At 37.9% G+C, this 144,179-nt stretch overlaps 1 long non-coding RNA gene across 3 annotated transcripts; it reads right to left on the bottom strand.

Annotated features, from left to right (window-relative positions):
• Positions 1–25,719: 25,719 nt before the first annotated feature.
• LOC133624691 (uncharacterized) lies at positions 25,720–108,303 on the bottom strand. Of its 3 annotated transcripts, none has more exons than XR_009818054.1 (7): positions 108,183–108,303; positions 100,963–101,048; positions 100,768–100,864; positions 80,623–80,808; positions 57,289–57,394; positions 42,489–42,592; positions 25,720–25,846 (listed from the first exon to the last, which is right to left on the bottom strand). It is a non-coding gene; the product is annotated as an uncharacterized LOC133624691 (long non-coding RNA). The 3 variants fall into 3 exon arrangements; XR_009818052.1 differs by lacking the exon at positions 25,720–25,846 and adding an exon at positions 40,570–40,940; XR_009818053.1 differs by lacking the exon at positions 25,720–25,846 and adding an exon at positions 40,570–40,728.
• Positions 108,304–144,179: the final 35,876 nt, after the last annotated feature.

Genomic DNA, 144,179 nt, shown 5'->3' with positions numbered 1-144,179 from the left:
GAATCATTTCCCATGATAATTTCATTCTGCTCAAACGAACCAGAAACAAAACAGATCAAAAGCAGACAAACTTTGAAGTAAGCAAAACTTCTTTAATTCAATTTTCACGACAAGGACTTAAAAAAAAAAGATAACTGTTTTGCAGGCAGTTATTAAAAATACCGTGAAACACTAAACTTGGAGCTATTAGAGACAGGATAACAACAATTGTATCTGGACTTACTTTGCTGGTCTCAGAGATACATTTTACTTCTTGTTTTTCTGTGAATTGAGACACCGACGTCGTTATGCTGCTTATCAGGGAAGGCAGTAGGTTGTATAGTTATCTCCTGATTGGGGCAAAATCACTACCCTGAAACCACACAACCTACTACCTCATCCTGTTAGAGCATCAAGCGTGTCTTCTAAAGAAAGCTAACATTTCATCATTTGCAAGTAAGACTCCCTTAGCATTTTCTAGCCCACACGTTTCTTAGCCTTAGAAAGACTGTTAATTAAGCCCTGTCGGCCTTTCCTCACAGTTCTATCTGGAAGTCAGTTAAAATTGGTGGGATGACTCCAGAGACATAAGAAACGCAGTGTCAAGTACTATCCCTCCCAAATTAGCATTATCTAATTAAAAAAAATGAAGTTAAATTGCTGTACAAAAGCTGATTAATAATACCTCTTTACTTAGGACTCAGGCATTTACCAGTTCCAGGGCCAAACATGAGCAACTGGAAGACATTCTCTTTGGTTTTTGGCCAACTCATCACTTCATAGTTTCTTAGACAGCCTATGCAAAGCAGATTGAAATAGCTGCTCAATCAAAAGTTGCATTTCTCATTGAATAGGAACACAAATGCCACACAGTAATGAAGAAATAGGTCAGCTGTTTCCAAATGGCCACTCTCATGGCAGTCCAAGAAAGCTGAGCATGAGCAAGCGCATTGCAGACTGGGTTGTACCTCTGGGTCCTGTGAATTATACCTCGTCTTCTCTGAGAAAATGACAAAAAGGAAATTGCTTTTGAATCAAAATGGGAAATACAAGAATCTAAACACTCTAAGGACATTTGTGTACTTTCATAGCCCTGCTATCCAACACGTAGACAGAGCCAGAGAATGTTACAGGTGAAAAATATTTGCTTTGTCTCTTGAAGACGTATCCAGCGATGTTATCACAGCCACTTCAGGAAAGACAGTAGATTGTATAGTTATCTGACAGGCAGGGCATACCCCTAAAACTATACAACCTACTACCTCACCCCAAAGGACAGTCACATTCTGATCAGATGAAACACAAGCTGTATTCCCAGATAGCTGGATTGCCTGGTGACAACCTAGAAGACAAAAAACTCTGGAGACAAATATTAACAGTCTTGAATCTGAAACAGTTTGCTATATACCAGTCAACATTTTGCTTAATGAGCTCTAGTTTCATGTTTGAAATGTTTAATAGATTTGCAACTTGTGAAGTCATGTCAGTGACAAGACACACAAGAGGAAAGAGGATACAGCATTCATTTTTAATAAATGCACTTTTGTACTTCCCGCTCTGACATGACTGCCTCTTATCAAACCAGTTTTGTCACTTCAAGAAAGTCATTGCTATGACTTAGAGAGTGGATGCTGACTTAGAAGGACCTCTAACTGAATTTCCCGAATTCTGCATGCATGTAAGGCCTAACAAACAATCTGTCAAGACTGTGAAGAAACATTTTGGCCTACTTAAACGTTGACCAGTAACCAAGCTTCGAATCAGTGGCTAACTGAAACATACCCTGCTGCACACACTATTCAGGCTTTGGTTAATACGACTAGCAAAATTACCACTATAGTATGACCTACTCTAACCTTATAGTTATGCTAGAGTTTGGCTGTAAGTCCCCACCAACTGGTTTGATGGACCACAACACTTCTCATTCAGGACAGGTCTAAAGAACTGGAAATGACTGAGGTAGCAGTCCATAGAAATGTAACATAAATACTGCTTTGGTAAATAGACAAACTTTTAAAGCTAACCCACGTTTTTGTTAACAGTTAACTAAATGATGCATACATCAGCCACACATAGATAAACTAAAGTCAGGTTTAACTATAAAGCAGATCTCACCCCAAAAGCAGTCGGTCACATGTCAAGGTAACTGAAATAACTTGCCGCTGCTTTCAGCATAATTGATATGGGCACCTAAAAAGAGAGAAGGAAGAGAAAGCACATACATCTCAATTTCATTTCACTTCATACTGAAACAATTATAAGGTAAGAGCATGGGCAAAAGCACAGAGTGGCTTCTTTGTACATTTTCTTGAAGAGAACCATACACAGCACCAGCCTCATCACTCAGTTGTTACTACCACAATTATACTACAGCCCACGGGGTCCCTCAATTTGAAACAGACAGGCAAGAGACAAAATATAGGAAAAAAAAAAAAGAAAAGGTATTTGTTTAAGTTGTCTTAAGAGCAATGCAGAGACAGGCAGAGAGAGGTATCAGCTACTGCACTTTCAAGGAACAAACACACTTTTAAATGAAGCAGAGAAAGAAGGAGAATGCAGATGACTGACCAAATTAGATATCAATGTGTTAATCTATAGAAGATAGATACTGTCAGTTTCAAAGACTATTTCTCTATAGTGGACTGAGACCACATGTAGAAAGTGTTTACTGGCTGCTGTGAGATGTATGTGGTGCGTATTAGTTGCACAAAACAAGAACGGTGCAACTCTATCCACTCTGTGACTACTTTATTGAAGGAAATACTGTACAACCTCAGCTTTCACATCTTGCAATATCAATGCCCTTGTAGGCCAAAAAGGACGTACATTAAAATATCCTTTGTATACTATATTGAAGAAATAATATGAGAAATTTCAACACCTCATTATCGTAAACTGGCAAGAACTGGTAGCAGCAGCCACTCTAACAACTATGGAAGAAATGAATTTGTAAGGCTCTGCAGAAGAAAGCGTGACAGTATTCGCTATGGATTTAAAGGTTTTAAAAACGTGCATCTTCTGAGTATCAGCTTTTTGGCAAGGGCAATTACTCTCTGAATAATCCCCTGAAAAAAACCCCTTAACCTCTACCTTTGTTTTTTTAGATAAAATACTTCAAATGAAACATTTCCTTTATGCATATGGTCAGAGATTTCATAGCCAAGAATTTATATTGGAGCTTTGGCTAAAATTCTGTGCAGACATCGGTGAGTTTTAGCAGCTCTGGGTAGGTACCTGTGTATTGTGCAGTCACCTCACAGAAAGTGGTTTCAGGGTAAAATAAACCCTATGCTTATATAAATACAATAACATTACATAATTGAAGGAAAGCTGTGTATTGTGTGATTTACTTCAAAGTGAGACTTTTGTATAAGCATTTGCTTTACAGTGGAAGAATAAAAGCAACATAACCTTTCAGTGTATCAACTCTTCATGCTAGACAGTCCGGTGAAAACAATTCAAAGGACCAATCTGGCATTAAAAGGATACATTCACAGCACTGAAAAGCCCAAACTACCTCACAGACCCAAACATCTCCAACAACTGGAAATTTTGGATAAAGAGTCTACAAGTACAGCCGATTCCAGTGATTCTAAGAGCTAGAAGTGAAAATATAGATCCAAACAACAGCAACATTTTGGAAAGCCTGAATATGTTCTAGATCTTCCTATCTTAAACCTATTTTGACTTCACTTTAACTTTTAGGTGTGATGCTAGGTGGGAGATGTGAACATTGGAAAATGTTCACCCCTGTTGAAACAAATGTGATTTTTTATTAACCATTTCAAAAGGATTATCTTATTTTCTACAAAGATATCAATGTTAAAGATTCTTTTCTCTATATGCAATTGCCTTAATGGATATTTTCCCATATAAACAAGAGAAGTTTTTTAATTCACAAATATATTGAGATAATTATTTGTGAAGTACCACAAACTTTGTGTAACAGTATTTTCTATAAGATCTGTTATTATGGGTATTAGAAGTACTCATTAGCAGACAAACATGGAAAAGAATGTTCTTTATCTAACACCTAAAATGAGTCTTCTGCTCTCACAAGCTGCTCATAAATTTATTTTAATTGATTACACCACCAAACAAAAATGAACTTTAAAATACTTAATGAAACAAAAATGCATGCTCATTTTCTTTCTATGAAGAAGACATGCATACAAAATAACTAACTATCTGGCAAGTGTTCTGTTTCTAGCTTAACAACTATTTAATACTAGGAAAAATATGACATTTCCATATTCCAGCTCTCACTGCTCAGTGAAAAATGTCTTGGAGGTAATGCTAATAAATACTTCAGCAGTCACTTTTAGAAAGGCACAGGGCCAAGTCTATGATTTCTATGACGTAATAGGAAAGAAGACAGTTTTAAAGTAGCGTTGTTATATAATTAAAAGCCTTACTAATTAATAGACTCTGGGACAACACTGAATAAGTGCTTTGCAATTTCAGAGCACCTTACAGCCAAAACCTCAGGGTGATTTATGAACGCAACACCTCACTGGGCTCCCAGGAGGAAGGTAAATGCCCCAGGTGTGTGCTCTGGGTAGGCCACTGTAGTTACACAAGGGAAAGAGACGTCTCTGAGGCTAGTGACAAGGTAGGGAGGTTCCAGGCCAGGTCAGTGGTTTCCAACATGTCTCCATATAATGATTATCTTATGGCTTCCAAAGTGGTGTACAGTCATAAACATTTGCTGGCAAAAGCGTGGTTGTGGAGTAAATGGCTGAGGATCTGCTATGGTGTGCACTTCAGCCAAGGAAAGCTTTCTGACTGAATTCAGTGGGACTTGGATCAGGCCGTGGGCAGGAAATTGAACTGCCACATCATCCTTTAGAGCAGGGTTAGACTCATGGAATCATTACAGTTGGAAAAGACCTTTAAGATCACTGAGTCCAACCACTAACCTCACACTGCCAGGCCCATCCCTAAGCTGAACCACAACTCGCAGCACCTCATCAAAGTGTCTTTTGAATATCTCTAGGGATGGTGACTCCACCACCTACCTGGGCAGCCTGTTCCAATGCTTACTAACCTTCTCAGTGAAAAAGTTCTTCCTAATGTTCAATCTAAAACTCCCCTAGAGCAACTTGAGGCCATTTACTTCTGTCCTACCTACAACTCCTTTTCAGGTACAGTGATCTTGTCTCCTTTCAGCCTCTTCTTCTCCAAGTTAAACAGGCCCAGCTTCCTAAGCTGCTCCTCGTAAGACTTATTCTCCAGACTCTTCACCAGCTTCATTGCCCATCTCTGGACATGCTCCAGCACCTCCATGTCCCTCTTGTAGTGAGGGGACCAGAACTGGACACAGTACTCAAGGTGCAGCCTCACCAGTGCTGGGTAGAGGGAGACAATCACTTCCCTGGTCCTGCTGGCCACACTATTTCTGATGCAAGCCAGGATGCCATCGGCCTTCTTTGCCACCTGGGCACACTGATGGCTCATGTTCAGATGGCTGTTGATTAACACCCCCAGGTCCTTTTCTGCCAGACACCTTTCCAGCCACACATCCCCAGCCCTGTAGGGTTGCATGGGGTTGTTGTGGCTCAAGTGCAGGTCTTGGGCGCTTGGCCTTGTTGAACCTCATGCAACAGGCCTCAGCCCATCGCTCCAGCCTGTCCAGGTCCCTGTCCAGGTTTGTGACAGAGCAGGTAACTTTCATAGAGATTTCAGACAGAAGTTATTTTGTGGAGAGAAAGATTCCATTTCCTGAGATCTATGTGTCACAAACTTCACATACAATATAAAATATAACATAACAAAAAATGACACCCTGTCTTCATATAGCTTGCATCCTTCAAGAGGTAAAAAGCCTTCTACAAACACAGATTTTGGGACTCCTGTGAAGTATGATGTATATTGTGGTCTTACCCATTACTTAAATACAGCTGCTTCTAAAATGGCAAATGACAGCTCTTTCCCCACTTGTGAAAGCTTACTGCAATTTAATAGTACAGGACAGATTCTGACGGAACTCCAGCCAGGCACAATGGGAAATACTCGTAGGACTAAGTCTCTACAGCCTTCTACATTCAGTGGAGAGGCACAGGTTATTCTAAAATTTGATTCAGCTAGGCTAATGCTCTAGACAGTTCTTTGTACAAATTTGTCTTTCTCAGCTGGCTGCATAAGAACATTAGCCTGTGTACACTAACTTTTTAATATCTTTAATATCTAAGCATTAGTATAGCCAACCTGTAACCCGGAGATAGAATTTATCACTCTGTACCTTTGTCATAACATCCAAATGGGTGATCAATATTGCTTGTGATGTTTGCTCATCAGTGAGGTTACATATAATGTTTAGATGTACTGTTCTGGTTTCCACAAACACTATTCACAGTTTTGCCTGGAATTATTTTCCTCAAAGTCATCGGGAGGCTTCTTTTAAGAAGAGTAGCAATTCACATGTTATTGAAATCAACATTACACCTTCACATGGCCTCCATGTCTTTGAATAAGGTCCTGATGATCCAATATAGCACAAATTATGAGGCATGGAAGTTAAAAGCAGCACTTCTGTATCCTTAGCAAGCTTACACACAACAAAGAATTTAGGAGCCAATGACTATTTGCATCGATCAGTAATTCTGCTAAAACCAGTTATTTAATTTTTGTTCACCTTCTCACTGAAACCATTGTCATTATCACAAATATTTGGGAAAAAGGAGCAGCTGTGAAATTAGTCAGAACTCTCTGGCTAATTTATCTGAGATCTGCAATAAGGTATGTATATTCCTAAACATCTCCAGAACATTTTATGAATGTGAGGAAAACAAGGCAACAAAATATAAAAACATACAAATACATTAGCTCAAATAATTCCATCTCAAATACTTAAGCCTGACTACCAGCATAGACCTGCACAGGAGCTTCCTTACTCTCGTGTGGACTCATGATAAAGTGAAGGAAATTCCTCCATAGAAATGACCACTCACGTAGCTTGTTTCAGAAAAGGTTTGCAACAGCATAAAAAAAATGGGGTATGCTTAATGATAGCTGCTTTAACCTCTCAAATGGGTGTATAAAGATTTGACTAGCAGTAAAGACAAGGAGCCAGGGCTGGGTATACATCAAATGTGTTCTGCACATTCATAGACATGTTCTACACATATATGTTAGGCATTTCATAGCCCTACTGCTGGTAAAGTGCCTTGAATGTTAAACATGTAAACCTCAAACCAGAATGCATTAGGAAAAAGAGTGTTTTTCATCAAAATAACACCTCATTTTTCTTGGATGTGCAATTGTGTCTTTGGCTTATACAAACTGCAGTACCTACACTGACAAAATGTTAATTTTTCTATTACATTTATTTCTGATTTTTTCTAATGTAATACTCTGAAAAGCAAAAAGCAATTAAAGCTTGTATTCAAGAGAATGATGAAAACACTCAGAATCTCCCAAAGCTTCCACAAAAAAAGATAAATTAAAACAGGGCTATTGACTGGCTGCTTTGTATGTTGCACTTGTGTTCTTAAGCAAATAAATGTTTCAGGAGATACATTTTAAAAAACTAAATTCTAAAAGGAACATACAACTGTTCAGTATATGATGAGCTCTTTGTTTTGTAGGAGTGAAATATTTAACTCCCATGTTTTCCTACCATAATCTTTCTGTCTACTTACTTCCCAGACGAGTTGTGTGTTCACCCTGATGGGCTTTCTGCCCAGGTTTAAGATGGCTGCCAGGCTTGACACGGTCGGCTGCAAGAGCAGCAGCAGCAGCAGGAGCTGCAACGGACTCATGCTGGGCTGCAGTTCTGAGCTCTCCATGGCAAAAATGATGATTATCAGATCCTAATGCCCAGAAATCAAGATGAGGCCAGTGTCCAGGGGAGACAGAACCTGTGTGCAGATGGCAAATCCACTGAGGGCAAATGAGGAACATCTTATAAAAAACAAATGTAACAGGTGCTCTAGTTATCACACCCAGAAGTAAAAATGCAAGGGCTGGACTGTCTTGGAGATGAGTGTCTGCAGTAAGAGGAGATGAAGCTGTGACCAATTAGGGATTGTCTCTTGTTAAGAAAAGGGCTAAGAAAACGTGTCAGATTTTTTTTCCCCCTCTTGTCAGAAATAGCAAGGATGAAAGGGGCATATAACACCTTTCTTAGAGTAAGCATTTCCTAAACATTCATAATTTATCTCCAAGCTCTAACACAGATTGTATTCACACGGACGACACAAGAATGAAATATTAATGACACCCCCCGCCAAATATTCACTACTTTTAGGATGTTGAACATTAGACGTTATTTCTGGAAGAACTGAACTCACGTAACTCAGCTGACATCACCCAGATTTGCTTATCATCTCTGAACAAAAAATTGGACACTTAAACTGAGCACCCTTATCTTTGATGGATATGTAATGTCCAGCTCTTCAAAACTGTCTTTCCTGCTTCCCCTCAAGCTCCATGAATACAAAAAATGCAGCTTGTCACACTCACTGATGCAGAGGACAGTCAGGATCATAGTCTTCCAGCTTGTCTAGCTAAATACTCAGCCATCCCACAAGCAATTATTTGAGTAATGTTTTTAAGCATTTTTGATGGAAAAAAAACCCCTTACTACACAGAGAATCTTAAATAAGCCACTTGACTTTTAAGTCAACCATTCACATCTAAGCTATGTGATACCACTGATAGGAAGTGTTAGTTACTTCAGTTCTTTACGTAAGCTAGGAAAATAACATTAACCAGAGTCACAAGACTGTGAAAACAATATTCATCTGACATCTTAAAAACTGCCATCTCTAATCTCAACTCACAAGTTCCTTTTTTGGAAAACTAAATTTTCACTCTGAGATGGATTTAAATCCTTGGAAATTGTTTTCCATCTTAATAATGCAACAAACCAGTATGTGCAAGTCCTAACTTAAGCATCAAGAAGGAATGTCTGTCAGAGTTATGTTCTAAGTCTCCACAAGAAACTAAAATTCATTTTGCAGAAAGGCAGTTGTGCCAATAATTCTAGTTAGTTGAAAAATGTTTTCTGCCCTTTGCTCAATAGGTTTTCATTTTAAATTTTAGCCTTCAGTAAGACCAAGCAGCTGACAATTAGGAGTGAGGAAATTAGCAGTCTGTGATCCAGGATGAGACCAAGAGTCTGAATAACCTAGCATTACATGGATTTAGCCTAAAATTCTGTATTTACATCAATGCACACTTACATTTGCCATCACCACAAACAGGATAAAGTTACTCGAGTGCTAATGAAGAATAAGCCTTGTATCATGGCAGAAGAGCAAAATCCATCTTTCAAAAACTGCTACATTTGTCATGATCACTTTAAACCCGTAGCATTCAAAATCATTCATAGCATTATACAAAAAGCTGGCATAAAATCCCCAATCTATGTAGCATGTTTGTTTAAAAATACTGTTAAAAGCTTACAATTCATTTCCATTTTAGAATGATGATCTCAGGTCTGGACTGTATTTTGGCTCAAGCCACTGGGCTTGGTTCAACCTGATAGTCAAGAAGCAGAAGCCTGGAAGTTCACATACATTAACACACAGAAAATACTTCTAGAGTTATTGCAAACCAAAACTGCAGCAGGTTGCTTATTGCAGGTTACTTTTTTTTTGAATGGGAGAGGCTACAAACATGCTCAAACAAGCCTTTTTGCAAGAGCAAGTATTTTCCTCGACCCTATTAAACATTTTCATGTCCCTGTCAGGACATGGCTTTAGCAGGCCACGGCACACCAGCTGATAGTGAGAGGCCTCCACTAGCCACGGGACACCCTGCTTCTGGAAATGCATCATATCCTGCCTTGCATCGTCATCCTCTGCCCTCCTTCTGGAGCCTGAGCTGGGAGGTTCCTCCCACAAACCTCCATGAATTTGCCACTAACAGCACTGGTAATTATTGAGACCCCTTTCTCCTTTTAGTGATTGTTTTTCTTTGTTACCAGCAGATGATCTCTGCGCACAGTAACAGCTTTGTTACCACCCTTTGATTTTGTTTCAAGTACTGTTATGATTAAAAAAATACACACATGTGCTTTTGTCACCATTACTTTGCCTGTGCTCTGATCAGTTATTTTCCATTTGGAGAACTCCACGCTGCGGACACAACAAAGACACCAAAAAGAAGGCTTATGCACACACTCGCTGCACGAGCTAATGAGATTACCAGCCTCATTAGCAATCCAACACAAAGCCCAGGCCGAGGCCCAGACCAGATTTATGCAGCGCAAGTCATAAAAAAGCAAGGGGGGAAACAACCAAAAATCTCTTTTTTCACTGCAAGGGCCCAACTTGACCATATGCACCCATGTTCCAAGGGATGGTGAAGGCTTTTGGATTGCCAGGGGTGACCGGAGTGGTGACACTGATACAAACACGCTGGGGCTCGGGTGGCCAGACACATAGCGCTGTCTGTTCTGGCTCCCTCTTTACATCCTTTTGTTTTCTCAGGTGACCAGGGCTCCCTGTAGATTTACTCTAGTCTAAGTCTTTTTACTGGAGACTAAAGCTTTCACTGGTTAAACATTCATTAGTGGGCTTAAAGCAGGGCTTCAGGTGGTAGAGAGGGAGAAGATCTTTGCCAGAGCTCGACAGTGTGTTAGACTTTTTCTGTCCATTATTCATGATGCTGTTGCTATAGGCCCTAATTTTACATAAATGAAAGTCACAAGAGAACTGTTAGGATGAGCAACTAGGAAGAGCAGAGGAAAAAAGCGCCTCGTCAGTCGGTATTAAAGACACAGTTTAATAGTACATTTTCTGATTTTGAAGCCTCTTAGGAGTGGAAACATGCAACACATTTTCTCTGAAGAGTGACAAGCTGAAACCTAAAATCTTGAAGACGGTCTTTAAAATCAATTTCTTCATGTCCCTAGTACAACTCCATTCCAATTCCCCACATATGAAAAATACATAACCTTTTAGCTCCAAATTCTTGTGCCTTATCAGTTCCTTTTAGCTCCTATTTAAAAACTACTAAAACCCTATCTGAGCTATCATGTAAGCTATTGTTCTGTGCCTGCTCTGGGATGATGGAAGATTTCAGAATTTAAAATCTGTTAGGCAAGGAGTATATTATATCTTCCTGAAGACAGAAACGTGCACATTAATAGTATCAACCCAGCAATATAGCAACCAACTCAAATAATTAAGTCCCCTCCCCCTATCAACCTAAAAAAACCTCAGTAATAGAAAAACACCTACTTTTCTATCTTGTAGCATGTATAGTAAATATACTGGACAGTATTTCAACATTTTCCTGTAGGATAAATGACTTTGAAATCAGCTACAGGCACAGAATCCACGCATGTAAATTAAGATATACTTCACAAGATATATCTTAGTTGTAAAAGTAGGTCATGCATTTAAGGCATTTCTAGACTCTGTTTCTTGATGTAAATATTCTGAGAACATTCTTGTGTGTATAGAGTAATATTTTAATTACTTGTCAAATTTCATTCTCTAAGAACAGTAAAAAACTGGATATTTCTAAGAGTTCCCATAGGACAGTAAGTACTTCTTCATAACCTTTTATCTTTATGTAGTGTATGCTTAATCCCTAGGGGAGCTGCACGTTTGAAGTGCACCATAGAAAAGTTGATAGAGCAGAAAAAGTTGATATATGAAGATCATCCTCTGCACATGTAGGGATCCTGACTAAATCACATAATGAACTTTTCAAACATTTACTACCTTGTATTATTTTGGGACTCCTGGAATTTCCTCAAGACTGGTGTTGGGTATTTGTTCACCTGGCTATGAGCAAGTTATTCCATGAGCAAAGTTAAAGAGAAAAAAAAACAAGCAGAGAAAAGTAAGAAAGCAAAAAGTCTGTGTTTGTAATGTGAATTCAATTTCCAGGCCAGAACGTCTATCAAGAGAATTCAAATCGTCACTACTATCAATTTATCCACTAGGTGTCACAAAATAATCATACAACCAGATGAAAAGCAATTATACGTAAAATATGTCATTGTACTACATCAATGAAGTGCTGGTTTGAAACGAAATCTGTTTTAAGAGCAGATGCAGGAAAATGTCATGAATCTCATGAATATACATACTGTCAGGAGTATATAGGAACCTGAACCACGATACACAAAAGCTGTTGCTAACCATGGTGTATGTCATGTAACGGATTCACATACAAGCGTATAAATATTCCATTACAAAAAAAGAGAAATCTTTCCAAATCTTAAAAGTGGTATTACTGGTTCTCAGAATTGCAAATCTTAATGTTTCTTGCCTTTTAATGCTCCAGCTACTGAACTAATGTATCATGTCAGAGTCTCTACAAACATGAAAAAATCCCTCCTGACTACAGGGAAGACGCTGAAAGAAAACAAGTTCTGAAGGCTGAAATGCATGAGGACAAGAAACAAAAATATATTTTTAATACCACTATAAATCACAACAAATGTAAGACACTGGAATTGACAATAACTGCAGATAAACACTCCTTAGACCCAGGCTGTTCTTATGGATAGATATATTTTGAAGGTTAGAGTACAAAACTACCAATTTGCTCTGTAGTCATTATTCATGAGAAATTAACCTCTACGTTGGAGATATTTTTGTTCTTAAATATGCCTGGACCATTCTAAATTCATAACTACATGCACACCTGCACTCATCCAAAACACTGATTGTATTAAAGGATTGAAGGCTGGGCTGCTGACATAGGCATTTTGGTTTCCAAAAATGGTTCTTTAGTAACAGTAACTTTTCCCCAGAGCTGCATAAAATTGTTACAGGCCAAGTAGACTCCGGTGTGAATTTATCATTATCTGTACTCACACATAATCCACACAATTAAAATGATAATCAATAGTATATGTAACACTATAAAGTACAACAGGCATCTTAGGTAAGAGGAGGAAACATGCTCTGAACGGGGTTTTTTTATCATGTAAACATAGGAGTAATGGGGCTATATACACTCTGCTGACAAGTGCCATTTCATAAAGCCAGCCCAAGCAATGTTAAAAACCCTTCCCCCTTTTCAGAAATGCAATGAAGGAACATATGACCTAATGCTGCACTATATGTTTCCACTACATTTTATACATTTTATCATGGTTGTAAAAAGTAAGCACTTTCAGGGTGCAATTAAGCTCACATGATAAGGTTTGGACTTTTTACATAGTCTAAGATGTGCTTTTTAATTGTTAGTTGGCAAACGCTGAGTTTTTGAGCGACTCAAATACTTAATCTTACAGGACTACACATAAAAAAACGAGAGAGAAATATTGGCTTTTCTGCTTCCAATACTAGCATAACTTTACCTGTATACGCTAAAGGAAGTGGGTGATTGTGATATGTACTTTCAGAAAAATGAACAACTATTATCCAAAGTTCTCCCCGTGTTAAAACCATTATCTGACTTTAAAGAAACCTCCTATGATCTCTATTTAAGCTGACAGGATTCAGAGCCTCATAGAGTCCACGAGAGTTTTGTTATCTGACTTCAATGAAGCTGTGATTTTGTTTTAGGCAGAACCACACAGAAGAAATGTTGAGGTAACTATTCATTACATAAACCCCCAATTCTTTTTATGCCAGAAAGTGAACTGAATCAGATGTACAATATTATTAATTCCACTTTGATTTTCAACAAGTCGTTCCTTTTTGATCTTCCAGTGGTCCAAGTATGCAAAATCATTTGTTTTAGTCCTTATTATGACAGAATCAAAGAAGAACAGAATAATTCAGGTTGGAAGGGATTTATGGAAGCATCTAGTCCAAGCTCCTGCTCAAAGCAGGTCTAATTAGATCAGGTTGCTCAGGCACATAGCCTGAATCTTGGACACTTCCAAGGATGGGGAACTCTGAATCTCTCTGGGCATTCATCCCAGTGTTTGACCATTCTTTGGTAAAAGGATTTTCCTTGTATCTGACTGGAATTTATCATGTTCCAACTTGTGGCTCTTAGCCCTTCTTCTATTGCCGTGCACCTCCAAGAAGAGTTAGGCTCCACGTTCTCCTTACCCTGCCATCAGGTAGCTGCAGATAGCAATAAAGTCTTCCCTTTGCCTATCTTTTTCCAGCCAGGACAGACTCAGCTCTCTCAGCTTCTCCTTCTTTATCATGTGCTCCAAACTTGACTAGTCTGGTGGCTCTCCACTGAGCTCATGCCAGTAGGACTGTATCTTCCTTGTACTGCAGTGCTCAAAACTAGGTGCTGGCTGTAGTTTTGTTAATGCAGCCCTGGATGCAGTTGGCTCTTTGCTGAAAGGGCACATGACTGGCTGACGTCAACTGGTGCACCAGGACCCCTAGATCTCTTTCTACAGAGCTGCTTCCTATACCATTGGCCCCCAGCCTATTTCATTATCATCTTGCTGATGGCAGTGTATAAATCATTTCTCAAATTGTCAATTTTTAATTTTTTTTGGTAAATTTGGAAGCCCATCTATCCTCAGCCTCACTCAGCCTTGAAGTGCCATGAGTAAAACAGCTCAAGAATGTGAATGTACAGCTAATGTGCTTCCCATTAGCTCTTAATGCCATAAATCTAAAATCCTTTGTACTACTGCTAGAGCAGTGTTTCCACTCAAATCTTAAAGAAGCTTTAGATAAGACAGTACGTCTCAACAGCAGCGTATAAGACACTTTTGCGTGGGACAGCAGGCTTGTAAATGCATATGGTTCAGAGATCCTGCCCTTGTGCATCAGTATTTCATTTACAATTGAATAATTTTAAATTACATTAAGAACCATAATCATATTCTACTATCATTTACTTTTTCATATCCTCTGCCACTAGAAATAATCTTGAAGAAAGACATCCAGCCCCAAGTGCACTATACTGGGAAAGTTTAGGTTTAAATGAAACATTTATGCTCATAAATACATGTTGGGTTTTTTTTTTAAGCTTAATTCAATATGAATAACTGGTTCAACTTGGTTTCTGCTCATTAGTGAGTGGTTGGAAGGAACTGGTTAATCATTGTTTACCATCTGCTTTGGAGAATCAACACTGTAGAGAACCTTTTCTGCAGCCAATGTAAAACCACAATGCACAAAGAGCACTAAAGGAAAATCCTGTTTTCAGCCATGTTTTTTTTTTTTCAGTGCACACTAAAATGGTAAATATTTTGTGGTTAACTCCCTCTCACTCTTCGACAGCACTTTCCTCTGGACAGTGGTCTCTGTGGTACATACCACATCATTTAGCAGTCCCTATAAAGGTATAGCAATAGTGCTGTGGAGAAGCATTAGTGGTCTGCTCAATTACAACTTACTCATGGAGAGCCAAACTATCAAACCACAAGGTCATCTTTCAGAAGGAGGTCAGAAGGCTGCAGGCCACTTGTGGACTTTGCTGTATTTGACACTGTTAGAATACAAAACTAGAGAAACATCAGCAACATTATTAGTTTTAGTTGCTGCTTCTTTTTCCCTGCATCATTTTCCTTCAGATATGAACAGTAAACTGCTTCTGTGCACCTCTCCCCGTCAGATTTCCTGGCCAAAAATGAAGGCAACTCTTTTCAAATATTTGCAGTTCTCTCAGGAGGGCTCTGAATTCCCTAAAACTCTCCAGTCAAATAAAGTATTTGCCTCCTCACAGAAAAGGTGAAAACAAAAGAATAAAATTGGTTGACTGACTATCCGTGCTACTTTCTGTCTCATCTTCCCCATCTGGAGGGACTGACAAGAGCGATGTTGTAGTTAAGAGAGTGAAGGAAGCTGCCATTTTGAGATTAGTTTTGAAATCCAGAATCTTCCTCAAAAAACATATTTTCTTCAAAATGAGGAAATATACATGCAAATTACATAAAAATGTTCCCCTTAAACACAGAAAGATTGCTGGGAAAAAAGCACTTCAAAACCTGAAGTTTTATTAAAATTTACGTTGCTAACAAGTGGCAAAAGAAATGCTGAGCATGAGAGAATCAATACTGCTAGGTGCTCTCTCATATCAAAGATCTAGCACTGGGTGCCACAATTCAGGTTATTAAAGCCTTATTTCATGATTGATTAAAGTTAATTTTAGTAATGTCAGCAGGGAACTCTGGCTCCAATGATCTTAATATTGACAGTGCTAAAGAGTGTAGTCTTCCAGTAGAAAATATAAGTGTGTTCCTCTAGGCTTTCTTGAAAATACAGGACTAACATTGTATTCAATCATGAGAAAGGCCTGTCAGTGAAAGACATTTTTCTTTAAAAAAAACTTCATAAAAAGAACACTGGGAAATGTTCCCTCTGACTTCTTGCTCAAGCTGTAAACTTTAATCATTCTCCTTTCCTTTTCAGATTTCCCAGGATATATAGCAACTGTGGAGACCTACTCTTGCACATTTCTGAGATATGCCAATGACTTGTAATTCGAGATAACTGGTACCAACTCACATCTTAAAAGATCATCCAGTAAGCTTTTGGAGGGTTCAGGACCCAGTGCTTTTTCATGTGCACTACAGGACTTTCTGAGACTACTGTTGGGGGTCCCCCTCTATTACAGCTTGCACCAAGAGAGAAAAAGATTTGACGAGAACAGTTCACAGAAGAGCTGCATTGTCTTGCAAAAACTTGGTGACAGAAGTCTTTGGAACAGAGAAGAATATAAGGTGGGAGGGAGGAAGGTCCTTTGGGTATGCAGAAATTTGAGACAGGTACATTCATTTCACAGCTGTACCACAAATTGTCTTCATGATCTTGGGCAAATACTTGGGTGAGGTTTTCAGAAAAATAAATTCAGAAAAATAAATTAGCTGAAATAGCTAATTAGGCTTTCAAAAGCAAGCTGCAACCTTGTCTGTTAGTCTCTCTGAAAATGTTGCAAGATGACCTGCCGTGTGCTAAACGCTTTTAAATACCCATCTATAACCTTGAGGTTATATATCTTAAAGTATTCACATCTGTTCTTCACTTCCACACCTGTAAAATATTATGTTTCTATCTCTATGAGCTGAGAAGAACAAATTTGTAAGGTCCATGAACCTGCTTTGAGAATCTTCACTGATAAGATCATACCCGGCATCTGTTTCCTGGCTACACATCCACTTCTGGCTTTGACAAGAAGGGAACTCTAATTCTACAAACCCTAAACTTATGGTCATGAGATGCCACAGATGCCAGGATAGGTTGCTCTAAACTCAGCAAGAAGTTTGGCCTTCAGGCCAGTCATGGGAATGGGAAGGGCACTTTTCACTCTTTCCTTTAACCAAGACAAGTGTCCTCTCTAACATGTGACTGTGTTAAGCTCAACTGTTTGCTGTGCAGGTTATTACTATACACAGTATCTCATTACAAAGCAGAGGTACTTAAATCAAGATCTAACTTCCCTTTCTAAACTCAGCAATGTTCTTTGACAGCAACAGGAAACTTAACCAAACAATTCAGATCCTGGTTTTGAGAGGTTAAGACTATGTCAATACAGTCACCTTAATATATCTTCAGACTCCTAAAGGTGTCTTAAAATACCCTATGACTACTATAAAGGTCTCTAGCTTACTTAACATTTAACTAAAACATTTGCATTTGGATGTGTTGGATTAATGGACCTGCTCTCAAGACCAGCCTCACAGCATTCTAGATCATTCTTGCAGCATTCTCTTAGAAGGAACACAGTGTTTCTTGAACTTATTTTTCCAGAACAATTTGGACACACTTTAATTCACTGCTTGTTCAGGTGAGATTGGCATAGGTAATTACCTGAAATATCTGCAAAAGTTCTGTCTTTTGTCCCCCAGGTGAAGCTGAAAGTCAAAGGCTTTGCAGGCAAGAATTTCACACCAAAGCACTCCACATTCTGCAGCCATTTTTTTTCTAAGAAAGAATTCCATTTGATAAGTCTGATATAAAAGACCCATCAGGAAGATATATCAATAGTTTTCTGTAGACATGCAAGAGTAGCGTGAAAACAGACTATTAATGTTAGAGTATCACCCTTAAGATGGGTGGGAATCAGGCACCATAAAACTAAGGTGTGGGCAAGTACTTTCATGCAAAGACACAGCTATGTAGGGCTGCACTCCTGTAGGACAGACATAGGAAGTCTATGGATACATTCACACGAACATCTTTGGTTGAGGTTCATGTATTTTTCATACACATTTTCCACAAAAATCAACAGCCTTTCTCTAGTATTCAACTCATTATCTGCACTCCCCATATCACCACATCAACATTTTATTTGAAGTATCAGTGATAGCAACCCATCAAAATTTAATAGCCACGTTCATAATTGAAGTGTATTAACTCTTGGTTTCCCCTATGCTAAGGTTTATCCTTTTCCTTCTTTCAAAAATTCTAATGACATTAAAAATAAAATACCTTTTTACAGCATGACTCAGAAATGCATAATATTCCTTCTTGAACTCATGGTAAAGAGAGACAACTAAAGGCAAGAGAAATCTCTATTCCAGTCTATAGCTTTATACAGAATCTTGAGTGTCAAACGAACAGGGCTTTTAAAGAAAATGTCAACAACTGTAACAGTTACATAAGATATAGTTAGAAAAATATTTTGGAAGGAAAAATGACAGTTTCTGTCATTTGAGAAGATGATTTATACTTCAGTTTGAGAATGCAAGCAGCCAACATGTGACCTGACATTTACTAAAGGAAATCAAAACGACGTTCAGCGAGACTACAAAAGGAAAAGCATTAACCATCTTATACCAGCAGTTCCTCCCCATGCTACAGGAAGATCTGCATAGTCTTCCTCCTATCATTATGGAAAAAGAAGTAGAAAGAGAGGTCATAATAACAGATCTCCCTTTTGGCATTTTGTGCTAACTTGCTCAATTTACGAAGGCCATCTGGTGCTGTTTATGCTGGCCTTTTTGCATTGTGTCTCATGTTGTCCTTTATGGATGAGCATGATTCATGGCTCACATTAACTGTTGTTTTAAGTCACTTTGTATGAGAATTTGATGGTGAAAACTGTGCACAAAGAGTCTATAGCTGTTGATGTACATATTTCACACATGGCAGAACGTAGTGAACAGGATTCCAAATGCAGAGGTGTTCAAGTAAGAAAGATAGTAGGTCAGGTGAGCTGTCTTTCATTACTAGCTCAATTACATACTTCATCTATGACTTAAAATGATTACATGAGCCCTTTGGGGCTCAGTTTTATCACTTGTTAAATGGAGATCATAATTCCCTATCTCACAGTGATACTGTGAGGCTTATTCATTAATGGCTTCAATTCAATGCTGGGCAGATGGTCAATACAAATTTTATGCATCGCTGAAGTAACATTTAACCTCGGAACTTAACTGGCACGTAGCCTTGTGCCAGTCTCTTAACAGTCACTGTATAAATATTATACATTCACATTACTGAAAATATTTGAGAGACATGAATGATTTTGCATTCCTCAAGACACAAATCTAAGGGATGACACATATAAAAGAACGTATTCTTGAAACACAGTGCAAAACAGGTACTTGCACATCTCCTTGTAATGGTTATGAACGACAAAGAAAAAGAGTAAATTCCTGCATTGTGTGTACAATGTTATAAATGAATCCACAAAACAATTTTAAAGTCTCAAGAATGACCACTGACAGTGCCTGGAGGGATTCCAGTTTGGTGTTGGAAGAAGGGTTGTTTTTTGCCAAAGAAACAATTCATGAATGTGATTGCCATTTTCCTGCAGAAACACAGCTACAATTCAGCATAGTAATGAGTTTAAAGATGTATCTTAAAGATTTTTATAAAGATATAAATATTCACTTTGCTTACTCTGGCAATCAATCAGAAGAAAAACGTTCTTTTCAAAACACCTTTTTCAAGGTTTCTGAGGACTATTTTTAAACTTTATTGCCAGAAGTAATCTACTGTGAAGACCTAAGCACCAGCTAGAAATGAATCTGCAGTGTGATTGCTGCGCATACCTTACCATTTCCTCTGCACAGATGACCAATCTTCCCTTCTTTCATCTTCCAACTTGGTTCCTCAGTAAGTCATTCTTTCTGTTTAAAAAAAGAAGATGGAAAAATCAGAAATGCATATGTTGTCATAATGAGGGGGAAAGTTAGAAACAGACATATAGATATAAAATTCAGACCTTTCCTCAGTCTTTTCTGCAGGTGAGGAATGTGCTTCTGTAGAAGGTCAGTGTCCCACTTCAAACTTATTTTGAAAGCCGCAATGGAGGGTAAGTGGGGCATGAATAGCACTTTGTAGAGAGATGACTTTATCCTCAGGGAACTTCAATGACTTAACATTTCTGCGGCTACATAATTTAGCTGCCACAAACCTTGAAAGCTCCAAGTAAGAAAGTTTCCTCTATTTTCACAGCTAAGCAATTTTAAAGAAAAGTTACCAGATAAAAATATTTCAACCTTTACTCCTGAGTATCAGCCTTTCCTATCCTGACTTTCAGTCTTTTCAAATTACTATACCAACTGGTAGTAGAAAGATTAACTGTGTTCAAACTAATCATCCGAGCACAGACATCAACACATCAGGTACAAATTATTCACAGAATGTAGTATTCAGCAGTTTAGTAGCCAGTGATAGTAACATTTTTTGTTAACGCATTTGTATCAGTAATACCTTTGCATATGCTTTGTAATCATAGTCAAACATCAAAACTAGTAATTACTTATAAAAATACATAAAGTATGGTGAAATAACAATTTTTGTTTTCTTGTATTGTGATAGGGATATAACTATGGGGAATGTGAAACATTATTCTGGGGCATCCCAAAGAAGTGATGTCATGATTGTTCTCTGCCTATTCATCAGACTACACATGAAATCTAATCACTTTTTACTGCTTCCAGTTTCCTTCAGCTAGTTCTGCTGCTGGTTACTGAATAAAGGTTACTTTTATCCACAATGTTCTTAAAATATGTATATAAGCAAAAGCTCATTAAATCTCCTCAGAATGCTGTTTTCTTCCAAGAAAAGAAACTTCCTATTTTGGCATTTGTCTGTGTGTAGTACCGATCTAACGTGGGTACCCTGAACCAACCCCTTAGAAGCCTCTCTCTTTTTCATTCTCCATAGCAGCATCTTATATTACCCAGTACAACTACCTATAAATGCACCTAATTTAAATCTCAATGCAATTGTGTATTCTCTTCATCACCAAGTCTAAGAGCAGCATCCTATAGAGACTCAAGCATCCTAAAAATTAGGTTAGGGTTTTCCATTGTGAGATATCTGAATGACATACAATAAAGTATCAAAGTTCCACACACAAATCTTCAAGGAATGCTAAAGACTTTGGACTGCTATCCCCATGCTTGGATATCAGATGGGTCATCATACCAATGCCTCTTTACTCATTCTAATCCTCTCTTCCTGTGAAGATATCGATCAGGATAATATCACGGCTTTTATAAGCTTTGCGCTCCCCCTCTCCCCACCTTATTCAATATTGCTCTTTCACTCCACAGTATACCTTTATATTTCTCTCACACTTGTTAAGATTTTGTTCTTGTTTGTTGGTGCTACCACAGTTCACCTAAGTACTAGAATACTCTGATTTATTATTTTTCAATGCCACCATCCTAACACTACTTCAGTGGTCGAAGATCAGCTCCTCCTCTTCTGCTACTCTGGTGTCATAATACTTTGCTCTCTATTTAACTTACTCTGAAATCTGCCAGTACATCCGTGTATCATTCTGAACAGTTGAAAGATTTTATTTTAAATTGGCACTTAGTTTATTAACAGAAGAAAAATGCATGTGTATATTTTTCCTTAAAATAGAACATAGGTACTGTACAGAAAAAGTACACAAAAATAATCTTCAACCTCAGTCAGATATGTGGCCAATGGGAACCCATAAGCTGAAAAAACAGTCCAGACACAAGATGGGATAGAACTGCTACAGATAAAGAAACTCTTCAAATCTGATTGCTTTAAAGCTGTATAAAGAATATATGTTGTTACAGTGCCATATTGAGATTTTATAGACATGGTTTTCAGGCTATATCATTACTACAGTAAGCTACAATCCTGCAGATGTTTCAACATACAGAACTTAGTTATGTTAGTGTTTTCATGACTGGGACTTAAATTCCTTCTCCAGAGAGATAATAAGAAAACCCTCATTTTTAGATTTATCACAGAAGAGCTGCAGTTGCCAGATACATTTCTGCTGAAACATGAAAATGTACAACATGAAATACCATATTAAACTCACGTCCATTTTCTGAAATGCACTATGTCCACGCTTCAAGGACTTCAAGGACTTACTTAAACATGGACTTCAAGTTAAGGATGCCATTTAATGCATTGGTCTGAACGGGGACGTTACTGAACTTCAAATATATTGTTGTCCAAGCAACAAATACGACCTTCTTTAATAAGAGTTATATTTAAACATTTTTAGTAAAAGAAAAAAAAAAGAAGACAGACAGTAGGACTGTTAAATACACTATTTGAGACAGCAAAGTGATACAGCCTGAGATCCAGAGGCCTAACGATGATGCATTTCTAGAACAGAGAGTAAAATTGTTCTTTGTAATTAGTATCTACACAATGAGACAGTTAAGCAAGTGTATGTCTAGTTTTAGCCAGATTCACAGAAATGATGGCCCTTCACTTATCCAAAGCATGAAAACAGGGTGCTAAAGATCATCTCGAGGATTAATGGCTGAAAATGGAAATCAATGGACCTGTTTTAGCTTAACCTAAGTATATATTTTTGAAGGCCAAAAGGATAAGCCACCCTTTTACCGTTGCACGTTTCAATGCAACAGGATTGCTGGCTTCATTCATGATTTTAAAACTTTAATTCTTACACTTAATGATAGCAGTGCAATGCAAAATAGCAAATGTTGGATAGCTGGTGCATAATGTCCACTAAAATGGAAAAGCCACAGGTCACTGTACAGCAATGCAAGATGTCTACTTCATGGAAAGAAAGGAGAAATTATTTTTCTAATGGATTAAATCTCCCCAAAACAACACGGCTGACCAGAACACCACTGCTGGGGTTTTTTGGATACTTGAAGAATGGCATGCAAATATTTTTTTGAGGACTTGTCACCAAGAACAGTGGGTCTGAATCTACGCTACTTCTTAGCTCACTTACAGAAAGCAGAAGTCCGCTGCCTCACTTCTATATGAGTTACTTCCTTCATGCAGTAAAAAATTAGTGAGCTGCAATTTACACTGAGCCTTAGACTATAGTGCTAATTTTCACATCTTTTAGAGGTTCACCTTGCCTCCTGCTCCTCCTGTATCCATAAGACTGCTGACTCATTTTTCTTGAGGAGTTTTAACATTTTTGCTCTCCAATATTCATAGAACTCAGTGTATGCCACATAATTTACAGACTGAAAACATTTCATTTTCTTAATCAGAAAATCCAAGTCCTGAAACTAGCATCAAATTCCTGCAAAGAATGAAAAACACTTCCTCTGAGTGGTTCTCTTTAGGGAAATGTTTCCTTTCAGAAATATATTCACAATACTGACATAGTATAGCAGCTAGGTTTCAATAATCCAATACATCACATGAAACTTTTAGAGTCCTTTTCTTGTTGATTGTCTTCTCGTAGAAAAAGTCTTGCTCCAACTTCCTACTACTAAGAACACCAAAAAAACCTGCTGAACTCATCCAACTAATAGCACTCTTGTAAAAGAATCAATGCTCTTTTCTGCTTCAGAGAGTAAAGCATGTTTTCACTGAGAGGTGCTGTTACAAAGCAGCCTAACTACAACTACAAGTACAGGCCTGTGCTGACCATTATGGAGCTATCATCTCTACCATCACAACCAGACTAGAGTTCTGTTCCTTTAAAATGGTTAACTAGCACTTGCCATCTTGAAATAGGAATCTGATTTCACAAAACCAAATCTGAGCTCTGATTTGTCCTTGAACAATCTAGTGTCCTTAGCGTTAGCTTGCTGGGTCTGATATCTTTATTTTTTAGATTTGTGGAACTTTATTCAGCATTCCAGAAAAGAAGTATCTCCTAAATGTATCTTGGAAAACCATTAACTCATTTCTTCTTCACCCGTTCAAGACAATCTTGGTGGAAGCAAGAGAACATATGAAAAGTATTCAGTTACCTGACTGACCCTTCAGAGGTGAATGCTACACAATGAGTAAGGCTGAAGCAGGTTTTCCATGAAGTGGCACCACTAATTCCATTTCAGGAAAAGGTTGGCTATGAATCTTTTGTGGAATGATTTCATTTCTGGCAAAAGACATCCTAAGTGTGGTAGCTACAGCTGCTTCCTATGACCATAGCTCCACAGCCTGACTCTGCAACTTTACTAAACCACTTCTGTGCAAAACTCAAATTTGACCTGATATCACTTCAGCCAACAACAGAAAGTTACTTCTACCTTTAAGATCCTCAAAACACCTGTAAAGACTAAAAAAATGGGGTTTATGTTGAAGTAATATGGGAATAATCGAGGCAAATAAAAAACATTATATAAAGGAGCAGGGTACTAAAAAAAATGAAGAGGTAGTTATTGATTATATTTCAACAATCTTGTAATATATTGTCATTGAAGATGAATGCTCATACAATGAGATCATTTGCAAACTGCTGTAACATGTGGGCTTAAACCCTAGACTCATCTGGTGTTTTTTACAAGATGCTCTGTGCAGATCTATATACTAAAATATGTTACTGTGCATCCAGTCACACAAGTTGCAGGTTTTAGCATAAGAATGCTCTGGCCCATGGCAACTATAGTCCAGGGTGATTTTCCATGTGCACTGTGACAAGCATGAATAGCCACTGCACTTCTGCTTATTTATTCCCTATATATACCATTTGTATTTTTTCCATAAGTACAGTCTACTAATCACTGCTGGAAACAAGTCACTAGACCAGACAGACTCTTGGACTGGTCCAGACTAGTAATTTTTCAGTTCTTGGGATTTTTAACTGTGTTTCTCAAAGTTTCGTTTAAAATACATGCAACACTGAAGTTGCAACATTTTGAGGTTAGAAAAATTCCCAACCAAATGATGCAAAATAGTATGAGCAGGAAGAACATCACTGCAGATGGAGAAGTGCTGAAATGAAGTAGAGCTAATTCAGTTGCTCCAGTGTCTCTCTGATTCACTGCAGCACTTTCCACAGTAAGACTGCTGTCTACTCTTAGCCATCGATATCTAATGTTAGGATTCATACCTTACTGAAAATTTCCATGGAAAAAGCTTTGGAAACAAAAATAAAGCACAGCCATTGTCAACTGTGCATTGTGAAAACAATTATGAAAACTGAATGCAATAGCAGATGTGTCTGCTTACAGAAATTTGGCTCCATGCATGATGAAAGAGGAGCCACACAACTACCAGAAGAGTGTCCCTCGGGACTCACCTGTGTGCAGCTAGGAGCACATTGCCAGCTTCTGCGTGACAGCCTCAGAACATCATCACTTTGCAGCATCTTTGGATCTACTTGGGGGAACAATAGGCTTTCCCTGAGAGCTATGTGAAGCAAACTTACTGCTCTTATACGCAAAACATGGCAAGCGCTGAGAAGTACTGACACGCATGATCCCCAGCGCACTGGTCAGGAAAACCAATCTAGGTAGCCAGGAGGTACACAGCTCAGTGGGTAGGCTAAGGTTTTGTTCCTGTGCTGAATCAGCAGTTGTATCTGATACTGCTTTTGATCCCTTTTTTGTTTGTAACAAAGAAGACATGCAACTTTCGAGGTAAAGTCATATTTTGGAATGTGCTGAACAAATATTTCATAAATAGGGAAAAGTTTATCTTAAGAGTCATTTTGCTGTCAAATGATTTATTCGAATTCAGAGCCAAAACAGATAAAAGCCCTACGAATGTGCTGTATCTTTCAAATAACTCAACTCTAAAAGCGGCTAAACTCTATACATGTACAGAAGGGTTGGAGTTCCGGAGGAAGGTGAGAGGCAGAGTTTTGCCAACCAAATAAAGGTTTCCCACACATATGTCAATGCATTTCACCACATCAATACCTGAAAAGAGAGCAGGCATTAAAGAAATGCACACTTAAATAGGCTACTAATGAGGTTACTTCTGTATCACAAAGCCCGGGTTAGCCAATGAATCTTTCAAACTATCTAACTTGAAAAATGGTGTTTGGCAAAGTCTGCTGACATCTGCCACAACTTTATTTAGCCTTCTGCATTCCCTGGAGGTACTGCATAAGAGTTGCTCTGCAGTACCACACTACAGCAACTGCAGACAGAAGGGAATGTAGACAGACATGCAAAGTGTTTAAAATAGGAAACACAGGCTCTCTGCTACGGGCTAGTACAACAGGTGTATATATATTGGGAGCTTATATTAATGAGGCTTCTGTTACACATGTAGGAGGCTGCCGGCAGCCTTTTCAGAAGTAGATGGGTATTTTGGTTTAAGTCAGACAGAGTAACCTCGTAGTAACCTCTAGTCTGGCTCACAGCCACTAGGGAGGACTCTGAAGGACTGTCCCTTGGTGCTGCATTGATTAGATTTCTTCCCATAATACATCCAGTGTTTTTGCTCAGTAAACCTTACTAACAATTGAATCAAGAATAAAGAGTGAGAGAGGAAATAAAAGCTGATCTCCATGTGAAAATGGGCCATAAAATTAACAAGGTTCTCAACATCAAGTAATTCTGTCTGCTCTATTGTGGCCAGAAAATCAGAGCCTGTAACGTACATAAGCCAGCAAGAACAAAAAAATCCAGAATTTATACAACATCAAAGTGAAATATTTAAACATGTAACACCTAGGAGATCTGAAAGCTTAACTTTCCCTAATAACCTTTAAATATTTGCTGGCACATATATTATACATGCATCATTTTTGGATACAAGTTATGTTGGCAAACGTACATTTTCCACAATCTTTTATGGTGCTGTGGAAAAGTTAATATACAAGTTTCCTAATTTCTACGTCTTGCAGCATCAACAGCGCATAGAAAGCACCTTTACTAAAACAAACACAAAAGCCACATACTCTTAAATAAAATGTGGATGAGAAACCGGGACATAACAAGTCCACAGTGAAGTAATTTTTCTTCTGAGAACATTAGCATCAATGCACTGGTGTGCTATAATCAGGACACATTCTAATCTATTTGCTAGATACTGAAAGTGCACCCTGTCAGCTGGACTCTATGTCTCATTTATTTCAGTGAAGGCAGACTGAGCCTGTCCAGTAGTAGAGATTTTGAATGTACAACACTTTAATTACAACTGTAAACAAACTGTCACAGAAAACTGTCACGTGAATGAGAAATTGCAAATGTAAAGATTCATCACAAAAGTCTCTCAGGCTCGCTAAATTCTTTAATGACATCTAAGTCTTTTGCCTTTTGCAGCATGCTAATCTGCCTGCTCCAAAGATAGCTCATAGTGGCTATACAAAAGGTTGGGCTGGTAGAAAAACAGGAATCTGCGAAGTTTGATCGTAAAATACCAATATTATTTACCAGAACAATCCTTAGTTGCTAAAAAAGAAACCAAACCACAAATCATCATCATTGGAAAGACTGTAACGCTCACATTCCGAATAAACAGTCCATTCCCTTAAGAAAGGAACACCACTTTATATAAATAATGAATCATCTAAGCTCTGAGTAACAATTATAACACTCATCTACTTGGTAATTCATGTAAGAAAAACTATGATCTTTCTAACATAAACATAACCTACTATCAAGTATTAAAATAGAATGGATTAATAAGATTGTCATGACTTAACTATCCACACTGCATGACAAAGTAAGTAAACTAAGTATTTTGCAATATCTAGAGGAAAATGGGAGCACAATAAATAGATTGCTTTAATAAAGCATATGAGAATACACAAGTAATTAATGTATATCTTCTCTATTAAGGCAAGTGCTCTCCGAATGGTCTGTTACCCCCAAATTGACAATAGGGATAGGAAGAGTGGTACAGCAGGCAATGTAACTTGCAAAGATTTATAACTGTATCTGGATACCAAACTAGATCTTAAGTAACACATGTTATCATAATTGGGACTCGATCAAGTAGAGGCAAGAAAAGCCTCTTGCTGCCTGAAAATAGGCATCTAGAATCAAAGGGAAACAATGGTAATGTCCTTTAAAATACTAATATTTTTTTTCAGGTCTTCTTCCTGAGTTCTTTTAAATGAATGAGTCTGGTAAAGTATTGTCAAAAAGCAATAACCAAACAAAAAATACCCAAATGAAATGTCATCACCACATGATGCCCAACACAGCTTATGCTGAATGCTGGGATGCCTTTCCGTTTCCGGAAACAAGGGCATCACAATTTTTACAATTTTGTTTAAAAATATGATCTGATCATTTCTGGCCCTTTGACATTAACTATGGGAAAGGAATGAAAGCTGGACACTCACTGGGCCCTAGCTTACACTCTCCTGGCCATTGCTGATCTGTGAAGTCCTTTTTGAGTGTCTCATTGCTTGCAAACTACTTGCAAAGCCTTGCAATCTACAGTCAGAGGAGAAGGGTCTTACTTTTTTTTTTTTTTTTTTAAAAAAAAGAAAATCAATCACAAAATAAGCCTAAGCATCTTCCTGAAAGAAAATAAGATTTTTAATGGAGGTACTTTAAATGTTTTGGAGCTTAAAACAATTGTCTGGTAAATATACGATACATTTTGCATGAAGGGTACTTCAAATATTCAAATACAACTTGAGTGCCATGCTCCTCTTTTATCCAACATCTACTTTTCAGAAAAGGCTGAGAAAAGAATCAAATGCTTGATATAACTCCACCATGATAACCTGTCATCTACCACTTGAAAAAGTAATGCATGGAACTGTAGGATGAATTCCAAAACATCCACTAACATCATACTCTATTAAGATGCCTATTAAATATTTCATTTTTGCCAAATGAATTAAAGTATGATAAAAACTCCATCTATACTTATGAATTTATCTGACAAATAAATGTGCAATAAGTTACAAAAGCATGAGTATCAACATCACTGAACACAAGCTGCCTCCGCAGATCTCAGAGAAAGGCAGTTTCATACAGAAACAGAGACTGCAAGATATTGCAGGGAATCTACAGTTTTTCATCCTCTCCACTGCCTGAGCATTTAGGGAAACTCTTGGCATTTCCCTGGTTTTGGGCAGAACAACAGTCAACAGCCTGTCTTTGAATTATTGGAAAGCTGCAGACCTCATCTGAGAGATTCTAAAGGACAGTTATTAATCTATTCGGTTGTAGGATGCATTGTTCACATGTATGCTCTGCTGGCAGAGTAGTTCACATCTGCTATTTTAGAACTGGAGCATTCTGGCCAGCATCATCCTCCAAAGTCCATTATATGCTCCCATGTGCCATGAGGATAACATAAAGGGCAAGTCCCACTTTCAGTTTCTTTGTCAACTCTGAATACAGTTTGTGACATTATCCTAACAAGAGTGGGGCACGTCATGGAAGGTGTGTGCAGATAACTCATCCCGAAGCACTCTAATGACCACACAGAGAAGTCTTCCTTTCTTTTTGGAGCATCTGTCTACAAGCCACACTCTTGTGGCACACACAGCAGCATGATGTACAAAAGTTCAACTAAAAATAGATGGCAATAAAGTTCTGCCAAAAGAAGTGTCTGCTCTGGATCGTTCCACCAGCAAATGGTGTTTCCAAAAACTGTGAGGAACCCTGTATGGCTGCTTTCCAGATGTCAGCAACGCAGACACATCTCAAGGAAGCAGTGGAACATGCTCCCTGCCTGTTGAAATCAAACATGTAAATGAAAGGGACATAGCAGACCAGATGAATACAAAACATAAGCCCCTGTTATTCCTACTTTTAAAAACATCCTTTGATATACTCCCTAAGGTATGGCTTATCAGAGTGGTAAATATTTTAAATAAGTCTTGGCACGAACGTTTGTATTCTGCTTGCTGAGGCTGCTGACTGCAGGAAGGATGTATTTATAAGTGAAAATCCCCAAAACAGGCTATTACTAATATTTTTATTTATTATTACTAATTCACAGTTATGAATGCATAAGGCTAGGATGTACTATCATAAGCTGCCTTGTAGTTCCAAGGTAGTTATTCTGAATTAATGGAAAAACACTTATTAATCCCCCAAGGAACCTAGGTTTCAGACACCGAGTAAAAAATACTCTTCTCTAAGAGGAAAGCAAACCTTATTAACTCCTAGTTACACCTTCAGAGAACTGATGAGAATTCCAGATGTGTCATCTCTGTAACCTATCAGACCATTTGTGCCTTTCTCTCCAATTACCCCTCAACTAAGCTTGCTTCGGATTAAGTTATTTTTTGTTACATAAAAACCTCTTAGTGGAAGCTACTGTTCTACTCAAACCAAAAATCTCTTTCATAATTGCCCCCTTTATTTATTGTTTAGACAAGAACAATATTTGAAATTAAGTCCTCATTCACCTGAGACTACTTTGGGCATTTTTGGTCCAATGTGATGGTTCTACCAGTCTGATGACTGAAAATATCACCATTTCTTGCTGATCCTTTAAAAAAAAACCCAAGGCTTTGATTAATATAGTGGGTGAGGGTCAGTCTCAAAAAATGAATGACTCAGAGAAAGTTCACTTGTGAGAAAACCCATGTCGAAATGAAAATATAGGTAATGTAGAGGTACACTGTCACTGTAGTTGGTTATTTGCAGGAATATGCTGCTCATGCTTTTATATTCAAGTTGTGTTACAAATCCTCTCAGTTAATATGCACTGTTCACGTGACTGAGTCATGTAGATCACATTTTTATCGTTACCAACAGTGATCAGCAGCATACTGGAGGAACTTCAAAGTAATTTACAAGTACCAATGGTAAGGAAGTATTAATCTGTATTTTCATAGAACCACAGAATGGTAGGGGTTGGAAGGGACCTTTAGAGATCATCTAGTCCAATCCCCCTGCCAAAGCAGGTCCACCTAGATCAGGTCATACAGTAACATGTCCAGGTAGAATTTTGCATGTGAAGAACATATGTACAAGACACTTCAGTATTTTTGTGTGAATCACTGCAGCAGAGGCAGAAACCGAACCTGAATTACCTAACACCTCTATTACATCTATGTGAACAGCTTTCTGAGAGAGCATGATAGACATAGGAAGCTGTCCTGAGAAGAAAACACAAAGCAGCAATTTTTAGTGTAATCCTCTTCAAAGAAACTATGGCACCTGTATACAAATCCCACCTCAAAGGCAAAAACTCAACAAAACCCAACAACAAAACATCATATGCTGTATTTCTAGAGAGAGACTTCAGTCAGTTGTGGCAAGTTCTCTATCTCTCCTCTCTCTTTCTCAGCCCATGACAGCAATCCCCACCTGGCAACTGGTCTTGTTTGGATGACTTACTCCTCATTCTGAAATTCCAGATTTTTCTTGCAGCTCTGAGATTTTGCTGTACACGTATAGGTGAGAAAGAAAGCAAGAACGACTCTATAGAAGGAGTTCCAGAGGCTTTATTTTTACTGCCGTACATACCATTTTCTAAGGTGTTTGGCACTAAGGGTGCAATGTATTAAAATGATTGATTGATTGCATTTTAAAAATAGAACTACTGTTCTGATACTGGGATTAACTATTATCATTAAGATATGGCAGAATTTTAAACAGCTTTGAAGCTGCACCCTACTGTGAATGCAAAGCGTCCTTCCCCAACCCCCCTTGCCAACGTTACATGCACAAAACAGTTTTTCAAAAAGGAATCAAGTAAATGCCACTAACTTCACTTCTCACACAGTGAGCACTGTATCCACGGGATCCCAGTAACAACGTCACCGTGTCCTTTCAATTCCCATCGTGCATTTTTAGTTTGCTTTCAGCAGATTTGTAGCCTCCTGTCCTTTTTCTCTGAACGACATTATGTATTGCTCTATGGGAGAAGCTTAATCATAGCTATTTTGAAGGTTTGGTTTGTTTGGTTTTTTAAAAATCCTATATATTCTATATCAAATCTTGGTCATTGAAGTGGCTGAAATAATATTTGGAATAAATGGTGTAATTTGGTGGCCCAAGACAGTGTAAGCAGGTTCCGATTTAGAGCTCGGTGAGTGACTGCAGCTTCAGGGAGACCCTGCCAGCAGCACGTTTGTGCCAATAGAAAAGAACAGTTGATGGCATCTACCCAAGGTCAGCTCCTCAAATTCAGGAGCTGGTTTTCTTCCAGACACTGTAAAGTCGCTTGTTTAAATGCAGCCAGTCGGTAACAATTAAGTGTCTAAATAAAACATGCAGATTTTGTACTCCTTTTGAAATCTTGTCCACGCCATGCTGTTTATTTTCTATTTCTCACAGTCTTCATTATCCAACAATCAGGCTACAAAATGGCGGTCAGAGTGAGGCAGACATTTTGTAACTGTCTCATTAAAAGCCTAACAGAACAATGAAAATGTGCCGAGTGAAAAGCAGCAATCTGAGGAGCCAAAAGCAGCACGTAGCACTACGACAACCGAGCTTTTCAGCAAATCCTTCATCTTGTTTTGTAGCAAAGTTAAAACAAAGCCACACAGAGAAGCAACCTGGAGGTATTTTATCCCCATGCAAGCAAAATACAGTCTAGGGTGGCCCTTTTCAAGCACTTTCAGTTCGGTGAGTGCCGCTCGTCACCTATCTGAGCAAAGGCTCCTCTGTGCCCCTGCCTACTGTGTGCCATATGGACTCAAGACCACCCATTGACAGTGACTCAGTCACTATAATGTTAACCACATTCTTCCCCGGAAAGTCCAGACACTAATGTTTTCTATTACAGCTCCAGGGCCTTTACAGTTTTCAGCATAGTTTTTAAAGCACTTGCCACAAAATCAGCGAATGGACATTTAAAGAATGGAGCCTACCTTCCTCTACACAGGTAACTTTTCATTCAAATTTAGCTATCTAATGTGTAATAAGCTATGGAGAGCAAACAAGGTAATATCATAGCTGATGAAAGCAAAAAAACAGCCCAGTAACTAAAAAGCATATTCCTTTCTTATTTTTTTTAAATTGTGTGCCCACCAGACTGCTCATAGAAGTATTAGTAACTGATGTATCCCAAGAAGCAAATATGCAAATCTTTAAGAAAAACTGCACAGCACATGCTTCTCAACAAAGATGTAGGTACCTGCCAAATTTCAGGTAGAGATTCAGACATTTTTACAATTTTTCCTGAGGAAAAAAAATCAAATCAACCAAAGGAACAAAAAATAATCCTACAAAACTTTTTACACAGAAAAATGATGGGTTTGTCACTATCCTATAAATAAAAAATGTCTGAGGGGATTTTGCTAACATTTTTTTAATGTTACAAAATGAGCAAAGGGACTGGGCTAATGTTAGATTTGAAAAAGGTGATATAGGTATAATAAAAAACACCGTGGAATTATACAATGAAAAAAAAAATCATTATAAATTTTAATGTAGCTCTGATTTTGAGGCACTTGTAGAATAGAACTTAAGCCAACAAAACAGGTAAGGAATAATTACAGCAGCATGCTGCAAACGTATACATTATACAGCTACATTGATATTGGCAGAGATTAGGCTAAAGCAACGCATCTCAGTTCTGTTTTCTCTTACAAAGACTCACAGTCCAGTTGATATTCAAAGCAGCAGGTCATGAAACAGGCGACTGAATGTAAAGAGATGTCTGACTCTCAAAAGTCAAAGTTAGGTAACCCTTCCCAGAGTGCAGGTGACAGAGGGAACAGGCTACCTGGAAAAACAGTCTGGAAAAGCTTATTCTGAAACTTTACCTCTTAGTGGTAAGTGGATGAAAGCTGGTGTGTCTGACTGTGTTGAAAGAAAGCTACTTTGAGCCCCCAGAGAGCAGGCTAAAGTGTTCCCAGAAAAGGGGGGAATTTAGACTACAGTTTACATACAACTATAGTAACACATTTCCAAGTAATAGTGCATCTCTCTGTGCTTTTACAAGTTGAGATTATTTCCAAGCTACACACTGACTCTTCCCTTACAAGCAAGTAAAAGACATAACAAGTGAAAAGTGATTTGTTTTGAGCCACCTAGACCTGTAGGATACATTAAAGTAGGAGGATTATTACCACTGCCTGTACCCTTGGTGGAGCCAGAGCTGCCGGTGATGGGCACATGTGTAGTGCTGCTGACATATGGTGGAGGTCCCACTCCAGACTATGCTACAGCAAACCCTGAGAGAGACGTGTCTGAAGAGTCCAGCTGCTAAATGACCCCCTCCAGCGCTCGCATGAAGGCTGTCTCTTACAACACAATATAGCCTTCTGTGTTTGATGGGAGATGTTATTTCTCCGACACATATTTTGCAGCGTCCCGTATCTTTGCAGTGGGGCTAGCAATCTGCTGCACTGCTGTGACAACAGGTGGGACAGCTCTTTCAAAATGTGAATAAACCTGCCAAAACCCAGATGCCTGCCAAGCTTACACACAGATGCTATATTCAAAGGTTACAACCCATCTCCAAAACCACTGATTTAAAGCAATGCTGATCACAGTTGTCATTTGGTTTTGTTACAAAATCCCCCAAATCGTGCAAAGAATTCTGAGTTTTCTTACAAGCTTGAAAACTGGTCAAAGTTCATTAATAAGTTCCCTACGGGTCATGATCCTTCAGTTAAGCTAACTCCAGCCTCAGCTGTAAGAAAAGAGCTGAGTCAACACAAGGCTTCACATTAAAGGGTGGGAAACTCGTGGTTTGACAAGATTTCCATGCAAAGCCAGGTGAAGTTCAGTGGTTTCTGTGATATTTCAGAAAGAGTGTTTCAATGCCTTTGAACTTGAAACTCAAAGCAGAATCCAGCAGCTGCAAACTTAAACACAGCGAGACAAAGATTAAGAAAAAAATGTTTGTGTGAGCTCCTGGGAAGAACACACGGAGCTTCACCTACTGACATCTGAAAAAGCGAAAGACTACACACCCCACTGTTCAATTTAAAAAAAAAAAAAAAAAACCCAAAAAACCCATGAGTAGGCAGGTATGGTTGAGGTACAGTTGCAAGACACTTTTGACTTACCTAAATGTCGTGCCTGCGGATGGACCGCAGAGTCCCTGTTAACATTGCTGCCCACTGCCATTCTTGCAACTCCTAACAATGATTTCTAGAAGTTGTGCAGTGCCATTCGCACCAGCCGTATCACAGCCCTTTTTTGTACAATCACCAAAGCCACCAAGACTTACTTTCAACAATCAGGAGGGAATGGAAAAAAAGTTGGTTCTAGCCCTTAAATTCAGAGAATTGGAAATAAAAAGACAAAACAATCACATGGGTTTAAGGTTTGCAGCAGAACTTCTCTTCCAACAGCACTTTTCAGTCATCTTCTCTGCAACTGTAAGCTTTCAATGCTGATGAAACAAACAAATGGCTTGTAGACACTTCCAGGTGAGACATTATATTAGTTCACAAAAGTGTGAATCTCTGTGCTATTTGGTGTCTGTTAGCTAGCTGATCCCCAATCTTCTGGCCACAATAAGGAGCAACTTGTAATTAAGAGAGGGAAACCAGTGTGAAAGAATACCATGCACATAGGCAACAGTGGTCTACTGCCATACCACTCATCAGCTTCAGCTTCCTGTATCTTACAAAAGGAATAATTGTATTCTGTAGGAAATTGATAACGTTTTCTATTTTGAAAGGGCTTTTCTCAATAGCACTGAAAACAGGAGAATGTCCATGCAGCGCATAGTTGAAGGGAAAAAGTGAAAAATAATTTAGGCATGTGGGAAATGAGTAAAGGACAGCAAGCAGACAAAAAATTATGGTACATTCCTCTGACATATTTTTTTCTTAAGAGTAGTAAACTTTCTGAGCAGAGAAAAAAGATTAATATTGTTTAATTTTGACTCTACTGTTAAATTACTAGAGAAAGAATCCTAAATTTTGTCAGCACAGTTTTGCTTCCGCTTCTTTGGTGAATTATTCCTTAACCACTTGTAAATGCTGGAAATGATTTATGCTGATTCTCACCTAATATCCCCTGCCCCTCCTCAGTCTCCAGTTATCCTTTAATACAGTAAAACTGTAAGAAAATTAACCACTTGTATTAAATGGTTAATCAGATTGCCTCAGGGCTGCTGCACCATTCTCCCTAATGTAGTTTCTGCCTATTTGACTACGGAAAGTTTTGGAAAAGAAGAGGAGAAAAATATTTTGTGGAGAATCACAAAGTATCACATCTGGCTTTTTATTATACAGCACTGCATCCATTTTTGACAAATCTATTTTCTAATGGTGGAGCTTAATAGTTGGTTCCATATACAAGACAGAGTTAAAATTGATACAGCTGTGAGCACAGAAGTGCTGAGGGTTTTGATTGTGAAGGTGGATAATACTGAAGTTGTAAAAATAATCCGTAGTAAAATGAACTACAGCAACAACAAACCCCAGAGTGCTTTCTTGTTAGTTTAAAAAGTACTGGATTTACCATTATAACCTAATGTATCTCTTTATACACATTCCTCTTCTCTTCATCATTTATGTAAGACCAGTTGCCGTGACAACTAAAAGAATTGTTTTAATAAAGCAATGTCCCCCTATATTTTAAATATTGCAGATTCCTGAAACAAAGAAATCCACCACACAACTCCAAAGATGCAAAATAATACAACACAAAAAAAAGCTGTAGAAAAAAATAGGAGAATCCTGCACACCAAATCAATTTTGCATGGAAGCGGTATTTCTGGCCTACAGCTCCAAGGACAAACTTACTGCTTATTATAAGCTTTATTACTAGTATCTCCTACATCCATAATTTCCTTCTGTATCCCCATGGTAAACCAACCAAACCCCGGGTCTCTTAATTGGACTCCAACAAAATAAGCACAACACAATGCAAAGACATAGTCTTAAACGATAACAGCTCTATACTAAGACCAAGGCATCAGTTAAAATCTGATATGAGGTAGTGATGAAAGGATTTAAAAGTGCCAAGGGAAAGCAGATTCTGTATGCATGAGCAAAGAGTCTTCAAGCAAGCCTATATAAATGGCCCAAAGGATGTATATCTGCAGGATCAGGTCCTTGCAGTTCAAGTATCAGTCCTAAAGTATACTCTCAAATACAGAGACAAAGAAGTGTATTTGTCAGTACAAATGACCAGAGACTGATGGGAAATTCTGGGAAGGAAAATGTGAAGGGAGATTCTAGCTCTCTAAATTGTCCTTGCATAGTGGCACTCTTCAGATAGGGACTTATATGTGCTTTGTGCTGGCCTGGAGTGACTTCTACCTATTCCACAAAGTTATCCAGGCCACTAACAGTTAATAGAAAATGTACAAAAGAGAACAATCACACATTGTACAGGGAAATGAAATTAAATATCCCAACAGACATTCCTGTTCATATGACATTCTGGCCAACAGGATTGCTCAGATACTACAGTGATAACAATGATAATTAATTATTAATGCTAATTCAGTAGGAATTTAATGGAATAAATAGTTCAAATTAGCAATTTCTTTTAGGAATTCTGGGCTAGAAACAGTAACATCTGTTTCTCTATAAAGTGACAACAGACAACTCAAACTTCAGGTTTGCTTCCTCTGCAACATTAGGCATCACATTACTAAGTGAGAGCTAGGTAAGTAGCATTATTGGCAGCAGAGCCACTGCAGCACAGTGTTCACAGAGGACTGGTTGCCTTAAAAGCTGATGTCTTGTACTGCCACATCCAACATGGCCTCTGGGACCCAGACTGGCAGGCCAGAAGCTGGTTTGGGTGCATTCTGCTAAGATGGTGCTCTGGCATGGACTTTAACCTAGTTCTTGTGTGACAGTGATTACACTGAAAGTTGGCACTTGGGCTACCAGGACGATTTGATTAGCAGCACAGCACGACTGGATTAGCAGCTGATACACTGTGTTAACTCAAGTTCAAAGTCCCAAAGTCACCACTCCTCTACTGCATTACCAATTTAAACATCGGTAGCAACTGTTCTCCAAAACAGGATCCCAAAAGACCTGCTGACTCATGTTGAAAAGCATCACTCCACAAAAACGTCTGGTGATGAAGTTAAGATCCAAGTAACACTTGAGTTGGGTCTGTAGTTAACAGTGCAGCAAAGATAGATCCTTAGTTTACACATGTAGACTCAGAGTTTCTAAGATTTTTACACTTTTTGGTTTCCCCCATAAAGTATTTATTTTCTGGAATGCTTTTAGAACTATGTAATTAACACCGTGTTTCTGATTTTACATGTGAGACTGCACTTTAAAGACATTTTGAAGTATAAATTCTGTACAAACTATTCCAGATGTGTTCTTTACTTTAAAAACTTCCCTCTGCTACATTACATATTTCTGAGTAGGAATCACAGATTACTCAATTTAGAATCATTGTTTACAGGAGTGTTACATTCAAAGTTTCCACCTTTTATTCCTTTGCAACTGTGAAAGAGTTAATCTCGCATCTTAATGGGAGTTTGTCCCTTAATAAGAAAGCATTAAAACAAGCCAACAATAATAAGCTAAATGAAGGCCATTCTTTTGCCTTTTGTCAATATTTTCATAGCGACAAATAGATCAAACACAAGATATTTTTTAAGGCCTTTATTTTTTCCCTCTTTGTAAATCATAACTGCTTTGGTATATTTGATTTCAAAATGAGTTCCCTGTGGATTAGGCTACCACAGCAGATGAAAAAAGCCTTCCCAAACCCTGCTATATCTTAGATGGAAAAGTACATAAAATGTTCTTTTGCTGTTTCCCCACTCATTCTCTAGTTGTTTTTCCTTCCCCTACACCTGAAGACCAAGTTGGGTTTCATAGGCATATTCTGAGATTTCAAAACATTGTAACATATATTTTTCTAAATAAATTATTTTAGACTATATTCAGATGAAAATGCTCAAGTGCCTAAATATTTGCTACACCACAATGATATAGCTGGCATATTCATGTGAAAAGAGGTAGAAAATTCCCCTCTACAATATGAACTTGGCCCTTGAAAAGCAGAGGGAACACCTGTTGTGATAGTCTGCACAGACACTACTTGGTATCTGTGGGAGAAGGGTTTGAAGTGTGTTTGAAGAACACATTTGGACTGCTACTCTTGAATCTGTACCAGTTTTAAACCTTCCTAAGCAAGGCCGGAAGACACTTCTGCCCAGTGAGAGGTATTTCTAAGACCTGACTAACTTTTCCATGCAAGAGCATTGGCCGGACTCTGAAAATAATACTCTACAATACTTGCTTGGTAGAGGGAATTTAATTTATGGACTTGAAATGTCCTGTCTCTTGTTCTTCTATCCATACTGGTTATATATCACTAAGGGCTCCTCAATCAAATGTGGAGTACAGTTGTTAAAGACTGCTTTAACATATGGACACAAGCCTTCAGTTAATATAATAGGTTCCTGTAGGTTCCCTGCCCCCTTTAAATAGGTTTGATGGTGAGTCCTGTTTGATGGCAGCCTTTTATAGAAACTGAGAATTCTGTTCCAGTTGTGGATGGACATGAAGGCAGCGGTAAGACAGTCTATGGAGGAGATGATACCATGGCCTCAATTCAGAGGGGAGGTCCAGGCTGGACTGCCTCCTCCTTCATACAGCTGAATCAAAGAATGGAATCTTAAAACTAGAAGAAAAAGTGACAGAATAAGCTTTCTATTCAGTAAATCAACTTTTGCAGTTGTCCCTACGCAGTTGTGACAGCCACTACCGTGAGAAGAGTCCATCAGGAGAACACCATGAAAACAGCTTGGGATCACCATTCCTGAGGTATTTGGTGCCCTCCCAGGGCAATAAAGTTGCAGTTGAAGCTCCAAAAGATTAGGAATTTCTGCTTTAGCATGGACACCATTTTGGTTACTTACTATGTATTTGAAACTACTGAAGTGGGTTTTATTTCTGGGTTTGTTTTGGAGCCAGCTATTTTTAAGATCACCATCCCTGCTAAGGGAGGAAACTGTGTCTCCAGGGTATTGGGAATTAAACAGAGGAAAGAAAAAGGCACAGAGAAAGTAGCTGCCTTAAAGAACTCAAATGTTTTGCTTCCTTCCTGGTTCAATCTGCAGACGAAACCCAACTTTACAGTAAACATTAATTCAAGGGTTGTTTTAAAAATTGAACACAATTCTGAATTTCACAGGAATTCTTTTTTTAACTTTTCCCCTCTTGTAACCTCTTTTGATACAAAGGGACATTACCACTTGTTGATTGGCTTTTACAGCTTCAGAGGTTAGGCTTACCACTCTCCTATCTGTGGTGACTTACATAATGACACCTATGTCAAGTCAAACATTTTGTGCAGGCAGTGTTCTAACTTAGAAATACAAATGAAGAGGTGTGGGGAAGGCAGCAAATGTATTGAGTGCTTTCGAAAAGCCAACTGAGATAGAAATCAGTTACTCTAGAGGGCATATATTGCACTGAGACCACAGACTTCTGTGCCAGGAATCAGAGGAAACCAGTGCTGAAGGAATGGTGCAGGAAAGGATAGGAGTGAACAGAGAGGCTGCGAAGACAACCAAGGCAATTCCACCATATGGAAGTGCAGAACCTACTGCTGTCAGTCTGCAGTGTGCTCTGTCTCTGCTCAAGGAGTTCACAAGAGATGTTACCACAGCAAAGCTACACTCCATATCTGATGAAAGGAATTCACTCCGGAGTCTTAGGTGTTAAATAATGCAAAGAGGATCAAAGCCAGCAGCTATATGGAAAGAGGCTTCTTTCATAACTTAATTGCTCATTTGCAAAATACTCATGTTATTTATTTAAGCAACTATGACCTTTTTTCATGCACTGGTAATGTAGATGCTCATGTGTGGGTGTCAGAAGAACATTATGATAACAAAATACTAATACCTTAGATCAAGAGTTGCCCAATTTATTTTGCTGAGATATCAACCCTGTAGAAATAGAGCTGTACTGTATCTCACCAAGGAAGGGGTTACAGCTGTTTCCAATTTTGTCCCAGGCTCTCTGCAGAAGAGAAATGCATTTGCATGTGTTTTTCTGATGTCTTTTCTCCCGTGCATACCATGAGAAATACACCAAGATTTTGGGACTCCTTCCTTTTTGCTAGCCTCTGCTCTCCTTGTCATATCCCAGATTGTGGCAGACATCAGGTATGTTCCTCCAAATGAAGTGCCAAGAAGCATTATTTTGAGGTGCACAAGATAGCTTCCATGGTTCTAAATAAACACATAAAGTATGTACAGGCAGGGAATGACAATATAGACACCAGGCCAGAGGACATGTAGTGTCAACTAGAATTTGTTAGGAAACAGTGTGACTAGAATAATGTCAAGAAGGCTAGAAACTGAAGGAAGACACTCCCCATGCCTCAAGAGTGGTACAACACTAGGCATCATCTGTTCCTTATTTACAAAGATGTCAGCAGTAAGATCTAATGACTAAGGGAACATCTCCAGTCTCTACGCTTTACTTGGGCCCAACTGGGATAAAGAATGCCAGGAAAGTGCAACAGCTATGGAAACAGATCTTAAGAAACTCTGGGAGAAAAAAACAGAGGAGGTGGAAATTGATACAAGAGTTCTAAGTGTGAAAAAATAAGGAAGACTTTATCCAAATTATTCTTTGATTGTTATTCTGCTTCAGAAATAGTGCTCTCTGTCTCATGCCCAGGCACTATAGTAAGAAACTAGCTTTTGTTTCAGTTAGGATTGTCAGATTTGAGACATGAATAAAAATGGGACAGGGGCCTATAACAATATAAGATCCTTTTTTCTTTAGAAATTGTCTTGTACATGCATACGCAATTTACCTTTAGGTGATATTTACGTGTTCACGTGAAGCCTGACCTAAGTACAGTTATGTACCCTACTTTCCAGTCACACACAAGAGCTACACAGCTTTTTCTTTTAATCACTTGCCTAGATACTATGTAATATACATGAATGTAAGTATGTAAAAATACAGACCAGAACTGACTGCTACTGGTACAAATAGAAAATTTGAGACCTTTCAATCAAATTTAAACAGATTAGTAGGCTTTAATAAAGTCTAGCCATATTGTTAGCTATATTAGCACAACTAAACAGCCCTTGAGTTATGAAAGAACCATGCGTGCTAGAATGAGAATATCAGTAAATTTCAAAACTAATAATATTAAAGCCATACAGTTATCACATTAAAAAGCAAGCTTTTAAGAGTTCAGGAAGATGACTAAAGGCTGTAAAGCACATTTAGACAGTGAATACACAAGAATTAGGTTTGTGTTTTGGGACTTAAATAAAACGAGTTCTGATGTAATCAATACATATTTTGGAAGGCAACAACAAACTTCTCAAGCAGATGACCTTATTCAGTGGAGTCTGAATAAGAGAAACTTCCTTCTGACATGCTAAGGGAATGCAGGCTTGCCAAGAAAGATATTCTAACTGAAACATATGAAATATTAACTCTGAAAGAATGTAGAAGCTATACAGATAGGAAGAGTACTGTGTTACACTTGACTAAAACCAGAATGCACCACTGAGGGACTGTGAAGTTTGCCAGGAGTTTAGGCTGTGGCAGGATGTTCTAACTAATAATACCATGCAGGAAGGTACTGGTTTTGATTTGCTAGCCTGCTGAAAGAATAAACCCTTTCCAAAATGTGAACATTCTACTGTGTTTCCAGTAATGTTTCTTAGAAACATAGTTGAATTAAAAAGGAGCAGAAAGAGAACCTGTTAAACTCAAAGATCACTTTCTCAATTTCACATTGGATGACTTACCAAAATACTTCTTTTTGAGTCACGTTGCTTCTAAGTCTCCCTTGTTTGCTTTGACTAGGTCAGACAACAGTAAGCAGACTCTGGTTTCCATATTATCAGTGAATCTGAAATAAAGAAAATAGTTTTGTTCATAATTACTTTTATTCTCCATGCCTCAAGGAACACAAACACTACCAAACTGCAGTTACTGACCTATCTGAAGATCCCACTGAGCTGTCAAACACAACATCCCTGCTCATCAGAAGCCAGTACCAAATGATTACACACAAGTGAAGGTCTAAGTGAAGGGAATTTTAAAATAAAATCTCATCTACAAAAGCTTCTAAGCCATAATGTACATTGTTCACCTGATGTCCAAGTCAGAAACTCAATTTTTTCTTATCAGGTCTGTTTTCAGTGGCATGCTGTTCAAAATAAAACTATTGCTTTAAAAAACTGGAAAATGTTCCGAGTCTTAGATTTTCACCAGACACTTAAAAAAAATCTCCCTTATGAAAGTATGCCACATTTGTATTTATGAACAGCAGGGTTCATGCACTTTCATACTGACTGGAATACTTTAATAAAAGCGAAAAGCTTTAGCTTTCTACAGGTATATCTCATGAGCATGCAATGCAGCAAACAAAAGTATCAATCTAATTAAGCTCCATGGTCTTGGTTTTATACATTAATAATCTGACCCCTGTTTTTATCAAAATCAAGAACTCCTCCATAAAAGTTCATAATGGAAAAATGAATCTCCACTGCTCCCCAGCAACACCAGGCTATAGAGAAAGATCACAATATTCTGGTGATCTCTGTGACAATTACGTAATTTCTACTTTTTGGTTTTCATCATTGACTTTTTTCTCCGATGCCATAAGATCCAGTGTAAGTATATGAGGTAAAGAAATCCCATTGCACCAAATGTGAGAAACTAACTGGGGGAAAAAAAAATCACCTACCTTTTACACCTCGCTTTGTTATTTAGGAACAATCTCAAATTGCCCCTCAGGACCATTCAAAAGTTGTACCATTTGCATTTAACATTACATTGCTGAGACGAAAAATCCAATCGTGGAGGTAACATTGTTTACTATGTTTGTTATTACTGTAGGCAATCCAGTACCAAACGCAAAACTATGACATCTTCCTGTCATAAAGCTGTTGAGAAGGTAGTTTTAGCTTCAAGAAACTAGGATTACTGTTGCTAAGTCAAACACAGGAGAATCACTTTTTTTTCTATCATCCTTAGATTCAAGTAAACATACTAGGAAAAAAAACTTCCACAAACTTTGCTTTAAGGAATACCTGGTGCCAAAATCCACACTGAAAAATTCTAACCATCTTCTATACAAACTAAGTTGTAGTCAGGACATAATACCTTCCTTTTTTTTCATCAACTGACCTCTCACTTTATATCTCTTCAAAAAGATGTGCAGAAATGTTTCCTCATTTTTACTGTGTGAGAGCTGTGCAAGAATCTACAGCTGACACAAGCAGCAGCATATCCAACAGTGAAAAAGCCTGTAAACATCGCTGGCAAAGTATCTTTTAATTATGAAGGAAAACACACCCATGATGGAATCTTATTTGTATTCTATTGCTTTTAAAATTTCTCAGTTTACTAATTTCAAGTAGTGATGTGCATACCATTTTGGTAAGGAAATATAAGCTTACTAGCATGTCATCAGCCAGCAGTAGCTGCTGTATTATTCATATATTATTTCACCTTTCCTGAGGGATAGCCCATTAAAAAGAAGTTTTGATGGGATTTGCTATCTTGAAGAAAAAGGTTTAGATAACACTACAGCAGCAAAAGAATAACTTCTCTCATATTTCTGCATTTCCAAAGACATAAAGTAATATTAATAAAATACTTTTAATAGTAGCTGCTGTAATTGTTCACAAAAAATAAAAAAGGAAATAAACACATGTTCTGATACAGCTTCAAATGTATTAAAATCATTCCCAATTAGCCTGGATGTGTCTTTCAAGTCAAAGGGAGTAAACTAGGAAGCTGAATTCATAGTGTAATTCATAGCTATAATTCATGATACAGTTTTCACTAGGCACCTGCTGCTGCAGGTACTGAATAGGCACAAAATTTGTTATTCCTCAAAGCATTGCTCTGAAAATGCACATAAGAATTAAAGAATCATACAAAGTTCTGTGTGTGCCTAACTAGGCTAGCCCCCATGCAGAGAGAGATTAGTATATTCCTCGCCTGGACTCTGACAGTTGCCTGTGAACAGTTACACTTTGTCTACAAAGAGTGAAACTCTCTGCAGGGTGCTTGACTTTGATTTTATTTTTAAGGGAGGAGTAGTATTTAGTCTTACTAATGACATTTTCCAGAAACTGCTTTGGATGTATTCTTTCCCTTCCCAAAATTATTTTTATCATCATCAGTACAAATTAGGGTCCCAAGAATAGACTGTCTCTTTACACAGACAGTCACAAATTGAGTTGATCAAAACATAATCTATTTTCTTCATAGATTTTTTTTTCCCTGCAACGGATATATATGTATTTGAGTGAATCTGTATTCCAAACATTACTCTTTTATTTTAAATAATAGATATGATTTTTAAAAGATAGTGAAAAAATAATGAAATAAATAATAACAACTTTAAAAATTATAAATAATAAATTAAAAAGGAAACCAATACTCAGCTTCCACCATCAAACCTATCACTTCAAACTGCTCTGCTTCCATAAGGAAATTAAAGTTTTATGCTGTCAGGACTGAGAATCCAATATGAGTCTGATCCTCTGCACATAAAATGCCTTGCTTTTGCTCCAAGGTCTCAAAGCCAGCTATGTTCTGGTTATCTCCTTCACATGCTGTACGTGTTTGACGGCATGTTAAGTACCACAACTTCTTTCCTCCCTGAGAAAAGGCAGCACCAGCAGTATTTTCATGCCTACACACAGAAAGTGTTAATTTCACAGACTAAACAGGTTTTCTCTTAACAGTAACTACAATCTATGTATTGCAGTGCCACTAGGGATTTGTTTCCACTTCAGTCGATCCAAAGCTTTACTATATCACTATCCATTATAACTGATGTACATTTACTATGCACATACATATCCATAAAATAAGACAACATAATATGTTCTACGTTTTTATCCTCTGAAAAATGAATTAAGGAATTGTCTTTGGTGACAGTCTGTTCTTTTGTTTGTGCATTACCAGCAAAAGAATAACAATGCTCAATGGATTTTAATCGCGAATTACAAGAGGAAAGAAAAATATTTTATGTAGTTCTCTTTCTTCATATGCACAGCTACATCAGGCGTGTCTTCTTGGTATTTGCGCAGATACACACTGTTTTCATACAGTTATAAATAATCACTGAGATTATCATCACAGAAAGAAGTTAGCAGGGAACACACACATAAAAAGCCTTTCTGGTTTTGTTTATTTATACACTGCATTTCACAGCACTTTTTCCTATCGTAGTTAGACATTGCTGAAAGAAACCTGGTCCAGCAACATCAGCAAAAGACAAGAGGCCTTGGAGTTATTTTCTTAAAGAAACCAAAAGCAAATGAAAACTGGGCACAATAGTTAAACAACATTATATTAGAAATGATACACCAGATTTTATCAGCTGGGGGGAAAATGGCAAGCTAGGCATATCCCTTTAGCTCTCCTGTTTTGTTAATTCTTTACTAGTGCATGTACCTTCAAAAGACTTCAGATTAATTCCAGTTTAATGTCTCCCCAGACTATCCTGAAGATCTTCTATTTAAATATGTTCTCATTTTCTCCATGTCATGTTATGTGTTTCTTCCCTGGAAGAAACAATCCCAGTGTGTTGTCCTGAGAGGATAATACAGGTAACATTTAATATATAATTGTAAAATAATAGTAGCATTTATCAACTCTGAATTCCACTGGCGCTATTAATTCTCACAGAATATACCCACATAACTGAGGCCACAAGCTCTGGGACTCCAAAATGCTGGAAAACATTTTTAGCTCCAGCAGCAGAGAAGGAGGAAAGCAAAGAGAAGTCAATTTGCACAAAGACCAGTGACTGAACGAAGTCCCTGTCCTGATTCTGACAGTTGCCCTTAGAACTTTCTCTCACTCTCCCTAAAATACAGTGTTTCTGTAATCACAACAAAGTAAGAAAACCAAACTATTAATAAAAATACTTGAGTTTCCCTTTCAATGGCATCTAATTTTTCAGTTGCAGTTTTGCACTGAACATTCATTGATTTAACAGTAAAACATTGGATAAACTACACAGTCAAAAAGTTAAGCCTTTAATTTCAATTTTCTTTGCCTAATCACTGATATTAGTATTCTCAGAGTAGACACTTACTAGAAACAGTCCTGTATCCAGCTCCAATGATGTAGATGAAATATGTAAACAAAATGGTGCACCAACTAGTATGTACCACTAATGCAGGTATAACCTCAAAACCCACAGATTCTGTCTAAAGTCCAGGCAAATTCAGTTTGTAGAAAGATCACCATCTTTGCTTTTTACTAGGTAGTGGTATACTCTGCTTTCACCTGAAATACTGCTGCATTTTCCAGAATGCTACATTGAATTAAGTGGCTGCTTTACTACATGCACTCTAACTAAAATTATTACCGCAAGTGACACCAGAGCAGTGCAATGCAAACAGAACATATATTCTCATCTCTACTTCTAAATTGTACTCCTGTCCTGGAAAAGTAGGATGCATGTGGCAAGGGTAATGTACTTTGTACTTTACACCAGTAACACCATTTGGGAATGACCTGAGAAGACTATGCATATGATTAAAATGAGTGGTTCTGCACATAGAGAAGCCTGAGCTGATCAGTTACTAAATAAACCCAAAGACATCTAGTTAAGAGAAGAAACAAATATCCTTGCAATGAGTGTACCTGTTGTCCAAATCCAGTTTCCACTTCCATCACCAAGAAAAGCTGGCTGTGGTGGCCTACATGCTGATCTGTATGTAAGAGGCTAGAAAACCACAGGCTCCGTTTCTCTCAAAGGCTGACGACTACCAGCAGTCTGCTTGCAAAGCTAGGTGGCATGACACCTGCAGCTCACAACCTGTGCTGGTTGGCCCAACAGAGGATATACAAATGAACTCTGTGGCCGGTGGCTCAGAAAGTTTATACAAGCTGGACAGAAACTTAATCTTTCTATAGACTTAAGCAGATCTAAATAACCACTCTTCTTTTGGAATTTGTTTAGTAGTTGCAAACCTATGAAGTCTGAAAGTGGCTCCTGTACACAAAAATCTAACCCACTGGCATGTGCACTAGGACTTGTGGGTTTGTTCACTTCATACTCCCCGGTTAAACAGCTTACTTGAGCCCTTACACTCAACAGAAAAACTTAAGAAGGACTTTTTATGGCTGGATGCATGATTTCTTCCAGTGTTAATATGTTACTCCAGAAAAGTGCAACACGTATGAACATTTGAAAACAGTATGCCTGCATTTTACACAAAAATTCCTCTTTTTCATTTTAATTATCAAAGCAGAACGAAATTTAAGTATTGAAGATTCCAAGTTGAAATTCATTAAACTTGTAAGTTTATTTATCTAAGCAGAGAAAAACCAGCTAGCTGAAAAATAACTGAAAAACATTTTCAGTAATCAAAATGAAGAAACTGACATTAAGCAGGGAAGGGAAATTTGTATTTTGCTTTAATATGCAATTTTAATATAACACCTACTTAGGATGGCATTTGAGAGTTTGCATAAATATTTTAACATTCTAAATTGCATCCTTACCGAACTATACATAATCACATTTATTATTATCATTTTCACTGAAACAGAAACCTAGTAAACACACATTTAATCTCAGTACCTTAAAGCTACAACAGTGCTGCACCTTTGCCTGCGCTCTATGTTCATCTCCGCTGTGCCCAGGACTACTTTCAACTGCAAATGATCCCTTAAGCTATAAATCCACAGAATGATACAACTGGCTGCATGACTGAAATGGTTTCCGGAAGGAGGATGCAAAATCTGAACTGTCACCTCCAACTCTGTTTCTCAGTGACACGGAGGCAGAGTTCCACAAATAGACGGGAAGTTATATTAAGAGCTTGTGTGATGTTCTGCCAGGGTCTTTACTAGGCTTCTAGAGTACAAAGATCATATATTATTTATTTATAGAGAAGGATACTGTACAAACCATATGAGGTTTTAGGAAGCTTGTACTTCTAACCTCAATGATACTGTAAAATAATGCAATGTACATCACATATTGAAAAATGGCGTTGATCTATGCCTATAATGGAAAAGTATCCTCTTTGATTAACATATGGTCTTGACTCAAGAAATCAGGCACATGCTTAAATCACACACATTTGTGACAGATCTTACTGTTTTATGGTTTAAAATCAATTTACAGGAGATCTTCGTCTCTCTTAGATCTAGCAGGGCTGAGACGAAGATTCTTCATTATGTGTTTGTAGAGCATTTAAGCACAGTTGTATCTTTCTTCTCTACACATAATTTGACTTCCTCTTCTGCACTTGCACAGCACACTGTATGTGATGTTGCCAACCACAACCACCAGCAGCCCATCCTCCTCAGCCATAACATACATCACAATATCATACAAGGGGTTGGTTAGGATTTCTTTCTTATCCCACTTCTGCTATCTAGTAACTGCAGTAGCTTGGTCAAATCACTCCTGCCTTGCCTCTGCTCTCCTGGGACCAGGTAATGAAGCACTGTTTGCCAGACAGCTGTTGTCTGGCTTAATTATCTCCACAAAGGAAAATAGAATTACTGCAAATTGTTGTTCAAGGCCTTGAAATGCATGCCATGTCTGTCAATAACATCAGCAAATCGATCACTATTTTAGTACATAAAATACAGGCTGTTCTCTAAAAAATAAACACCTTTTTCTTGTTTTCAGTTAAAGGGACTGAAGTAGCCTTCAGTCCTTTAGTGAACGCTGCCTTCCTTCCCACTCCTCATTTATTATCAGGCTGGAAAACTAAAGCATATTGTGCCTCTCTCTCTAGACACTGTTTTTATTTTAACGTTACTAATTTTCAAACTTGACAGAGCCTTTAATAAGACATAATAGGAAAGCTGAATGTCAGTCCCAAGAGTCAGAAAAACACTCCATTTTAACCTGTCTGAAATGCAGCAAACAGCTTCAAGAAAGGAAAAGAGCAGACAGAATTACTGAAGAGTTCTGTGCTAAGATACTCTTATTGTGTCAGTACGAACTTTGAGTATACACAGACATACATGCCTTCTGGAAGATGTATAAAGTCACTGTTTTACAAGTTTATACTTGAGTTTTTTTGCTCAGACTGCATTTTCTTTTAATTATAAACCATTCCACCAATTCAATTTAGAAATAAACTGGTTTCCCACCTTATCTGAAGAACAGAGCTATTAGTGTTCTTCCTAATTCAGCAAAGCTAGTCATAGCCGGCCCATACCAATCCTATAATGCTGGAGTTTATGATGTTCCTTTATAGGTAGTGCTGCTTTCTGAATGTATTGATCCTCACAGTTTCCTTCTGAATTCTGCTCAAAAGGAACACATTGTGGGAAAACTAATTCCCATTTTTTATGTCGTTCTGGCATCTCAAGCTACTTTTGACATTTCTTTTGATGGGTTCCATCTTTTACCACCAGCAATGTACTGTCCATGACATTTTCTTACTTACATCCTCTCTCTTGTTGTCATTATTCCTCTCCATCATAATGATGGCTTTTGATTTTTGTTTCCTTCCCCTTTACCATCTGCCTCTTAAAAAAAGGCCAACTTATCACAACCCAGAAACTTGCTTTATTTAAAACACTAGATTAAACGTGAGCATCCAGGTTTATTTCCTGCACTGAATCAAATTTTCAAAAGAGTTTCTCTGTTTTCTAGTGCTAAAAGCCCGCCACTGATGTCAAATTTTCAAGTGAGCTCAGCAGCAACTAGTTCCTGCTGCACTTCTTGTGAAGCTGTTCTTTGGAACAGCTCAGGGCCGACGGAGATGAGCATTTTTGAAAGTCCAGTCTTTTGTTGTGCTGTCTAAATACAATTTCACAGTTTTTGACGTTCTGGCCTAATCTTTCAGTGCCTCGTGTTTGTATTCTCACAAGCTTTACCTTGTCTTTGCACAAAAATAATTTAGGATGTATATGCTGAAACATTACTATACACAATTTGTCTTGAATTATAACCTGAAACTCTACTGTAAGACTCATTTAAAAACACCACTGTTATGTAATGTAATGTCACACATTATATTTACTCTAATATTTTGACAAAAAGAAGATCTGACATTTAAGACAGCTCAGTTTCAGTGGACTAAAATGTGCAAAGTCTGTTTGCATTAAGAATCCTTCTCAAAATGAAATCTAGTAAGGAAAAACTCCCACAGGCAGCAAGACTTTACAGTGACTTGGCTAAAATCAGTCTCTCAATATCATGACTTTGCCTGTTTGTTAGGTTGGTTGGTTGGTTTTGTAGGAGTAATTTTAGCAGCTTGCAAAACTTGGTGAATAAAGAGTAATTTTAATACTTTACTTTTTCTGTTGCTTTCCATTTGAAGCTCTTAATGTATTTTACAAACACAGCAAAGACCTCTTTTTTTTATTCAACAGAAAATACTACAAAGGGGCAACTATGTCTGAGGACAAAGAGCAGCTCAGGCAGTGGCAACTTGCTTCTTCCCAGCTCTGTGCTATGCCTTCTCTGAAGGACAGAAAAATCTGCTCATTCTTTTCATCCCATAATCTGAGGGTTCAGTGATAGGCGGAGGCTACATGGGACCTGTAGTACATTATATGTGTTCTACTGTTATTCTCCAAAGAGTTTAACAACAGTCTAAACTTTAGCATACCTTGTGCTTTCTGCCAGTCTCCTAACTCTATTAATCACTGGTGTGTTTATAAACACACTGGTTCTACTAGGAAAGAAAAGGTCTCACCAGACTATTAGAAGTTGGAAAATTTGACAACTTAACTCCTGAAGTCTTTCTGATCTCCTTTGTTTGTTTAAATAGCATTTCAGCATTTATTAACCCATTCCAATGAGATCTTGTGTAACTATACGAAACATACTGATGATTTCTGTTTTTCTATCTTCTTTAAACATTAGGGTTCCTCATGAACCTTTTCTCTCTTCTTCCCTCAATACCATTCACCTCTCTTACCACTGGAAAGCAGAAAGTCCTGAACGTGTGGAGCTCAATTAATTCCCAATTAGGACTAGTGCTCTACACAAAATGAAGGATATCCAACACATACCAAATCGTAGTGAAAGCAAAAGCATAGGGTGTTTATCAAGTAAATGTTGAGGGGGGGTGGGGGAGTGGGAATGTTCCAGCAGCATCAAATTTAAGAAATACATAAGTTCCTCATGATAACACCCAGACTTGGTAAAGTACCCTAGTATATATTTAGTCTGAAACATGACAATGGAATTAAACATATGCTTAAATGCCTTAACTGGAACCTACCATGAATTTTTCTGCTGTTAACAAGTATGCTCATGCTTATAACTGATGTGACTGCCAAGACATAATTTCTCTTGAAGTACAGACCTTTTAGGTTAGTAGTTATTTCACTTACAAGGCTATCTTGTCCTGGATTATTAGACTATATTCTATCTACCACACTAATCCAACTTCTAGAAATGAGTCCCATTCAAAAAATATTATCTCAATAATCCTTTATCAAGCTTTGCTGTCAGATTCCATAAAGCATCCTTCCATCTTGAACTAGCAGGAGTTAGTTTCAAAACAATCAAATAGTGGCTCTCATTATATGCCTATTAAGCCATAGGACTCCCTTTTACAGGGTATGACAGGCCCTTGAAGTTTGCAGGGCTCAGAGAGAGACTATGCAAGTTTACAGCAGAGAAATCCACTACAGTTACTAAACAGAAAGAAACTATGCATGGCTGTGTAGATCTCTGGGATGACTGAACATCCAGTCACAGATTACTGAGCTGAAATATGATATACAATTTCCTTGTTCTTATGCACTTCCTTAGGCATTTGGTTTTGGCCAGTGTTGCGGACAGGTGATAGTCTGAGTGGCTGGACAATCCGCTTGCTACTGGGCAAGTCTTGCGGCTGAGCTCACATGCTCATTCTTACACTCAGATGTTCCAGCCCTTCCCAAAGGGAACTCCTACTCCTTGTACACTACTATTGACTGAACAATCAGAAAAAGTTAAACACAATGTAAATCCTCAAACTGAGTAAAAATGTTTCACAATTTTTAAAATTTTCCTGTTTTATGGAAAAAAGCTCTCCATTTTTTCTTTCAAGTCCATCCAAAACGGAATAGTTTCAGATCCAATTTTAGAATAATGGAGGATTTCAGGAATTTTTAATGTAGTTCACTTTAAAACTGAAATTAAATTTAAACAAAAAAACAAACAAACAAACAAAACCACCCCCCCCCCCAAAAAAAAAAAAAAAGCTCAATTGATTACCTCAAGTTCTACCCATGAGTTACCTAGTTTAATGACTTTTAGATGAATCTGACCGGCAGCACATATGTCCCCTAGTATTCTTAACTATGACATGGACCAAAAATGATTGAATCTGCAAGAAACATTCTTTTGCCTCTTCCTCATTCCTATCTATTCCTATTAGAATTAGATATAAGAAGAAATTCCACCAGAAGTGATGTCTTATAAGACTGCCAACCAATTCTGCAGATTCAGCTAAATAGCAGACCTCTGTGCACTGCTCTGAAGACATACTCCTGATACTTTTTAAGTAAACAAGAACAAAATTAGAAAAGGGGTGAGGGATATGGCTAAAGTAACACAGAAACTTCACAGATCTGTATATGTCATTTAATACTTTGTGAGTAGTCAAGTATTTATTTTCATCTTTTAGGTGGACATTTTAAGATGCTGAATCTTGAAATGGATTATAATTGTGCCAACTGAAATTTCATTTAAATAGACTAGGCAATCAATTCCACCACTTAAAACCCGTAAGAAATGCTTTGGCTGCAGTGTAGCACAAAGGATGTAGTTACTTGGAAACGTGCTTTCAGTTTCAGGAAGGAAAGGCAAATTCTAACGTTTTAAGAAAACTGCTGCATTGTTTAGATTGAAGGCAAGAATTTTGCCTCCTATCTTTATTCTAAAAGATGGAGCAGTTTTTCTAAAATGCTGAAAATTGCCTTGCATTACCAAAATCGAAAGCATGTTTATGTGATTTTAGCTAGGTGGGATTGGCGTCATGATGCATGGCCTCCACGTACTGTTGGAGGCTCAGGGTCATCCTAATTGTTCTTTTTTTGTTTTCTGAGAAGTAGTGACAGAAAAATCAAGCCCTTCTGAGGTTTGGGATCTAATCTATCTTTATATGTATTTTTAATACTAATTTTCCTGTGGCTTAAATCAATCCTCCTACTATTCACAAGAGGCTACTGGGAATCATCCTGTGAACCCCCTTCTTTTACCCTAGCTTACTTTGTGATGATCTCATTCTCCACTCATATATCTTCACATTCCATCTGTGAGACAATAACTCATAAATCTGCCCCTTCTTTCACGGCTTGTCTCATTTCACCTCATCCTGTCTCACATCTCTTCTCAGCTGTTTTGTTGTCAGTTATGAGTCATTATAACTCAGGCTTAATTCACATCTGAAACCCTCTTCCCTCCCCACATTACCGCTCAAGATATGCTACTTAGGCCCAATGAATGCCCGGCCTTGTCTGAAAAAAAAACCAAAAAAGAAATAGGAAAAAGATCAATTTATGGTTTTGATCAGTATGAAATTAACTGAACTTTTAGTCCACAAGTTCAGGAACTTCCAATATGAAGGCTATCAACTAAAGTATCATAATGTCTTATATATTTTATTTTTTTAATTCTTTCAATGTCTTCATTGCATTTAGATTTTACAGCTTACATTCAGCTAACCACTGATACCTACTCTTTGCTTTGCAGAGCGAGCTGCTCATGTCTGAGCTGCAAAACTGTCATTTTGAAACAAAGACATCCAAACATCACCATCATCTTAACAGCACCCAGACGTCACTGTCACCACTCAACATAGAATTCGTGTTCAAAAAAAGTAACCGATACTCCTGTCCTTTCTGAAATCATTGCCTTAGGTACAAGATGTAGCAAACAGGAACAACAGAAGCAGTTAATATGATTATCTGGAGTAATCCTTTATCCTGTTGTTTATTAGTATTTTGATACAAATTCCTCTTATAGTCAATGCAGAGTGTTTTGTAATGAGACGAATAGAGTTTTGACAGGTTTGCAAAGTTAGGAAAAGTTTCTTTTAAAATGTCACCATATTCTAAATATACTGTGATAATATATTAATTTGAAGTTTTTTGTGTCCCAAAATTACACAAAAATTGTGAAATAGAAGTACTTCTTTGTAAACTAAAATGAACTAAAATCTGCATCTCTCAAAACCACTTTTAAGTAGCTTTGTTACATGATAACAAATAGTGTACCACAGTAGTGTTAAAAACATGCCAGATTTGCAACAAGTATTAACTGTAATTTCTTTCCCCAAAGAAGGAAAAAAGTCTTCCTTTATAAAGCAGCTTGTTACTCATAGTTATTCAAATCATACATAGTTTGAAATTTCAATGAGGAAAATCCGACTCTTAGATTTTTCTTGTTTTGAGGGAACTACAGGTATTGGAATGATCATAATCTGAAATTCAAAGGTAAGCCTATTTTCCCTATGGTTATTTAGAACATTGAGTAAGGTCAGAAATGCACATCTGAAATACTGAATGCTTGATTTAACCACTATCTTTGAGTACAGATTTAATGCTTCATTTCTGGTTATAGAATATTCTCGGGCATTACACTTTCTATCTGTTGTCAGTAAAATTTGTATAAGGCTCATTCCTCCCATTTTAGTGTTAATATCTTCTGAAGGAATTGTATAACTGAGTAGTGAAACATTTTTTAATATTGAATGCACTTATTTTCAAAAGGCTTTCAAAAAGCTTAAAAATGAAAACAATTTAGATACAATTAATCTTCTTGCAGGAAAACATTCTTCAAAGTGGAAGAGAAGTCTTTCCTAAACCTACATAAGGAGATTCTGACAGCAGTTTCATGCTGTAAAAGAGAGAACTGTAGTTCCAAAGAGAGACAGGCTGTTTTTGAAGGCCAATGATCTGACTCAAGGTTCAAAAATGCTTGGAATTAAACCAGGAGTTTTCACCACTGACTTTTTTGTGATGCCACTGCTAGCAACTATGTGCACCTGAGGACCAATGTTACAGCCAGTGACGACAAAATACCGAACTAAAAGTATTAATAATGCTGTGCCACCATTCATTGGTCCAGTGTACCACATCTGCATTATATGTAGCAAAATCTTGTGCTCTGTAACTGAGTATCAGTTTTGCATATGAGTTATCTGAAGTTCACTCAGATGAAGTAAATTGCATGAAGTCGAAGCAGCAGTTTGGTGGCAAAATCCAAATGAGTACATCAATACCGTCTACGAACACGCTGCCAAAACCACAGGAATGCACACATAATAAAATACGAACTTGAATAAATATCTGGAAGCTGATACAGTGTGTAGTTCAGGGATTAAAATAATATTCAGAGTGACTTTCCTGTTTACTCATATTTGCTTTTCAGAGAGTCACATATGGCATGACATTTAACCAGAGTGGTTTTTCATGTATTAGTGACATAAGTGTTAAATATATACCCTTAGGAGGTACCTCTGCTTTTGTGGTTCTGCTTAAAACACTTAATTAAGAACAATAGTTTCCAATGTTAATTATAACAATTTAATGATGGTAATGAGGTAACATCAGATTGTAATGACTATACAAGTAAAACGTTTTCTCTGAATGCACTCTGTATTGATGCATTCTGCAAACACAACTCATACCTTCATGCCTGTTAGCAATCCCATTTGCTTCACTGAATTAATCAGCTATAAAGGGACCTAGCTGTGTACAGTCAATATCTCTGCACTATTATCATAATACGAAAATGTATGTAATTACTTGGTGCCATTAAGTTATCAGTTTGTACATCTAAGGCAAATGTCTGTCATCACCTGCTCACAAAAAGCTTTGAAAAGTAATCACACAATTGTTCTCCTTGCTTCAGAGACACATAACATAGACTAAATGAACCTGTACTGCTTTGCCCTGTGTGTACTCATAAAACAAAATCTGTTTTCCTATAATCTATAAATTTACGAGCTTTCTCTAGATTCCCCTTGGTGTCCAACTAGAAAGTCCCATTTCTGCACTGGGAAGAACTGCAAATGCCTCATTTCCTTTCAACTGTATACAGGACATACACATTGTTTAAATATCACTAAAATCCTTGAGGCCTGGCAAGAGGTATACAGGATCTTCTGTAATCTCTGGGAACCAAAATGAATAAATGAATTTCACCCTCACTTTAGGCCTAATCCATGGCTTACACAGTTCCCAGGACCTAATTCCTGAGGTCACTGGGAGTTTTATAGTGCCTTAGACCATCAGTAGAGGACAGCCCCTTCATTTTCCTCCAGTGAATGTCAGAAGAATCTGCTTTCTACAACGTTCCTCAGATGGCCAACAATGCTCTGGGTAGTAATAGATGGTAAAATCTGACTTAGCTAATAGATGTGATAGAACATCCAGAAGCCTCAGTGTATGTTGAACTAGCTTCATCTTTCAGTTGCATGGTAGAATTCTGACTGAACAGAATCCCTTTAATCCCTCTTGCAACTTTCTCACCTATTTTGCATTGTTTTCTCACCACTTTGTGTGAGCTAACATTTTCCTTCAAGCACATGAGCTGCAGAGTACCCCACATCATGCACCAATTACTGATGTATGTAACGAAAGCACAAATACCTGAAAATCTTGCAGATTAGTCTTAAATGTCTTCTCTTTCTGTGTTTTGAGTTCTTTTTGCCAGATTACTGCTTCATCTTTTTAGGGCCAGTCCAAGACAGATACACTGTAACAGTAGAAGAAAAAGCTGAGTACGAATTTAGTCAGACAATTCAGAATAAACACAGCTAAAGTCAAAACTTCATAAAATAAACATTTAAGTACTGTTACCTCCTACAGTCTGTTTCACTGATAAATGTGACATATCATGCAGAGCAGATAAACAAGAAACAGTAAACAAACCATGTCATTTCATAGAACAAGATGGCAAATATTTGCACTGTTCCTTTAAGCAATAGGTTTTGAACTTTTTGAGCTCAAGACTGCTGGAAGTGCTTAATGCTTTGCTGGATTTAGTAGCTTCTTTGCCAACCTCTCTCTCTCTCTCCTTCTTCAGGTGAACTAGAAAAGCTTATTAGCTTGAATATAACATCTCGATTACAATATACAGACACCTCACTGGATTGGGACTACTTACCTATAGTATACACATTACAGCAAAACTAAACTCAAAATCTAATGAAAGCTTTCCCTCTCTTGGTTACCTAGGAAGTGAGAAAATGTTTGTTGCACACCAAGGCCAAATCATCTGCCACATAAACTGGCATAAGCTTGCATTGAGTAGAGTGATGCTGTGCCAGTACATACAAGCAGGGAACTTGGTCACTGTATGCGTAAAAATCTCTGTGAAATAACCTTTACATTCATCAGAATAAACATCAGAGAACCCTTTCCTCTCCAGGTCAGTACAAAAATGTTCCATTTTTTTGAAAGTCAGTTCACTGACATTAACACAAAAATGAACCAACACATACACACAAATAATGTAACTTCACATAGATCTGGAAAAGAAAGAAAATGTTACAGAATGCCCAAACATTCCTTTTCTACTTTATTTTCTTTGATTCTGCCCATCTTTTCAAAACCTAATCAAAGTCTGCCTTCCCCTCTAACAAGCTTATACCTCAGCAATTTGGATATGGCCTCCCAAGACCAAAATTTTGAACATAAAATACAAAGCATTCTCCTTGCTGCTTTGTCCAGCTCCTGCCAGCCTGTGGTGTGGAGCACACGGTAGACACACCTGGTGCAGGACTGAAACACTGTCACTGGAGGCCATCTGGCTAGTCCAGTTATCCCAAATGTATCGTAACTACTTCCAGCCTGGTTGTGTTAATTTATCAACATTGGCAGTTATTGCTGATATGCTATCTCAATGTAAGGTTCACGTTTATCTTAAAAAATAACAATCAGTACTATCTGAGTTTTAACACTCCTTACTCTCATATCTACCGCAAGTGATTGCACTGTTTAAAAAAATCTCCATATTCTGAATTACTAGCTGTGTCCAGTACTTAGTTTCTTATACCTTCAGATAACACCAGGACAAAAGTTAGTGGTCATTGATGATAAGCAGTCTTTCCAACCAGACACTATAATAGCCCCATTACAGGCGCAAGTCCAAGTCTCTGCTACCCCATGCTTCTTCAGGTCTCTACCTCTCCTTATCATTAGATACTGATTACAGCACATTGTAGACTGATGTGTTACATGGTCAAAGGTTACACAGGAATATGTAAGTCTAATTCAAATCTAGTTCAAGTAACAGAAGATTGACACATTAGTTCCCAGTCTCAAATGCTTCAGTTTGCTAAATTTTGCCTTTCTGGTAACATCAGAATCTACCTATACATGTCAAGTAGGTTCTAAAATGTCTTCACTGTGCACATAAAGTGCTTTACATAAAGATATTCTTTCATTAAATATCGTTGAACTTGGATCTCTCATGAATATTGATGTAAGCCTGAAATTTTTTAAAAAAGTGATTTTAGAAGACGCAATCTTCTCTAACAGCAATTTCTGATGATTTAAGATCTCTTTGAAGACTCCTGAAGCTGACCATCCAAAATCACTAATTATTTTCCAATCTTAAGGCAAGGAATATTGGGAAAAGTGATGGAATGGCCACTATTTGGAAGAGATCAGTAACAGCTGATGGGAGTTCAAAACCATTTTCTTTCCTGGTAGCCAAATTCTGCCATTAGCAGCAAGTATATAATCTCACTGAAGTAAGCTGTAAGGCTGGAGAGGAAAAGGATAGATAACGAAAACTCTGTGCACTGAGTAACTGCAGGGAGTCTAAAGCTGAAGATCTAATAATTAGTCTTATCTCTATCAAGGTGCAACAGAATAAGCTGAGAAGTGCAAGAATGCCTGACAAGGCCCTAGGGCTCTTCACAGCTGCAGAGAAGTCTCATTGTTCTGGAGAATTTTAAGGACAATCTCATGTGGAGAGAACATGAGAAAGTTCTTTTTTTTTCCTGTCATGCTGCTGATGTGGGTATCTGGAAGGTACACTTACCTACACACTCTTCCCTTTCTACAAGCCACAGTGATGTTGAAGGTTCACTGTTGGGTTCCCCTTTATATGGCTAGTCAGGCACTGTAAGCAGTAAGTGCACAAAGAACAGCCTCTGGGGCAGCCAAACTTCTGCTGTCTTGTGGCAGGGAAGCCCAAAGGAAAACTCACTTTAAAGTGAGAGATGTCTTCCTTGAAGTTCTTACATCTCAGTCTCTGCTTTGCACAGAGACTTTCATTAATGCAAAGATATAGAGATCTATTGGTGATTATTGCACATTCAAACAGTCGCTGACACTTCATCTTCCAAACAAAGGAAATACTAAGGAAAAGAAGGTGGTCCCTCCTTCCCTATACTCTAACACAAGCTCAAACAAAATAGTAGCTGGTAGGAATGCAGTCACACACTTCATGTCTTTGGATGATATATGAGTGCCTCAGTAACAGGCTTACTGGACATTTCCTCCATAGTCCAAGCTGTTTCTCTCTGAAACATGCAAATGATAGGCCACCAAATTGATAGTGATCATATACTGCTAGCTGTAAAATTTAAGTTTCAGTGTCCTCCCATTTTAAGATGTGGCTGTAACTAGAATAGGCATGCTATGATTGCTTCTTCCTAAGGTTTACATTTGCTCCCCTTTTCCATCAACGGTTTCGTGAATAAGCAGGGCAAGTACTTTAACAGCGAGTCTTGACTGCAATGTCCTACATGATCATTAGGCTAGTTTTCTACAGACAGTAAATTCTTATTTTATGGGCCATTCTTTCAACTGTCTAGAGGAATAAGAGTGTTTCAGCAATCCTTTTTACAGCTATTTTTTTTTTCATAGACTACTTCCATAATCACTGAAGAAAATAATCAAAGAATTTGTTATACTAAAAGCAAAAGCAAATGTATGCATTTTAGATTTACATGGTACTATGGACTCACAGCTTTCTTGAACTCCAACCTGACCTGCACCATGAGTCTTTTGAAAATTCCCAATGGAAGCAAATGGAATTTTGCCACTGGTTTCAAGAACTGGAACAGCTTTCTTGTTACTTTAAAGTGCACCAAACAATACACTTTTCCTTGTGCAGAATGAAATACTGCACTTGGGATGTAAAAATGTGTTAGACTACAAAAAAAGACTAAGAGCCTCTACTTTTAATGCCCCAGCCCTTTCAGTGACTACAGCTCTCCAGTCAGCTGCACTATGTTAACAGAACAGTGGTAGAAAAGAAACCAGGAAAAAAATACAGCAACTGAAATATAAGCAAGTGACCTAATCTACAACATAGACCTGTAGCAAGGCTGATTCCATTGCCAGTGAAGTCCAAGACAATGATTTCATCTTCAGAAACAAGCAGCAGCAGATCTTTACTCCATATAATAAAGTCTAAGTAGTATGTAATTTCTTATAGTTAGGTCAGGGGAGTCATTGTGCCACATGATATTTATTTTTTTCAAGTTTCCTAATACTCTCACAAGGTCCAGAGCTGCCTTTTTGCATTTTCTAGGAGAGACAAAAAAGAGTGTCAGACAGTAAGTAAATGAGAGATTTGGGTTACCCTACACTTTCCTTTCTCAAGCAGATGACAGAGTTTATCATTCTTACCTCATGATTAAGTTTCACTACCTCAGATATTGTTGAGGCTTTCAAGTCTAACTTAATTTACCCCAACATCGACTGACAACACAAAATCAGAACTTTATTTACAAGGCTTGCAAAAAAAGTATTACTGGCAGGCTGAAGCACACAGACAAAATCAAATCACAGAATCTTACGGATTGGAAAGGACCTTGAAAGATCATCTAGTCCAACCCCTCTGCCAGAGTACAAATACCTTTGTTTTGTGATTTGTACAAACACATCCTTTGTGGCCTCCAGTGCACACCTAGGAATTCTGAAAACTCAACAGCAGCACAGTACCACTGATATTTATACTAGATTGGGTGATGAAATCTACAAGGAACACTATTTAAACAGAAATTCTGACCCATAAAGTGACCATGATACTCCATAGATCTGTTCTCTGCCAAATGCAACGAGTCCAAGTCTGTCATCATGTGTCCCATCTGCCTTTCCAGTGATCCTGTACCGGCAACCTCATGCAGATTAACTCACTGGAGGAGCTTGTTTCAGGAAGGGCCTGTAACACTGCCTGCAGAGAGGGCAGATGGGATTTGAAGCAAGCCACAGCTTGATCACCCTGAGAAAATGCCACTCCTTAGCCAGCCCCTTTCCTGTAACACAACACATGCAAGGGATCTAACTCCATCCATTTGTCTCCAGTCTGTTAAACAGAGTAACAGTACTGCTCTATCTCGTAGGATACTCTTAATGATCAAAATGAGTAAGGCTTTAAAGGGTGTGAGTAATATCCAAGAGCCAACAGACACATTCTTTGTTAGTCCTGAATGCAATTATGCGGATGATTTGAAAAAGCCATACTTAACATTTCGAATCTGACTGAAGAGATTTGGACCTGATTGGAGAGTATAAGATAGAAGATGAACCTTACAATAACCCCACCTAATCCAATGGCACTATTTGAATAAAATCTGTATCGCTATTTTTATTTCCATGGTGGAATTGCACTACCAAAAATACAGACTTGTGATGGCCACAAAGAAAACATGCTAGCAAAAATTATTCTGAAATAATTTTAGCCATGTAAAATGCCTATGCTGCTCTGGCACGTTCCTTCAAGAAATAGTTCACAGGATTCTGTCTTTAAGGTTACACTTATTACTCACATGGACAGAAAACTGGACTTAAGACAAACTATCTGCACTTTAAATACAGGAGAGTGAGCCATGGAAGAAGAACAATGCTCATCCTCTCCTAAGAAATGGTACAAAAGGCTATCCAAAGTAAAGAAATAATCTGTGAACTATTATGCATGGGGGGTTTTCTTTAAAAAAAAGGAAAAATTTATTTACTAATCCTTTCAGGACCAGAATATCTAATTCACTTAACATCTAATTCATTTCTATCTTTAATCAGTCTAATTCAAGACTATGTACCATATTTCCTCCTTTCCCCTCAGAACAGGGCCATACCAATCAGTATGTGTTAATATTGCAAATCAGATTCTCCGAATGGCTTGTTCTTCTCAGCAGCTGTATGCTGGTTTCATCACGGAGCTGAAGTCAGCTGCTCTGGTACTTGCTGCTAAAATGCAGAATGTCAATCACTTATGCTACACAGGAGAATTAGCAGAACACAAGCCTAATTAGAAACTAAACACTGTGTTATCTGCAGTGATTCAAAGATGGAGTAAGTTGATGTATGTTTTAGGAATCTTTCTTGCTGCACAGTAGTTCATGATAACACCCACCTCACAGCTCATTAGCAAATAAAAATATTATAATGTATAAATACTACTTTGCTCTTTTACATTTTACAGAAGCCCCAGGTCTCAGAAGCTTCCATTTACAGCATATATGTGATTTAGTTATACTGGAACATTGTAGGAAATGGAAAGCAGCCCTGACTGTCCAAGAACAGCAAAATGGAAGCCAATATGCTGTATACTTTGGTCCTCTCTCTGTAGAAATGGTCTCAACCAGCCTCAAGACATTTTAAACTGAAATACATATTGGCAGAACACAAAGAAACTATATACTCTATGACACTGTACACGAATTCTCAGTAATTCTGCACTGGATTAACTTCCTTCTTGCTCTTTTCTGCAAAAAACAATGTAACCCACTATAAATCTAGACAGCACTAGTGCAAGCTTCAACCAGAAATCCAAATGCAAGGAGAGGGAAACCTGGCAAAGAACTGAAATCAAAGATATAAATGTTTAACAGTAAAAGAAGGACAAGAAAGGATAGGCAGCTGTTCTGCTGTACGGTTTCTCAAAGTGGGAATTGGAGAGCACAAACATAGACCACGTTCTCACTCCTAGTTGAGATAAACATTTACAGGCTATTCATATTAAACAGGAAGACATAGCACTAGGACATGACCTTTAATTTCACTGAGTTTGTGAAGGCAAACCACCATAGCTCTACTGCAATGCAGTTAAGCCTCCAGAAAGAGATGCATACTATTCCACTGCTTTGTTATTACAGGTGTACTTGATTTTAGATTCAATGAGGAAGGTGCAATTTTAGGCCTGTGTGGAAAAAATCTTTAAAATGCTTTTGCGGGTGGATGTCTGATGATGCCAGACTGGTGTTGCAAAACATAACATGAAGATAAAGCATCGAAGAAATTGTCTAAGTGCCAATGAACGAGCATTTAGGTAATAGGTAATACTAAACCATACATGCACAGATTTGATGTCATTACACTATTATTACAGATGTGTACCCTGCTTTTGTTCTTTTAAAAGGGTGTAATTCTGCATTAGCTTTCTAGCTGGAAGCCAATAGAACTTGAAAGAGACCGACAAAAGATAGTGGAAGATTAATTTACACAGAAATTCTGCAGATTTTGAAAAGCCATAATCTACTTGTACCTTGAAAGATGAAACACACTTCTTGTTTCTATAACATTCTCCATATTTCCCATACAGAAATATGTGCAGGCAATTTTTACTGGGAGAAACTATTAAATGCAGAAGACATCACACTCAATTCCAAAAGCTTGAGAATTTTTTTTTCAAAGAAGGACTAAGCACAACCATGACTTGGAAATACCAACTAACTGTACCAAATTAGAAGAAAAAAAAGCATTATTTGATGACTTTTAAAATTACAAATACTATGTATTGAAAGTTAAGTGCACTATTTCCTACGATACAAATAAAAAGTGCTTTGTGAGGTTCTGTAATTTTCAGATAGGTCACTTTTATAAACAAGTGATTTTTACTACAAAGGTTTTTTTTTTCCACTTTAGAATAATTTTATTGCCCTTTAGTTTTCCTCAGTAACAAAACGTGCAAAATAAGTATTTCCTGTGACTCTAGGAACCATTTTAGACATTGAAACCGGGATTAAAATCCACACCGACAACACAGTCGACGGAAATCTCAGGTCCCAAATTCACCTGACAAAAAGTGCTACTATCTCTTTAGTTAAAACACAAATCGCCCTTTTACACATGATTCCTCAACATATTGTGGACAGCAAAGAACATTTGGGAATCGTATTTTATATTTCTATCGTCTTCCCCTTGAAACATCTGCATGCTCAATAAAGATTAACAGACACGTTCCAAGAGGTAACAGTGTATCAGGTGATGGTGAAAGGCAGGTACAGAGGGATAACTGACCTACGGATGCTGTGCAAGAAGACTGTGGCACAGCTGAAAGCTGAGCCTTCACCGCCCTGGCTCAAGCTCTCTGCTTTAAGTACAGTCGGTTTCCCTGTTGGGATGTTTGACAGACAAGTCTTCTACCCCACCTTTTAGGAGGACAACTGTTTGAAATCTTATGAAAAGCTGTTAGCTGATTGGTTGCCAATCTAAAACTTGACGACCTGACTGAGAAATAGGAACATGTTTTAGAGTAGCTGGATGACACTTCAGTTGAAGGCTGGGGTACAGGTTTCTAACTTCAAATGAAACTCTGTTTTACACAATTCTAAGCAGGTACAGCAATCAAAGCTTCTGCTGAGTTTCAGTTGACTTCTAAGTGAGAACATGCAGTAACTGAAACTACCTAGTTCACTAAATTCTACCTATGAACATTTGAAGAGTATGTTTCTTTGACCCAGGTCTATTATGGCACAAAAATGAAGACAAGAATCCAAACTGAAAGCAACACTCAAGTGCTGGGAACTTATTTTTAAGTGTTATGAAAACAAATATATCAGCACTAATTTATCATTAAAACTTCAGGAAAAAGGTGAAAAGAAGGGGGGAAAAAAAAAGACTTCGGGAAACACATAAAGTCACCAAGTTTGCCTTTCTCTGACTAAATAATGGTCCTGGATGGCATTTACAGGCTCTGTCATGCCACTGGCATGTCTGATTTTATTTTTGTTTCATTAAATTTACTGTCCCTAGTTAAAAGGGCTTTTTATCATAAGACATTCATCTTCTATTTATATGTAGACACAAATGATCTAACTTGAGATGGATTATAAAAAAAGTAGTGTCTGTTTTGAACAGAAAAAAAAAATACAGTTCACTTGCAGTCTCACAAAACACTAGGATCTTGTTATAAGGTGTATAAAGCTAGATTTTTAGTTACAGGACTGCTTCCACGTTATAAACACTGTAAGCTGGCTTTTTTTCCTGAAAATTAATTGCTACAGATCTAGGGCAGTGAAAAGCAGAACAGGGCAAAGTACTGAGAATTTCAGTTAGGATTCAAAATACATTAAGAAAAGTAAAGTCTTAAAAATATGTACATACATAAATAATAATTGTGTGTATGTTTTAGATAGTTCTGTACTTTTGGTAATAACTGTAGTTATTGCACAGAGAACAGTAATTTGTCCAAACCAAACCATAAATAATTAAGGCCAGGATTTTGACATTGGATCTGTGTGGGTGGATTTTTGCACCCCTGCGGATTCAATGGCAGGATCAAAGATCAGGAAAGACAGAAATACACTCAGAATCTGAATATTGCTGAAGTACAGCACCTGGCATTTCCAGTGCGGGGAAGGGTCTGTTTTCACTGCCGTCCTCCCACCCAAATGTTTGATAAACAAACACTTTCAAAGCAGCACAACATATTTTTGTCCCGCTCTCCCCATAGCAGCCAATTCCCATTGCATCCATTGCTTTGAGCTATTACTTAGAGCTAAGGAACCAACATTTTGAGTTTCACTTCTCATTATCCTAATGAAAAGAAGTCTTGCTTAAACCCCTCTTCCTAAGCCATATATCAAGCATTGATTTTTAATTTATATTTTTTTCTTTCAAAAAAATAAAGCATTTATTTTTATTTCAGCTGTTCTGAAAGTCATTAAGAGAAAAACTACACTCATTACTAATGGTGACACTATGGAGCAAGGACAGATCTGCTGGCTCCTGCTCAGGAAGTTGTTGACAGCTGTTGCACAAGAAGTCATTTGATGCTGACAACTGGACAATAACTGCCCACAGACTGAACTTCCACTTTTGGACAAAATTACTGAGAATGTTGTCAGGTTCAAGCATATGAACAAAGGAGCTCTATTTGCCCAAGCTGATCAAAGCACAGACATGGAGAGATCACAGCACTGTTACTACCCTGCTATCTTCCTGAGAACTTGAAATGGTCACGTATTAAGTGATTGTAGCACTTTAGGAGCTTTTAACACTAGTCATCAAGAGACATTACATACACTGTCCTGTTCTCTACAAATCTTAGAGTTGCCAACTTTAGAGTTGCTTTATCTCTTCTAGAGAGAAGAGAAAAAAACCCCTCAACTCTGCTATTCTCTTTGATAAGTCTTGGTCACGTTTCTTTTCCTCTTGCTCAGTGTGTTCAGAAGGTAATGAGGGAGGTATATGTCCAGCAGGCATTTATGTGCATGTCTGTCAATATTGAAGCAGTAAGTGGAAGAGTCTATGAATGAAGTCTATAAAGCTACAACTCAACCTCACTAAAAATGTGGTGGGCTGGTTGTAGAAACCTGAAAGCTAATAGTGCTGAAGACTGCAGCCGTCCTTGTGGGTTTTTTTGAGTGTGTGCGTTTTGCCAGAGTGTCAGGCATGTGTGTACCCGACATACAAATTTTTTTTCATTTTTGCTAATTTTTTGTAAATTGTTTCTCTTGGCAAAAGAGAATTTGATTCAGTTACATTTGAGAATCTTGACTTAAATCATCATCAAAATACAGCTCCCATGCCTATGGGATAAAAGGGAAAATACTATGAACAACATTATGGACAGAATCAGCCTTGACGATGTCCCCCAATTGCCTTAATTTGTGGGAGAAATTCAAAGCTGATGAACAGTTCAGCTGATTTCCATGGAAACAGGGTTTCAACTCATGAATCAAAATTGCATGAGGGCCAAAAATGCCAAACACACATTATAAAAATATTTTTCCACATTGGTATTCTCAAAATAAAAGACAGTTAAATAGAAGAACAACAATAAATTCACAATGGACTAATTTTTCATCATCCACACTACCTTGTACCTATACAGTTACGCTCTTTGAATATTTCATTAAATGCCCTAAATGTGAGCACATTTCCATGGGTTTAATATCTTTAATAACTTTAAAGCAGAAAGCCACTATATGTGGAGAAGACACGTCAGTGTTTAGTTCAGCAACTCACCACAGCCCACCTCAAGATCTGTACTTAAACTCCTTAAATTCTGTTTTGGGGAACAGCTAAATATATGTTTACTGGTGCTTCCTAGTGGAAACATTATCAATAGCATTCTAAGCTTCAGTTGCCTTGAATACCCACAAAAAAGTTACGATTATTGTTCAGAATCACATTTGGAATGTATGATTTCCTTAAGCAAACAGGTCTCAGTGTTATATTTTTGTCTTATTAGGAACCGAGGCTCTTGTAATAATTATTGCAGTAATAACTTAACTCTGACAATGAACATAATTTTCAGTATTTCATTGAAGGAAGTTTTACAGTCCTCTTTTCGTTTACATAATTTCTCCTAATCTACAGAATAAAACCGAATCTGCAAATATCCAGTGCAGCTCCAAAGATAGAGAACAGCTTGTGGTACTCTGCACTATGCCAAAACTGCTTAATTTTTTAATATCTCATTGTTGGGGAATAACTTTTTTAGATCATGTTAACTTAGAGAAATTTAAAAACCTCTAGAAAAGTTGTGTGGTGTTAAGGATGTGACTCAGCCAAGATTTTAAATATACGAAAATAAGAGAAAAAGTTCAGTGACTTTGCTTTTCAGCTCTTAAAATAATGAGTAGATTCCCTTCCAAACTGAAGAGTAGCAAAAAAACTACTTTTTCTTAAAATCAATAACTTTAACCGAAACTACTGAGTGCTCCGCTCCATTCAATCAAAACTTTATCAGGCACATAGCTGGGAGCTTGTTCATTTGTTTTTTTCTTGCAAATACCTTATTATTCGGTCAGATCTTTAATATGGTTAAATATTTTTCCATTAACTTTTCAGTTTTATGTCCCATTTTCTTTCAGAATAAACCACATGTACTGCAGATATATAGTGAAACCTAGCAGAATACTTCAGACCTGCATATTTGTTCTGCTATGGTTTATTTATTCTTTCTACATATTCCTGGGTTTAAGAAACCTTCAAAGAACTACCCAAAATAAAACAGCAATGTTACATGTAACTTTTAAGGAATTGGGGTTTCCTAACTTCTAATGAAAGTTGAGGTGGTTTTCTTTTTACATTACCTTTACTGATACAATTATATTTAATCACAGTTAACAGTCAAGATTTTTAGCAGGTAGATGAAATGTACAGTATTAACAGCCATATCATCCTCAGACTTCTTAAAAACTATTTTTGTTTTCTATTGGAGCATCGAGCTAGGAGATTGGAAACTTCCAGTGGTTCTTTTGTAGACTGAAGCGGTTTAACTGTGTCTGCTCATATAAGAAGACAATTCTAATTCTCACGGGTAAAAAAAAGAGAACAATCAAAAACTACCTTACCTTTCTGCATTTGCCAGGAGCATATATTCTCAGAAAGGAAACAGGACAGAAAACATTAGCTGTGGTACCAAAAATATGCCGGCATAAAATAATTCAGGAAATCTGAGACCCAAATGTCTTCAATGTTTTATAAAAAAGAAAGTCCATGCATTTAGAACTAAACTGGATGAATCCATCACTTGACTCAAAACCCCAAAGAAAACGTGGCACATAGTATATTAAGTTAATAAAAACCAAACAAATGTACAGTTAATAAGTCTGAAAATTCAAACCTTAAGTTCCTCATTATAAAAGCCACAAGTGACTTTCTAAGCAGAACTGCTCAAACCACTATTCTGCGTCCCTCGGGACAATCAGTTTTCCTCTCATCTTCTTTGCTGCTTTTGTACTGTTGTATAAAAGTCTAGTTGTCTGGGGCCCAACCATTTTCAGGCAGCTTTTAGCAGTCACCAATCTAGTGATGAGATGATCATACATGATGAAAGGACAATGTTAACTAACAATTTCTGAATTAGTGTTAGTGTTTCATGTACCACATGATGAATAACAACATGAGAGGCCACTATTCTTCTAAAATATAACCTATTTTTCTTTGGAGAATGGTGTACAGAAACACAAAAATATGGGGGTAACATTCAGGTCATGCTCAGATAAACTTCCTGGTGCCTCTTTCAAACATTATCTTCCTACTTCTCTCTCTGAACCGCAGTCAGCTCAACACAACTTTCCTTTTGACAGCTGTTGTGCTTTTCATGCAAACATTTGGTGACTAACTAGAGGTTGCTAACCCAAAGACACCTAAAAACTGGCCTTCACTACCAGTCCACTTGTATTAAGTTTGATTTCATGTTCCTTCATACATGTTGAGCTCCTTAAGAGCCTCTCATTCCCTGTTCTGATAAAACAGAACTTGCTTTTACCTTGCCAAAGTCCTGTCATACTGCCTGTTGGTTTCCTGTTGGTCTGTCTCTGGCTGAGGACAGGAGATCCCATGAAATGTCAGCCAGAAACACACTCCACAGTCCTGCTTCTCACTACTGAATTATACTCTTCTGGCTCTGTTCCTCCCAAACCCTGATGCTTCTCTGCTTTTGTGCATTGCTCACAGTCCTTATTTCACCACTGTTTCTGGATGGCTGCCTCCCCTCAACTTGGTTACACTCGTTTTGCCCTCCGCTTCCCAGTGGTGCCTTGCAGCAGTGCTGCTGGCTGGCTCCACGTCCCCACTGCCATTCGAGTGAGTGGCTGCTGATACACGAGTGAAACACAAATACAGTTGTTGCAATCAGTAGCTGAAAACACACATGGAAACCACTTTCTGCAGCGGACACATGCTGCAAGATGTTGAATTTGCTTAAGCCTTGCTGTAAACTTCCTCTTGGATCTTGGAAATTTCTCCACAACTTGAAGTACAGCTGCTTTTTCACAAAAGAGGCTGCATGCAGCACCGGGACCTCAGTAATGATAATTTCCACACTCCTTCCCGCATGCACAGAGCAGTGTACCAGCACACCATCAGAGCCTGTCTCTGCGATGTTTCCTGGATTTGCTTTAAGTGTAGCCTGTGCGTTGCAAGCACGGCTGTCATTTTGCTGCTTTCCCTGAACAGTTCAGATGCTCTTGTTCTTTGATTCATTCCTTTAGGGTTAGATGTCTTTTTCTCATCAATTCCTCCTATAAACTGGAATCACATGTCCCACAAATGATCCTGTCTCTAATTAGGAGATCTTTTATGTCTCTAAAGTACATGTGCTTGCCAGAATTCTCAGCCACATGATGCAAGTATCTATCCTCTGTTTCTGGCTTTTGGGATTTAGAGAAAAGTATCCTTCTGCTACCTCATGTATATTTTCCTCAGCTGTTCCAGAGTTTGTGTATTCATTCCTGGTAATTTTATTTAACTCTTTTATTTTGTCCTGTGGAAATGTAGAAAAGCTGTACCTTCATTTTGTCATTTTTATTCCCTTTGTCAGGTTCATATACGGACAAAATTCTTACGCACATGCATGAAATCTTCTTGGCCTGGAAATTTTGCATTCCCAGTGTCTGGTTCCTTGTAGGGGATTAATGTGCCCATTTTTAGGTGCTCTTAAACAGATTTTTTTTCTCTCTGTGGGTCTCTCAGCCTGTCTCATGCTAACCATGTTTCCATGCACAATATGCTAGGTGAATAACATGAGGGCTCCATATTTTTGGAGTCAACTTGAATATAGATATTCAGAGAGCTTCACTATATATAGTATGTGGATATTTGTCAGGTACAATGAGAATAAAATGTCCAGTTTTTCACCTCTTTCCAAGTTCCAATTGGGTTGCCACAGCTACACCGATAGGATATTGTTCTGACAGTCTTAGCAGATGACTAAGTCTTCTGAAGTATTCTCCCTCATCTCCTTCCTGCCTAAGTAAAGGATTACTTTATTTTTTTTCCCCTAGACTCCTAATGGCCATGTTTAACAAAACTACAACATCCTCTAATGAAGAGTTTCCTAAGAAGAAGTGACAGCATCAGTCAGCCCGAATTGCAGATAAACATTCTTGCTTGAAAATTTCTGGAAGCATTGCTTGAACCTAACAAATCACCTAACGGAGTAATTTTTCTCTTCTGCAGCACAGCCCCTCAACTCTGTAGCAGACACAAACTACCTCCCCATTAATTCATGCCTCTAAGAGCTTCTCAGCTTCATGAGCTGAAAGAAAGATATGTTTTAATCAAGTACATAAGCTCTGAAAAAATATTCAGAGGCTCTGCTCTGGGAAGATCCTAAAACTCATAGGAATAGAGCTCCCCTTCAGTCCCTCCTGCTGGGCTGTGTTCCTTAGCAGGTGCAGAGTGCCTCCCTGCCTGCCTCAGGTTGAGAAGCTCTACTGAGCCACCACCACCAAGGGTGCACTTGCCTGAGGCACAGCATCCAAGTGCTCTTCAACCACCTTTGGACCTTTGTTGCATAGGTGGAGGTGGCTGTTAACATTTGCATGACACATAGCACTTAAAAGGGGTCACACACAAACATCCCTGGAGGGATTGACACCTGTACTTAGGTCAGGTGCATGTGCCAAACAATGCTACATTTAAAGAAATAAAAACATTGTCTAATGTACTTCAGGAGAGTAAGTGACAATACTGCAAGCAAAGAAGTGAGAATTTGAATAATTTTGCAAGGTTACCACATGCTTAATTTGACTTGGCCATAGAGAAATGTCATCAAGCCACACCACCAAACATCTCACATCCAACTGGTCTTAGCTCAGGAGAAGAAAACTGCTGGAATTCAATCTTCCGGTGCCCCTCTTGGAAGCCTAAGCAACAATAAATTTTGAAGGCTAAGATTTGGGATTGCTGCAGGACTTTCTTTTTGCAAATGCCATTTTAAGGCTCAATGTAATTGCTACTAAATATAAGGTAAAAGAAGGGTTCTGGTCTTGTACTATAATGAACTGCAGACTCAATTGTTTGAAGAATTAAAATTGCATTGATGAGACAAGATCAAAGACAAACAAAAAATCATATATTTCTTCTTGAGGGGAAAAATTTTAGGAGAGTCACGCTTTTTTAAGCAGCCCTTACTGTGGTTTAAAGGCAGAGAGATCTTGTAGTCAGATTTAATTTATTGTAAAAACAACAACAAAAAAAAGATGTAGGCACATGAAAACTTCAGTGTCAGAAAACACTCAAAGGAAACCAAATGTAGCAGTTCCTACTACCAAGTGGAACATGCGACCGGTCTTGCTTTGTTTTTAGAAATTAGCTGCAATGCCAACAACAGAATGGCATTAGTAACAGCTACAACTGTCTACCATCCCCAGGCAGCAAAACTTCAGAGGCACCACCATTTTTAATTCCTTGCCAACATATACACTTGTCATGATTGTTGGGATGCCAACCATTTCATGACAGAATCCAAACAGCAAGAATTTTTAATCCAGAGAATACTCAGAGCAACTTATGTCAGTCCCAGAGCCTCATTCCAGAGTCTGAGAATAATACATTGCACAGCTGTTACAATTAAATCTAACACACGCTTAAAATTATTCTTTCAAGCTTTCTTTATAAATAGTTTATTGTGGCCAGTTTACTAAATCTGAATCTTGTGGACACGTGATTTCATCGACCATTAATGCTCAAGAGAAATGAAACTGAAAAACAAAAGAGAGAGACTAGATACTTGTCTGAACCCAGATTGTACAAAACCCATTATATAGATGTACATTCTGATTATGTCAACCATTTTAGTAGCCCTAGATTCACTTTTGATTTGTGGAGCTCTTCCACAAAGGGCTGAGTGGTCAAACAGCACTGATTAATTTCATGACTAGCTGCTAAACCATATCTAAAAATGGGAAAAGGACACACTGAACCTTCATTATACTGTTATCCTATAATCAGTATTTGTAGTCAGAGCAGTAGTGCTGCATGAACCTATGAATTCAGAGCAGTCTGTGCACCCGTGATCACAGTAATTTCAAATTTACATTAGAAATGACACCACCTTAAATTCACTTTTTCACAACAGCATGCATTTTGGAGTTTTCATACAGTTCCTTTTAAAAAAAAACCTAACAAAATCTAAGAATCATATTTTGAATATCACATGCTTTGTTTTAATCAAAGAATACCAGACATATCTGTAAAAGATAGTCCAATATCTTCAACATACCACCTTCTCCTATCTTGCTATCAATCTCAAGAATTGCTACGGTTCCCTGATTGGCACATCAAGTTGGAACTGTCTAAAGTTTTTAAAAACATTAAACAAGAGTGACAATAGCCTCAAAACTGGTAGGTTTTTATCCAGCAGTTAAACCCAGTTTCTTATAAATGTACCCAAAATGTTCCTCCTCTCAGGCCACCTGAAAAACTATATTCTTCATTTGAGGAAAAAATTAAAAACTGGCCCCCCAAGCAGTTCTTAATGGACCACATTGTCTGAAGCAAGTGTCAGTGCTATGCACCGACTGGTAAATGACAGCAAGGATAAAGTTCCTAACCAAACACCTCTGTGGCTGCATTACAGGCTGTCTGGATGCTACAGCCACACTCTGGCCAGCTTGTGGGCTGCTCTGAGTGCTAATGGACTATCTGAGCACACTATTTTAGACCTCTAGGAAGCAATGAAATTAAACGGTTAGTTTTAAATCAGTTTTAATAGTTCACCTGATCTGTGCTCTGCACTGTTGGGATCTGGTTTCATACCTATTAGTTGTTAAAAGTAAAGAACCCATATCATCCAGCTATATCCCTGATCATGCCTATAAACTACTGGGGCATAGGTGAGGAAAAGATTGGGAGCCATAAGAATCATTAGATGAGGAAAAGATTGGGAGCCATAAGAATCATTAGATGAGGGACTAAACCGTTAAAGTTGTGCAGTCCACTGGATGTATCTGAGGCCAGTTTAGCACTAATGCAATAGTATGTCTGAAGTAGAAGTTACTCTGACGTACAACATAGCATATCCCACAGCATGTCAAATACCTAACAGAGGAATTCCTCACCACAGAGCCAAGACCACAATTATTGTATTTTAAATTGTGGCTACTTCTTAGAAGAGCAGACAGCAGGCGCCTTTAAGATCCATTTATTGATTCTCCGAGGTGAGTTTATTTTGCTAAAAAAGGTGTGCTTCTCAATTCCATTTCCCTGAAAGTATCACAACGACATGGTAGCCTGAAGACTGAGTAACATAACGTCTGATATAAGAAAAAGACTGAATTACATTAATAGATTCACTTGTGGCTGATGGTCTGCAAGGTCATACTAACATTCCAAATGAGAATACTGGCACCTTTTTCACATTCCTTTCCTATCCTGATTTTGAACACTCGCTGTAAAGAAATAAATACAAGACCAAATATGCATGCAAACAAAAAATGATGATATTAACAAATTATACTTCCTAAAAAAACATAACTAACTTCCAGTTTTCAATCAGCAGAAACAATAAAAAACCCAAAAACCTTTGCAATTGGAGGTAGTCTTCCATCATGCTATTTCAAAACCTGCTCCAAGTGAAATAATCTGAAATACTGATGTGTCTAATATAGAAACAGTACAAATGTCCATGGTGAAACAGCTTCAAGTCTCACAACACAAAAATTACTCTGTGCTGTACATTGATAAAGGTCTGCTTTCCCTAGATCGTTGAGGATGTGTTGCCATCAACTGCATACACAGGTATAAGACTTTACTAGCAATCACCCATGTAATTTGATCTCCAATGTGGCATCTGTCAGGAATAGACACATGTTGCTAATGCTCTTCTGAACTGTAGTCATTAGGCTGCTGGTGTAAATAAAAATAAAAGGCTGTGACACCAAGACTCTTCAAAATTCAGCACTGAATAATCTATCTGGAGTATATGACAACTTTATTTGATTTCCTTCAATGTCAACATTTTTAGTAAAACCTCCCTGATAAGGTCTAATTTTTTATTTTATGCTTGTATATATTTCATTGTTTTCAAAACTAGGCCATTCTTATTTCTGACAGTTACATGAAGAAACTTCTTTATTATTATTATTAAGAATAATTTCCGACGAATTTCGCAAAGCAAGAACACAGAAGATGCTTACAGTTACCAAGATGATCAGGAGACTGGCACATCTTCCTTATGAGGAAAGGCTGTGGGAACTGGTGCTTTTTAGTCTAGAGAAGAGGAGATTGAGGGGGGATCTTATTAATATTTAAAAATATTTAAAGGGTGGGTGTCAGGAGGTTGGGACATCCCTTTTTTCGATGGCATCTAGCAACAGGACAAGGGGTAATGGGATGAAGCTGGAACACAAAAAGTTCCATAAGGAAAAACTATTTCACTGTGAGAGTGATGGAGCTCTGGCACAGGCTGCCCAGGGAGGGCGTGGAGTCTCCTTCCTTGGAGGTCTTCAAGACTTGCCTCGACATGTTCCTATGCAACCTGATCTAGGTGGACCTGCTTCTGCAGGGGGTTAGACTAGATGATCTCTACAGGTCCCTTCCAACTCCTACCATTCTATGATTCTATGATATGCCAGAGGTGTCCTGCATTCTCCTATCAAAAGCAGCACACCTCAGTCAATTTAACAGGCACTGGTTCCAGTCTCAAGCAATATGGGTGTGCAGTTCATCTCCTGCTAGACATTGTGTGCCCAGGAGCAGGCAGCTCACCATACCCGATGAAAAGGATATAGGCACTTAAAGAAACAACCCTTCTATCTAGAATAGGCTTTTGAAGTAGGTGGGAAAAATCACCCATCTCATTTCATCACCTACACAGAAATTATGCTCCTACTTCTTTAAATGTAGGAACTATCAATTCATTTGATGTCTATCTTTCTCAGATTTTGCTTTATCTGGGTATGTAGCTTCCAATCATGAGAATTTGTATATGCTAATCACTGTTTAAAAATTCAGTGTAATCGATTATTGATATAAGTAAGTTATTGGAAGTACTCAAGTAATATTATGAGACTATGAAAATATTTTCTAACTTGTTTGGTAATTTGTAAAAAAGTAATACTTATGGAACATAAAGAATATGACATATACCAAAATAACAGGAAGATTATGACTTACCCAAAATACTCTAAAGTAACGTAACTGCCTTTCTACCTTTCTCCTGGTTACCCAGGGAATTTAATTACCTTCTTACGTTGTTCTTTGTAAGCTTCTTTTGTTCCTTAAATCTTCAAAATAAAATTTCTTTATACAATGTCAGCTAGAGTTAAGCCACTTGCAAAAGAATTGTGCACACAGCAAAGGAGCCATACACTGAGGAATGTATTAGAAAAAAGTTTTAATGATAAGGAACATATTACCGACCTCACTCTTCAGCTGGAGATTCAATAATCCAACTGAGTGAACAAAGAAAGACTTATATTTAGAGAACTGATTAGAAAAAGTTGGCAGTTAAAGCATGAAGACATCAAAATTCAGAATATGTCAAAGGTAAGACTGTCCTCAGTCCCAACTATTTTGATTGAAATTTCACTATCAGAGTAAATCTGAATAATATGCCCTTCACTGTAAAGTTCATCCTAGATATTTTAAGTTTGGCAATATTCTAAGGAACTAATAACAGTGCAAATACAAAGCAACCAGCTTCTCCTACAATTAACTTTCCCTGCTATACTACTGTCATTTTAGTTGCATGGACAAAGTCAGTACCTTTCCAATGAATTAACTAACTTGAGGGTATGTTTTAATCTTTATGTTACATACTACATTTCTATTCCAGCACATTCCTCTCTGGGAATAAATAAATAAATAAATATATTAATGGCTGATCATTTCCTGTGGACTGGAAAGAAATCCAGTCTTGAAAGGCTTGCAGGAGGAATTTAATATTGGAGCAACTGCACTGACCATTATCTGTATTCATTTCTCACCAGCACAGTTAAGATCTCAAAGGAATCTGCTCTTCTGTGTACAGAAAGAAGGAATCTGTGTACAAAGCAATATGCTTTTCACAGGTGAGTCTAAAGTTTTTGGTAGGAAAAGTCCAAGTCATTCAACAACTTGTGGAATTACAAAGAAAATTGCAGTTAAGAAAAAACTTCCACAAGACCAAATCTTTATCTGAACACATGTAAATTAACTTTCAAGAAATTTAACAAGCACCAGGTCAGCCTTCCCCTCTGCTGATTTGAGAACACCATGCTCCCCAGGCCTGTAACTGAGAAATTAGAAATAGGAAAACTGAATTTGAATGTGTTTTCAAACGTTTTCAAAATGCCTCATTTCTCACTTAGTAGCAAACAGATAAGACAAGGAGACATTTACTGATTTCTCTTTCTATTTATATCTGGAGCAATACAACACCACCTGATGGAGTCAAATGCACACATACAGGACTTAAGAAACACAGGATGACAACTTCTCCTCCCTCGGAGAGTATCCAGAGCAAGTGTACTTGAAGAAAGGTTTGTTGGTTATTAAAGATTTTTAAGGCATGCTCCAAAAAGCCTCCTATCAATACACAAGTGAGAACCAAGAGAATGAGAAAACACTAAGCATGTTGAATGTTTGCCCAAGACACAAAGGTGTGGGGTTTTTTTCAAAATAAACTATAGTATTACAGAGAAAATTGTGAAACAATATGGCAATAAAAAGAGAGGCTAGTATTTAATGTATACACTGAAGATGTTCTGACTGCAAATTTACTTTAATTATTTGTGACAATATAATTGAGCACTGCCTTATTTTATTGTTAGCTGGGTTTCTCCCTCAAAAAATGAACTTCCAAGTGCAGATACTTACAAGACTTCATACATAAGAGCTCTTGGAATAGATCACTTCCCTAACAATACACAGGAACCAAGCTTTTGAATATTTTAGTTTAGTCTCTGATCTTACAATTTATTCTGAGGTCTAGTCCTAAGAAGATATATGTATTACTAGACTTATGCACAGAGGTAACAATAATAACTATTTTCTTTCTAAGAACCAGGACCTCTTAAGCAGACTGATTTCTACCCTCTCCATTTTTTGTAAGAAGATTCCTATGGTGAGCTATTTATGTTTTTAAAATCAGTGTAAAATATATGGACACTCAAATCTCAGCTTTTTAACACCACTGGCACGTAATTAAAGACATAAAACAAGACAAAAATCAGAAAACTGATAACATTTCATCAAGACAAGCCATTACTCAGTATAATTATTTTAAGGCCTTGAAACTCACAGCCTCTCAGTACCTTTACAGTAGATATGCACAGACCCAATCAAATGTCCCTAGTTGCAGAGCTAAACGGGCTTCATAGCCAACAAATACACGCTATTTTGAACTAAGTCATAAGAGGAATCAAATTATAGACTCAAAATGCCCTTAGGGATGTTACTCTCAACTCTCTCCCACACCTTCCAGGACTGACATTTTAGCTGATCTCAACTGTCTCAGACCTGACACAAAAGATATAGGATCCCTTCAACTAAAAAGTCTGTCATTTACAGGGCTTTGTCTAAAGACACAGTAAATCTAGAAGACTTGATATATTTACACACATACACATATGTCTGAACACAAATATATATTTTCACATATATATGTATTTTAACACACATATATGTTTTCTACATAAAACAATGTTATCCTATGTCAGGATTCTTGTTCAGCTTTATTATGTTCTTGATTTAGTCCATACTTGGATCATGCAGACTACGGATCGGTGCAATGGATTCATCAGCAAAAGGACAGTTTGGACTAGCTGTTTCTACAAATAAGGCATTGGTGTAATGGTTATGTAAGTCCAGGCACATTTTCATTAATCTCTCTAGTGGTTTGGGATGTGGACAGAAAGTAGTACCAGTGTATATCTATCATTTTCATCTACAATATTTGGAATGATAACCAAAAGATGTATGCATGCTTTTCCTTTATTGCAGATACACAGATGATAGGAGGATAGGGGATAAACAGGTTTTTAAAAGAAAATTTAAGAAGAAAAAAAAATCAGCATGCTATTGATTCCCCCACACTTATTACTGCTATTTCTTCTACCACAAATATTCTCTTTGATGTTAACAAGAAAGATGAGCTGCAAAGGCTGAAAGAATGTTTATGCCTGTTACTGTCTTAATTATAAACCCGTCTGAATATAAACAAATGAAAATTAAATTGTTTGTATGCCCTGGCCAAATTCCTAAGGCTATAAAATGAGCATTCCATTATTTGTCATAAGAAGCATTTTATATTGCCATGAATGTAAACACCTGGAAGAACTGTACGCAATACACATTTAGACAAGAAGATCTTTGGCTTGAATTTTAGTTATATGTATGATCTGAAACAGAAGCAGGAGAAAAAGATTCATGTACATGAGAAAGTACTGACATCCCTTGGAAAATGCTCTGTATATGAAATATTATGACTCCAGTGACAGAGAAGGTATGCTGATGACACCTCAAATACCTGTACTAAATTGATATAGCAGTAAGGAAATAAACTGGAAGAACTGAATTCACCAAACACTAAGCAATGGATACCACTACTGAACACTATGAAGAAGGCAACAACATTAACTATACGCAGTGCAAACATTTCAGCTATTTCTCAGGAGCTACGCAAGCCAAAATATATTGTACTACTAAGCAATTCACACTTTCCATACTTACACTAAAACTTATTTTTCATAGTTAAACATTTCCGTACTCTGACATTTATTCTCAAAAGAATAATGAAAACATAATATATGCTTTCATATTTGAATAGTAAACAATTTCTTCAAATATATATATTTCATGCTGGTATTAAACTTTGGCTTTGTGTTGATTCTGTTTTCATTATTTGAACAAATTTTGCATTGACATTTTCTTATATGGAATTGTTCCTACGTAAGTATTTCAGCATGGAGGCCAATGCGCAAACAGTATCTTCTCTGCCCTAGAATTACACCTTCATGCTTCATACGAGTTTCTGCTTTACAACTAAGATATTTGTTCTCTTTTTTTTTTAAGTCTTACCCCAAGTTTCAGAAGAATCTTGTAGGAGTCCTGCAGACAACGTGACAAAAAACTTCTATTTGGCTACTTTCATCCTGCACTTTGAATGACGGTTCAGATGAGGGAGAGCTTTTGCAGTGTTAAACTGTAATTCTTCAGCTGTAAATGTCACACTTCTTACAGAGAGACTATATCCAGGCTGATATGCTGAAAAAAATAATTTTTAAAAAGAGAAAAATTTTCACCATGCAGAAACATGTAAATATGTATCAAGTGAAGCAGGAAATGTCTGAAAGGGTTTTATCTTTTCTGCTTTTGTAACTCTTGGGCCAGATCATCAATATTAGCTGTAAAAGAAAGGATGCCTGAACAGTGCATTTGGATCTCAAACACACAAAGAGGTACGTACACATGTGAGAGTTTAAAAATCAAAGTTTTACAGAAACATCAATTTTTAAAAATTGGGTAATATATCAGAGTGTGGATGGGGAAGAAAAGGCATTTTAAGAGCACATATTTTAACTTCACAAGAGCAGTAATTCTCAAAAAATTTCCCTTGCAAGAGTTTTATCCTTTTTGTGTCCTTTCTATCAACATGCTGCTAGATACTTCTCTATCTTAATCCATTAGCTTTGTGATTGCATTGCACAGACACTCTTTGTCAGGAGACTGAACTGCACCATGAGGAAAAAAGAAACAGATCAAGCAGCATGCACATATATTTCCAACTGCTCTCTATACAGTGAGACAAACTGTAAAAGAAAAGAAGTTATCTGCATTGTAAAGCAGGACAGCAGCATTGTTTTGAACTGTACGCCTCATGCATTTCAGTGACGCGAAAAGGACAGACACCTGCTTTTTGACTTACAAGTCACGTAGTCTGTAAAATAACAGAGTAAACCTGATCTGATGAATTGTCCAGTGTAGGAGTAACATTAACAGTTTCTCAAACATCTTGTGGATTATTTATCACAAAGATTTCCTAATACGAAGAGTAAACGTGTTACAGGCAGCGGCAGTACTTTCATAACTATACGGCCTGTAAATTCATACTGGAGATTTCCTAAGGACATTGTGTAGCTGTCAGGAAGCATCTCGAGCTTAAATCTAAGATAAAACTAATTAATGGATGAAGGACTATCATGATTTTTAAGCAGAGAAGGGACTCCTCCACAAAGCTTGTCTCTCAGTAAAAATCCATTCTGCAGCCTGTGTGAGAGGGGCCAAGCCTTATGTGCTGCAAGAGACTCATCCCCATCTGCAGAGTGTATGTAGAAACTAGTAATCTCAGATGATTCAAATCTTGCAGACACAGGAATTCCCGTTGCTCTGCTCACACAGATGCTTGTGGACAGCTGAAAGACTCCTTGAGCAATTATTTGAGAATCTCCATAATTTAATCTTTACTCATTATCACAATGCAACATTTACCCCTAAAACACTTGTCTCAGGTTAAATATGTAAATAAAACCCCACACATGTTTAGTAAAATTAAATTGGTTTACATTTGAATTATATGTAATAAAAAATAAACACCTGAAATACTAAATTTAACTGTACCCATATAGAATATACAACTTCCTACAAAAACATATATGCCATTGTACTCAGCAAGCAATTTACACAGTAGCAGGGTGATTAATTTGAATCCATACTTCTAAATACACATCTTAGAACATCAATGTATACTTTTATTACTGTGCCAAGCAGATGAGCACATAATAGCAGCTATCATTTCAGAACTTTACATAGTTCACTACTTGAAAAAACACTTCTTAGATGAACATTTGTTCACAAAAGCAACAGACTCTTGATCTTATCAATGATGTTTAATTTCAAAACCAAGATTTAATGACATTCAGTATTGTTCTTAAAGCCTTGGCTCCTGCAGTTACGCAATCATAAGACATTTAACTTTTACAACTAAGTCTATCTTTAACCCTCATGTTTTGTACTTAAAATGAGTACCTCAGCAGCTCAGAAACCACCCAGCAAAGTGAAAGAAGCTCTACAGTGTTTTAATATCTTGGAACATTTAAAGTGTGTTGTAATTTTTTAATCTGGTCTAATACTTTTTCCTAAATTAACACCTGAAATTAAAAACACCACACTATTAAACCAGGAATCTGCTGTGAAGGCCAAGGCCAGGCCAGTCAGCAGCATCAGCTCCTGGCAGTACTTCTAGCTGATGGTCAGCAAAAACAGCCATATACCATAGATGAGCTTGGAGAGGGCAGTATGGCTCACGTGCAGCCACCAAGCCTGTCCTGGCTACAACCATCATGTGGACCCGCATACGATAGCCCCAGCAATGTCCAGACATGCCTCCAGTGTCACTCATTGACTTGATGAGCATTACTACAACACAGATAGATTAAAGAGAAGGAACCTCAAGACGATCAGAAGGCTGGAGCATTAGCCCTGTGAGAAGAGGCTAAGGGAACTGAACTTGCTCTGCCTGGGAGAAGAGGTGGCTTTGCTGAAAGCCCTTCTATACTTCAGGAGAGGTTACTGAGAAGTCGGAGACAAGTTATTCACAGTGGGGTGTGGTGGGAGAACAAAAGATAACAGATACAAGTTGAAATATGAGAGATACAGGCTGTAAACAAGGAAAAACTTTTCTTCCCTGAAGTCAGTCAAACAATGGAAGAGGCTTCACAGAGACGTGTAGTCTCCATGCTTGGAAGCTTTCATGACTGAATTGGATGAAACTCTGAGCAACCCGGTCTGATCTTGCAGCTGACCTTGCTTTGAGCAGCAGGTTGAACCAGACACCTCTTGAAATTCTCTTCCAACCTATGAAAGGACGTTCCAACAATAATTCTATATTCTTGATCATTGCTGCCTAACTGGTATGTTTTCTGGAGCTAGTCTCTTCTCACAAGATTTTATTTGCTCTGTTTACTCCTTAGAGGCCTTAACTCTGATATGGTCCAGGTCCCAAAAGTGTCTTATCTGACACCAGTAGCTTTTTTCTCTATCCAAACTATTATTTTCTTTATTCTCTATGCCAATTATTCTTTCAGGCACTTGAATGCCACAGTATTTCAGCAAACACTCTGAAATCCATGAGTTGATTCTGGACTGTAATTGTTACTACCTAATGAGTAACACTCCTAATAGTATCAACATGCAAAACAAAGAAGGAATGAACAATCTGTAGAAATTTTTCCTCATGATGAACAAAATCCAACTTACTTCATGACATTTTTCCCTTATCTTTAAAAAAATACAACCCAATATCCTTTCTCGACATATCCTTTTTCATGAGGGTCAAATAAGCTGCTAAAACTGCTGGTATAAATGTATTTCTAATATTTTTTTCCTGCATGTGTTCTATATTTTCAGCTCCGAAAGCATACTGCTGAGATCAAGAACAGCCCTGTGCAGGCAGGCAGCCTCCACACATAACAGAAAATCAAAGCACATGCACAGCAAGACCCATGAAGTAGATTTCCACACATGTACCTGTTTTTATGACTACTATAACATGGAGCATAACAACACAAATGTGATAATACATAAAGGAACCGGGAAGCAACAGTGTTGAGGTGCCTAGAGTTTCGAACATCTGACATTTGAAAATGCTTGTTTGGCTCTTACATGAAGCCCTGAGTACATTTTGGTACACAGAGTTTATTATTCAAATCTAAAAATAGTGCAGAGTAAACTCACTGAAAGAAAAACTTACTAGGAGTAGTTATAACAGGTCACCACAAAGCACTTCTAAAAAACAGCACAAACCTGCTATACTTTTATTAGAAGACTGTCATCCTAAAGCAACTTATTTTCATCGGTTCCTGGAGTGCATTTGCTTATTTTTTTTTCTTGTCCAGCTGTGCCCTAACTTCATTTTACTAATGTATATCATTTTCCCTAAGAAAAGATCAGGTAGGACAAAACAAGTTATTACTTCTGGCACCAAGATATTACTGAGCTCCACAAGGTATGAAAGGGTTCCAAACTATAGCAAAAAAGTCCCCCAAGGCTCATTTAGAAAAAAATATAAAAACACAGGTCTAAGCTTGCCAGAGTGTCTGCCTCTTACATTCATAGAAACTTGCCTCAGAAGAAGAAAAGAAACCCAAATCTTTATTATGTATGAGGTACAGACCATCCGTGGTGGGCTCTGAGAGCAAACTTAAAACAAGTGGGGAAGAAGGCTGTGTTCTCATCTGCATTTACAGTCAGCGAAGAACCTGAGATTCAGAAGTTGTTTGTGAATAGTAAAGAGAAGGTGGATTGGGATGAAGAAGAATGTACAAGACCTATCATTGTAAAGTACAGAAGAATATGTTGTCACATATGTAATACGTGTAGGGGTATCCAGAGAGAGAAGAGCCACCACAGCAAAGAAAATCTAGTGAAGACAAACAGATCAGTCCATAAAATAAGTTTTCCAGCCTGTCACTGTGACAGAAGGACCTTACAGAAGGTAAGAAGGACTGATAATATTATTACTTGACTTGTAACATGGACTACTGAAGTCCTTGGGACATTGGAATCAAGAACAGCAACAACAGTAAAATTGTAGCAGTGAAGAATTTCAGGAAGTATTCTTTTTTACTCTTTCTTTTAAAGAATTAAACACATCTTTCCATATTAGTCTAATAAATTTTCTTAGTGCTCTCGACACCTCTTCTCACTACTGCCACTACAGATCTGCATATTAGCTGTTTACTATTATGCATACAGTTCAATAATGTTTCATTTCTGAAAAAAGAAAAAAAAATAGCCCTGTTTTTTAATTTTAACCACTGAAACTTGAGTTACATGTAATCCTCCCACAAAATAAAAGCAAACCCATGAGAACATTTTCTAACTTCTAGCAGCTTGCTCTGCACTTAAGTGTTTGCAGTTCAATAAACAGGAGATAGTTGCATTAGCTATAAATGAACTGTGACTAGGCAAATATGAGTAAACCTTTCAAAGTGACTGTTGCTGATTCTGTCAGGAAGCAAATGTATTTACATATCCATTCAAGCCAAAATCATCACAAGTATTTGTCCTGTTCTGTAAAAATCTGCTGGCTTTTTAAACACCACAAATTAAACCCTGGTTGCACTGATATCCCTGGTTAAAACTCTGTTCATCTGTCTGAGGCCAGGATTTCACCTGGAACTTGAGCTGACATGGACTGATCCTGTGAATACTTACCTATAATGGAAGGGACAGTAACATTTGAGCTCTGGTGAATCTTGCCATCACACATTGAAGTTACTTTTCCCAGCGGTCTGCTCCACCTAGCTGTTGGAGATTACGGCTCTCCATGCTGAATCAGCAAACCCAGACCTAAGGCATGCTCCAGCAGCTTAGCAGAAAATGATGCCTTTCGAAGTGTTTGAGCTGAGCCTGTGGGTTTTGCAACAAAGCAGCTAAGGTGTGGGTACACGTTCCCTTCTGCAAATTCTGCTAAGGAAGCACTAATCCCTAGTAAAAGGGTGGAGCGGGGAGTTCGGGGCAGTAGCAACTTAAACCACTTCAAGGAGGTTTGCCAGAGCTTGTCTGTCAGCGCTCAAACTTTGCCCCTGTAAAGAGTCCCATCGACTTCAAAGGGACTGTGTGCACCAGTGCAATTAGTGACTTCCAGGCTTGCAGAGAAGGTTGAAGCCTAATTAAAACATGTATTTTTAAAATGTGCACGATCACATCACTTTCACTTTGCCACGGTGCTCCGAATACTGGGAGAAATAGTGCTTGAGTATTGTCTTTAAATTGGCTTATTTATTTAAAATAACTGGTTAATTTTGCACATGCATGCCAATATCCACAGAAAGTTTACTGTCTGTACTCCTGCAAATCTATGCTAATCTGTATACACCAGCATACGTTAAAATAAGCTCTTGCTATAAAAATGCCTTTTTATCCATGCATCTAGGAATATGCTTGTGCCTAAGCAAGGAATGTTGTTTCCCAGACTGTTCCTGTATCCAACTGCAACCTGTTTATTTTGACCCCAGCTCTTAGAAACTGTTGATGCCACGGTAGAAATATGCTGTGTGTTCCAACAGGCAACAAACAGTCCTAATGACAGAATACTCCATCTGTGCTGCCAGAGCATACTGCCTCAGTCTATAGCTCGTATATGCTCTAGCTGAGCATGAATCCTTGAAAAATGGAGAGAGCCAGAGCGTAACCTGCACTGCAGCTCACATTGCAAGGTACACTGTGACTTGACAAAACTACTCAAAATAGGCCTTTGTAGAGAGTCTAAACTCATCCAGTTTACATCAGCACAATCCAAACACACCAAGAGCACTTCTATTCTATACCCTCCCTCTTCTGATGTTATGAAGTATAGGCTTTTTAGGTTTTTAAAATGTTTCAAAACTACAAAGTAAAGAAAGCTGACTTAAAAATTGTCCAATGCTATAAAAAGGTAAGAGCTAAAGCGTGCTGAACATATAGCACTATTTACAGCAGGCTAACACACTGAATTCAAGGGGATTTTCCATCAACCTCAAACTCTGGAAAAGGTGTATTACAGAAAAATGCATGTGGGGATCCTTTAATTTTTCTTGCATCTTCTCATCTTATATGATGCAGCTGTGGAGCAACACCCACTGGTATTGGTAGCATGAAATGGCGATCCTTTCCTTTTACCAAGGTCTGGTACCAATTACCATGGATTTAGAGGCACTATATAAAAGACAGTGCTGATTTGTTTCTAAATTTGTATCTTGATTAAACTGTCAGACGATAGCACAACAGCAGAGCTTACCTGATTTTAAAATGCTACTACAATAAATTATCCAACAAGTGCTACACAATTTGAAAATGCTTATAAAGAGATCAATATTGTGCTTTATGCTTAGATTTTAAATTTTGGTCATGCCAAATCAAAGAGAACAGAAGTAGCATTTTACATTTAAACTGTAAATTCAGTATGTTCCAAAAAAAAAAAAAACCCAAACCTGTATGTGAGGAGAGACTGTGAAGTAGGGTTTTAAAAATCAGTAGGTCGTCCAAAAGAATAACAACTGCAGTATTATTTGTAAACTTATCTTTTACTGTATTTTTGTACACAAAAAAAAGCAAATACGAAAGGCCAAAATTCATATTCTCAGGAACACAGATACTCCATAGGTCAGAACAATGTTTTTCAGCGTTTAGCCCTGTAAACAGAGCAGAATTTGGTATTGTCCTATTAAAGCAGTCATTTCTCCCCAAACAGCTTAATTTATGCTGAATATATTCTAACTATTTAGAATTTCAACATCTAGGATTAGTGCTGTGAACATATATAGCGATTGTGGTCTAATGAAAGAAAATGTCAACACAAACATGGTGAAGAAAAAGCAAGATCAGCCACACAGAACTTCCAAAAAGCAGTTTAGGAACTAAACTACTGTTATTAAACTACAATTATTAAAATTTTAACAGTATACTGAACCATTCTGAATTATGCAAATATTATTAAAATACATAGAAATTCATTTTCAATCATGATTACAAGGCATCGTTTTTCCTAAAGCTTCTGGATTTTTTTGCCAATGTTCTTGTACGTCCTAACACAATTTTTCTACTTACTTTTACATGATATGTATGCAAGAAAATAGCTATTCTAAATTAATTAATTATCACACACCCTTCCGAAGAGGGAATATATGATAGAAGTATTACATAGTGAAGTTCAGGCATATTTTTATACCCTCAAAAGAGGGTAACTGATCCTCCCCTCTCCTTGGTTTCAAATGTGGAACTTGGCTGCCATGGGTTCTTTCCCACACAAATCAAGCCTTAGCTCTTTTGAATTGAAACAATATGGGACGATTATTGTGGGAAAATTTTTACTGTTACTGTAATTTAAAACTTTCTGTACCCAATTTTGCATTTTCTATAAATCAAAAACCCATTTCACTTAAGGCTACAATTAAACAGAGGAAATCAAAGACTAACTTCTAAGCAAGTCTTGCTATTAATCATAGAATGAACTAGTAGTACAACTACTTTTACTGCAGTTTCTTTCTGCCTGAGAACTACATTTTAATCTAAAGCTTGAGCTCTTTAGGAAGGCTGTGTCACAAATGAGACAAATTAAATAAAGGTATACTAAATGGGATAGCATCGCATGCTATTTAAGATGGAAGACAAAATCTGAAAGCACACCAATTTCTGTAGTAACTCCAAAAAATCACTAGATACAATACAATCAATCACAGTTATTTATAGCAGCCTCTCTCACCTTTTGACACTACAGAAGCCTGCTAAAGAAGTACAGCGCCAGCAATGTTTGCACCATCACAATGCTACTACAGAGACAACTACTTGGGGTCCGACACTGCTATCGTGCTTTTTCCTCCACCAGAAGCAGCCACAGAGCCACATCTTTTACTTTACGTACCTGAACTGAAATGGAACTTTTTCTCCTTTTCAAATAATAATTTAGAGAAGCGACTGATTTCAACTTCAAAAATTAAAGATGTACAAATGTAAAAATAAAATACTAGACAAAAATGAAACCATGTGAAATATGTGAAATCAAGGCTTCTGCTCTTTCAAACTGGAAGTCAAAATTATGCATTTTTATTTCCTAAAAGGAAAAATGCATCTTAATTGCTAGACAAAATAAAATATGAGCTCTTAAATCAACAGAAAGACATGTTTCACCCAGCTGGCTTGCTTTTTTTTTTTTCTCTGTGTCTCTAAAATATTTTTTTATGTTAATACTGTTTTTCAGTGCCCATAAATTTTCAGGGAGAGGTTGAATGCCTCATGGTGTTACTTTTTGCAAAACTGCTAGAAGTACAAATCACTACATTATTTGCAGCAGCACATCTACAGTAAGAATAAGCAATAATAGTAATTTATTAATAAAACATACATTTCAAACAAAAAAATTTGGTTTCCAGTTAAACACATTCTGTAATGTGCACATTCAATACTAAAGAGGAACCTTCTACTGTTTGCGATGTAAAACTGAAATCTATCTTGTAAAAATTCCCGCTTTTTAAAAACCAGACACAAAGAAAAAAGGTGTGAAGAGTTTGGTGAGTTAATGGAAGAACTTCTTACAAAAACAAAAAACACCTTCACATCACTGACTTAGTATTCAAATATTGTGTTTCAATAAAACACCAACAGAAAAGTTTTCACCTCTGAAAAGAATTAGATTTTAAAAAGAAATGGCTTACAGACTGAAACATTGTTTTACTATTGATTTTCTTCCAATGAAGATTTTTAACAAACTTGCAGATCTCATTATCTCTCTGACAATGAACTCGTGGAGCAATCAACACCCCTGCTTCTCAAAAAGTGCATTCAAAACATGTCAGTTCATCTGTGACACAATTAGTTCCCAGGTCTTTGCTCTGCTTTGCTGAAACTTGCTCATCATTTACAGAGCTGAAAGAAAACAGAACTTATTCTGTGTTCCTCTCTGATTTGAGCATCAGCCAAAGGCAGGTACCAACTATGTGGGAGATGCATGAGCCACAGCAATTCCTGCAACCACAGCCTTGCCTACCATTAATTTTTGAAAGACTGGATGTGAATTGACCTAAAGAGTACAGAAAGAAAAAGCGGTAAAAACCCCAAAATCAAACAGAAGTTTGAAATCATGTGCAAACAGCATGAAAAAAACTGGAGTGCTTACTCCATCTTAGTTACAAAACCTGCCCAAATTTAACAGTCTAAACTAGAACATTTGTCCCTGCTCTTTTTCTCCTCAGGTTTATCACACTCATTTCTCCCATTTGATCTCCAATGATACTGTAAACTGAAGAGGTAAACTGCCTACCCTGGCTAGCTTACACTCATTGGTGCCTGATGCCTATACACAGCTTGGACTGAAGTGTTCTCGCACAAGTAATATAAGAAGATCGGTTACCAAAAGCACTCATGAGCCAGTTGGAGACACCTACATGTAAGGACTAAAACGTAACCTGGGGCCCAGCAGCACCATTAATAATCAGCCTATAAAACTCTCAAATTGAGCAAAAGATTACTAAGAAATATTTCTGAAAATGCTGCCTGTAGATTTCCTGTATTTTCACTTTTTGTTCAATGCACTGTTTTTCACACAGCCCTTACCAGCTGCTGAGTAGAGGAAAGGGCAAACAGCAGTAGGAGGGGGAGAGGACATGGAAGCAATACATCTGGGATATGTGATAATAATCCTACTTACGAACTTCATTGGACTACCAGTGGATGCAAAGCAAGTCCTGTGCACGAGCATCTGCAGGATTTGACTGTCACAAGCCCATTTATTAGAAAAGGGGAGGGGAGAACAGTTTTTGCAGTATTCGTTGAAACACAGTTGGCCTTCCACAGTAACTACGACAGTGCAGCTTTAGCTGGCTTGAAGCTGTCCACATGGTGGAACCAGCGTGGCTCTCTGCGATCAGTCAAATCCTCGCCTGCTTCCCAACCCTGCATCCTGTGCATGTCCAAGGCACTCTCCAGTGTAGCTGTGCCCTCGATGAGAATGAAAATCACAGAACGATTTGAGAAAGCCAGTGCTGCATGAACCATGCATGCTTCTCTGTCTTCTAGAAACTAAACTTTTTTAGTACAAACACAGGATAGGTTGCTGTAAAAAGAAATAAATCCTAAACTTAACTACATTCAAGCACGAAGAATGGAATTAACAGAGAAAAAATTAGTCAGCAAACAAAAGATTTTAAAATAAAGACACTGGCAAGTTTTAGAAGTTCCATCCCAATTTTCATTCCGCAGGGAGCGCATAAAATGTTATAATTTGTAAGTTTTATTTTCCATGGTCATTGTTTAGTGTTCTGTAAAGCTTTAGTGTTTTGCCTTTTTATTTCTTTCAATGATCTAATTAATTTCCTCATACAATCTTAAGACATTATCAAGGTACTGGATTTTAATTACTTATATAGCAGAATCATAAACTGGAAAGGCAACAGACCAGGCAATTTCATAGCATCTTTCTATTGTGCTGCTCTGATCAAACTTAAGATTTTGATTCAGGGTATATCCATGCAGATACTGTGTGTGTCGCAATCTCTCTTATTCCTTACAAATCTTTAAAACAGAGTGACTAATTTACAAGACAGTGCTGATGAAAGAAACCTGATGGCAAGTATGCAAAGGAGCACATAACCTTCCACTTCAATGGAGAAAACTACTGAATTTTGGGAGGCAGAGGAGCTGTCTCCTAAAGCTATGAAAGTCTCCATTCAAAGCAAGCTGAAGGCTAGAATAGCAGCTGCAAGACAGATCATGCTGCCTTGTGCAAAGCAGCATTTAACCCCTCCAATTCTCCAGGCACTGTATTTCAAAACTGCTCACAACTTCCGCTCCTCAAGTCCATTTTCTCCACATATATGTACATGGTTTATCCAGATATCAACTGTTTCTCACAGAAGAAATCTTACAGGCAATGTCAGTTATCTCCAACTTACAAGGGAAGGTTCTGAGGCAGAGAAGGAAACTTGAGGAGGCTCTTAATATTACATCTAAGGCTAAATGTAAAAGAATCTCCCAAGTTCTTACTCATTTTTCCAGATAAGGGTACCATGACTCCCACATAAGCACACCTCATCAAGGCCTAATTTCTGGACAATAGCCTGCCTAAGATGCATAGTCTACAAATTAAAGCATAAAAGAGCGACTGGATATATAACCTGCAGTGCAGAGAGTTTATTAGATCAGAAAGATTTAATCCCATTAATTTCGATGACACAATTAAAATTATTCTTTTTACCCAGTATTTCTGCCAGTGGCTTCTAGAGTACCAGCGCACAGTATATAAAGAAGAGAAAAAAGTTGTATGCATTCTGAAGTGGTTTGAGTGGGACTTAACTATATGGAGGCCTTGAAGTAGTCATCTGTAAAGAGATGAAATTTGCTCTGTGAAGAATGGCTTTACTTTTTTTAATTGCCATTAGAAGTAATACCCTCTAGACAGCAAAGGGAAACACAGCTACTGATCAAGTGGATATACTTCTCCATTATATGCCTTTTCCAAAAATACTCATACAAAGCTGTAAGAAAGCCTGCTAGTGCACTGCCATAGTAATTTTCAGCTTGATCTCTTTCCATTAATTGAGTTGTGAGACTTCTCCATTTGCAACTTTATAACTCATATGTATATTTAAGGAGTAGGCCTTGTTTTTCACAGATTCAACTTCAGGAAAGCTTGTTAGCCCTTCCTGTTGAACCTTCAATTAATCACTGTTTTTTGGTTAGATTGTATCTCAGGAAGAGTACATCAATGACAAGAAAAGTTACAATATTCAAGGATTTGATACTGGCTTACTCACTGCCCTCTTCCACATGAAGTTCAATTCATCACCAGGTGGGTGTGTGCACTTTTATGCATTTGGCTCAGCAGGCACTGAAAGTTAAAAGGCTTGCAGCAATTATTTTGACAATAGTGGCATTTTAGAGCTTCTTTGTCCAACCTGGAACCTTATATGGGTGCAAAACAGTCAAATGTAACTGACAGTGTAAAGAAATCTATTTTGGGAAGAGAATTATGCTTAACTGATTGCAAGATGTAGTCTGCGCATACAAGTACCTCCCATAAACATGGAAGTGCTTTCAGAAAGTTACAACCATTTTTTGTCACTCCTGACTTCCAACAGGCACAATCACCTTTTCCCTCCCAAATTAGTCTCCTTTTTCCAGAAATTCCAGACTACCTTGTTTCCAGTTGGCTGTATCTGCAGCCAAGTGCTACTCCTTACCCATTTGTCTTAATTAATACGGTTAAATTTTGACTCCTGAAAGTATTTTGAGGAAAGAAATATAAGCACCTGATGGATACCATTTTTTCCTGTTAAACAAAACCTCTGAGAGCATCTTATGTCAGGAGAAGAAAGTAATTGTCACTCTAAAGTACTGAAAAGGACCTTAAATGTGTACACATGAATACTACATGTTCAACTTCAGTTTTATTTACACCAACAGGAGTGCATCCGTACAAAAAAATACTGTGATCTCATAAGTGAAGCATATATATATAGTAGAGTGGGTTATACTTAATGAAATAATTTTAGAGACATTCAGAAGGCACCAAAGAGACAGTAGAAATAATTGTTTTAGTATCATTTAAAATGTAAATGTCACATAATATGTAATTTAAATGTAAATCTGCACCTTAAACCTTCAATCCATCAATGTAAATCTCCATTTAAGAAACAAAATTTCCATGTGATCATGTTAATGCCTCCTTCTATAATAATTATAGAATAAGAAATGTATAACCTTCCATTAAAAAACCTAGTAACTATCTTCACAACAGAGTTGAAAAACTATTAAAAAAATTGGTTACTAATAAAAATAGATTTAAAGATGTAAATCATTTGTTCACAGAATAACTGTGCAACAAAAAAATCCCCCTGTACTTCACACTGCATTCAAAACAAAACCAAATCCCATGATGAACCCTGCAGCCATATTTACATGGGTGTGCCCTTTGGGCCTACAACAGGGCTTCCATCTATTTTTTGATAATATAATCAATTCCATGCCACGCACCCTGCAATTCATAAATGCATGCTGGAGTAGAAAGAATACCAATGCTGTGTCCCTTAAAAGAACAGAGTAAGACTGTGTCATTCTTTGGCTTAAATTAGACAAAGTAAGAAGGCAGAAAAGCTAACTGCACAAGTCCATAAGGTCATGCAGAATGTAGTGTTCTTTAAATGCACTTTAAGAGTCATTTGAGTTCAGGCTTCCTCTATCAGGTTTTTAAATTACTGTTACTTTGGTTTGAGAGTATAACCTAAAACTCTCTGATATCTGTGGGAGACTTTTCACTGACTCTGGACTGGATATACTATTTTGTTTCCCATAGACAAATAAGACAATACATCTCATCTGCCAAAGGTAACAAAAATACCATGAGAACTCTCCTCTCTTAATTAAAAAAAAAAAAAAAAATCTGCAGCTAGAGAGAAAAATAAATATTAAAAAAAGGAAAAAAAAAAGCAGAATTATTTATCAAAGAGTAAAATCTTTTGAAAATAATTCTTGCTGTATATACAAATGTAGAAGTAAATATACCAGAGCTCTTTGTGTATGGGTAGTAAAACAAATACAGCAATCAAAACCTCTTGGATACAATCAAATTGCTTTCCTACTCTTTTGCACGTTGAATTCCAATAAAAAGGAAGACTTATTCTGAAGAGATTACAAATGCATATGAAAGTCCATGTCAAAGCTCTGTGTTCACCAACACAGAGCTTCCTGAATTGAGTAACTGTCCATCTTAACCACTATAAATATTTGTAATTTCTTTCTGGGTGTTACATCTTGCAGATGAAAATGTAAATGAATTCTTCTACAGCTTTAACTTCTAGCCAGGACAAAGTCTTTTCTATCACCTGTCCTATTGAAATTTTTTAAGACCAGTTACTGTGAGCAATGTATTAGAAAGAATAATATGACTTGTGTAAAAAAAAAAAAACAAACAAAGCAGTATTAGCTCTATCACCTTTACAGAACTCTCAAACTGACCCCTTTCTCCGATTAATTAACTTCAGTGTGAAGTATCTTGGCCTATCATGGTTGTAAAGCCAAAAAAATGCTATCACATATTTCTCTAAGCTACTCAGTGCCACTGCCTGCCCCCCTCGCAGCTTTAAAATAAATAGACTTAGTGGTGCTGCATCTTGTTTTCTAGCTCCTGAGATAAACTGCAACCAATGAACTTTTCTATTTTTGAAATTACCTAAATCAAAAAAGAAAACAAAACCTGCTTCAAACAATGGTATGTTTTCTATTGTGACATTCTAAAAATATTTCCCTCTGTATTTATAACACGATGTGAACCCTTTTATTAATTAAAATTGCAGTTGCCTTCTCCTTCTGAAAATGTTCTTCATAAAAGAATTTCAAGAACTGAATGAATGTCACAGTAAACATATCTGTATGCAGGTATCTGAATGCACCGACAACATGTTAAGCGTACCTCAGATTTGAAGTGTTGCAATATCAGTCAGTAATTCAAACACAATCAACCAAAGGCTATAGAAAATGATGACATAGTTAATATTTAATAAAGGTACATTGGTTGTTATAATAAAAAAATATTTTTTCCTTAGCTCCTCTTCCTTCCCTTTAACAAAATCTTCAGTCGGTATCCAAAGCAATTTACTTTTCTAAATGTGTTTTAACAAGTTTGTAAAGAGCAAATGCAAATCACTTTGAAACTCCAGAGAAATTGGACGAGAGCTAAATATTTTCTTTGGCAAATAACAGGATACAATGGTTGAGGTTAATTTAAACTTATGTCTGTAAAAATAAATTAGTACATTGCCATCTAAAATCTATAGACTCCTTCCAAAAAGGCAGCTTTAATTTAAATAAAGAATGCATAAGGTAATGCATCAACTACATACCAAATATGGAACCAACATTCACTCTTTTTTTGTGTGTTCATTAAAATCGCATTCGGGGCATCAGTGAGATTAAGCTCTTTGGAGCCATCACCCCCCTCCCCCCCCCTTTTTTTTTTAACAAAACAACAAAATATGATCAATGACTGGACAATTTTTGTGAGAGTTTTGAAAAGTTTTGTGGAAGACCCTGAAAAATCACTATATCAGTCAGATCATTATTGCAAACTATTACGTATATAGGCTTAATCCAAATCCCATTTGAAGCTGGAAAAACCCCTGTTGCCTTCAGAGGCCTTTGGATCAGATCCTTTGTTTCCAGAGGTACGGCATAGCAAATTTCAAACCTATGCAAGAGGGAAGAGTGTACAACCACTGAATAACTGATAACACTAATCTTCTGTGAAAAAGATTGCTTTTACAAAGGGCAACTCAAAATGATGGGATCTTATATTTGACAGCATATATTTTTTAAAAGACAGGCTGAAAAGGGCCTGATTCTGGGCATTTTATTCCTGTATATCCACCTACAAAGCAAGGCATCTTAAACAGAGTTCTGTTCTATTTTGGAGACCCTACCTCCTATTTTAATGAAGCCATGCTAGTACTGGGGTCACTAAGAGACTTAAAATGTTGTTTGTTGAGTTCAAGAATACCTGTGGACAAATTCCTGCATCACTCCTAGAAAAATCACAAACTGGTTTGCTTGCTAGTGAGAAGTTCCAGGCCAGATTTATTAGCAATTCCACAAACGTGCATACATACTATGTTAGTGAATACTTGAGTAGATGGGGATTGCTCTACAGCCCATCAAACTCAACAGAATTCATCTTACTGTGGATCAGGCACAGAGTCAAATGCATAAACAAGTACAGATTTGCACAGCCAGTACAGTTTACAGTAGTATAAACTCAGGACTTGGAAAAGTGCATGTGCACTTGAAAACATCCACCCCGCCATTTTATATCTACTGGGATCACTCTGCTTATGAACGTCTATTGTGCTGGCTACAGGGATTTCAACTTTTCTGGCTGCAATTTCAAGTCTATTTAGCTGCATGCAAGCTGAATAAATGAACATCTATCTCTGCTAAAATCAAATGTGTTGTACAAGCACGCACACTATATGAATGCGTATGTGACTACAAAGGAATATGTTCTACAGGATGTCTTATTTGAGAAACAAAGACATGCAATCATATTTATAAATTTCTTTTTTTTCTTCTCAGATGGGTACAGACGTCATAAATCAAAATTAAAACTGCATGGCAGTAGTGCTTTGTTACATATATTAGAGCTCCACAACAACCACCATTGCTGAGGGAGAAGAAGGGAGGGCTGATTACCTGCACCTGTTTCAGGCTCAGAGCGACTGCTGCAGTTAGGAGGAAAAAAATGCATAATTGGAGCACATTTCCATTTTCTTCAGGGAAGGTGTCACAATCACAAGCCTGCCTCTGTCCTAAGCACCCATGTGCACAGGAGACTTTGAACACTACCATACGAGGTACAAGGCCCAAACGAGGTTTATCTTACCACAGGAATATGTGGCACATGGCCGAAGGCTGATTACAGTGAAACCATTCTGCCTGCAAGGGTGCTGCTGAAACACTGACTGGATGTGAATTACACCACCACCCCCAGGGGAAAAAAAAAGAAAGAAAAAAAAAAAATCACAAGAAAACTAGATGAAGCAAGGCATTCCTTCCACTCCTTCTTTTATTTCTCCTTAGCTGCTACAAAATGTTTATGAATACTTGGCTCATTCTAGGAGAAGGCAGTGCTGCACCAATACAGCTATACAAAATATAACCCAGACTTACAGTTTCACATTATCTTCTATATTCAACAAAGATGAGAACTCTGGACTGCACCCACATCTGAAAGTGGTAACTCCTACTCCATTCCCTTTCACTTTCTTCTCTCCACCTCCTCCCTTTTCCCTCTCATTTACCCACAATAAAATCTCCCTTAACCTTATCCAAAACTAGCAGTGTTCATCCAGGCAAAATTCCAATTAATTTCAAAGAGTTTAGCCTGAATAAGGATGCCACATGTCTCATTTCTTAGCTCTGAAAGCAACCCTCACATCATAACCCACCTATTTGTGTTAAATGCTGTGGACTACTCTCCTCTTGTTTCACTGCAAGCTGCTCCCTGCCTTGCACGTTAGAGTGCTCTCTGTTGAGCACTTCCTATTACTCACAGGCCTAGAACATATGTACCTTCCTCTCGTGTTCCCTGCTTTCTCAGCTTTAGTATCATTCAGTAAAAGCCATATTTTTAGTCCAGATAGGTGGGAGTTTAAGAATAGACCGTTCATCTTACCAGCAACACCTTACATATCTTTTTGGAGAATAAAAATCCATGTGGAGGATGGGGGTGGGGGAAAAATACAGAGTTTGGAGCAAAACCAGTGCATCTAAGATTATTTTCACCATGTTTCACCCAATCATTATCTGAAAACATGCAAAACCTCACCCTAGACAGCTACAGAAACATTTCTTTAATTAAGCAAAATATTGTCTATGCCTTTAATTTTTCATTCCATGCACCAAACATTTTGTACGAGATCTTAGCAGTCCAGCACAAAACACTTTCAAAATTAAATGCTCTACCTCACGTGCATAATTCATCAGAGAGGCTGAATCTTTCAAGTTGCAGACTAAAAATAATTTTAAATTTAAAACATGGAATTCACCAATCTAATGAGCAGACTTTAATCTTTCTTCAATTAACACACACACACACAATCTTTATGTACTGCTACGTTAATTTTCAGCATGCTTACAGAAATCCTCACTGTGAAGTAAACCAATAAGAAGGCAATTCTGCTTTTGTTACTTTCACAGTGACCATTTCTAGCAAGCCACCATAAAATAATGAACTAATACACCAGAAGCAATTTTATATTCCTTTATGTGTTAGTCCTCAGCAACAAAACAACCCCAACAAGTACTGCAACGTAAAAAAAAAAAAAAAATCCTCAGATGATCTAAACAGCATCATTAGCAGTAATATTATTGAATACTCTGAAATTTCTCAGTGAGGAGTGTTTAGCAGTTTGTGATTTTGTAATGACGACTGTAAGTTAAAATCCTTACCTAGTATTTTATTTGCATTGTACCGTGCAGCTACTACAGGCCTTTCGAAAGTACTTTGAAGAAATTGATTTTAGGTATCACCAAGCCATATGTTCCTAAATTCCTTCCTTAATCTACACAGTTCACTCTCTACTCACTCTTAGTTTGATCGGCCAATAAATACTGTTTTACTACTTAAAGTTATGAGTCGTTTTCAGTTTATGTTGCCCATAAAACAGTTCAAATGCAATGCCAATATGGAGATGTTTTTGATAAAATGCTGTCAGTGGCCCAAATTTAAAACTATTTTTGTACAAGTCACTAAGTATTTTCTAATTTTTGGGAGGTGGAGAAAAAAGCACCCGAAACTTATTTGGATTTGTTTTGTAATTTATTTTAATTCCTTGTTTTAAACAAAATTCAAGGGAAAAGACTGCAATATTTTACCTAAGGATCTCAATTTTTTCAGTGTAGATGAAGGCATTTTCTCTTACAAATATGTATGAAAGGACTAGTTTCCTGATAAATTATCTTAGAAATATATTTATTTCCAGATACTTTAATTCGTACATGCACTTTTCTATATAAAGAATACAAAATAAGTATTACAATAGGTCTGGCAATTTCATAGTATTAATAAATCTTCAGTGTATAGCCATCTAGTAAATTGTGCCTAACTCAGTACATCTATATGCACATGCCACTTTGATCTATAAATAGCATTACTCTAATATTTAAGTATTATACTTAAAATAAATTCCTTCATTAACAGTTGAGGAGCAAAAGAAAGAGAGGGGAGTGTGCAAGACCATGTGCCTGTGCGCGCGTGTAAAAGATAAAGAAGAAAATAGACTTACGGCACTTTCAGACCTTCAAAAGCCATGAAAAATAGTATTTAAAATAGTATATATGATAAAAATACTAATTATAAACTAATCTTGGACAGTTCCAGGTATTGTAAAACTTAATACGAACCCTGAAAATATTTATGTTCAAATCCATGTTGCTAAGACAATCAGGAAATGTAACTGTAATGAGATACAGTTACTGAAGAGCATCACATAGTAAAAAAAATATTAGCTGATAAATGTGAATGTGTACCTTTGTGGATACACACAAACAGCACAAAATCCTACATACTAGTTAGCAGCTGAGTTGAAACTGCTCAGCACATGGATAATTAATAACGTTTCAAATGTACTGAAATATTAAGTAAATATAAAAACTTGCACCGCCCAACTTTGTTTGCTTCTTTTCTTGAACTTCCTTCTATTTTTTTTTTTTTAAAAAAAAAGAGAAAGGGGGAAATGCCATTCAAGAAAGAAGCTATATTGTAATCAATGAAGGCAAGACTGGCACAAATCCTAGAACATTTGCATTCAGAAATAAAAGCTGTGATCGACCTTTGTCTGCTAAGAAAATGAAGCTTGCTGGTTTTAAACAGACTAGCGAAGGGAGGGGCAGACTTGAAGGAGAGGGAGAAGAGAACCTAAAAAATAGCAACAATAGCAAATATTAGTATATCACATCCCTAATAGCCAGAAAGCAATCATCCTGAATGAGTCTAAACCTCGCCGGGCTGACAACGTACTACCGGTTAATTATAAATTAATGGGTAGACACGAGCCAATATGCCGATACCCACATAGTTTCTGAAACTTAATTTTCCCTACTTGGTAATTGCTCGCAGCTCATGCCATCGTAGGGGCACAAAAAGACAAAACGCTGGTGCACGCCAAGGGCAGCAGGGAAAGTGGTGGGAAAGCAGCTTACCCTGTGCAGTGTGGGAAGCCAGCCTTGGGGAGCCGCCGATCTGGTAGTGGTGCTGGTGGTAGTGGTGGTGGTGTTCACCTTGCAGCTCTGTAGTCTCCTGGAAAAGCAGGCAGAAGGCACTGAGCGAGCTCTATGGCATTTCTCGCCCTTGCAAGTGCATGCAGGCCTGGGAGAGGAGGGGAAGGCGGTCCTTACCTAGCAACCGGCGCCGGCTTCTTCTCCGCCCGCTCCCCTGCCACAACTGCCCCCGGCTGCCAGCGCCCGGCAGCAACAATGGGCGGCTGCGAGGGGTGGCATGAAAGGGAGGGAAGGGAAGGGAGAAGCGAGGGGAGGGAAAGAGGGAGGGAGGGAGAGAGAGGAGAGAGAGAGAGAGAGAGAGAGAGACGGAGGGAGAGAGGAGGGGAGGGGAAAAAGAGAAGCGTGTTAAGCTTGTCTGGTAGTTAACAAGTCTTGAATGAAGAATGTTAGCAAACAGACAAACAGCATGTCTGATGCATGCTAATAGTCCTGGCTTCACCACTGACATATGAATAATTCAGCAGAAAGGAGGGAAAAGAAGGGGAGGGGAAAAAAAAAAAAGCGAAAAAAAAAAAAAAGCACTCTCCACCCTCCCTTCACGCTTTCAAACGTCTGCAGAGAAGATGAGAATAAAAAGTATGCCGCAACTTTCTCCTTTCCACCCATTGCTAAGAAAATATTCGGTCAAAAGGCCAGTTAGGCACCATTACTTTCGCCAGTGCTGCCTCTCGGAGATTTTCGATTCCTATTTTTGTTGGCTATTAATTTCCACCCCCTCCCCTCTTTACCGCCTATTTTACTTCTTTTGTCTAGGAGCTGGCACCTGTCCCAGAGACGGCATTTTACTGCACATCCCCTTTTCCCTCCTCAGCAGAGAAAGAGGGGGGAGAGGTTTGCAAGGGTGAAACAGCCTGTACAGTCCCTACCCCTCCTCCAGCCCCCCTGCCCCCCCCAACCCTTCCATTTCAGCCATGGTCAAATTACAAGGGGTTTGGAGGGAACCATCCACCCTATTTCACATGGCGCAGATACCTAAAGTCATTAAAAATATATTCCTATGAAAGAGAAAGAGAAAGCCAGCAAGAGCAAGAGGCTTGTTCCATAAGCAGCACTGTACACTGATAGGGGAGAAAAATTGCAAATAAATCCCTTCATTCTCACAGCACACAAACTAGCAAAGCCTGATTCATTGCTCGGTCAAAGAAATCAATTTCTTTAACGCAGGAAAAGGAAAGAGAGAGGGGTAAAAAAAAAATCGGCGGTGGGGAAAATACTTGGAGCTTTAACCTCAACATTGCGAGATACAGTACAGCCAAGCACAGTGCAGGAGAGAAAGAAAATGAGCCTCGTCCTTAAACGGTGGAAGAGGAGGGTTCAATAAAGCAGAGGAAAAAGAAGATCCTATTTGCAGCATTTCTAAAAGTTCTGCTCTGGCAAAGGCCGTCTGAAGGGGAGGCCCTTGCAGCAGGAATGCGAGCAGCAGCAGCAGCAACCTTTTTTTCAGAGTCCAGCCTCCCCCTTGTGAGCGACTAGAGCAATCTGGATAAGGAAGAGGAGGAGGAGGACGTGAGCTAGCGAAACGCAGAGGGCTAGATGATGATGAGAGGCACGGCCCTGCGTGAGCAGGCTCGTTGTCATCATCCGCAGAAACAGAGAGAGACCCGGCAGAGCCATGCACCCCGCACAGCGCCCACGCACCCGCCCCCGGCACGGCGTGAGCCGGCTCGGTGCCCGGCCAAGCACCCCGGGGTTAAGGACGGGGACGGCCCTGTCGGGAGGGCACCCGGGGAGAAAAAGAGCAACGGGGAGGAAAAGGCGCTGCGCAGGAATGTAAACGCACCCGCGCTACTGCAATATGCTCGACAGTGCAGCGCGGCTAATGAAGCTTCTAATTGGGGTGGGGGGGAGGTCCTAGGGAAATATCTTCCGGGACTAAAACGGAGAGAGGAGAGGGCTCCTCCTTATATTTACACATACCCAGACGCCTCTGTGTAGCACAGCAGTCCGCAAGGACCACGAAACTGCAGTACGCAGACAAAAACCACAAATCCCACACCAAAACCCAAACCCCAAACCACCCTAAACCCACCGAGCTGAAAATGGATATTTGAAAAAGCAAATACTGTATGTGACAAAAAAACTTGGGGATTTTGTTTTCTCATGCCCTTACTTCTAAACCAGCTGCACAGTCAAGCTCAGGCTGCTTGGCCCTTATAACTATCTTGGCACGGAGTCAAAAGCTGATAAGCATTTGGGCGAGACAGCTCAACTGCTGTGCTGGAAGAAAAACAGCTGCCATGATTGCTGTTTGATTGAGAGCGCTTACACATATTCACAAAAAAACATATCGGACAGCAAAGACGAGCCACAAATGCCTGAGGATTCAGCTTCAGAGGAGCAACACACATTTCCTTAAAAATAATTAATAAATTATATAGCTTCGCCTCCATTCCTCCTCCCCTTTTTAAAAGAAAATGTACTGCGTCGACTTGCTTTTCTTCTTCCCATCCCCCTTCCATAACCTCAAGCAAACTCAAGGAATTGTGCCAGAAGTCCCGTTGCTAGTTACCAAGTGCATTTTTTTAAACGTCCCTTTGATACTTCTTTCCCTCGTGCCTGCCATGGAATATGCAAGTCAGATAATCTTTCCATTACTTACAAGAAGCAATTAAAAAAAGAAAAAAAAAAAAAAAAGAACTTCTAGCTCAACGTTCCTTTCTCTTTTTCTCTCCTAAGGGGCAAAAGGAGGGAAACGAGGGGGAGAAGGATGTTTTTGCTCTTTGCCGAGTCCAACATTTGGCTTTTTCCATTTGTGGCAGATCACTGTAACGCTATTGTAAAACAACTTCCTGCCCCTTTTGGCTCGAGTTCCAGAAGCTGCTAGGCTAAGTTCATAGCACAAACTTTTTTCCCCCTTGCCGAAGAAGAGAGACAAAAAAAAAAAAAAAAAACCCCCACCAAAAAAACCCCTGCAAATTATTTTCCCCCTTTTCTGGCTGATGGACTCACAAGGTGAATTTATTGCAGCTATTTAAGAACATTACACAAGAGACGTCGGTATCCCAGCTGGATAATTCATAAGCTGAAAAGGTGGGGTTGTTATAAATATCTATCTGTCTGTGTGTGTGTGCATTTTAATTTTGTAATTTTGAATTGTAAGTCTTAATACCATCAGGTGGATAATGAGCTAAGCTGCTTCATCTGTCGTACTAATTTGTATATCTATCATAGCACAGATCATTGGCTTAGTATATACAGCTTCCTACTTTCCAATTGCTTTTGCACTCTAAGGTGACCTGCATCTCTCTTGCCTTCCTCCTCTCCTCTAAATGTTCAGTCTAATGAAAATACCCACCAAAAGCTTCTAAACTCTCCTTGCTAGAAACTGGAGATGTTGCAGTCTCTCTGCTATACGCCAAAAAGGAAAAAAAAATAAGGCCTCCAGAACTTGTTCTCTCACGATCTCTCTCTCTCCCTCTCCCTCTCTCTCTCCCTGTTTCTCTCATAGCAACAGCATTTCTTGGTACGCCTGCTTTGGCATACATCAGCATTTCTACCCGTCCAAGTGTCCTTTTGCGTCACATCTCGCCATTTCACTCAGCCAATGAAATCTCCTTGTTGCAATAAAAATATATATACTTTTTCTGTTATTGGTATATTCAAAAAAAATTTTATGTGCTTTCCTAACAAAAAACGTTGTCAAGCATTTGATTTGCCCTACGTGATGGGGTGGGGGGGAAGGGGAGGGTTGGGGAGGGAGAAGGAGACTGTACAGGATTCAACCTTGAAGAGTCCTCTTTGTGGAAAATATGTTACCATAAGAAAAAGGGATTACATGGTTTCTTAAAGAAAGTCATAGTTGTCCCTCTCATTTAATATTTTGTTTTGTTTATACTATCATTGCTTTTCTGATACACTTTTTAAATAGTTGGGCAGTTTTGACTGACTGGAAAAGTTAATAGCATGTGCTTCTAAGACTCTGTAAAATCTTCTTCATGAAAAAAAGACATTGATATTTTTTTCCTCTAAATATTGATCATGAGGCAACAGAAAAAAAAATGCAATGGAAAAAGAAAACTGGGACATTTGAGTTTCTGTCCCTTGCAACCCTCTGATCCCATCCAAAGAGACTGCTCTCCAACACTAAAAAACTGCACTACCCTGCAAAATGGAGCAGAGAACTATTTTCCAAGACACATTTCCTTCTTACATAAACTCACATAATTTTTTAAAAATGCAGTACTTAAAACGATCAGCTGTGGTAACAACAGTGACGAACAATTAATGCAATTTACAATATATGGTAGCTTCCACTGTAGGCATTCCAAGAGCTGTATAAACTATGCCTAACTGGCAAGACTGGCAAAGGCAAGCACAGTATACTAAGAGCAATTTACACTGTTTGATGGTACATACATTCTACCTATACGTAGTCAAGTATATGAAACCCCATCTCATTGTTTTTGGGCCTGACTTTAATCACACTTTTTTCTGTTAAAATGCACAATATTACCTGAGTCTAGAAAGTATAGGGTGGCACATGTGGGTTTCTCAGAACTGGCTGGCTGTGCCACATCTTGAATGACTACTGCTGTGGCATACTTAAGGAACCTCTGTTACATATTTTTATCTAGCCTCAAGTCTGAAGAAAATGCTCAGCCACTGGCCTTCTGAGGAGAATACACATTTCTTTTGTAAGCCAAATATATGTTTTATGGTTTACCCTTACCATCTTTTTTTTTCTTTAATGGTGTGAAACCACAATATCTTTTTAATATTTATTTTTAGCGAATTACAGTAAAAGCTTACCAGAGATTATCAGGACATAGTTGACAAGATATTTAAAGAGTAACTTTCCCACAAATCTTAATTTTGGTAAAATGACACCTAGTAATTCTGACCTCTGCTAATAACTTTGGTATCTAGTGCATACAGACTGTGGATGCAGAGGATGTGTATGCATAAATACCGGGCAGTTAAAAAGTAAAAGCAAGCAAGATTTCTGGATAACAGACTTACCAGCATACAATCATAATGTCCAGCTAAAACTCTTATCATTTTTGTTTAAAAATAGTGACATGACATTAGTGATAGTATTTAACAGAACATGCACAAATGAGAATGTTAACTCTACACAGAAAGAAAGAGATTATATGCGACAGTGCATTCAACAACTTTTAATGCCAATGTAGTATAAAAGACAAATCCGTTTTTTAGGGAAGGATCAGACTCAAGTGTATGAATAGCTTAGCTATTAAATGCAAGTGTTTTACTTGCATTTAATTGGTTTTCTGAATTATTTTTCCCCTTTTTTCTCAGGCATTCCTTTTTAGGTCTTTATTAAGTTTTGTACTTTCTACATAAAAATAGAGATCTCTTAGTTCTCTACTCTCCATATCTATCCCTTTATTACTTTTTGTATAAACACAGAAACAGTTTATTTTAATTTCTGCTTTTGTCTGTCTCAAAACTGGGATAATTCTGGTGCATTTGGAGGGTTTAAAGTGCAATTTTACACAATTACGGCTCAGACTGATTCATTGTAAGTTATCCTTCTTCAAGGAGATATATAAATGCATTATATCTGTCACCACGGTTGTAAAATAAGATTGAAAGTCATCTAACTTCGGGTTACCGCCATACTAGGGGAAAAAAAAAAGGATTCAGGAAAGAGAAAAACAATTAGGTGAAGCCTTACTTGTAAGCTTCACTTAACAGAAATGGAATTCCAAAAAGGGAACTGAAGAAATTATTTTAAGATTCATTATGCCTGGATCAGTTCAAATTATGTAACTAGTAAGCCAGTATTTTTTCACCGCTGCTTACACTATTGCATAATTTTATAACCTCCCTCTTTCCCTTTATCGCAAGGTCTGTCTATTGGAAACTGATTATAGATACTCCTGCTATATACTAATTCATTTGCTTATATTTCAACTCAGAGTAGTATCTCAGCTTCAAGTGATACAGACGTCAACTCTGAGATCAGCTTGAAACAGATCGTATATTTTATCTTTAAATAATATAGCTCATTTTCAATATGGGGTGGTTTCTAATCAACAATCTCCAGAAATGCTTAATAAAAAAACTGATCAGGTGCATGATTTTTTAAAAAAGTAATCCATTCAAAAATATTTCTTTTTCAGCATTAAGCCATCCAGAAAATTGTAAATTCACATGTTTAGATTTTTTTTAGTGTATCATTAAAATAATTCCAGTACATGTTGCAAAAAACCATCAATAATAGTTTTCCTTAATGCTTTTCTTTTTAAAGACACTCTCCAGAGATTAAAAATAGTAATAAGTGAAAAACACATATAAAAGCAAAGCAGTCTTGTCCACTGAAGGTGCTCTGTGAGAATAGCTGGTGTATGCTTCATAGAAATAGTAATTAGTAACAGTAATAGTAATTGCACACTGCACAGTTTATTTGGGAAAGTTCTACTCTATTGTTGAATAATTCACATTGATTCCAATGGATCAGGGTTGTATTAAGTTTGCAGGGAAAAACATTTAAGTACCAAATAAAGACAATTTTGATGTGATACGAACAGTAAAGGCAAGCTGAACAAGGATATATTTCCACATTCTTCCCTTCAAAACATGATGAAGCATTTTGCAAAAACACTCCCTTCAGTACTCTGTTTTAACAGTAATGTTTTATAGCAAACTTGGCATTAAACTGGTCTCAACATAAATGAAACTCTGGCACTAGGACAACTATTTTGTTTTTTAATCTTTTTTTTTACCCTTAAAGAAAGGAAGCATTAAAGGGTGCATCGCGCTAGCAGGTTTTTTAAGGATGTTACGGACACGTTTTTGTTTATCTTGCAATTATTTTTTTAAACCTTTTTTTACTGTACAGGGCTGTAAGGCTTGAAACTGACGGTATTAATGTTTTGTTTATATACCATACTTACTGATGAAATTTACAGTAGCAGCAGCAAATCAAAGCCCAAGACAAGATTATATTTACTAGCTTCTACTTCTTTATCGTCAATATGCTGGGAAGTTCCTGGAGGCTCACTGAAGTGAAAGAATTATTTGCAAAGGAGGTACAAGCTGGAAACTAAGCAATGGCATAGTCGTGTACAGTTTTATGGTCAGATAAGAGGCAAGCTTCTCACCCACGATTTTAAAAACGTAACTAAACTTTACACCAGTTTCCCCTGGCACAGTTAAGCCCAGCTCTGACAGACTATAATTTATTCTTCACGCTGAGAGCAGACAATACAGCTCCACGCTCCGGATCACTGTCCCCTTGTTCTGTGTTGCTAGCCCACGACACGCCGCTCCTCGCCCCCCCTCCGCGACACCCCCGGTCCTGGCCCCGTCGCCCGGCCCAGGTGCCACCGCCTCTGCCCCTACCCCGGTCTCGGCCTCGGCCCCGCTCCTACCGGCTGCAGGTGAGCGGCTGCCCCGCCGGCCTCAGCCCTCCCTGCACCGGCTGAACGGCCAGGAACGGTCACGACTGTTCCACACTGACCAGTGCCAAAGCTGCAGCCGTCTCCCTCGGCAGCATTACCACCTCTGCCGAGAGCCGGGGGGGCGGCTCTCCCCCGAGGAAACGCCGCACTTCACACGCAGAAGGTTAAGAGCTAAAATATCATGCGCTTTTAACCCTCCGATATTTCTGTACCTTCAGCAGTGACTGACTTTTCTACTTTTCCTGCTGTAAATACTCGGTCCTGGCCCTACTTTTCTTTTGCTATCCCTAAGAGCACGATGTTAAATCAAGCTATTGGATTTTAAAACACAGCCCTGCATTTATTTAGATCTGCTTAAAATTGGGTGCCTCGCAGAAATAGCTACTGGCGGGGGGGGGGGGGGGGGGGGGGGGAAGTGAGATAACTTTAACTGAAAAATAATAATTAAAAAAGGTAAATACCACAAGGTAAAAAACCAGTTAACTTTTAGAAAACAATAAACCACAAAAAGTAAGCAAATGTACATGATGAAATATGTAATGAAAACTTTAAAGTTGCGTAGGTCTAAAAGTGGCTTAAAACACCTTTATACTGTAAATTTCTTCAAGGCTTTTAAACTAGTCAAGAGTTGTCCAGTGACCAAGTTCTCTGATATTAAAGCGTGTCCATTTTTTAATTACAATAGAGTGTTAAAATCCTGAGCAAAGTGAATTGCAATGGGGAGAAAATTTCTTGGTGTTTTTTTTGGGACTGAAATGTTAGTAAACATGAAAAAAATTGCATAAATTGTAAGAAAATAAAAAAGAATGGCCACTATGGTAACATATTCTGAGCATAGTTGCAATTACTATATACAGAGGCACTTAATCCAAAACAGTTGTAGATACAGAATTCACAGGGACACTATGAGTTTATGAGCTGAATATTAATATCATACCTACTTTATGAAGTCAAATTCAATTTTACAGTTCAAGTTAATATTTCTCTTTAGCCCATTACAGCTAAAATATATGATACATCAGGTGCATCTTAAGTTGATCCATCAAGCTTGGCTATCTAAAATATCCCTGGAATCTTTCCCGCTGTAAAAGAGAATATTTGCACTGGTAAATTTAAATCCCTCTTCTTGAAAAAAGATCAAAATTTCCTAAAATAAATGATACTGACACATTATTGTTATTATAATAAAATATAACATCGAGAGAATTACGAACCTATTGGAATTATTCATGTATTTGACTGGACAGATAATACAGGCTTCTACATTCTTTATATCAGTTGTAGGTAAAAGTGATAGTTGTGAAAAAGATAACACCACATTCAATACTTCATAGCATTTGTATTCCATGTACTGTCTTTCTTGGGAATAATTTGAGCTTTTTCTTCCCATTTGTCATGTTATACTCAATAAAATTGTCACACTAGCACTATTAAAGTTGTTATATTTTTAAGGGACATCTAAATATATATATTCAGTTTTAACAGTATTCTACTACTTTGCAGTTTTAATAAAAAAAATGTCACACACACACACGATTATCTATTTCCTTTGTCCAGGTATTCCTACAGAGACACTTGTAAGCATTCCACGATCTATCCACAACCATTTCACATTTGAATAAAATGATGGAATATGCAGAAAGAGTGTTAGCAAATTTGAAGGGTCCACTGTTTTGCTCCCAAATACAGCCTTTGAACAAAGCATGGCTTTAGATGGCATGAGTCAGAAGTTCAAACTCACTCCTCTACCAGCAGCTGCAGTGGTGGAGTGACAGTTCTGGGACTCCAAAGCAGATGCAGCAGCAGCAGCAAGGCCTCAACTCAGAGCATCATGCTCCAAAAGGAACTGTCTCTGTTCCTATATAGAGATCTTTACAATACATGGCATCTAAGACATTTCTTTAAAAAGACAGGGTCATTTCAGTGTTGCCAGAAAACCAGTTTTTGTAAACAATCTTTTTATAATTTCACATTTTGCTTTATAAAACAGGAATCAGCATCTATGCAGAATAAATACATGCTGTAATTTAATAAAAGTTATCCCTATGAAGTTTATTACACCTGAAAAAACTAATACAAACATTCTTATAAGGAAAACATTGAATTTTTATTATGCTGTCTGCTCCAACGAAGTACATTATGAATGCTAAAATCAGCATCATAAAATAAAAGGAAAAAAAAGGAGGAGGGAGAATTCTGCTTCCAGAAAAGCTGCTTCCAGACTTATTCAGTGAACTATGTTTTTCAGATGTTTGAAACCACTTCCTCTTCAGAAGACTGAAAATTCCCAGGAGATATCAATGACTAATCCACGGAAATTTCAAGTTTCAAATTTAACTGTTTTTTCCTAGGTTAAAAATGCATTTTGCTGGAGATTTTAGATGGATGATAAACGCACTGAAATGTTAAAAGGTCAACTCTTGAATTTATATTCCCAGAAAATGTTATCAACAGAAATGTAATGCAAGAATTTTCTTTTTTCTTGGTCCACCAAAACTTTGATGAAAACTACACAGTGTTTTTCCTAGTACAAACATGTAACTTAATCAGAAAATGGTGTGGGGTTAAAAAAAAAAAAAGATAGGCTTTTTGCCTCTTGGCAATGGGACACTGAGACCTGGTTTGAAACAGAGAACTCTCCCTGACTCGATTAGAAATACATCTGCTTTTCAAAAACTTTTGAAGCCAAATACCAAAATCAAAGTTCTCATCTAAAACCCATATTACACCTGCCATTTATTACCACGAAGATCAAACAATTCCCCCTTTCCCCAACAGCCATATTAAAAAAGTCGCATCCTTCACCTCTTCTCTGTGTGTGCCCACACACGTGCATGTTTGCTGTGTGCAATATGGTAGACTTATGCATGAGACAGATACGTGTGCTCATGTCTGCATTCACAGTGTTATGTTACAATGGCTCAGTAAGTATGAATACCATTAGAGTAAGATTGTAAATTAATTTTCAGTTTAAACAATCCAGCTCAATAGAAATCATAGCATTTTAATAATGCAGCCTAAAGATCACTAACAAAAGGTTACATTCAAATTATAACAGGAGAATCAGAGAAGACATGGCTCAGGACTAATTTTCTCCTAGTTATGCAAGAAAACACATTTTTTTTAGAAATTATACATTAAAATATTTTTGTGTGGCTCTCATTCTATAAGTTCATCGTAACAGCACAACATCAGTAATTTTATCCCATCAACATCATTGTAGCAACTCATCACTACATTCAGAGCACATGTACAACTAACTGCTCAGTGAGTACCTGGAATGTAGGACCTCCTTCTTGTGCTAGACCTGAAACAATCAGGGAGACTGACATAAAGATCAGGGATTTTGTCTAATAAAGCACTACACACAGATCAAAATGTTGTTCCAGCACTCAGCTGGCAGTGCTCTGAGTTTTTAGCAGAGAGGGGAAACCAAAATAGATACTTAAGATTCATTGTGGGGATTTGCAAAACACAATTTTGCTTTAAAGCTGTACTTAGACACACACTTGTTTAGCAAATGGATATCCCATACATAAAGGAGAAGATTTCTGTAGGAATATAAGATTTACTGTATTATTGTCCAGTTTTAATTAGCCAACTAATGGACAAAACTTTAATCACTCTAAGGAATTTATTGGAAATCTATTGGAAAAAGCTGGAACTAATGTGTTATTCCAGCTTTCGTCTTTGCCTTTTCCTAACAGAGAACGCCATTTTGAGGCTATCGTGCATTTTTCTTTTCCAAGCGGATGTCAGTGGAAAATACAAGGATAGTATCCTCATACCACAGAAAAACATAGCAATGCAGTTTCACAGAGAAGTAGCATTTTTATTTTTACAGGTGCAAGTGAACTCTGTCTTGTATTTTCTGCTCACTCTAACATTAATTAAAAAAACATACATACATAATAGTATGATATGCAGCAATCTCTATTCACATGGCATTTTGAAAATTTCACATATTTCTTTTCATTCAAGTATTTAATGGCAAGAGGCAGAAGAGGAGATTTCCACAGAAGACAAAATTGGGCAAATAAGTATTTAATTTTGATCAGTTACACCGGGCCTACATATGTATCTGTCAGTCTGGTGTTCAGAAAAATGACAGCCTTCAAAAAGTAAGAAATAGACTCAGTAATTTCCATAGTAGATCTGAAGCCAGACCAAATCCATGTTCTACAAGACTGGTTTTTGGTTTTTTTTTTCTTCTCTCCTTAGATAAACCGATACATTGCAAAACATTGTCCAAAGGATCAAGGAAATCAATGGGATGACAGAAATGGATTAATATTAAAAGCAGAAGAGACAGGTGTAAAACAGTTGCTTAACAGAGAAAACTGTTAAAAATTAATGGTTCTTAGTTTTCACTGCAGGGGTCACATTTGGAAAAAATTTTGATAAAGCAAAACTCAAAAAATAATACAGAAGTGCATATTTCTAATTCCAGTAACATCTTTGTCTTAAGAAATGAGAAAAGCCATAACCATCATTAAGCTTTACCAGGCACATTAGCTGGAGAAATTACTCCTAGAAATAGTAATGCTGAGGAATCAAGTTCACATAGTAGAGTAGACTATTCTCTGCCTATTCTATTAATCCAAACATTGCCAGAGATAAAGCTTTTTTTAAAAAAAACAGTGAAACAAATGAACAAAAAAAAAAATCCTGAGAGGTTTCAGTCAGGAACATTCAAAGCAAAAAAATTCCAAAATTCTTTCAGAAGAGGCACTTCTGTGACACCTTCGATTATCATATTGCATGTTGAAATATTTAACACACATGAAGAAAAATTAGTTTTTCTTTCAAGCAGGCATACCAATAGCTATTGTAAAGTTCTAATATCTTTTTGAGGAAAACAAAGTATTTGTAAAAATTTGATCATTGGCTGAATATTTTCTTAACTTTTGATTTTTACTTTTTTTACTCTAACCAGCTATCCACATTTACAAATTCTTCTACAGCTCATTACCTCCAAACAAAGCACAATCATATCAATGGCAAAAAAAAAAAACAAAACAAAACCCAAAAGAAATGCAACTGACATTACTTTGACTCTCTCCTTAGTCTTTGAAATCCTGTGGATAACAGAAAAGTAATACTAGTATTGAAGAATACAGGGTGAAAGGGGATACACCTTGTATTTTCATTAGTAAATACATTCATTGTAACTAAGCAACACCAAATGAGGAATATATGTATGCTAACCTGACAATATCAGTTTTATTGGATAACGGATATATTAAGTATATCCATCTCTTTTGGCTAAAGATAGTGGACTTCAGGAACTTCAAGTAACAAATAACGGACACAGAAGGTTTGGTTTCAGTATCGCTGTAGTCAGTGTCACTTGCTCTCACATACTAACTCTGCTGCTCATGTTTGGCTCAGCTTTGAATGCAACTTTTCATTAAAAGGGCATGATGTTTCAGTTGCTTGGCCACTTCCTTTATTTAAAGTGCTGTTTTGCTGTATTACAGACTGCACTTTAAAATCTAAGAGTAGATTATTAGAAGTGTTTATTCAACTAGCACTTCAAGAAAACTACAGGAAAGACATAAGATTTTACGTGAAATTAATGGAACGCAAAGAAAACAAAATGAGGAAAGAGAACAAAAGAGAAAAAAAATTTGCTGTCTTACACAAAAGAGAGTTCTGTACCAGGCAAATCTGTATTGTGGCATATCATTTGAAGAAGTCTGCAACAGTTAAAAAAAGTGTCATGCTCTCTTCTCCAGAGAGAAGAGTCTGGTACCAATGGCAAATCTGTATAGTAAATGCAGCAGCACTATCCCAAGCTCTCTGTCCAACCCTGCCCCATGCCTTGGAAAAGACTTGGGAGAAGGATGCTGGGATCTCCTGCTGGGCAATGTGAAGGTGCTGGGGATCTCCTGTCCATGCACTCCTCCCAGCACCCCCATCAGGGTTCGGCCTCTTCCAGCACGGTTAAGCCTCCTGCTCTACAAGGGTGGACTAAACACAAGAGGTGCCGACAACTGCACAGAAAACACAGACTGAAAAGCTTCTATTGGATGGCTTACTGCTTATTACCAGAGAAGCCTAAAAAGAGCCAAGAGAAACACAATTGCAAACAGCGTGGCACCTAGCATTGGTGGGCTTATACCCTAAACCAGCACTAACAGCAGGAGAACACACCCTGCGCTCCATTATGCCAATAGAGTATTCCAGGGATTTATAGTGGTATAAAACATGGGGAAAAAAATCCCAAAACAGCAAGCCCAGAAATACCCAAGTCTGAGAGCTAAAAGTTCCTGTCGTACACGTTTTCACCTTGATCTTATTCATGTTGACAGATAAGGGAGTCTCAAAGCTTACTATCTTAGTATTACTTACTTTTATGATGGAAAATTATGAGTTCCCCAAATACACACATACATCCCTTGTGCTCAGTTTTAACCCTGCTCTGTTTAACACAACTTGGCTGTCATTGGCAATTAAGTGCTTTTTTTTTTTTTTTTTTTTTTGGTACAAGGAAGAAATGTGGAAAAGCTGCCTTTTGACCGAAGATACGTCTTTACAATTTAATTATTTGATGATCTATTATTGTATTTCACAGATATTTGACTGCTGAGCAAAGAACAGCATACTGATGAAAAATAACAAACAGCTTTCAGTGAAAGGTGATGGTTTTCTATACGTGAGTCTTCCAGATCATTTATCTCAGCTATCACATTTATGTTTCTGCTCTGGTCACAGCAACTAAAAATGAGACGCATCCCATTCTGCCACCAGCTACTTATGAAGCCAAAAAAAAAAAAAAGATAATCAGCATTTTTTGCATAAAATTAGTGATAAATGTGAGGCTCTCCTAGTTCACTTTGGCTTGGTACTCCATGCTTACCATGCTTGGCTTCATAGGCCTCTGTGTGCATGATTTATTTGGTGCAACACAAAGAAAACGTTATGAAAAAGGTGATGAATACAGTCTGCTGGGATACAGCATCGTGTTTCCTTACAGACTTATTTCAAGATGCTTATTTCAAGACTTTGGAGGCCCAAGTTTAATGCTGCAATTCTCACGTGGTTCCTGTCTTTCTTTTAAGAGAAAAATTATCTAATTTTCACTAGTCTAATGCTTCTTCATTTGGAACAGACTGGGGGAGAGGAGAGGAACGTTTAAAGGCTGAGAACAGAAATTGCTGGCAGCACGGGGGGAAGGCCCAAGCAATATATTTAGTTCAACAAGGGATTAAGTGCGACAGCCATTGGTAACTAAAGAGCTAATACGTCCTCTTTGAAATAGTTTGACTTTTACTCTGGCTGTGACTGCTGCACACTCGGAGGTTTGGGTGAGGCAAACCTGATACTCTGCCATTCTCTGCCAGCACGTGCCTAAATTAGTTCTCCATTTTGTGGTGGCCCTCTGAGAGCAATTCCCATTGAGAAGTGAACAAAGGCCGCGACCTCGGGGTCAGAGTGTAATGCAGGAAGCATGACCTTCCCTTTGTTCAGAACAGCACTGTTTACTCTGCCTAAGTAAAGATCACCAATACATTAACTAAAGAGGATTAAAAAGGTCATATCCCTAGGGATGGAGCTCATGCAAGTGGCAACTCTCTTCAGTCACTAAATCATTTGACTCCCCTCTACCCCTCCTTCAAAATAGAGACACCTTAAGCTGACAAGGCTCAATGGCACATTAATTCCAGAGCAAAAGTACATACGGACTTCACATGGTCTTCCTTCCAAAACAGGTTAACTTCTGCACAGCTAGCCAGTTTTTCTAAAGTTAAAATGTTTTTATAACTTTAAAATTAAGTGAAAACTATCACCTCAATACAATTCTTTTTCTTTTATATCTACTTTTGAAAATTTCCAAGTTGATTTAAAAAATGCTTTAGGTCTTAAAATGGTTACTAAAAAGTGTAATCTTTTGTAGCTATTATAAATGTGAATCTTAAAATATCCTGTAGTATGTTGGTAGGCAGAAAAGTTGTCTGTTGCCGCAGACAATTGCTAACTCCAGGATGGTTCACTTGCAAAATGAAACCAAGGAAAATAAAGTGAAAATATGTTCCCTATGAGAATTCATGTATACTGATAGCTGGGCTTAATGAGGCTCGATAAGCACTTCTGTTGTCTGTTACACTTTGAGTTATCAGCTTTTTAATAATATCTTAAAACATCATTATTAATATGAAATATGTTAATGGAAGCATCCCTTGAAACAGGTAAATTAATGCTGCTTTCATAACAGATGGGAGGCAAAGCAGCCAGTTAGACAGCATGCTGGATTGTCTCCTTTCCATTCTTGCCGCTAATCTGCTGGCCTGTTGGATGATCCCAACTTTTGCTTTGTACTTTGGTTTCCTCATCTGTGGTGCTATCACTCACTGGGATGCAGATGTTACCATCAGTTACTCTGCCAGGATAGCACAAAAAGAGCATGTGGAAGGGAGTGGTCTAGACTAAGATATTTTCCCTCTCTACCCTCAGGCAGAAACACTTCTGATGAAGCTGAATGTTGCTGGAGGTTCCAGAAGAAAATAATAGGAATGAGGCCAGGCAGGGGGTCCAAGCTGATCAAAGTCTTTGGCACAGGGAGCTCAGCACCACAGACAAACCCCACAGGAGCTAAATTTAGTTGAAATCAGCACTACATCACCCACCATGCCAGCTGACTTTGAAAGGATGACCAGAAGTGCCGGACTCCAAAAAACCAAGGTCCTAGAGCAGCACAGTACTGGAGTTCACTGCATGAATTATATGTGGGGAGGAGGGGGAAGAGACTGTCCCTCAATTCTCAGATACTTCATGCAAAATAGTTATTTTTGAACACACAACAACACACGCAGCTTCCTAGTCTATAGCAACAGGAATTAATGCATAAAGTGTGGCACACTGCAGCCTCACTATACTCAGCCTGCATTCCCATAGGTATGCTCTGCCGTTTCCTCTCTCTTCTGCTAGCCCTGCATCCTCAAGCATCAGGCAAGATGAGGAAGGAAGATTCTTTGCACAGCTCTTCAGGACATTTGAGAAGTCACTCTCCTTGTTTGCAGGCTTCTTCATAGCAGGAACCCAGGCATTTAAAATGTTTTTAAAGAGATCCAAACGGATAAATGAAATTTAAAATCCATTAAAAATAACATTACGCTTGCCTTATTATGTTCTCTCTGTGAAAAGAATCACTTCCTTCTTCACTTCCCCCTGCTGTTCCTTGCTTCTATGGTTTCTGATCTCTCCTCGCCCCAGTAGGAAGAGGGAAACTTACTGTCATCAGGAAAACCAAAAGGAGAAACCCTTCTTAGAATATGTGTTCCACTGGGGAGCGCAGAGTTTGGCCCAGGTGGTTCATAACAGATTCCAACATGGTCGAGCATAAAGAAGAAACTTCCAGACCATGTGTTTGCACCACTATGGGTGGTATTCCCACTGCAGGTGGGTGAAAGATTGGCACTCAGTATAACCCTTTTCTGTTTTCTCACCTGTTAATTTCTTTGCTTGGAACAATTGAATCTAATAATACTGTTTCCAGTGATTTCTGTTCCCAGAAATCTAATATAAAAGTACTGGGCTCTTTATTACATAACAAGAGTCAAAGAAAGAAGATTGGAGTCAGAAAGCCTTGACACACAACAAGTTTAGAAAAGTCTGTGTCCAGAGCAAAACAAACATCTACTGAAAACCAAAAACATGCAGCAGGTATTTAAAATAACTACCTGGAAATACGTTTTTGTATGCTGAATGTTTATCAAATCTTCCTATTGACTTCAACTAGAACAACTCTGCTTTTATGCATGAAAGATTATGCCAGCATAGCATATCCATCAGTGAAAAAAAGGGTAACAAAATCTCTACACGCAGAATTATTAGGTGGAAAAGGGCAATCTGAGCAGTGAGAAAAGCTTTGTAATAGGTTGAAGCAAACAGGTACCTTTTCCAAAAAACAAAAGCACTGAACTGAAATGATTAGAACAAAGAATATTCTTAGAAAGTAATACATTAAAATGGAGATTAGGAGCGTAAGGACTGAAGCAAAGACATAAGGACAATCCATTGACGTACATTACAAGAAGGAAGAGTGCAGAACAGTTGTCTGGCAAGTCTGAAGTAGTACTGGGAAACAAAGGGAGTGAATAAAGAGAAGGAAAAACACTGCAGAAAAGATAACGGCTGATTATGACCTTGAGATATCTAGTCGCGCAAAAGAGTAAGCTCGCCCTTTCTCACCCCGCATGACCATATTAGCATTTCTTGCTAGATTTGTTCCTGATTTGGGGTGTATTAAAAACAAAAAAAGGAAAAAATGGTGTTCCCACTACTTCTTCCAGTGAAAGCTCAAGATTAAACCACCTAGGCTTTCATTCTCCAGTTCTCTTTCACCTGCTCACAAAACAACAGCACTCTGCTTCACAATGAGAAGCAAGAAACAGATTCTAGAAAGTTATGGAATAAGACGTACCTTCTCTTGAACAGGAAAATTGAGGAAACATGACTTTGACACAAAATTCTTGCATAGTCCATTTTTTTTTTGAGGGGGAGCAATATTGACCCTATCTCATATTTCTGGATACACCTCTTTATATCCCGATGCCCAGAAATCCAGACAGACCCAAAGGTACCTTTTAGCTTAAAAAGAAGTTACTAGGCTTAAAAAAGGTGGAAAAAAATATATAATATGCAAGTGATCAAATTGTCTCCTCTGGATGATCCAGACAGCAAATGCCATTAATCAATTATTTTGCAAGTAAATGGTGTGAAAGAGCAGAAAGTGCTGAAATAATCAGATAAATTAAAAGGCAAGTAATTCTGAGGTCTAGATACACATGCAGAAGTTTCGAAGCAGCTCACAGTGGAGACGGGGTGTCCAACAAAAACATATCTCTATCAGGAATGAAAGGGTAGCCCTCCTTAAAAATAGCCACAAATGATGATCCAGATCACACGCCAAAGAATTCTTGCATTTAGTAAACTGTCTGAATGGCTACTTTAAAAGATTATAACTTTAATGCCTAAGGAAAGATTACATAATGGAGAGAAAAACAACATTGTTAACATAACGAAAAATATGCCTTTTTAAACTTGGAGTGCATCTGCAGAAGAAAGTATTATTTATTTGGCCTTTCAAAAGGGTTTTGATAAAGTGACTCATAAAGACAACAGAGTAATCATGACTGAAAGCTGGAGTCATGATTAAAAACAAGCTAAGCAGACAAAAGTAAAATGTAGGAATAAAAAGACATTATAAGAAGAAAAAGGTTAACAGTTGATGCACGAAGAAGCCATGCTCGTATCAGGTTTTAACTAGCGAGCAGTCTGGAAAGATCAGCCATAAAACAGAGTGGCAAAACTGATATGTGAGAGGAGCATATTTGGGTTACTGAAGGATTTAAAGTTGAGTGAAACACGGTAATTTTTTTTTTTTTTTAATAATTGCTAAGGAAATCATACTGCAACATTCTCAGCAAAGGCGAAAGACCAGCGTGCCATCATAAGAAGTCGATGAAAGCTTTCACGTATATGCAGAAATGCTCAAATAAACCACGTTTCATGACCCATGAAAAAAAAAGCAGTCAGTACTGAAAACACAACCCTTCTAATATATATCTGCCAGAGAAATATCTTCATGGAACATGCTGTCTACAGCTTCTTTTACTTTACCTCATATTAAAGCTACGGAGGGGCGCAAGGGCAGGTGAAAAATAATTTGGCTTACAAATAGACTGCAATATATGAAGAGATGAAGTGATAAAACTATTGATACTAGTATGCACATGAGCAACAGGGAATACAGAGACACATACTTTGAAAGTCTGGAATTGTAGTCTGACTTTCTCATCTACTTACAGTCTTGAATGGAAGATTACTCAAATTAAATAAGCAACAAATTCAAACTATGAGAATCCATTATTTTGCGAGGTGCAGGCTGAGAATGTGAAAATCAGCACCACAGTCCATCATTAAGGAGCACCAGTGGAATTCTGAAAGAATATGGGTCTACTTGCAGCCTACAAAAATATAGTGTTAAATGGGATTGTTTTCTGGAAAGACCATAAAAACCTTTGAGAAAAGCCATGATAAAGCCATTGGCCAGGGGATCTAGCTGGCCCACTTTCTGACAAGGACAGAGTATTCCAAAAGGATCAAGTGTTGGTTGTCTTTGCTCTCCGTTCTCTTATCAATCAATCCTTTGTGAGAACTGTCAAGAGTAGACTTAGCATTAATTAGACTGTGGATCTGATCCAATGCAGTATTTTCTACTTTTGTTTCCTATGGCCAAAAACAATGACAAAGAAAAATAGACAAGTTCAATTTAACTAAAGCAGAATCATTCATCCTCTAAGCTAGCTACTGTGCCTGATACAATGCTATTAATGCACTGCTCAGACTTCATAGAAATATTTCAAAACTTGTATGTTTACTTTGCCACCTGCTCTTCCCCTCCCTACAAACAATTAGTGAGAACCTAAACTATAAGACATTGTTTTACTATACAAATGTGTTTCCTTGTTTATTCTATTATCTTTTTTCCCATCCACACATGACTATTTGCAAAAACCATTTAATAATTACAAGAGATTCCAAGATGTGTGTCAGATCCTGGGACATTGCCACTTGTATGGTGGTTTGCTACACTTAGCCTTCAGTCTTGTGGCTAACAATTCACCCGAACTGTGATAAAACCTCACCACAACCCACAGACTGCTTTTCTTCAAAGAAAAACAAGGATACATAATTAAGACATGATGAGCAAAAATGTAAGACAGGAGATGAGGGAGCAGATTCTATAACCACACCTGTGAGTGGTTATACTACTGAAGAAGCTTCTTCAGCTCCATCTTCATTGACAGTTATCAGTAAAAGTTAGAGATTTTCAAAACACATTTGCAGGTGCAACATTTGAAGCAGCAGAAGAAAAAATGCATAATAAAACCACATCGCTGCAGAAAAATAGCTTTAACATCAATTATGCAGAACTAAGATCGTAAATAAGCATTATTAACAAATAGTCCTTGTAACAAGTACAGGCTATGTCTCTATATACATAGCTTTACTGGAAATACTGTCAAAATCTCATCCACAAGAACTGCTACCTGAAAATTTTTCTCAAAGTTTCATTCCAAGCTTTTGTGACCCTGTAATTGCCATCATAATATGAAGACCTATAGACCTAAGTACCTATGTGCATATGTGCTAGTTCAGGGGCTACTGGTGTAGCATATTGCACGGAAAGAAAAATTAAGAAGTGGCTACAGATATGTTCTAGAGTCCCTTGGACATTCAGAATAAAGAAAACATCAAACCGCTCTCCTTATTATCTATAAAGTTGTAACTAGTTTTTGTCATGATAAGTGAAAGCATTGAGAAATCTGGGGCAAAACAAGATGCAAATCTGGGGCAAAAAAAATATGCGAATGAAGGTACCGAACTCAAGTGAAATATGCATTGAGAAATAATAGCATTACAGTGTCAACTGACTTTTGATTTTAAAATAAAATGTAATAAAATTTGTTTTACCTAAAAGAAGTCTTCATTCTGTCATGACGAAGGGCTGCATCTCCGCAAGCTAGTGCCCGTTTGCTGGGCCAGATCCTCTAAGCAGCAGCCACACCCTCCTCTTCCTCATTTTTTTCCACTGACCATGAAATACTTTCTAAGCCAGGCCCTGAAGAAAATAACAAAAAAACATTTTTTAATGGACACCAGATACCACGTTGATGATTTAATTAGGCAGAGTAGAAACAAACAAATATATTTGCACGTATATCTTTGTATTTTGTTTCATTGTAAAAAAATTTGGTAAGCCCGATTCAGCTTTCTATTCAAACCATAGGAAACATAATTAAGAGGTGTTCTAGGTTGACAGTAAAATGAAGCACTTTACCCCTTTTTCACATTTAATACAACACCTTTTCCATTAGTACTGGAAAAAAAAAAATCACAAAACAGAGGCTCTTTAGAGTATCTTCAGACAAGCCTATGTATTTGGTAATAGTAATAGATGCCAACACAAGACAAACTTAGAAAGATGTTCCAGAGGTTGTTTTTTCAGTCTGTGGGGTTCTATGGACTTGAAACTTGGGCAGATTTATTTTATAAAAAAAAAAAAAAAATCAGTACAACTTTCCTGGCGTATGTATCACCTGTAACCTCACCCAGTTTATCCAATGATCTGGATCACAGTATGTTTAGAACAGTTAATAAAGATATCGCATAGGTAGATACATCATGGATACAACATGTCTGTACTCTTATTATATGTCATGCCATTCATTTTAATCAATAATTCAGCAGCACATAGAACTATATGGAAATAGATTGTTGCTATAAACTGTTTTGCATTTTGTATCATCTATTGGCATTAATTCATTATCACAATGACACTGTAATTATACTATATTTCCTAATCTATTTATCTAGAAGATATTGAATATTAATAAAAAGTGACAAACCCAACTTTTTCCATTGTCTCATAAAACATCCCCTTATTTTCAAATAACTAGCTCCAGCATTCAATAGCAAAAATATAGTATTCAGGGTTCAGTAACTTAAACTAAATTTTTTGCAAACCCCACAAAGAAAGATATTATTATTCTGCTATTGTTAGGACTGTGAAATTAATATAAGCTGTTTGCTTTATTAAACAGCTTATTACAAAAGAAATTACAGGTAGTATATTTAATAAGGCCAAATTCAAAATAATTTTGTAATTTCGGTACCTACAACATATTTATTCATGTACAGTTCCAAACCCAGAGAAAAATTCTTATAAAAAAATGAGACTCTTTCACTGTTAGTAGAGGTGTTCACAGTTTCATATAGACCTACATCCTAATAGATTTCCAATACACAATTTTGAAATCTCAAAGCCTACATAGTGCACAACGTTGCATTTTGCACATACAGTAAAATACAATTAACTTACAGAATAATATCAACACTATGGTATTTTAGATGTTTGTTCACACAGAAATCTTTTTTCTCTAAACTGCAGAATATAAAGTGATAGGTGTACCTCTCATCATACTGGAGTGCTCCAATACACACACTAACTTTTAAATCCAGACAGTACAAGGGAAAATGTTACCACATGAGTATTTTACTGGTCTATAAAGATCCACCCCATAAAGCCCTTCCATCCACATATTCCATATCAGAAAATCACACTTACTCCAGACTCTTTGCATTCACATTTACGGAGGTGCTCTGGAAGAAAGGGAGCAAACAGAAACCCAAGGGTTAACAGAAGAAAGCAAAACAAAACAGCACAACAAACCACAACACCAAAATCCCCAGCCATACTGAAGATCTTGCAAGAAAGGAAAATGTTCAGCAGATAAGACCCTAACAAAAAGCAAACAGAGAATTTAGTGTCTCTATACTGCCTGGATACCAGCTTGGGATTTAGGCAGCCTTGGATTACAAGGACTATTCCCTTGAAAATTTAGCCCACAGTTCCCTCACTGTTTTCTACCAATACCACATCCAAACTGTGACTAAACACCTCATTATGCTTCTCTGGCACTATCTGAAGCAAACATATTGTACAATTTTATGTGGCACCTAAAAGCGGAGGAAAGAAAGAGGCTATTTTTTTCTATTGAACAGTAATAAAAAGACAAACAGCAAGTTCTGTGCAAAAGCCTAGCATGATCAGTAAATATTTTTTTCTTCCCTTTTCTTTCTGTGGTGGGCAACAGGTGACAAAATATAGTCTCCCATCTTTGGCTTTAAAAATAAGGACATTTGCTTAGTCTACAAAACATCTAGAATACAGTCTCCTGTTTTAAAAAAATAGAACTGAATGAAGAGGTTTAAGTGGGCCTCTTTATTGGCTTCAGAAAGTAAAATGTCTTGCTAAACGTTAATTTTTACACGTTTCACTTCAAGAAAATATGGCCCTTCCAGTTAAAAATAATAACCAGTGGCTTTAGGTAACAATCTGGTATTGACAGAACTTAAAACAGAAAACTGCGTTTTCAAAGGAACTGCATGCCTCAAATATTTCATTTCAATCTCTTTTTCCAATAACTTGCTAATTGACCTTAAATATGTAGATGAATTATGAGGCAATAAGATCCAATTTGCTCAGCTCTTACTCCACAACAAACATTATACTCTGATTTATGAATATTTAAAATATTTAATTTGCTGTTCATGGCACTTAAACAGTTAATCTAATTTATAAGAAGTAAGAATATCACATTAACGATCCCTTCTATTTTCTCTTTTAAGCCTCATCACTTCAAAAGCATTTTCCTCCCATTTATTAATATTATTATTGTTTTTATTTAGAAATGTTCTTCCTTTGTGCACTGGACATATTACTATTGTTCAGGAGGCTGTATCTGCGAGTATTCATGCTACTCATTAAATTATTTTACTCCCAAACGTACATACGCAGCTGGTCAAGTGCAAGACATGACTTTGCTGCATTCAGCTATGTCTCTCCCACGGCAAGCCTTGAAAAAATGAAAAAGTCACGAGGCTACAAAAATTATCAGCTTCTATCACTGTCCATTTCTTGAGTCTTGTATTGCTCATGCCACATTTCTAAAGCAGTGGTATGCTGTGCTGCAGCAGTACACCTGTGTCCCTTTTAGCAAAACAAACTCCATCATAATAAGCTAAAAACGTTTTGATTCTTTTAATACCCATTTCTCAATTCTCAATTAAAAATAATCTTTCTTTGAAGTCACTATTTCCTGCAATACTTAAATGCTTTAAAAAAAACCAGTATTCTATTTGGAAAGCTTTGCAATTTCTTCCTTTTACAAAAATAAAGCTTGGCAGCACCAGCAAGGAGTACTCAGTACAGCAGATGGTTAAAATTCTGCATCATTTTTAATAGCCTTAAGAGAAAGCACTGCCTTTTTTTTTTTTCGGGGGGGGGGGGGGGGTGGAGAATAAAAAAGCTGAGAACAGCAATTTGCAGCCTTTTTTTTTTTCCTTGACAGCAGCTAGCCACGCCTCAGTCTGGCCCTTCCTCCAACCTCTGCTAACCTGAAAACCAGCGCCAACCTGGCAGCACGCCATATATTCAAAAGTAAACATTATCCCCCTGCCATTTTTTAGTGGTGTTTATCATATCCTGATCTTCTTCCTTTTTTCTTTTCCTTCCCCCCTTCACTGTAGCTGAAATCCTTGTCTTTGCCCCAGTTTGTTTCGCTCTGCAACTACATCAAGACATCAAAGTCATGCTCTTATCTAACATGGCAAACTTGTAAAAAAAAAAAACCCAAAACCAAAAACAAACCAAAAGCAAACCACCAAACCAACAAAACCGCGTTACAGGGATTTTACCTTCACCCAGTGAAGCAGCAGACTATTTTGGAGCGGGAAAACCAAAGTCAGACGTATCTGTACGTATTGCTGTCCCACAGCACTGGATGGTACGTTCTTCTCCATCACTACAGAAACAGGCTCTTCCTGATACAAGGCATACCCTCCTTTGAAAGCCTGTAGCTGCCGTTGGAAACCTGGCTTTTGCTTCCACAGCTTTTCCGTTTTCTTATTGAATTGCTACAGGAGTGTTTAAAAAAAAAACCAAAACCAAACCGATCTGTCAGCCACCGTGAGGACGCACGGACAGCCCTGCACCTGACTCTTTGTTATCCCTCACCATTCATTCCCTGTCCCTTCCGCTTCTCGCTTCCTCCTCCCACCTTGGTCTGCTCTTCATTTATAAAGGTATTTTTTAAAAAACAAACAAACAAAAAAACCCCAACAAACCCAAAACAAATAACCCCAGACTAAATAAAGTAGTTGCCTGTTCTTGGTTTTTTTTTTACCTAGTCGTACATTGCACTGAATGGATAGCTGAGATACCGGCAGGGGGAAAAAAAATAAATAAAAAAAAAACCATATAAAAGGAAGGGGTCTTAAATAAAGAGAGGGATTCTGCCCCTCTAATCCTCCGAGCCACCTCCTCCGGCGCTGGGAGGAAAGAACAGAGCCTCTCGTTTCGGCTCCGTCCCGCCACGGGCCGGGTACGCGGAGACTAAACATCGGCCATATTGTCCACGCCGCCCGCCACCTCCTGCCCCGTCTTATCGGGTGAAGGAGCTGGCAGCGTGCCAAGCAGCCTGTCGCAAGGCGGGTGTCAAGCGAGGGCAAATTTTATTGTTCGGCGCTGCTATTTGTATCTCGCAGAGTGGGGGATTTTTATTCATTTATTTATTTTTATGAAGACACGACAGCCTCCCCCCCGCCCCCCCCCCCCCCCGGCCCATCAGCAGCCCGATCCAGCGGGGTCAGCGGCAGAGGAGCGACCGCACGGGAGCAGGTAGCGGAGGCTGGGGGACTTCGCCCCTCAACCTGGCCTCCTCCTCCTCCCCTCTCCCTCCCCTCCCCCCCCCCTTTTTTTCGCCCTCTCTCTAGGCACTGTAAAGTACAAATAACGTGGAGAGCTTTAGTCAAAACGGTCATGTGCAAGTAGCCCGGCAAACAAAAGCCTTTATTTATTTATTTAGCTTGCGCATAGATAAGGAGGAGCCTTTGTGCACATAAATTTCACACACATCAGAAAGGAGATGCCATGCTGCTTTCCGCGGGCTGACACAGCTTGTCTTGAAACGCCACAGGACAGCCTGGAGGCTCATTAATAATTGCGAACGGCTCGCCATTTCCATATTTAAATTGTGAAGCTGCGTATGATTAATTAAGAAGAAAAAAGGCGAAAAGAGGAAAGGCCTGCGCTGGCTGTCCAAGCTGACTCGCCAGAAAGCCTGCCTGCTTTAACTCCTTCTTTCCCACGGGCCTCGGGGTCCGCCTGGGGTTCGCAGGATGCCTAACCCCCCCACCCCCCGGCTGGTGCCTGGGAACTCGGAGGGAATATTAATTCTGCTATTTTTGTGTAGTTAGGCGATCACGTGAGTTCTTTTGCAAGGCTCTGAATAGCCACGAACTAATGAAGAGTATTTGCTGCAATCCACTCATCATTAGCTTTTCATTTGGAAAAAAAAATTGCTTATAAATTTTAGCGTGATTGTAAATTAATGTATTTTCATGCAGTGAGGTTAAAGAATATTTACAGTTATTTTTATAGAGAAATATTGCAATTAAAATCCAGTAAAATGTGTAATTTAAAGTCATCTGAGTCCTCCAAACTATGAAAATATTTCACATTGAAATGCTGTGATTAACTTGCACACAGAATCTTAGATCCTCAAACATAAATGAAGACAAGTAATAAATATGCTGCATACAGTAATCAAAATATTTAACAATAATTTAACAGAGAGCTTAAACTTCAGATCATTCTGTTTCTCCCAAGTACTTGGTTTTCAGATCTAACTGTAACAGATGTCAGATTTTTTAAATTTTCTTTTTCCTTTTGTCTCAATGGGAAGGGCTGTAGTTTGACTATTTATAGAAATACTCTGTAAGGTTTACTCTATGGAAATCCAAGCTATGAAAACCCACATACAGCAACCGGCTCTCCGTGTGAGTGAGGAAGGACATGTGAGAGCTCTGCAGGTTATAAGTTCCTGGGCTCAAGCAGGTCACTGGAATGTCTGCTACTTGGGTCCTTCACTTCAAATGTCTGAGGGCTCTGAGCACCTCAGAGTGATGGGAAGAGTGGGAAGGCACAGGGCAAAGAGCCATGGGCACCTGGGAGTGGTGGGGAGACGCTGCATGAAGGGCCATGGGTGCCTCACAATGATCGGGATGCACTGGGCTCCCGAGAACCCTGAGGATGGCAGGAAGGTGCTTGCTGGAGGGCTCTAGATGGTTGGGAGTGGTGGGGAGGCACCGGGCGAAGGGCTCTGGGCACCTGGGAGCAGTGGGGAGATGCTGGGTGAAGGCCTGTGGGCACCTGGGAGCAGTGGGGAGATGCTGGGTGAAGAGCCCTAGGTGCATTGCAGTGGTGGGGAGGCACCACGTGAAGGGCTGTGAGCACCCTGGAACAGTGGAGAAATGCTAGGAAAAGGGTCCAGGGCACCTGGGAGCAGCGGGCAGATGCTGGGTGAAGGGACCTGGGTGTCGGAGCAGTGGGGAGGGCAGGAAGGTGCAGGGCAACGGGCTGTTGGCACCTCGCAGTGGTGAGGCGGTGCTGGGCGAAGGGCCGCGTGCGTCCGTCAGCAGTGGATCAGATGGAGGCCCCGTGCGTGGAGTTCCCGCGCGCGAGGCCCGCAGCTGTAAGCACACGCAGAGCCACAGAGGCCGGGACCGGCGGGGCCCGGGTCACGTGACTGGTGTGATTCAGCGGCCTGCAGTCACCGCGGAGGAAAAGCAGCAGTGCTGCTCATCTCTCCGCATGCTCTCGAGGTGCAATTGCTGCCCTGATTCCTTATCCTGCCCAGCACAAGCACGCTGCTTTAACCCTTTTTAGTTTTGCAATCTTGCCCTTGTTTTAAATCCTGCGATTCCAGCTGTAACAACTTGGTTATTTATCCTCATTTAATCTTCACGTTCCTTGGTGAATAACTAGTACTACGGCTCAAAAGCAAACACAGTTTTATTCTTCCTGCAGATGAGCAGTTTCACGTGGCTGGAGGATGCACAAAATAGATGAGCTGTATACTAAACTAAAGGTATCTTTTTTTGTTAAGATGGAGACGTATTTGGCTTATTAAAAGCCTCCTTATGCAGCATACGAATTGTGACTTACTTGCCAGACAGCTCCAACAAGCTGAGTTTGCCCAGATATGAGTTAGGCTAGTTAACACCGTATCTCCTTAATATGGTCAGTTTGCAGCCTGGTACTAAGTTTGTCCTGATAATCTGTAGTCACATTGGTATTATTCAGCATGTTAATTAATGTTCTGAGCAACAATAGAAAGGAAAGCTGAAAAATGGAGGAAGTCATTTACAGGGCCCAAAGTTTTAGGACCCTAATACCACCTAGTAGATGCTTGTTGTTAGAAATTTGCCCCATCTACATATTAATATGTGCGTGTCCACCAGAGTCCCTCAATTTCCTGTGAAGCATTGGTAGCTGCTCTGATGATAGAGATTAGGGAGTAAGCTCAAACACCAGTGGTCTGATCAGAGATGAATATTTTTTGTGTTTTCCTTTCTGCTACCAACATTCAATAAAAGTTTTTACTGGGTGTAATCTGTTTATCCTTGTTATATATGAAGCCACACTGGGCAATTTACCAAAATCATTCTATAACTACTACCATCAAGAAACTTTTCATCCCCTTCACAGACCTGACTAATTGTATATTCTGCTCTGCAATATGAAGAGCAACTTGTTATACCCAAGTGTTTTGCATTTAAGTTGGCATCTAAAAGTAAACAAACAAACAAAAGGACATAGTAAATCTAGCCCATAAAAGCTTACAAGGTAGGCCTAAACCATTCAGATATGTCTTTGTTTTTAGAAGCTATAGAATTCTTTGGAAGATATAATCTTTTCGGCATAAAAATGTTAAGTATTTAGTTTAAAATGAATAAAAAGCTCAACGTTTCCTCTTACGAAGTTTTCGAAGTGTGCTTGCCAGAAGTAATACCAAATATTTTGTTAAAACAAGTGAAAGTTTCATATGCCAAATGTTCTCTATGATCAATGTTCTTGTATAGTTGCTGCTTTTCTCTTGGTTAAACACACATGCTGTTGTCAGACCTAAGACTAACCAAACACACAGAGATGGAACATATCAGTAAGACTTTTAATTTATCATTTATAATATAATTTTTACAACACGTGAAAATGTGTTTTTAAAATAGTCAAAGGTATACCAAGGGCGATAAAACTGGAAAAGTCAATTTTAGGTGGTTTGGTTTTTTTTTCATTTCTTACATACATGTTCAGTTGCAGACTTCCCAATATTATGAAGCCTATGGGAACTACTGGCTAATGATTCCAAACTCAGCATGCTTGCTTTAAATGACCTCTCCACGCTTTGTAGCTCAAAGGAGTATGGGCAAGCTGCACACTTGTGTCTTACTAAATTCTAATGGAAAAAATACTCCCTTAAAAATCTTCACTATGTTATTAAATGATTCAAAAATATTATAGGTGGGGCTAGCACAACTGCCAACTGTTATGATTGCCAGATACCTCCTATTTTCAGTTGCTTATAAACTTTGCCAGACTTGAACTGTTTGGCAGAAAATTTCCCTTACCAGGTGTGTGCCTCAGGGATAACTTACTTGAAAATCTGCAGCCAAACGGCTTAGACCTTTCCAAGAATGAGCCTATGGAAGCATTGATTGTTTAGTCCATGTTGCCAAATGACAGAAACCTTGTCTTTGAGAAGCTCTGGCATCGCTGTGTTTGGAGCAGAGATTAGGATGGCAGGTAGCCTGTTAAGGGAGTGGGTTTTGCCACTTCATTCTAGTCAGGCTATAAATGTTTGAAAACTTCAGGTCACATACACTTGCTAGGGACTTGCTGAAGTTTAACAGGAAAAATTTCCAAAGATCCCACCTTTGCTCCGTCACATGCTCTACACCCACCACATACTCTACACTAGGACTATGTAATTCATCCCTGTAGTGGCTGGTCTAGGTTCAATGAAAAGCATCAATCTGAGTGCCATTTGTCTTTGGCTCTTGATACTTTTGCTTGCATCCAGACAGCCTAGTGGAAGTCGATTGATTTCAGTATGGAAGAACTAAAGATATCAAACCAGAATAGAGGAAAGAGAAGGGAGAAGGACATCAATAAAATGTCAGAGCCTAGCAGTGCAAAGGAGGCAGGCTGGGTGCAGAAGGTGTGAGAAGACTCTCAGTCTGAGCAAAGAAGATATTTGCAAAAAGAAATCAGACCTCTTGGCTGGGGAAGCTAATGAGAGCTGGCAGAAAAGACAAAGTGCTGAGAAGCCAAGACATGGTCAAAAGGAAAGAGGGAATCACCAGCAACTCTGTGCTTTTTCTCTATGGAGGTGCTTTAAATAGATAATTATCTTATTGCCATCATTTGGCTCAAGTGGCAGGGCACTGTGGGATGGCTCAGAATATTCCCATCCTTCTGATGACTAATGTGGATGGTAGTAGACTGCTACAAGATAAAATTTCTGTTTATGCAATTGGCTTTTAACCCCCTGCAACAACTTGCAAAAAATGACATGCACAAGCATGTACATTCCCACACAAACATACACACGTCTACTTGTGTTAAAACTGCCTTAAAACAAGGGTTAATCTTGTTCAAACAGGATTGAAAGGGTGCAGAATCAAACAGAAAAAAATAGAAACAAAATCTACTGTGCAGCAATACTTCTTGTATACAGGCTTTGTATGATACAGTTCTCACTCAGAGGCCTGTATTCCATCTTTTCTGCTGCGTCCTGGCTTCGTTTAGTGGGCGGAACAAAGCAATGCCAATATGAGCAGTTACTCGGTATTCTGTGTTCTCACTGAGCAATGTGCAACCCCATGTCTTATTTACTAGATGCTTCTCGAACTGCCCACCAGAGCCCAAATTACAAGGTTTTCCTGTGGCACTTCTTATCATTGTGATCCTTGAATACTTCTCAGAGGTCCATTAATTTCTCTTTATGATAATACCATGAGCTGAAGGACAGATACTACATACATTTTAAACAATAAGAATTTGGCACAAGGATCCATCCATTCTGGGTGCCCAAACTGAGAGATAAAGAACCTGGCTTTTCAAGTTCCTCAGCTTCATAAAGTACCACATATATTGCCATTGTATGTTGAAAGCACTTTCCCTCTAGATTTCACTGGCAGTGGCAAACACTTGCCGTAGTTCACAACAACATAAGAATATGAAGAACCAAATAATTTTATAATCTATAATTTATAATTTGAGTGTGTTAAAAAACAAAATACCTAACCTAATGTATTTCTTCCAAATGCACACACCTCCTCCTTTAAAAGGCAAAGTTTTAAAGCAAGTAAGACCTAAGGGGTTATGTAACATTTCCCATTATCCTCGTTTAATAAAACCTTTTTTTTCCGTAGCATTACAGTGTCAGAACATGATATAAAATAAAATCAGTTAAACACTCCCCCCTTTTCTATTCTTTAATAATATTGAGATTTGGGGGAGATTTGACTCATAAGTTTTGAACTGTGGAATTGGCAACACCAGTAATGCCTTAGGGTGAGATGTAATGGGTTGCTGAGCCTTCCCTTTTTTTGTGTGTTCAAGCATGGGTTTGCAGTTGCTGTGACTGATGACTGCTCAGTGGTCCACATGAACTGATGTAGGTGTCCTGAGCTGAGGGCAAGGTCTCAACGCTACCAAGTAACCATGAAAAATACTTGCCAGGCCATCAACAAGTGCCATCAACTTCCCTAATAATTTCTCCCACAAGGAAGACTGAAAGACTTCAGAGAATGCAGGGCAGCAAGGTGAAGGCCAATAGTACTCTTACTGGAAAATCTGTCAATAACAGAGCTGTGATTTTTTATTGTTGTTTTTTTTAGTAGCACTTTGTTCAGTTTGTTGTGCATCCTCTGAATTTTCATCCTTGTTCCTTGAATATTTTAAAGTGTTTTGAAGAGTGCCTAGAGCTGAAAATCATTACTTGAAGAAACCTGTATTAACATGAATGCTTATGTTAACTTTCACAGGCATTTTTGAGACATTCCAATTGCAGTAATGCTTTAATCTAGCTATGGAAACAAAACTCTTAAGTGGAATAAATCCAAAAATCATGGGAAACATGAGTTGCGAAGTTACATGTGAGGATATTTGAAAAGAAAATTGATTTTCGAGGTGAATCATTTTGTAAGGACTCATTGCAAAGAGATCAACCATAAATACCTTATTCATAGAAACAGGAAACCTTGAGCACCAAAAGGCAGGCTGGCTCATTGGAAGAATAAGCTTCCACATTATAGCATAATGATGTAAACAGCAAAGATCCTGAACTAAAATGTGGTCAGATGACAGTTACCAATAGGAGATGCAGGATGCTTTAGTGAAGCAGCAAACAGCTGCCTGAATATATGCTAGACACAAATTACTCTCAAACGATCATGACAATAGGCAAAATGTTGGTAATGTGATTTCCAATTCAAGGACCAGTGTCTTCTCAGTGGAATAGCTATGAACTTTTGGGGTGAAATATTCTTACTACAGTGCTATAATCTGAAACCCAGCTTTCTCAGGATAAGCTTGACCATGGTTGAAAACATTATTCTAGGATAGAAACAATTCAGATAGTCCAAACTGAATTTGTAAAGGGCTCAAGTGCCCTTTTGAAAGCAGTTGTCTGATCTGGAGAAAGAAAAGTTCAAGCTCTTCCCTACAATTTTTTTTTTCCATTCTTGCCTCAACTCAGGACTTCTGTACAACTTCTCAAGAAAAGCACTCATTAAAAAAAAAAAAAGCTATGCTGAAATCACATTCTGGAATCCTAGCTGACCTACATAGAAGAAATGTCCCAAACCAACTCAGATTGTTGGCTAGCGTGTGGACATTTTAAGTGAAAAAAATCCCAAATGTGAATGTGAAAGCAGCTTTTAAATTTTCTTACAGAATGTTGCATGACTTCTGATAAAAGTTTTCTTTTTTTTTTTTTTAAAAAAAAATCTGTTTTTTTGGAGAAGGTAAAATTCACCTCCCTGCACTCTCATAATTAGGGCAAAATTAATCTGGTAGGTGATCTAATGAATAAAAAGTAGTAAAACCAAGAGTTAAAGTTGGTATGTGTAAAAAGCACACTGTTAATTTTGAAAGGTAAGAAGGCAAGTGAAAAAGAAAGGCATAAGAGATGAGAAAGTACTGAAGCTTTCTTCTTAATGTGGTTCCCAAACACATGGTTTCTACTCTGAATAAAAATCATATTATTCTTATCTTAACCATCTAAGAGCAGCATTCACATATTCTGGAACAAGATAGAAACTCCTGCGAAGCAAGGCTGATACCCAAGTAGAAAAATAGTGGAAGTGGAAAAAAAATCCCTAAACTATCCTCTGTTTAATAAATTTAAAAGGTCAAAGTCAACCAACTAGAAATTTAAATTTATCTAGTTAAGTGTTAATTTGTTTCCTAGGTTTTGTTTCTTTTTCTCACAACATTCATTGTTATTGAAACATGGTCTTTTGTTTATGAATTTACTTCTAGCATAGGACTGCTTGACAAGCACTGTTTATACATTTTGTCATATGTCATTAGTTTCTTCCACATAACTATGCATGCTGACACTAAAAGATATCTTCCACATTTTTTTTAGTCTAAATAGATTGATTTTAGAGTTATATTAAACTAAAATAAATAATGAAAAAGGGGGTGGATGAATGAAATAGATGTTCGTTCAATCACATTTTTAAGGTTATTCTGACATTTTAAAACTGGCCAAGCACATTCTGTCTGCTTGTTTTTAGACACATACATCTGTCAGAAATTCATGCACAAGCTTGTATGAGACTCCTAGTATTGTGTGTGTTGTAAAATAAATCTGTATTGGTCTGCTCCCAATCTAAATATACTTGTGACTAAAGCTCTCATATGCAGATATAAATCTGGCAAATCAAAATCTGGTTCCAGGAGCTGTAAGTTATTGAATTTACATACAAAAGAGGTGATGAAAGCCCCCCTCAAAACATCAAAGATTACTTTAACTCTATTGTAATACACTTCTACCATTAGATTGTATTTTACTGAATGATTCATGCCTTATTGGCTTTTCTAGATTTGCTTTTATATTTCCGCCTCGCTATTTTAAGATGTATTATCTTTAATCCAAAAACTGACATCTTACCTAAACCTACTTAGAATTTGCTATGATGAAATCATTGAATGAAGATTAGTGAGAATTATGGATATTTCATGGTGTAGTCTGAGTGAACATACCAACTACAGCAAAGCATAACCCAAAAATGTCTTTCCCACCTTTAAATTTTATAATACTGAGATTTAAAGCTACAAAATATGATTTTTTTTCTTTACTGAGCAAAAAATAATGGAAGACAAATTAATTTGTGTTCAGCTTCCACTTCATAGCAAAAAGCCTCCCAGCTTTCATATATTCATGTATAGTTTGTACTAGGGGGAGAACCTGTGAAATGGCATGTTGTTTCTGTAAAAAGATGCTCACAGGGATTCAAACGTCAGAGTGGAAGGGACATTGAAACAGGACAAAACTCATCTGGAACTTGACTGTTTTGTAGGAAACTCTCCTACTTAGGAGCCACTACAGATGTTTTGCCTGAATCTGTCTGCACATGCAATTAGCAGAAAATGAACGGAAAATTGCAATTCTTTGGGAAAGACCAAGGCAATTATTTAAAAAGTGAGTTGAAGCTTTTATATCCAGTACTTTCTGCTCACTTAAGATACATCACCACTCCCTATTTAAAAACCTCTAAGAAATTATTTCCCTTGTCATTTAGAGGAAAGTGGAGTATACTGTGCAATTTGAAGTTACCAAGATTACTGAACATTTATTTTGCAGTAGTGTACAGGGACTGTAACTTTGGGTCTGTGCTGAGTGCTGAACAAAGACAAAGATTTTGATTCTCAAGCCTTTATGGCAAAGGCCCTACTTACAAAGTAGGTAAAAAAAGCAATCTTATGTATCTGTAATATACAACCTATATTTTTAGTTGAAGAAATATCACTTCAAGGGTGTTCCTCCACAGTTCAGAGTAGTTAACAACAGCCATATACAATTAAGTAATAATTAAAAAAACCCCCAATCTTAACTCCAGCACCTTATTGACTAGATTAAACATTTTCCTTTAAAAAACATATATATAATGGTTTACTCTGAAGTTTCCCTCCCAAATTCTGACTTAGTGCATAATTCTTTTTAAATGGAAAATCTCAATGTGCCTTTTCCGCAATAAAAACATTTAAAAGATAAAATTCTCTAAAAGTATGTTTTCCTACATTGGTAACTGCAGAAAATAATTATAATAATATTAAAAGAACATGATACTTCAGTTTGATGCTTCTCACGCTCACCATATTGAGTTCAGCATTTTTTAAAAAGAAGAACTTAAGAGTGAAGGAAATGCACATGTGTGTGACATTTGCTTACAAAAAATAATCCTCTTATTGCTCACTTATTCTTCATATGTGTAGATGGGGAGCAAGTTCATGTTACTTTGAAACAATGGCTTTTGTTCTTTAGCTATATTTTAGAGGCAGAAAAGTAGTAGCTGCTGCAGCACTGTGAATTCTTGATATATTGAACAGTAGAGGAAATAGTCTCAGAAACTATGTAAACTGCTTCCAGCCTGAACTTAGCAGACTGCTTTTTTTGCCAGTATTTCAAAACACGTTTAGCTGAATAAGCATATTTTCAACATTACAACAGGATGTAATCACTTTTTCATCTGATCTGCTCTTCATGTACACTTTATTACAAAAAGGCGGGAAGTTACATGGGGAAAAAAAAGGCATAAAGACACTTAAAATAAAAAACATCTCTAAACCGTTTTCCATTTCCCCCTCGCAAACTCTCCAGTAAAATGCATGAAAAAACCTCATGTTGATGATGAGTGTACAGCTCACATGGGAGTTTCATATAGCTTCCTCGTCTACTGTAAGCCTCACTGGGATTCTCTCTCTCACCGGTATGAACTACCGCATGGTGTATGGAAGTTGTTTAAGATGTTTTCCTTCACCTGAAGTGAGCTAAATGGTTTAAGCAGCACTTGAGAAATTGCTCTGTTCCTCCCTCTGCAGCACAACTCCAGCGCCAGGGAGTGGGGGTGTGAAAGCTCAGGCTTCCTAGCAGAGAGGAGAGCGAGGTGCTGGCACGGAGCTCTCTGTGAGGAGGCCTCCTGCCAAAACAGCCCAAGCACTCAGCCAGAAGTAGCTAACCTCAGAGGACCGTTCATCTGCCGAGGCTCAGAAGAATATTGAAGATTATGAACAGGATACAAAGCAAATGTATATCAGTATATAACTGTCACAGGACTCCAGGTCTGATTCTCCTCTCCAGTCAGTGGCCTTATTGCTTAGGACTTGAGAGTCTCGACTTAGCATTTCATGCAACAAAACACTTGCTCAGCTGCAAAAGGAAAAGCTACTAAAATGGCAAAGCAGAACCCATATGAAGCAAACTACAGAAAACAACATCTCCACTCTTCTCTTTCCAGACTTCAGAGGTGATCCTGCGCTTGGCTGGTGTAAACACCTGTATAACTCAACTAGAATAAGATTGTTTCATATCAGCCTGGGACTTGGGCTATGCATGGACAAAGTTGGAGGCACATGTCACTGGGTGAGAGCAGGTTTTATATAGGTGGATTACCTCGCTGGATAAAGACATTATCTGGGCTTGAGATGTCATTCAGTTTAGTCATCTGTGTGGAAGAGCAGAGCATGAGGTTCAGGAATGCAAGCTCATGCTTGTTTCTAAGTGTTCTCTGGCTAACACCTAGATTCAAGCTCCGTGATGAATATTTGATCATTTAAAAAGACTTTGTGCAGAAAGAAAGGGAACTGTTTAATGAAAACATGTCTGTGTGCATCAGTTGTGGGTCAACTATTTTCAGATTGTGTCTCTATAAACAAAAACCTGGCAAAGATAGTGACCAAGGTATGACATACAAGACTGAAAAGTGCATTACTTTACAGAGCTTTTTAACTTCTGGTCACTTTTTGAAAAGAATAGGTTTAGTTGGCATTTACTGTCTGTTACCTGCTCTCTAGAATTTTCTAGGTATACTAATTAGCACTACAGGAGTACTTCAGATCCCGTCTTAATATTAGGGCACTAACATGGTAGAATATACCTCAGAAAAGTTACAGAAATATAGATTTTATTGAGGAGAAATACAGTGTGGGGAAAAGCTGGGAGCAAGAATGGTGGTTTGAGGATGCGTCACAGCTCATGCTCAGTCCCAGGATATACTATTGGCCACACGTATGTGGGACTAGAACCCTGTCTCTGGAGAGTACAGGGTGGAGGTGAAAAGAGGAGGGAAAAACTGGATTGTCATTTTGCATCAAGTCAAAGGAGGTAATCCATTCTCAAAGTATTACTTGTGTAAAACCTGTTCACGTAGATGCTACAAAGCACAATGAGAGCTTGCTGTGGCTTTACCACCTCTGTAGAGAAGCTGATGGAAGGTGGGAGACCTATGCCTCCTAGGTCAGAGATTTAAATTCATAGGTGTAAGGCCAACTGGAAAACTTGTCCACATATTATCAGTAGTTACGCCTGGGCAGGGGGTACTAGTTAACAGGGCAGAGGGGTACAATAACCTTTGCTCTGATAGAGTGATACCTGTCCAGCTAGGTTGATGTTCATACATTGATCCAACTTACTGTATTTATTTGTCTTTGTTGTTGCAGCTGTTCTGCATTCCTGTTTTTTCATGCTCACACTAGTAAATACCAAGGATGCCAGCCTGATTAATGATGACAAGACTGAATCAGGGATGTGACTAAGGGCTGTGTGATGATACAAATTCAATCATTTTGCACAAACAAAATGAGCAAGGAAGGACTCAGAGGAAAACAAATGAAAATGCTGTCTTTAAAATAAGCTCAGTAGTTCAGCAGCACAATATGGAAATAAAGTGGTATCTCTAACTTCAGGGTTTGCTGTAATTCCAGACCTGTATGTTATGATTTAGTGTCATCCATTTCAACAGAAATAGAAATGAAGAAAGAGAGAGCAGAGCTATAAAATTGTGCAGCTATATGGCATCTTTTCTTTCTAAGTCAAAGCTAACCATGACATGATAATGAATGGTGCTTTCCATGCAGCTGGACAAATAATGTGCTTTTACATGGATTGTGTAAGGTCAAGTGATAGCAATGTTGAGATTTGCAACCATCACAACAACTGAGTTTGCTTCAGATGATCAGGAGCAATTAAAAAAGCTTAATTTGAAAGAAAACTCATACAACTATTTATCATTTAACTAATGGGAGGAGGTGTTCATCTATAAGTGTTTATCTGTTATTAGAAAGGAAAATGCAGTGCACTGGTTTCCGCCATAGATTATTTCCTTATCTTTAAGGGCTGAAAGTAACCGTTTATAAATGGATCAAAATAGCTTTTGAAAGATACTACAGTATTTTTCAAGTAACAGAATGTCTCTGAAATAAATGCATTATGCCTCAAACATCCCGTCTCTAATATACAAGATAGTAAGTAAATAACACTATTTCACACAAGGAAGTTACGATGTTGAACCTGCTAAAACTTCCATCTTCTGCCAGTAAGTATGCTATTTAGAGGATCTGTCCTGAGGCTTTCCCCAAGTCCTCAGAACCGTTACATCTATGGAGGTGTTGCCTAAGAGTATCTTCAGCCAGAAGAACCTGCATGTCGGTATAAAATGCTTTATCCTGATAATAATGTTATATGATGTCTGCTCTGGAAAACCGTTGTTTTTCTCCTACATCATTGGCTACTAATTACGCTTTTGTCGCATCTCACTTTTTGGTCAATTGAGACTCACTCACTTTGCTTTGCACCCAAAACTATGGAATTAAAGTAAATTTTTATGCTGGTCCTTCTGTTCCAGTCCTGTCTCCCATTACCTTAATATGTGTTAGGTCTTGTCTAGATTACAATTTATCTACATTGTCTGTTTGCACAATTTTACAGCAGAAGAACCCCCGCTGAGATGACCTTAAACTCTATAAAACAGAGTTCTGTGAGTTTCAGGTTTCATTAACTTGCTTGGACGCAGAGGGGTGATGCCTCTTGTAGCTGAGCCATTTTAAACTCATTTTCCACCTGTCCTTTGCTATGCAGAGCTCAAACATACAGAAGGATGATGACCTGCATGTCCGATTCGCACAGAGTTTTTGCAGAATAGTCCGTTAGTGAAGTATCCATCAAGCACTCCCTCTTCAGAGGCTTAGTGGCTCTGAGTCCTCCCTGCCAACTAGTTGGAAGTCAGAAATTAGGCAAGATATAAAATCTTTAAGGCACATTGGGAGGCAAAAAGCATAACATATATTTATAACTTTTCATTCAGGGGCTTGATTTACCAGTTTTGAAGTACCAAAAGATGTTTTATTGTGTGCATTGTCTACAAAATGACAGAGTATCTTCTGCCTTTAGAAGGCCGCGAAGGCTGGTACACACCATCAGTTGAGTCCAGGCAGCTTCTATAAAGATTACCTTTATAAACCCATAAAGATTTATAGTATAAACATCTCCAATACAACCATTGGTGATTTTGCCTGAATTCCAGTATATTATTACATACAAAGACAGTAGCCACCAGCTATTCAGAAGTGCTCAGAGAATGTGTTAACAGTTACTAAGTGAATTCATTTTTCTGTTTTAAAATCCTTTCAAGAAATGAATAAACTACAGTAACAATAGAATCTTTAACAATATTACTCAGACAAATGTTTGGACATCTGACATGCTAGAGTGAAGTGTGATAATATCTATCATCAGCTGATGCTGTACAATTATGCAGCATTTCCCTGCCATCAGGAACTGTATCAGATTAAAACATGGTGCTGTAGAGGCAGCAAAGGACTTCCTTGCAGAAACAGAATCACACAGTCCTTACAGTTTTCCTCTACTGACATCAGGAATGCACATTAAACAGAGGCATTTCAGGTGTATAAATGGAGACATCAGGCAACTGGATCTCACTGCCTATCAGTGGGAGTTATATCTGTGAAATACTCTTTCAGATACTTCAAACCACAGTATATTTAACTACAAGACACTTGTGGCATAATCAAATCTATGGACGTGAGTCTCTGTTGAGTCATGCAATGCTGACAGAAATACTGATATGAACATAAAACCCCCAATATGCAGAAATAAACCTGTTTTAAGATTCCATTAGGGCATTCAGAATTTTTACTGGCTGCTACTTTAGTCTCTGCATTTTAAAACCAGTTACTTTAGTTACATAAAGTTTTGCTTTTGAAAGATCAGAGTGCTAATGTGTCTTAAACTCCCTAAAAATACTTGAAATGTTTCTTATGCAATGGAATGTTACAGTTTTTCAAAATCTGATATCTGGAGACTTTTGTAGGCTTAAAGCCAAAATTTGCACTCAAGTCAGTGCCACCTGAAGAATAAACTTCCCTGTTTCTATTCTGCCAAATTATTGAATCCTAAAACTGTGCCACTGATCTGAGACTAAATACTGCAACTACTTTAATTCCTTATTCAGGTACTTTCTTTATTTAGGTAACAAGACAATTTTGTGGTAGATGATGATTTTTCTGTCAGATTTCTGCCTTTCTGAGATACCAAAAAATTCTGCCTGTTAGAGAAAGTCATGAAAGAGCTGGAATAATGATAAAAATGCATGAAAAACAGTTTATTTGGTTGGTATCACCCTACTGCTAGACAGGAAAGTACACAATAAATCCATAGCATGCATATAACACCAGTGTGTGTATCTGGAATGTTATATAATTTGTACATTTTTAAAAATCACATTTAGCAGATAACTACGTTTGGTTCCAGGTTTTTTTGTTGTTCTTTTTGCTTTGTTTAGAAGTACACTTTTTTAGGTGACTCTTTATATAAAGCGTTTGAAAGTAAACTGTTCACCTCTTAACTCTTGTCCAATTTAAAAGTTTCTAGCAATGCATGCAAAGAAAGAGAAAGAAAGAAAGAAAAGAAAGAAAAGAAAGAAAGAAAGGAAATGGCTGCAAAATCAGACTCACCATCATTAAAGTAATTAAAACGCAGTATTAATCTTTAATGGTAATTATTCTTTTAATGGCCCTTCCAAATTATAAGATGCAGATAGCTAAAGCTTTGCCTCCAGCAACAGCACTCTAACCCCATCAAGGGATGAAAAGCACTCCTTGCAAGGCGTGCCAGAAGGAGCCCCAACCAAGCATTGCATCTTCCCTTTCAGAGACACCCAAAATTTACACAAAGTGGTCAGAACTGGCCACATTCCAGGCCAACATTCCCTGTAAAGTGAAAATCCTTTGGTTATGTCAAACACAGTCCCTGAAGTACTATATACAATACCTAACTCAGTTTCATGTCTGGCAAATACAAGTCTGCTAAAAGCAACAAGTGCAAATCCTTCTTTTCGTAAGAAAAAGAAATGCATTTTATATGGCTGGTGATGCCCTCACTGCCTTTTCAGCCTACTTTCGCACCACATTGTTATTTACTTATTCTCAGCCTGCACGGAGAACCTTCTCACAAGCTACTTAAAAGTGCTGAAGCTGGTATTAACCTGGTGGCAACAGGAAGGACAATGAGGGATCAGGCTGATACCGACCTTGATACCATGAAAGCAACAGTTTTTCTCCTGTGCCTCACCAGTTTTCTATTGTGGGTTCACCTCCAGGCCTTACCATTGACTAAGCCTCTGGTACGCCACCCCATCCTCTCCTCTTCCAGCTCTGGCACACAGTCCTGCTTCCATTTAGATCTGAGTGCCACAAAACAATGCAGTAGGACAGAAGGCCCATTTTCACAATGAAAACTCATTATCTTTAACTTTTTTTTTTTTTTTTTTAATAGCATACAACACAACTCTGTTACAAGAGGAAATCTGGTGTGAAATACTGCACAGCAATCATTTTAACAAGGAAGGAAATTCTTGTATGGGACATGCTTGGGAAGCCTGTGCTACCTTTCATTCTCTCTGCCGTGTCTAGGTAATTCAATATGTCCTTCTTCAGATTTAACTGTTATTGTATATGCTTTAGACTTGAATGTCATAAAAATGGACAAACAAATGGAGGTCTCACATATGGGCAGTCAAAGCGAGACTGTTCTCCATACCAATTCCTCAAAGAACCCTTGCATTTAGTTACCTGTATCTACACAAGAAATATCTTTAAACTCCTACTATATGTAGCAGAAGTAAAAAAGGATGATCAAGCAGCGCCATAATTATTGCTTTCATATAATTAAATATATTTAAAACAGTGTTGAGTTGTGTAGAGTACCCTATCTATGTAGAGGTTGTGTTTCATTATGCAAGTGGGTCACATAGATATGCACCAAACAGCAAAGTACTATGAGAAATTTTACAAAAGTTTCTAGATTGCTAAAAATTTAGATTACTGCTTTCTGAAAGTAATTAGCTTTTAAAATTATGTTCTAAAAACTGTAACTGCAAAAACCTAAAATCAGTATCCACTTTCTTGAGCATTTTAATACAATGAGAGCAAGTGTTCAGGAGTATTTCATATTTGAACAGATCAATGAAAAAATCTGAGACAATAGCGTGGGGATAAGATGAGGAGTAAAACTATGCTTAGCTGTACAATACATTTTTGTGCTGAGGCACACTTGCACAGAAAGCGTAATTAAAACTTTTCCTAATGAAAAATGGTCACAATTAAAGCTAGAAACCTCATTAACATCAGGCTTGTTCCCTGCTTATTCAACATAATTTTCCCAGTATGAGTGAAGAGATTACTTTCAGTGTGTCCCAAAGCAGAGTACACCAAAGTTAATCAGAGCTAGAGTTTTTTCTGATCTTACAAAGATCTGACATGAGGAGAATACATCTCCTTTTCAGGGACCTAAGTTCTGTTTTTCGACTGAATTTGTCCTTTTAAGTTTCCCACTGTGCCTCAGTCATAGCAAGAGGTAAACAGCGAAGATGAGACTTCCTTACAATTCTTCTGTCTAAGATTCAACAGCTAATATCTGTCATTAGGTCCTCTACCATCCACCACAGAAAAATTCTAGCAATAACCAGCCTTTGCAAACTCCAGTTTCTGGTCATGATCCATAGTGTTGTGTTTTGGACTTGCATTTGGGAGGAAACGCAAAGAAAGCAGTGTAAAAAAGAGACCTTGGGATCAGTCAGCATCCATGTGAGCAAATTGCCACTGTAATATCCAGAGAGATAGACAATGACAGGCTGTCACAGCTCTATAGGGAAACTGGGGAGGGGTAGCATACACAGCTGAGGAAGAAGGGCAAGCTGTGGTGGGACTGAGGGCCTGTCCCAAGATAGGGGTAACATGTCTGGATAAAATGAAGCTCAGTAGGCTGCTGGCAGTGTCAGGGCAAGTAAATAATTGTGATGTTCATCGGCTTTTCTTAATGTCTATATTGCATAATGACACAATGAGGAAAATAGACATTTGTTATGATTGTAAAATATCAAAAGCATCCTACCTCTTCAAAACAATGGTATGCATATCTCTAGAGTCTGAACACAGCCATCAGTCCTACATACCTAACAGGAGTA

This window comes from Colius striatus, chromosome 1, assembly GCF_028858725.1.
Source record: "Colius striatus isolate bColStr4 chromosome 1, bColStr4.1.hap1, whole genome shotgun sequence".
Lineage (NCBI taxonomy): Eukaryota > Metazoa > Chordata > Aves > Coliiformes > Coliidae > Colius > Colius striatus.
The sequence above is the reverse complement of the archived record's forward strand: the minus strand, read 5'-3'. Positions and strand labels throughout refer to the sequence as shown.